Source organism: Nicotiana tabacum, chromosome 11 (genome assembly GCF_000715075.1).
Source record: "Nicotiana tabacum cultivar K326 chromosome 11, ASM71507v2, whole genome shotgun sequence".
Taxonomy (NCBI): Eukaryota; Viridiplantae; Streptophyta; class Magnoliopsida; order Solanales; family Solanaceae; genus Nicotiana; species Nicotiana tabacum.
Window position 1 is genome coordinate 1,901,159 of NC_134090.1, and position 117,723 is coordinate 2,018,881.

Here is a 117,723-nt window from a genome sequence, read left to right on the forward strand (position 1 = left end):
TCCGCCCGGCGACTCAAAGCATCGGACACCACATTGGCCTTCCCCGGATGGTACAAAATAGTGATATCGTAGTCCTTAAGAAGCTCTAACTATCTTTGCTGACGCAAATTAAAATCCTTCTGCTTCAACAGATACTGTAAACTCCGGTGATTAGTATAGATCTCACAATGAACCCCATACAAATAGTGACGCCAAATCTTCAAGGCGTGAACAATGGCTGCTAACTCAAGATCATGGACAGGATAGTTCTTCTCATGAGTCTTCAACTGGCACGAGGCATAGGCAATCACCCTACCTTCCTACATCAAAACACATCCAATACCTACCCTCGAGGCATCACAATACACGGTGTAAGAACCTGAAGCTGAGATAATACATGTAATCACAGCATCCGAAGCAATAGCATCTGGTCTGGAAGGAAGAGCATAAAAACGGGCCTGGCCACCCCCTGATCTACCTCTTCCTCTAGGGCGATCCCTAGCTGACTGAAGTCGAAGGCTGACTCCTCTGCTAAGATAGACCTCCATGACGACGAGGACACTGCCTCCACATATGTCCAAACTCCCCACACTCAAAACAACTCCCTGATGCTGGTGGCAGGGATTGAAGGGAGCACCGAGCACTGGGATAACTAATAGAAGAACCCGCCATAGACGAACTCTGACCCGAAGGAGCACGTGAAGAACTCTGCGCTAGTAGTGCACTGAATGATGACTGGACCTGCTGGTGACTGTGAGAACAATGGCCAGATGATGCGCCGCAATGAACTCGGCGAGCCGTCTGAGCCAGTCTGAAATGACGACATCTACCGTGCTGGAACTGACCCCCAAACGGAGCACCGTTTAATCCACCCTGACCACGAGGCCTCTTAGCCTCCCTTTCAACCCTCTCCTGACCGCGAACAATCTCAATATGCCGAGCAATGTTGACAACCTCATCAAAAGCAGCACCCGACACCCTCTCCCTGGTCATGAGCAACTGTAGCTGAAAAGTGAGACCATCAATAAACCTCATGATCCTCTCCCTATCTGTGGGAACCAACCAGATAGCATGATAGGCCAAATCTGAGAATCGTATCTCATACTGTGTCACAGACATATCACCATGGCAAGCCGCTCAAACTGTCTGTGCAGATCCTCTCTGCGGGATCGAGGCATGAACTTCTCCAAAAAGACCACGGAGAACTGATGCCAAGTAAGAAGTGTTGCGCCAACAGGCCTACACCTCTCAAAAGTCTCTCACCATCTAAGTGCAGCCCCAAAAAACTGAAAAGTAGTGAAGGAGACCCCACAAGTCTCCAGAATACCAGCTGTACGGGGTATCCTCTGACATCTATCCAAGAAGTCCTAGGCATCCTCTCTCTTTGTGCCACTGAAAGGTGGCGGCTGGAGTCCCCCAAACCTCTCCAACCTAAGTTGATCATCCTCAGACATAGCAGGAACCACATAATCTTAAGTAGCTGCAACCGGCTGGGTTGGTGGTGCCTCTGGTGTCTGGTATCCCTGTACCACCTGCTCTGGTGTACGGGCAGTGGGAGTCTGAGAACCTCCCCCAGCTTGAGAAGTCGTTTCTATGGCCAGAACAGAGACCGCCTGAGCAAGACTGGTACACGCTGACAGAATCTGAGCTAGGGCCTCCGGGAGGCCTGAAATCACAATAGGCATAGGTGGTGCCTGAGCTGGTGCATCAACAACCAAAATCTGGTCCTGATCTGGGACAACTGGTGGATCTGCAGGTACTGTCCCGGCCGTTGTGCGGGCTGCACCTCTGCTCCTACCGTGGACTCTACCATGACCTTGGTCTCTCACGGCCCTGGATGGTGGTACTGGTGGTTGTCCATCCTGTCCGGTAGTACGAGTCCTCACCATCTGTGAGAGAATAAAATAACAGATGTTTAGTTATCAGGATCAACAGATTTGCACTACTAGAATTCAAGAATGTGGAATTTTCCTAAAGGTTCTGCAACCTCTTGAAGATAAGTACAGACGCCTCTGTACCGATCCGCAAGACTCTACTAAACCTGTTCATGACTCGTGAGACCTATGTAACCTAGAGCTTTGCCTTGTCACGGCCCTAAACTCAACCTGTCGTGATGGCGCCTATCATGGAACTAGGCAAGCCGACTCATTTCCAAAACAACCGATAATTTCATTTTAAAAATAATTTCGAGGCTATTTAGCATAAAAACCTTTGTAAAGGAATTCAAATCAAATAAAAAGTGCGGAAAAAAAGCCCGACATCAGGGTGTCACTAGTCATGAGCATCTACTACAATTTTTCTGGCAATATCGAGACTAACACAGTCTGGAATATAGCTAAATACAACTAAAGGAAGATAAGAGGGAGAAGAGCAGGGTTGCGATCGCAGGCAATTACCTTGCTATCCCCCGAGAAAATCTACAACCGAAATAATCAATAGCCGCTACTGTGTCCAAATACACCTGAATCTGCACACAAGGTGCAGGGAGTAACGTGAGTATGCCAACTCACTAAGCAACAACAGTAAATAAAGACCGAGCAATAGTGACGGGCAATAAAGCATATAAAGTTCCTATCATGAAATATCGATAAAATACAACACGCTTTAAAAATCAGTGTTTGAATCAAATTATCTCGTTTAAACCCAGTTCTAGTAAAAGTCATTTTAAGATATTTTTCAATAGTTTCAAACAGAGGCTCAATGCAAATGTGAGCAAAAAAATGATGAAATCATAAACAGCCCCTCGGGCAACATCACTCATATACAGCCCCGCGGGCAAACCTCACAATCACTCGTATACACCCCCTCGGGCAGACCTCACCACCACTCATGCCTCCAAGTCACTCATCACTCGGCACTCGCACTTAGTAGGTACTTGCACTCGCTGGGGGCGTGTACAAAATCCGAAGGGGCTCCTTCAGCCCAAGCGCTATATCAAGCCAAATCATAGCATAAATCAATCAGGCCCTCGGCCTCTATCAAACATGCTGCGGCGTGCAGCCTGATCTCATAAATATCCTCACAAATCAGGCGCTCGGCCTCACTCAATCATAAACCACTCAAGCCACTTGGACTCTCAGTAAAACAGGGTATTCAGCCCAAAACAATATTTATATGCATCAAAACAAAGTAATAAAAACTGAGTTATGCAGTAAACATGTATAACAATGACTGAGTATAGATTTTCAATCAAAAACAATGAGAGAATAGTAAGAAAAGGCTCCTAAGGGTCCAAACAGCACTGGCACAAGACCCAAACATAACATTCAGCCCAATTTACAGAAACTCTTTCTAAAACACATAAGTATCATATAGTTTCAATAACATATGCAACTCTACAGTTGCTACAGGACAGACCAAGTCATAAATCCCAATGGTGCACGCCTACACGCCCATCACCTAGCATGTGCGTCACCTAAAAATAGTAAAATGATACGAAATCCAGGGTTTCATACCTTCAGGACTAGATTTACAATTGTTACTTACCTCAATCAGAGCAAATCTCTACTCCGCAATGCCCTTGCCTCTCGATTCGGCCTCCAAACGTCCTGAATCTAGCCACAAGCAATACAATACGATCAATATAGGCTAAAGGAATCAATTCCACAAGAAAAATACCAAATTAGACTCAAAACCCGAAATTGGCTCAAACCCAGACCGAGGGCCAACGTCTCGAAATCCGACAAAATTTACAAAACTAGATAGCCCATTCACTCACGAGTCCATACATACAAAATTTATCCAAATCCGACATCATTTGGTCCCTCAAATCCTTAAATTAAACTCTTAAAAATTTCAAGCCCTAACCCCCTACTTTCACTTCAAAACTCCTACTAATTAGGTGAGAAATCAACGGGAAAACACCATAGCTAATGATAATAGAGCTCAAGCAACTTACCTCACTGAATATCCCTGAATCCCCTTCAAAAATCCCCTCAAAATCACCAAAGTCCGAGTTAAAAAATGGTGGAAATGAGCAAAATTCACAAAGTCCTCAATTTATACATTCTGCCCAGCGAAGCCGCACCTGCGGTCCCTTCACCACATCTGTGGTACCGCATCTACGGACCAAGTTCCACTTCTACGAAAATCACTTAAAATCCCTGGGACCGCTTCTGCGCCTCTACACCGTATCTACGGTAATCGCATGTGCAGAAATGCCAACGCACATGCGGTCCAACAACGCACATGCGCCCCATAATCCGCTTCTGCGACCATCGCAAGTGCGGAAACTTCATCGCACATGCGCCTTCTGCCCAGCTCCTCCAATCTTGTATTTGCGACCTCCTGCTCGCTTCTGCGGGTTCGCACCTACGATGAGACATCCACAAGTGCGATTATGACAGCTAAGTTCAACTTCAGCAATTCCTCATATTTCCAACTTGTTTCGTTAATCACCCAAAATCAACTCGAGGCCCTCGGGACCTCAACCAAATATACCAACATATCCCACAATATCATACGAACTTAGACAAATCATCAAATCACTCAAAATAACATCAAAACACCAAATTACACTCGGATTCAAGCCAAGGACTTTTAAACCTACGAGTTTCACAAACGATGCCAAAACCCACAAAACCACGTCCGAATGGCCTTAAAGTTTGCACACAAGTCACAAATGACACTACGAACCCACTCCGACTTCCGAAATTCCATTCCGACACCAATATAAAATTTTCCACTGCCGACCGAATATCGTCAAATTTCCAATTTCGCCAATTCAAACCCAATTCTACCATGAACCTCCAAATCACATTCCGGACACGCTCCTAAGTCCAAAATCACCTATCGGAGCTAACGGAACCATCAAAATTCAATTCCGAAATCGTTTACACATAAGTCAACATCCGGTTGACCTTTCTACCTTAAGCTTCTAAATAAAAGACTAAGTATCTCAATCCACTCTGAAACCACTCCGGACCCGAACCAACTAATCCGGTATAACACAATATAGCTGAATGACACAAAAAGAAGTAGAAATGGGGGAAACGGAGTTATAACTCCCAAAACGACCGTCCAGGTCGTTACACTGTGCTCCTCCCCCGGCCTGAGATATGGCATGAGCAAGTGGAATCAATCCAGCCTGAGCTAAGGTACTGAACATGCTCAGAAACTAGGCTAGAGTCTCCTGGAGGGCTGGTGCAAAAGCAGGTACCTCAGGTGTCTGCCCTCCAGCTGAAGCTACTGGGGGCTCCTCTGTAGCAGCTCGTGTGGGTGCTCTGGCTGCACCACGTGGACGTCCTCAGCTTCTACCCCGGCCTCTCGCGGCTCTAGTAGGGGCGCGGGTGCCTGTTCATCAGATCCGCTCGTACGTGTCCTCACCATCTGTGAGAGAATAGAATACAGAAGTTTAGAATTTTTGAAGTCAACAATTTTGGCACGATAAGGAATAAAAGTAGTGAAATTTTCCTAAGAGTTCCATAGCCTCCCGAAGATAAGTACAGACGTCTCCATACCGATCCGCGAGACTCTAATAAATCGATTTGTGACTCACGACACCTATGAACCTAGAGCTCTGATACCAACTTGTTACAACCCAAATTCCCCTCTGTGTAACGTCGTGATGGCACCTAGTCTCTACAAGTAGGTAAGCCTAATATTTACAGAATAATGAAATGAAAACATAAATTTAACAACTAAATGGGAACCATGCCGCTTGGCATGTACAATAACCAACTATTCAAAAATACACAGCAATCCCAAAACCCGGAATACCGTGAATCACAAACTACAGAAGAAAAATCTAATGTCTCTATACATCAGAGTCTAACAAAGGAAAATTAAATAAGATAATGGACATGGGGAAGAGTAGAAGGGGACTCCGAGGTCTGCGAACGCAACAGATATACCTTGAAGTCTCCAAATCTGTCGGCTCATTGATAGTGCGGCTGATAAGAAGTACCTGGATATGCACACGAAAAATATGTGCAGAGAGTAGCATGAGTACACCACAATCGATACCCAATAAGTGCCAAGCCTAACCTCGGTCGAGTAGTGACGAGGTCAGGTCAGGGCCCTACTGGCAAATATAAAATAAAAATAAGATAGAGTGTAATACCCCAATAAAATAAAAGCTGAAATTGACAAGAATGAAATCATAGAAGGTAACAGCTCAGTACACAGAAGCACAATAGGGGATCTCCCGAGATACCGTCTCGTAGTCCCAAACGTAAATGTGCAGTACAGGGGGATCTGTTGGAATACCGTTCCGTGGTCCCAAAATAAATATGCAGTACAGGAGAATCTTCTGGAATACCGTTCCGTAGTCCCAAAGTAAATATGCAGTACAAGAGGATCTCCCGGAATACCGTTCCGTAGTCCCAAAGTAAATATGCAGTACAGGAGGATCTCCCAGAATACCGTTCCGTAGTCCCAAAGTAAATATGCAGTACAGGAGAATTTCCCAGAAACCGTTTTGTAGTCCCAAAGTAAATATGCAGTATAGGAGGATCTCCCGAAATACCGTTCCAAAGTCCCAAAGTAAATATGCAACGAAAATAATAGAATTCAATAATTACGGCACGAAATTCTACAGTTCAACCTAAGTATCAGTTAAGGAAAGACAGATAAATTCACTAAACATGATGCACGTAATTCAAGTAAATAGTTCAAGCAAGTAGGCATGCTATTCTAATCTAGCATGATACTACACATACTGATGAAACTCAAATAAGGAAGAAATCAGGTTATTACTTAGTAGGAAAAATGGGTTTTTACACAAATAGCCCGTGTACGTACTCGTCCCTCACGTACACGGCGCTCATATATCATAAACAGTACAATTCTTACAGGGAGTTTTCCTCACACAAGGTTAGGCAAGCCACTTACCTCGAACCAAGCTCAATCAATCGGCAAGAATGTCTTTCCCACGAATATCCGGCTCTGAATGGCCCAAATCTAGCCAAAAGCAATTACATATCATAAATACAACCATAATAGACTCATCTAAATAATTAAATCAATACTTTAACAAAAATTCCGAAATTCGCCTTAAAAGTCGACCCAGGCCCACGTCTCGGAATCGGGTAAAAATCACAAAATCCAAAAGCCCATTCACTCACGAGTCTAACCATATCAAATTTACTAAAATCTGACACCAAACGGTCCTTCAAATCCTCAAATCAAACTTTCCAAATCCCTAGTCTCAAACTCCCAAATTCCACCTTAAATACACACTAACTAGGTGGAAAAATAAATGGGGAAGCAAGAATATTGATAAAAAATAAGCACAAGGGACTTACCTCAGGAAATATCTCGAAAATGCTCTTAAACATTGCCCTAAACTGAGTTTGCAAAGTCCACAATGACAAAATTCGCGAAGCCCTTCGGTTTTAAGTCAGATGCGGAACTAACCTCGCACCTGCGACCCCAGATCAGGCTGCCCAAATCCGCTTCTGCGCCAATTTGCTCGCACCTGCGGGCAACCTTACGCAGGTGCGATTATAGCAGAACCAGCACCAGAAAAATCTTCCAAGTCCAAAAATGATCCGATAACCATACGAAACTCACCCGAGGTCCTCGGGACCTCAACAAAATATACCAACCAGTTCTAAATGACCATACGAACTTAGTCGAGTCCTCAAATCACATCAAACAATGCTAAAATTCATGAATCACCCTCCAATTGAAACTTAAAGAACTTAAAACTTCAAAATTATACAACCGATGCCGAAACCTATCAAACCACGTCTGATTGACCTCAAATTTTGCACACAAGTCATAATCAACATTACGGACCTACTCTAACTTCCGAAATAGAAATTCGACCCCGATATCAAACTTTTCACTACTGGTCCAAATCTCTAAAAATTTGACTTTCGTAATTTTAAGCCTAAATAAGCTACGGACCTCCAAAACACAATCCGGACATGCTCATAAGTCCAAAATTACCCAACAGAGCTAACAAAACCGACAAAACTCTATTCCGGGGTCGTCTTTACACAGTTCCGACTACGGTCAAAATCCTAAAACTTAAGCTCTCGTTTTAAGGACTAAGTGTCCTGACACACTCTGAAACCAAAAACAAAACCTCCCGGCAAGTCACATAAGCAGAAAGAGATATGGGAAAAATAGTAAATAGGGGATTGGGGCTATTACACTCAAAATGACCGGCCGGGTCGTTACAAATACCCTCGGAAAAAACTCCCCTATCAAGTTTTAGAAGACTTATAGATAGGAATCTTGTAACTGATAGATATAGGATTGTTTAGTTTCTTTTGATCTTGATATAATAGCAGGGCCACGGACCGGAGCCTCGACGGAACCTCACACAACTCTGCAACTCATCATTCCACCATTCTCCTCGAACTACACACGACTTAATTCCCTTATAACACGGGATATATAAGTTGTCCAAAACCAGGACTCAGTTGCACTCTTTTCTCTTATCTCTTACCTTTTGAATAATGGTATGGCCAAAAATTAGTCATATCGCTCATCTTTCTTTGCCTGAAAATACTTCATGTTCCCAAGCAAAGAGGGGCATGCTGTGAGCACCTAATTTTTGACCATGTATGAATTTTTCACCAAATTTTAGTACGTAAATATATTTTAAGTTTAATCTATATATTTTAGCTCTTATATAACCTTTCATAGGTGTTACTTAACAAAATTATATCCCACTTATCTCATCAATACCTCACTTCCCACTTCCCCCAACTCCCTCATGTCACTTACACTAGCACTTCTTTACCCCTTTTTCCCCCAACTCTCTCACGTCACATTACACTAGCACTCATTTACCCCTTTTCCTCCAACTCTCTCACGTCACTTTACACTAGCACTCATTTACCCCTTTTCTCCCAACTCCCTCACATCACTTTACACTAATACCACCTGAAAACAAAGATAGAAAATCTAGAGCTCTAAGACCCTAAAAAGAGAGTTGCACAGCAGTTGGGAAGAAAGAAAACGCAACAGCAAGAGCTGCTTAAGCCCACTGTAAACCTATCTTTCTCGCGACCTTCTGCCACCCAAAAGACTAGCTTAATCTCCATAAAAGAATAGCTGTAAAAGCCCATAAAAATACGGCTCCAAAACCTCAGCCAAACACCACCTTCAAGTTTCAATCTTCAGCCTTTAAATGATCAGTTTGTTGCTGCTATTTTACCAGCGAAACAGTCATAAAACAAGCTCCAAACAACCAGTAGGACACCTTTGAAATCAGCCACAGACCTCCATTGAAACGACCCCTTTTAATACCAGAAATCATTGTCCAAACCCAGTTATGCCCTTGGGAAAAACTCCCCTATCAAGTTTTAGAACACTTATAGATAGAAATCTTGTAACTGATAGATGATAGTTTGTTTAGTTTCTTTTGATCTTGATGTAATAACAGGACCACGGACCGGAGCCTCGACGGAACCTCACACAACTCTGCAACTCATCATTCTATCATTCTCCTTGAACTACACGCGACCTGATTCTCTTATAACCCGGGATATGTAGACCGTCCAAAATCAGGACTCGGTTGTACTCTTTTCTCTTATCTCTTCCCTTTTGAATAATGGTATGGCTAAAAATTAGTCATATCTCTCATCTTTCTTTGCCTAAAAATACTTCATGTTCCCAAGCAAAGAGGGGCATATTGTGAGCACCCTAATTTTTTATCATATTTTATTTTTTCACCAATATTTAGTATGTAAATATATTTTAAGTTTAATCTACATATTTTAGCTCTTATTTAACCTTTTATAGGTGTTACTTAAGAAAATTATATCTCACTTATCTCACCAATACCTCACTTCACACTTTCCCTAACTCTCTCACGTCACTTACACTGACACTCTTTTACCCCTTTTCGCCCAACTCTCTCACGTCACTTTACACTAGCACTCATTTACCCCTTTTCCACCAACTCCTTCACGTCACTTTACACTAGCACTTATTTACCTCTTTTCCTCCAATTCTCTCACGTCACTTTACACTAGCACTCCTTTACCTCTTTTTTTCCAACTCCCCCACGTCACTTTACACTAATACCATCTGAAAAAGAGATAGAAAATCTAGAGCTCTAGGATCCCAAAAAGAAAGCTGCACAATAGCTGGGAAGAAAGAAAACGCAGTAGCAAGAGTTGCTTAAGGCCACTGTAAACCTATCTTTCTCGCAACCTTCTGCCACCCAAAAGATCAGCTTCATCTCCCTCAAAAAACAGCTGCAAAAACCCATAAAAAATAGCTCCAAAACCTCAGCCAAACACCACTTTCAAGCTTTAATCTTCAGCCTTTAAACGATCAGTTTGCTGCTGCCATTTTACCAGCGAAACAGCCAAGAAATAAGCTCCAAACAACCAGTAGAACACCTTTGAAATCAGCCACAGACGGTGGCAGAGCCACCTTATAATTTACATACAATGTGTAGCTAGGTAAAAAAATAAATTATATGTATATATATTATGTATTGACTTCCCTTAATTTCCTGATATGTTTACTTTTATATATTTTAACCTTCCTTAACAAAAATTTTGACAACAGAAAAGTGTTGCTTACAATATGCTCCAATAGTTAGATTACAAAATAGCTAAAGGTCTATTTTCTGTTGAATCGACGAAGTCTTTGGTTTGTTGGTTCAATTTGCTTTCGAGATTGATCAGAAGTTCGACATCTCCATTTCAACACTTTGTTTGAGTTCGAGCTTCCTAGATAAAAACAATTGAGGTTTTATTTCTAACTTTTTATCTATAATTTACTTTTAGATTTAATATGCGATAGTTATGTGGTGAAATTTGTTTAAAGTTCCGGAGAATTAGTCTAATTCCTTGGTGAATGCTTTGCTAAATTTAGCTAGCGAAAATGAGTATATCAGACGATTAATTGATGCCTTGAGTTTGTGTTCACGATTTACATGCCATCAGTTGTTATTTTTTTCATGGATTTTGGTTGGTTTGTCATGTCGCTTTTGTTGAGAGTTTCTTTGGTAATGTGTTGTATGGGCTGCTAGCCAAGAATTTAAGGTTTGAGAATGAGATTTGAACTCAAAAGGGAGCTAATGGGATTAGGAAATTATTTTTGATATCGAAAGAAAATATGGGCCCTGTATGATTTTAATAATGTGAAATTAGTGAGTAATGGGGTTCCTTTAGCATAATGCAATCTAGTTATGTTAGAGTGAGCTTCGAGGTTTATTGGGGTAGAATATGGACCAAATAATTTATTTTAGTCAGGCTAATTTAATAAGAGCAAAAACTAACCTATTTTCCACAATTGTTTCATAATTCCTTGTCTCATCGTACATCTCAAATGTAGTTAGGACATTGAATATCATAACTTGCAATAGGTATGGTTCTCTGTGGCATGGTCACGATTCGTAAATTCGAACTCAAGTACGCGTTTCACGCGACTTGACCTCAACTTTCAATAATAATAAAAATAAACATGTTGTAAATTGTAGGTGCATTTCACGCGACGCGATTTACAATATGTACAAAAATAATGAGTGCGCGACATCGCGACTTGTTCAAATAAATTTCATAAATACTGCAATCGTTTAAATAAATAATTAAAAGTGGTATAGGAGCTGTAACGCATAAAAGGTTTTAAACATGTAGTAATTCAGATAATTAAGCCAAATATTAATTGGTAAGCGACCGAGATAAAATCACGGAACTCGGGAGTGCCACACACCTTCTCTCGGGTTAACAAAATTTCTTACCCGGTCTTCTGTGTTCGCGGACCATAAATAGAGTCAATTTTTCTCGATTTGGGATTTTAAAATAAATCGGTGACTTGGGACACCATAATAAATATTCCAAGTGGCGACTCTAACTAAATAAATAATCTCATTTCGAATAATGTCACTTTAATTGGAAAAACTCCCTGATTCCTAGGAAAAAGGAGGTGTGACAACAACCGCACAGTAGAAACCTCGTGCAAACACAATAACAAACGCACGGCAGAGAACCTCGTGCAAACACAAAAACAACCGCACGGCAGAAATCTCGTCCAAACACAATAATAACCGCACGACAGAAATCTCATGCAAACACAATAACAACCGCACGGTAGAAACCTCGTGCAAACACAATAACAATTCTCACAACAACACGTGTGCTAAAACATAACAACTCAAATAAATGACTTTCACAATATATGCCCACATGCCACAATATTTTCTCAAAATAGTTTCGATATCATAACCACGCATAGCCCTCGGCTCAACAACACTGAATATAACAGCAACAATGACAATAATACGAGAATACGGCAAGTAAATCAACTCAGGAACTTCAGAACACAAGGAAACGGAAGAACGTACTCACAAAGAAAGACACAACAGTGAGTAATGGTCTCAACGGGAATAGTTCAACAAGGAAGAGATAATGTGTAGCAATGATTCCACAAAAGTACAATTCAACGATAAGAGGGATAACAAAACTTCATTTAGGGTTGAACAATTGCGGAAGAGATATAACAAATTCAATTAAAGATAAGCAAATTATGGAAAAAGATAATAACTTCAACTAATGATAGGCAATTACGGAAAAGATAATAATAACCTCAATCAAGGATAGCATGGCAATAAAAGAGGCAACAAGTTCAGTTAAGGCACATAAGAGTTTAATCGGCAATAAGGGTAAAACATGAAGCAATAAATTCCAAATAAGACACGTAAGAGTAGATTTAGTAAATGAGGAATTTAACATGATAAAATAACTTCATATTTAATGGACATAAGAACCTAAGAGCACAAAGCGGTCAAATTTTTTAAATAAGCCCGAGCACGTACTCGTCACCTCGTGTACACGGCTTTTACATGACACAATTAACATAAATGACTCAAATCCTAAGGGGTAGATCCTCCACGCAAAGTTAGGCAAGATACTTACCTTAAAGAAGCTAGACTGTTACTCTAAAATGATCTCGAGTGAAACATCCTCCGGACGGCTCAAATCTAGCCAAAATAACTTCGAATCATTAAGAAAACTCATAGGAAATAATTATGGATAATAAAACTTCAATCTTTAACAAGAACTAAAGGTCAACCCAAAAGTCACCCTTTGGGACCCCTCAGAACTCGATAAAATTCACAAAGCCCGAACACACATTCCGATATGAGTTCAACCATACCAAAATCATCAATTTCCGACATCAATTCGTCCTTCAAATCATCATTTTGCATTTAAAAAGATTTCTTCAAAAATTCCATTTTTTTCTCAACTCAAAACACTAATTATAAGATAAAAATAAAGATAGAATCATGGAATATAATAAATTCTGGGTGAAAAACACCTACCCCAATGATTTGCTTAAAAAACCCATGAAAAATCGCTCAAAACCGAGGTCTACAACTCAAGAAATGGTAAAAATGGCCAAACCCTCGATTTGAAAAATATATTCTGCTGCACAGGTATTTGCAAATCGCGAATGAAAAAATGACTACTACCCAGAAATTGTGCTACGCAATCGCGAACAGATACATGTGATCGCGAAGAAGGAATACTGATGCCCCAAGAAATGTACTATGTGATCGCGTAAGTAGAAATGTGACCGCGTACAAGACATCACACTGCCCCCACCAGAGGCTCTATGCAAACGCGGAAAAAGGGATGTGAACGCGAAGAAAGAGAAGCCACACGTACGCGATCGCGGACTGATCCATGTGAACGCGAAGGGGAAGAAAGACTAGTCCACCAAACCGCTTTCGCGATCACGGCTACACCTATGCGATCGCAGAGAAGGACATTATACACCAAAAATGCAGCATTCCAAAACATAAGAAAATGGCCCATAGCCCATCCGAAACACGCCCGGGGCTCCCAGGACCCCATCCATACATACCAACAAGTTTCATAATATAACATGGATCCGCTCGAGGTCTCAAATCACCTCAAACAACGTCGAAATTATGAATCGCACCACGAATCGAACTTATGCATTTTCAAATCTTCTAACTTCCAAAACTCGTGCCGAAACATATCGAATCAACCAGGAATGACGTAAAATTTTGCATGCATGTTCCAATTGACATAACGGAGCTAATCCAACTCTCGAAATCGCATTCCGACCCCGATATCACCAAGGTCAACTCTCGGTCAAACCTTTCAACCTTCCAAAACTTCAACTTTCTAATTTTCGCCGAAATGCTTCAAATTATCCTACGGACCTCCAAATCCGGATGCACGCCTAAGTCCGAAATTACCATACGAAGCTATTGGAATCATCAAAACGTCATTTCAGAGTTGTCTATATAAAAGTCAAAACTCCGATTAACTCTTACCGCTTAAGTTTCTAAAACAAGAATCATTCTTCCAAATTGATCCTGAATCATCCGAAAATCGAACTTGGCCACATATGCAAGTCATAACACATAATACGAAGCTACTCGAGACCTTAAAACGCCGAATGAAATGTAAATTGTCAAAACGACCGGTCGAGTCGTTACAGTCATCGAGTGCTTAGCATTCCTATCTTGTGCACCCTTTTCTGCAATTAACAGCAGAGGCAGATGGGCATTTCTATCATGATTTAACGACTATTGAGTTGTTCTTACATGCATTCCATAGAAAAAGAACAAGGTCAAATGCCGTTAAGGAGAATAATTAGGTTGGATTTAAATATTAAATTAACTCATGAGAGTTAGGTAAGAGGGTTGATAATTTAAAATTTGCAAGTCAACATTCAAACTTGGAATGCTTGTTTGAAAAAGAATTGTAAGTTGTTTTCTCGTGGGGTTTCCCGTTTCCAATTTTTACAATCATTTTAATAAAGCTAATGAAAGTAATGATCAGCACCAAAGAAGAGTTGTTAATTACATGGAAATAGGTTGAGTAATCTTTTGGAGTCGATCAAATTACATTGAATTGAGACATTTTTATATTAGTGCAATTTTAAATCAATAAAGGATAAGAGAAATATGTGTTTAGTCTTTAATGGTCGCTACATGTTTTAAAAACGAATCACGAGAATATATTTATTTTATTTTAAAACGTACTACAAAAAAAGTGTGACGTAAAATGGAATTATTAAAAGAAAAACTCGGCTGAAATGTCGAGGAAGTTATTTCAAAGTGGGTGTCTTCTCATCTCGTTAATGGAATTTAGCAGCCTTCCTCTATTTGTCCATTACCAGCGTGATCATTTTATCTTGTTGACTGATTATTTAATTATGAAAATTTTAAATATTGATATTCAACTTTTTTTTATAATGATATTCCAATGTAAACAATGAAGAAAATAATGAAACATTAAGAGTACAATTCTCTTCAAGTTTGTTTTCCTTTTTATTTTAATATTACATTTTTATTTCCTTTTATTTTACTTTTACCTTTTAGTTTTCTGTATCTCTGTAAATATGGAGACATTATTTGAAATTCTGAATATAGAATAGTAACAATTAGCTTTCTGATTCAATAAATACAAAGCTACAAAATTTGTCTAGTTAAATTTAATGTTGTACATAGGTTGGTCGGAAAACAATTCCAGAGCACGTTGAAAATTATTATTCCAAAATATTATGGGCACATTAAGGAATACAAATTCGGATATAACATCTCCAATTACACGTGTAAAAAATTCATTGGTTTACTTAAATATGTTCTAATTTGTGGACTGATTAAAGGAAGTTAGAGCAGAGAATTTTATCTTATGTCTCCTTCTGCTTTTGTTCTCTTCCTTTGCTTTCTTCTTCTTTTGAGGAATAAAAGGAGGGAAAAAGTAAATAAATAAAAAACAGAGTTGTAATATGGAGGGAAATATAAGTAATGTGATCAAATATTGGATTGAAGGAGAAATTGAAACTTTTATTAAGGTATGGTTATCAATTTATGCATCACTATGCTACTGTTATTTAGTTACTAAAATTATTCCAAAAGGTTTATTTAGGCTCTTCTCTTTTCTCCCTATGATTTGTTTTTTCCTCTATCTCCCTCTCAAAATTAACTCTGTTCATCTTTGTGGTAACACTGCTTTTTTCATTTCTTGGCTTTGCAATTTTAAGCTTCTTCTCCTTGCTTTTGACCATGGTCCACTTTCTGATTCTTCACTTTCTATCCCTAAATTTCTAATCCTTGCTTGCCTCCCCATCAAGATTCAGCAAAAATTTCAAGAAAAATCTGAACTTTCTGTTCAAAATGGGGTTAATAGAGGTAAACTTCATCAAAATGGCCATTTTCAAGAAACCCCATCAACAAAGTCAGCTGAAAGAATTTCTAGTGTACAAACAAGAAAGGATTTTGACAAAAATGGACATTTTCAAGAAACACCAGCTCTCAACTCAGCTGCTAAAACTGAAAATAACCCTTTTCAAGATGGTCATTTTCATGAAACCCCATCTCAAAAATCAGCTGAAAAATGTACTGGTGTTCAAAATGGGAAGTATAGTAACCAAAATGGCCATTTTCAAGAAAGGCCATTTCCATCTTCTGGAAAATCCAAGTCAGTTCTGAATTATGGCATAAAGGCACTTCTTTTTGCCTTAATTCTTAGAGTATATGACTATAGTGACTATATGCATCCCCATATAATTATGGTCATTTATTGCTTCCACATATACCTTAGCTTAGAAATCATTCTAGCCATTGTTTCGGGCTTGGCCCATGGGCTTCTCGGGCTTGAGCTCGAACCACAGTTCAATGAACCATATTTATCTACTTCACTACAAGATTTCTGGGGCCGGCGTTGGAATCTCATTGTCACTTGTATCCTTCGCCCCACGGTATACAATCCAACTTTAAGCCTTTCCACAAATATTTTGGGCCGGAAGTGGGCCCCACTTCCTGCCGTGATGGGCACGTTCGTTGTATCAGGCCTAATGCACGAGCTGATATTTTACTATTTGGGCCGGGTTAAGCCCACTTGGGAAATCACCTGGTTCTTTTTGTTACATGGAGTGTGTTTAAACATTGAGATTTGTATTAAGAAGGCGATTAATGGCGAGTTTAAACTGCCTAGGATTATCGGGACGATCTGGACCGTTGGATTTGTTATGATCACGGGTTTTTGGCTGTTCTTTCCTCAGTTGTTAAGGTGTAATTCTGATGTTAGAGCATTTGAGGAGTACGAAGCTATTGGTGCATTCTTTAAGGATGTTACAAATGCTGTGAATTTAACATTTTTGAGACATAAGCGGATCTAAAATTTTAGTTCCATGGGTTCAACATTTAATGTTATGAGTTCATATCTACTATTTATTATAATTTTAGTAATTATTTGCATATAAATTTATGCTCCTCGTTGAAAGTACTAGGTTCAGTGTCCGCCCCTGTTTTGAGATAATCCATAGACACAAATTTACTTACATTTAATGTATTTGTAACAAACCCATACACTCTTATAGCTAAGTTGATTGTATTTCCAATGCAATATACCATTTTCATCTCTTTTATATTACGGTATTGATCGTACATAAAATCTAAAACAACCTCTAATGCGAAATGTATCATAAAAATTAGAAGGGGGTAAATACTAAATAAGGCAAGTGACACAAGAGCTTCATATCACGCAGATTTCTTGAAATTTTCTATGAATTCAATTCTAATAAAACTTTTGAATCTACATATTATTGTTAGATTAAAGGTAATCTCAAAAGACAACAAATCTTATGTGGAAAATAAATATGTTCTATCACCATAAATAAAAAAGATATTCTAATACTTTGATTCCATCAAATCTTGCAGAAAAGGAGAAATGGAAGGAGAAACGGAAGCTAGACAACATGGCTTCTCTTTTTCTTTTTCTTTTTCTTTTTCTTTTTTCTTTGTGATTTTTGCTAACATTCAACTCGATATCCTTTTGACTTGCTAGTCATGAATTGTTTAATATGCACAATTTTATAAAGAATATTGGGGTGTCTAATAAGAACATATCTTAATTCATGTGTCAAAATGTAAAATTTAACCTATTTTAGGGGGCCGGTTATGTATTTAACCAATTAATTTATTACATATTAACGAGTTAGTGCCCATATAGTCTATAGAGTCACAATTTGCTCTTAAAATTATAGTTACACAAGTCTGGAAATAACATCTGGAAATAACGAGTTAGTGCACATATAGTCTATGATTTTCTTTACAGGGAAAATGCTTTTCTTCTTCGTAACTTGTAAATCGTTAGTTCTTTAATTTTAATTTCTAATTTAGTCAAAGAAATTGCTTAAGCTCATTCTGAATCTATAAGCATTCGAAAAATTAAAAAAACTCGTACCCTGTCGAAGGTGAGACTTACGGCCAATTAGGACGAAGCTAAAAAATTTAGTACGTTCGGACGAATTCAATAATTATTTTTAGACTCTTATTTATATTATGAATTCAATTAAAAATATACTATAACTATTTAATTATGAATCTAATAACTACGAAAATTCAGAACACATAACTTACAAATCTTGACTCCGTCTCTGGATCAATTATCAAGAAAGACAGCGGACCCCAAATCTAGGTAACGACTACTAAAGGAGAAACAACTTTGCTTTTACTGTTAGAGACGATCCAGAATTTAAATTTTATGGGTTCAATTATTAAGATTTTTAATATAAAACCTAGTATATTCTTAAAATTATGGGTTTCATATATACTATTTATTATAATTTTGATAGATTTTTACACATAAATTTATACTCCGCATCAAAAATTATGAGTTCAATCGAACCCGTCACTTACATGCTACATACGCCCTTGATTACTGTACATAGGTATTGGATGGACCCAACAACTTAACATCTCACGAGACTTTCATGATCAAACAAGAAGCTGCGAAGAAATAAAAGCAGAAACAGACTATTCCTTATTGAATCCGCAAGAGGACCAACAACAGTCAAGTACATTGTACACGGACACGAATTGGGGATTTAAATACAGTTTAACTTTTATAAACTTGCAGTATAAAAAGAATTTAATTTTGCACTGTTAAATGATAATGATAATTGTTATTCATAAAAGATTATTAACCTCTCTAATGTGGTTTGCGAGCTATAATACTAGAGTGGAGTTTATCCAAAGCGCACCTGAAGTATAGCAGCTGCGCGTTCCTAGTTTACAAACCAAAAAAAAAAGATTCAGTAATCTGAACAATAACGCAAGACGCCTGCTACAACAAATTAGAATACACGGTTAGTGAAAAATTATTTTAGTATAAGTGCATATACAACAACAACAATATACCCAGTATTATCTCATACTGTGGGATCTGGGGAGAGTAGTGTGTACGCAGACCTTACTCATACCTTATGAGAATAGAGAGATTATTTCCAATAGACCATCGGCTCAGGAAAGCATCCCACATTAATGGAAATATAGACAAGAAGGGACAGTACCAAAAAACCATATAAGTACATATAATAAAAGTTTAATTCATATATGATTATTTATATATAGTTGGTTTTCAAAAGTTTTGATTACATTGAATTGTCAATTGTGAAAAAAAATTAGAACTCCTTTATTTATTCCAGACCTCCTTGATCATGTGCAACATGTATGTCATAATCATTAAACATATCTCAGATTAAGACTAATCTAATTATGTGAATCTTTTCCAATCCCACTTGAAGATGTCCCCTAAGCCAACCATCATTATATGTATTTTTATTCTTCTATTAGAAATAATAAAGGGGGTCCTTAATTCCAGCCATCTTCCCCAAAAGAAGTAGAAGAAGAAGAAATAGAGGAGAAATGGAAGGGGAGATCCAAAATTTCATAGCGGTATGGGCTATTGTTTTAACATCTTTATGCTACTCTCACACCATTGCCAAATTCTTTCCCAAAGGCAAATCAAGATTTCTTGCTATAACTCCCATTGTTTGTCTATTTTTCATTCTTCCTTTCTATCTTACCTCTATTAATCTTGGTTCTACTACTTCATTTTTCATTGCTTGGTTAGCCAATTTCAAGCTTCTTCTTTTTGCTTTTGGTAAAGGTCCTTTGTCATCAACTCCATCTTTGCCACTTTCAACATTCATTCCTTTAGCTTGTTTGCCTATCAAGTGTCAAACATCATCAATTAAAACCATTCAAAAGAGCACAAAATCAACTTTAAATCTTGTTACCAAGATTGCACTTCTAGCCATTTTAATAAGGGTGTATAACTATAAAGACCATTTGCATCCAAAAATCATTCTCTTTTTCTATTGTCTCCACATTTACTTCATGCTAGAGATCATGTTGACCACGGTTAGCACCATGGTTCGAGTCGTGAGTCGAGTCGAGCTCGAGCCACCCTTTGATGAGCCTTACAAGACTAGCTCACTTCAAGATTTCTGGGGTAGGAGGTGGAACCTCATGGTAACCAATATACTCCGTCCAACCGTTTACGATCCTGTCCGGTCTATAATGTTAGACCGGATCCCGAGGAAGTGGGCCCCACTTCCTCCTGTGCTCGCGACGTTTTTCGTATCCGGGCTAATGCATGAGCTGATTTTTTACTACATATCAAGACAAAATCCTAGTTGGGAAGTCACATGCTTCTTTATCATTCATGGGGTGACTTTGACTCTTGAAATTATGATCAAGAAATTGTTGAATGGCAAATTTTTGGTTCCTAGGATTATCTCAGGCCCATTAGCACTGGGATTTATAATTTTGACCAGCTTTTGGTTGTTCTTTCCACCTTTATTGAGGGGTAAACCAGATGTTAAAGGATGTACTGAATCTCTTGCTTTCTTAGAATTTGTTAGGTATGGTAAACTAGTTAGTCCTTCCAATATCACCTGTCCATTCTTGTAAGATTAGGTTAGTTTGGTCATTTAGTGATAAATTATTTATACTAAGGACCCGTTTGTCCATAAAAAAAAAAAAAAATTCAGATTTTTTTTCCAGAAATGTGTTTGTCCATAAAATGTTGTAAGTTTTTAGAAATTTTTCACACTCACAAACTGTAATATTTTATCAAGTAAAATGCATGTCCAAATATAATTTCAAATTTCAAACATCATTTTTTCAACTTAACTCCACATACTATTTTTTCCAAAAATTATAATTTTTATGTCCAAATGCCTACCAAATATCTGTCAACATCATGGGAAAGAGTAGCGTGCAACTTAAATAATTTATAATTAAAATTAAAAGAAAAACAAAAAAAAAAGTCTCCTAACCTTAGTTTGCTTTAGAAGAACAATGTGAATTTGACTTTGACGGGGTCAAAATCAACAGCATAAGAGGTGCGTTATAATATATTTTCCATGTGCCATTATTTGAATAAATTAGTCAAAATACATAATATATGAACATTCTCCTTTTATAATAAATGTATTATTGTCACTATAGGTCGGCGGTTCAAGTAGTCTTCTCTTTTTTGTATTATCCCTTGTGGATCTTGATGATGTATTAAATTCCATAAACGCAACATCTGCAGCTAATAACTAATATTAATCTTTTTTACAAATCATTAAACATATTTGAATTTTGAAGGAATGTTTCTCTCATCATAGTTTTAAATGTTATATGTGTTTTGAATTCATAAGCGGTCATAGTTAAGAGTTAAGGTTTATTGTTATATTGTTATTTCTCAATAACGATATATGGTGAGATGGATGAAATCCCTTCACACTTAATCAGAGACTTACTGTCAATTTGCAATGCGAAGAGAGGTAAATATAGAATTTTAAAGCAATTTAATAAAATGTTGTAACAAGTTATTAATCTTATGTTAGAGTTTACTAATATACACTTATTACTTATAGTTGAATTTTAAATATTTGATTTAAGAAACCAGATCTCTTTGATCATGACATCAACATTCTTGTTGTGTTTCCACAACTAAAAGTTATCATGTCCGTATACATTGTATGTTAGCTTTTGACAAAGACAGAATTAGTTTTATCACGAAAGTGCATCTTAAAATTCAATGACATTAGTAGTACAAGACACATACGATGTTTTAACCGTAGGAAATTTAAAACGGCAGTCAAATTAATTCTATCATATCTCATTCAACCTTGGTATTAAAGGAGAAGAACAATTGTACATGTGAAAATTAGCTAGACAAGGTCCATTGTGAATAAAAATCTGAGAAATTAACTTGAATAGTCATCCGCTCAAACAACAACAACAACAAGGACCAGTAAAATCTCACAAGTGGGTCTGGGGAGGGTAGTGTGTACGCAGACCTTACCTCTATCCCGAGTGAGTAGAGGAGTTGTTTCCGATAGACCCTCGGCTCAAGAAGACAAAAAGAGACAAATTTATATATACATTATTTGTGTATAATGTACATCTATTAGCTAGGGGCTGTAAATATTATTGGTCGAGCGGTCAAATACGTTAAAAAATAAAGATCTTACAAGAGTGGACATGTGATATTAGTTGGACTAACTAGTTTGCCATGCTTGAGGAATTCTAAGAAAGCTAGAGATTCAGTACATGCTTTAAGCTCCGTTTCACCCCTCAAAAATGGTGGAAAGAACAACCAAAAGCTGGTGAAAATTATAAAAGCTAGTGCTAATGGTCCTGAGATAATTCTAGGAATCCAAATTCTGCCATTCAACACTTTCTTGATCACAATTTCAAGAGCCAAAGCCAATCCATGAAGGAGAAAGAAGACCATGACTTCACCACTAGGCTTCAATCTTCCAATGTAGTAGAAAATCACTTCATGCATTAGCCCCGAGACGAAGAACGTCGCGAGAACAGCAGGAAGTGGGGCCCACTTCCTCGGGATCCAATCCATCGCTATCGACCGGACAGGATCATAAACGGTCGGACGGAGTATATTAGTTACCATGAGGTTCCATCTCTTACCCCAGAAATCTTGAAGTGAGCTAGCCAAGTAAGGCTCATCAAAGGGTGGCTCGAGCTCGACTCGAGTCACGACACGAACCATGGTGCTAACCATGGTCAATATGATCTCTAGCATGAAGTAAATGTGTAGGCAATAGAGGAAAAGAATGATTTTTGGATGCAAATAGTCTTTATAGCTATACACCCTTATCAAAATGGCTAAAAGTGCAATTTTGGTTACATGATTCAAAGTTGACCTTGTGCTCTTTTTGGTGGTTTCAACCTTGCTAATTGATGAATTTTGAAACTTTATAGGCAAACAAGCCAAGGGAATGAATGTTAAAAGTGGGAGGGGTGGGGTTGATGACAAAGGGCCTTTACCAAAAGCAAAAAGAAGAAGCTTGAAATTGGCTAGCCATGCAATGAAGAAAGAAGTAGTGCCACCAAGATTAATGGAGGTGAGATAAAGAGGAAGAATGAAAAATAGACAAACAATGGGAATTATAGCAAGAAATCTTGAGTTGCCTTTGGGAAAGAATTTGACAATGGTGTGAGAGTAACATAAACTTGCTAAAACAATAGCCCATACTACTATGAAATTGTGGATCTCCCCTTCCATTTCTCCTCTTTTTCTTCTTCTTGGAAAATGGATTAGAAGAAAGAGATGCCTTTGGTTATTTTCTGATAGAAAAAAACATATTATATGATGGTTGACTTAGGAAGCATGTGAAGTGGGGTTGGGGAGATAGCATCTTTCACATAAGATAATTAAGTAGTCGTCATCTAAGATACGTTTACTAATTAGGAAATATATTCTGCACATGATCAACGCAATATGTTCTTTTGTAAAGAGTTTTAATTGTCCTTTACATTGTCATTGTAATCAAGTTATTTAATAACATAATCTATAGGTAATAGTAAGTGTAGATCATTCTTGTTATTCTTTTTCTATCTAAACAATAAAGGATTTAAGTTATCCATACTAACAATATATAATTTCTTTTCGCGATCAGTATATTTTAATATGTTATAGTTGGTCAATTATCATTTTTATGAAGTTACTACTTGATATTTATCATAGAAATTTACTTGTCATTACGTTACAAGTATCCGGTTGAGTAAAGATGTTTTCACCATAACTGCAAGAAATTAAATTCAAAAACTAAACCTAACATTCAAGTATGTTATTAACTCTCTTATATTTCCTTCCCTTCTAGCTCCCAAACAAGAGTTAAGATATGACGCCATCGCAAATGGTTTTAAAGTTATATAGTAACTATTTTTACCCACAAAAACAAATCAGCGAAAATAACACAGGAGGATGGTAAAATAAATACAGAAATCTTTATAGACACAAATTTTTTATTCAAATTATATATGGTGACAAGAGATTATTTCTTCACCACACTAACTATCCAATTAAAATGGGCAAAGATCACTTTTAGTACGCAACCGAAATTATTTACATCCGGTAGCCGCAAAAATATATAACATTTATATATTTTTGTATATAACAATACAGAAATATATATATATATTACAAAAAATATACTCCTTCCGTTCACTTTTACTTGCATGTATACTAAAAATAGATTTTCATTTTTACTTGTCATTTTATGCATATCTAGAGAAGACAAATTCTTTTTCCTGTTATACCCACAGTATTTATTACTCATTTCAAATTATTTTCTCAAATCCAATAAAATATGCATCAATTAATATGGGTATCATGGTAAATTATGCACTTCATTTATTATTTTTTAAGGGGCATGAAAAGTCAAAACGTGCCAAATAAAAGTAAACGAAGGAAGTATATTTTGTCGGCTATTATTTTGAGAGCAGCTATACAATGTTATTTTCCCAATTAAAATATTGAACTCTAGGCCCGTTTATCGACACATTTTTATGAAGCATTATTCATTGTTAATGCAGTGGCAAAGCATTAGGCAATGTGCAGGACAAGGTCAACATTTAAGACCATAACAAGATGATGAGTCACTATTGAACAACCCAAGACATGGCCCTACTTCAATTGTTTGGAGCAATAAATGGAAATTAATGCTGTTTTAAAGACCAGCTCCAGAGTTCGGAGGGCAGTCGGATACACAAAATATCCCGTATTTATGCAGGGTTCAGGGAAGGATCGTACCTTAGAGGTGTAATGTAGTTAACTTACCATAATACAAGTATTAGTGTTGGACTAATAGGATTATTTATGATAAAGTTCAGCATGAACTGATATTTCGAAAAAATTTCGACAATAACATTGTCTCCATCTTAAATAAGTTGGGGCGAGCTATATAAATCCGTACCGATTATATCATATCGTTTAATTAAGCTCATCAAAACCGATATTGTACAAAGTAAGAATGAAAATAAAACAAAAAAGACATACATTAAAAATTCTCTATATTTTATATTGGCATATATTGCTATGAATTTTGTAAGACATTATCAATTGTTAAATAGTAGGAGTATTAACTTAATACCAGGCTAAACTATGAGTTGTACTACTCTTTATAAGAACACCTCTTCACCTCTTGCAGTTCTTTTTTTGTTTTTGTTTTTCTTTTTGGCTTTATGCATCCTGCATCTGAATTACTATTCCAGATTCGCGTTGTATAAGGTGTATAGCCCGCTAAAGAGAGCATATGTCATGTACTTCTGTCACAGGGAACATTAAGTGCCAAATGTACAGAATTGATGACAAATGACTGGTAATACTAATACTTCAGAAATAATCACTTATTATCTCAATTGAAAAGGAATTAACCACTTACATGCTTTTGCTATTGTAATATGTACAAACGAGATATAATATACATCAACAGAAAACTGAGTTTATGTACCTGATAAAATGAGCTGATTGTTGCACTCCTCGAGCTAACACTTCTCAGAGTTGCTTCTTTTACATACCTTTGATCAATGTCAGAACAAACCATTCAAGACTGGCTATTTCTAGAGGTAACTTCCGTCCTTTTTTTTGTCCGTCCTGATCAATCAACTATCATTTTTAAGATGCATTAGCGAAACAATGATCTTTTCGATTGAGTTTTCTATGTGAGGCGCCTTGAGAAGATGTATTGAGTAGCCTGCAAGATTGCTCTACTATCAGCTTATACGTAGAGGGATGCTTCCACGCTATAAACGAGAACTTGTCACCATATCGCTCCATTCCTTCCACCAACAACTGCCAAACTAAGGCTCCCGCACCAGCTTTCTTCTTCTTTGCTGACTCATAAATCTTGTCGTAAACTATTTTCAAATAAATATTTCTGTCATGTAATCCTTCCTTTTGCGTACTTGAAGGAAACCCAACTTCTGTGAAAAGAACAGGCTTCTTAAGGATCTTTTCAGCTTCACTAATGTGAGAATCAACCCAATGAGATAGAAAATTTACTTTCGCGTCTGAATTTATACCTTGGATCCTGCAACACAACATGGTTTAACAGAATCAATAAGGAAATAGTGATAAATGCATATTTTTTTGCTGTTTACGCTGCATCTTTTTGAAAGAAAACAAGCTTAAACTTCTACATATACTACTACTACTACTACCAGATTTGGGAACGAGTTGGAATAAATTTATTCTGCTTTGACTAACCAACTGTGGGGGTAAGCATGAACGGAAGTAAAATCGATGTTGTCAATAGCGGAGTTGTCAATGAAGTCCACTCCAAGTGATGCAGCCCATTTTCCTGGGTTCACTCCAAAGCTTCCAGTTTTTTCCACACCATAAAAGCCCTCGAGTCCAACAGTCACGAGATGCTTCTGATCCAAACTTTTGACAAATCCAGCCATCTCAGTTATCCACGCCTGTTCACGAAATCGACATTCGAGCTAAACATAAGAAGGTACTAGATACGTCATGACGAGCAATAGCGGTTTTATGTATTATCCCAGAAATCTTGATATGCGAACTAATTATAGTAATTAACAGTCTTAAGTAAGAAATGCTACTGTAAAGCCAGGTGGCATGATTGCAAGCGTTTTCTGCATCAGATGCTTTATTTTCCTTGAACATACATGCGGAAAACAACTATTTTAGCTAATTGACCAATTTCACTACACAAGATTGTTCCACCTAAGGTAAGAGCATGCTAGTCGCTCTGGCTTCAATATTCCATTTTTCCTGTGTCATTGAGAGGCCAAATCTCACTAACAAGCAGTATAATCCAAAAAAAGTTCACCTGGAGAGCAGCAGCTGATGAGCTGGATTCGCAACGAGGCTCATTTATGAGTTCCCACGCAAATATGGCTGGTTCTTCAGAATATTTGACTCCACTTATGGAGTTTTTTCTAGTCACAACAGCCTGCCATGTGTCAAAAAGAATAATGAATTATAATAACCAGCCTGCCATGGCTGGTTATTTTATCGCCTTAAAGTATATAGAAAGAAGTTGAGGAAAAAAAAAGGAAGCTCCATCCACTACAAGAAGATGAATAATTGAATAGATGAACAATTGAATAGAACCACTGGAAGTTGGAGCTAGAAATTCATTAACAGCTGCTAACTTTTCTATTAAAAAATGCTTTTTTCTGACGCCCTTCCAGAAGAATTTCATTGATCTAGGTATTTTTCCTTTGTAATTAGAACAGGTACACCAAACAATGACTAATACACTATGTGTCCAAATTCATGTCCTCTTTGCTTTGATCGGTGACAACTTCACAAAAATAAAGAACAATAGCTACCAGGGTTTTTACAAAGAGAACTGAGGATTTAGTAAGAATTCCACAATGATCTCATTTCTTGGATCATGCCTCTTAGGAGGAAGTAGTAAGAAAAAAGCAACCATATGAAAATAGACCCCTCATACATTTCAGGCTATGAATGGTTGACTCGCATAATGTTACTTCGTCGAAGCCTACACTGATGCGATGCAGTACTAATAAAAAATTTAAATCCTGTGTCTAAAACATGACATTGACGCAACTCCTTAGGGGATTCCGAAGACACATGTCAACTGAAGTTAGATCAGATCATGACTACTGAAGACATGAAACAGATTTTAAACTAGTTAGATGCTGCTAATTGTATATGAATGCCAACCTTGGATGCTTTCCACACAGTGAAGACCCTTGTAAATGGAAAACATATATTAATGTCAACGGAGAATAAAGAAAAGAAAGCTAGAAATAAAAAATAAAAAAAAGTTTTCTTTGAAGTATATTGGATTCACATTCTAGAATGGCATAATTTTCTTCATTTGAACATACCTTGACGAAAGACTTGTAGTACGCTTTGACCGTTGGGTTGGTAAAGAATGAATCTCTTGATGAAGACACATTGGTACCACCTTCTTCTTGTGCCCACCTCACATATTGAGCAGTGCCACCATAAGCATTTAAATTGTTTACAAGACTGAGGATTAATCTAATGTTATGTTTCCTTGCCTCAACAATAACATAATCCAATCCCTGAAATTGATAGGATAATTAGACTATATCAAAATGCGAAAAAGGGGTGGCGATTTATTGTACTAGGATGGGACTTGTAAATTCCACGAGGCCTAAAATTGCATCACTAAGAAATGCCATGCACAATAATATGTAACAGTCCAGTAAGATGAACAGAATTATGTGGACATATGCTTTCAGATATAGGGACAAGACAATCATCAGAAATTCCAAATGCTGCAATATAATGTCTGTTTTTTCTATTGCGGTCTACTAGTCTGTGGTTTCTGTTGCTCCTTTCTGCAGCGTTCTTATGGCACGGGATCGATTATATCAAAGATTGAATATAATGGATTTTGAGCAAATACTACATAAAATTTGTATCTTCGGCCATCTATAACGCAATCTACTATCAGCACAAAACTAAGTTGCCTGGATGCTGAAATCATAGGAAATTATGCGTCAGTACTATCATTGTAGAATACTATATGCTAGCTATTTCGCTTGCTAAATGTAGCAATTTAGACTACTGGAATGTTTCAGTACTCTTTTAACTGATGCGCTTTATGTTGAACACCAAAAGTTGAGTCCTTCAATGTATTTTTGCATAAAATCCTATAGGTTCAAATTATGATTTCATAGTACGCCAATGATATGACCAAAGGCGAGTCCACCCATAGTTAAGCCCAGCTAGCTTTTGAATATAACTGAATATCCAAACCTGTTATTCCACCAGCTCCAACTCCTCACCATTACAACAGGGTACTGAATTAGTCGGTCGATTATTCATTATTTTCTATAATGGAGGTGTTTGGGGCAGTTTTCGTGCACCTACAACTAGCTTAGCTAGTTGGCGGCTCCGCATCGTGAACTGCATCAAAAAGGCATCCGATCTCTCTTTTATGGGTTGTTTCCCTCGTATCTGACCTATCCGCGTTATCCCTCCCAAGCGACAAAGAGGTGGATCATCTGATCATGAAATAGGTCATCCCAGCTATCCCGATCTTCTTATCTGTTCGTCAGGTATCTGAATTGTTCTACCCACTAATTTTACGCAAATGAGAAAAAAATCGTCTAGCGTTTTTTGTCTGTGCTGGAATTTGAACTATGGTCTTCCGTGATTCTCGTCCAACTTCATTGACAGCTAGGCCGCAACCTTCATTACTAGTCGATGATTCACTTACGATTAAAGTGAAGTTAGAAATACTACCAAATGTTGCAGCATAGTATTTAACTATATATGCCTATCTTTTACAGAGAATCAACCTTTACCTTCTCTTTTCACTAAACTTTTACTAACAGGAAATTATCTCTGTCTCAAGAGAAACAAATCAACCTCCCACTCTACACCACCATAACACAGTGAAAATCAGAATGAAATTAGATACTTGAATGAGTTTAACAAGTTACAACAAAAGTGTTTCAATAATCCAAATAATTGCTATAAAATCAAACAAACTTAGAAGTGAATTACCTTAAACACCCTTTCATTGAAGACTCCAGGTAGGAGCTGAAGATCATTGGGCCCACCACCATCACTAAAAGCCCAAGTCCTACAAACACTCAAGCCCATTTCAGCACCTCTTCTCAACATCTCAGAGACTCTATACCTTGAAGATTCCCACACACTTTCCTCCATTAACCAATAAGAATTCCACCCATTAATATACAATTCTTGAAATGTTAAAGAATGAGTCTTTGGGTCCTCATTCTTGATCACAAATTGAGTTTTATTAACTCCAACAAAACCCATCTTTGGTTGCCTTAGAAAGATTTGTGGGAAGGAGAAATTAAGGTTGTCATTGAAGTTCAAGTACAAAAGAGAAAGAATGGTGAAAATGCCTAATGCTGGATATAGTTTTTTGTCCCTCCATTGTGTGTCCATTTGGGAAAGTTTGTAGGTTGTTTTCTTGTTCAGTGTTAGTTATATGGGCTTTATTATTTTATGCCCCCACCATCTCAAATAAGGCGTAAACTTTTTTTCCCAAAAAATAAGGAGTAGGTGGCTTTTTATTTTTATTTTTATTTTTTTAATTTCTCACACGGTGTTCGATACCTGCATAAGGCTCGTTGAGGAAGAAAACATTTCCGAACAATATTTTTTTCTTTGTAGGAGTCAAACACGAGAATTCTGATTGCGGAAGGAAGAAAACTTATTCATCACACCATAATATTTTGTAATAAGTAGCTTTGTTATTACTCCTATGAGTGCAAATACTGTTGTCTATAGTTAAGTATGACCTAAATCTCGCCTTCTTAAAAATGAATAAATATCTCTCTTAATGCCTGCATAGCATTCGGAGTAAATGCTGAAATTTCTCAAACGATTGCTCCTTAAATGTTGCTTTCTCCAATCGTTGCCTTGCTTTCAATTGTAATTCTTCGATATTTGTGTCCTCGGAATTCATATAATACCAGTCACATATCCAGTATCAACTGACTACCGACTCATATCCATTCTTTCACCACAGTCACGTGTCTGTTCGAGAAACGTCCGCATATACTATATTTTATCCGATACAAATATTTTAACCTCTCCCACCGTAATTGAAACTTGGAAGTTTATACACTGCTATTCGAATCGTGACATCTCACTGCTACACTAACTCTTTAAGATTAAAAGGAATATATCAATTTGGTATGCGAAGGGGATAATATAATTTGCCCCCTGTTTTTGTTTTTCTCTCTTTTCTTTGTCCCTATTATTTGTTTCTTAATCTTATGTAAGGAGGTTTGGCAACTTTCCACAAGAAAAGGAGATGAACAGAAATGCTAAAATAGAGAAGATTCCAAAATTTATGGACGAGGATGAAACGTGTGGTTTAGTGTTCTTTTCTGTCTTGGTTTGAGGTTGTTTTTGTCTCAATCTTATTTTCTGTTTAGTGGCTTTCGTTTCCTATTTCCAACTTAAGACAAATGGGCTTTGTATTTTGACATGGGTAGTGTTCAATGGGCTTCATTGTTTGACATTTGTATTCAAATTCTTAGAGCTAGACCTAATGAAAGGGAGCCTTGACGTAACTGGTAAAGTTGTTGCCACATAACCAGGAGATTTATGAGTTCAAGCCGTGGAAATAGTGTCTTGTAGAAATGCAGGGTAAGGCTGCGTACAATAGATTCTTGTGGTACAGCTCTTCCCCGGACCCCGCGCATAGCGGGAGCTTAGTGCACTGGGCTGCCCTTACTTAGAGCTCAGACCTAATGAATTAATGAATTGGGATTTTGAACCCTCTAACTCAACTATGGGTATTTAACGGGTCGGGTTGACCCGGTTCCGGACCGGCCCAGACTGGTATTAAACCAGACCGGTAGGTAGGGGGTCGGGCAGGGCTGGGTTCGGGGGGGGGGGGGGGTTGAGCCGGCTAACTTCGAAATTCCGATTAACGGGGCTGATCTAAACCGGTAAAATCAAATCACTTGTGAACCGGTTAACCGGACCGGTCCAACGGCTATTTCAGATTTTTTTAAAAAAAAAATTAAAATTAACTTGACCGTTGGCAACTGTCAGCTTCCAATTTGACGGTTGCCCAACGGATGTTTTGCAAGAATAGTCCTTTTTGGGGCATTTTTTAAAAAAAATAACACTTTTAGTAATTACTAATTTAAAATTTAACCCTTTGTAAAACTATAAATACACCCCTCCCCCTCCCCCTCTTCATTTCTTCACTCATCTCTCATCTCTCATTTCTCAAACTCAAATTCTCAATTGTCATTCTCTCATTCTTCACCTAAATTACAATCAACTATTTGGCTCTCATTTTTTTTGGAATTTAATTTATGGTATTATTTGAAGTTTGAACTTTGAAAAATTGACGTTTCTTCGTGGTAATATTGGAGTTGCGAAATTTAATTTCAAATATTCAAGACTTCAAAAATCATCAAGTGTTCAATTTATCAAGGAATTCGGTGCACCCCCTCCAACTCTTTCTCTTATTTACTATTTTTTTGCATATTTAATTTTTGTTAGTAGTTAAATTTTCACAATATGTCTAATGCTGCAAAAAGAGTTTGTAATAAGGTTGCTAATCGGGGTAATCGGAGAAATAGAAAAAGAGGTACTACTTCAACTTCTAGTAGTAATTTAAATCACTTTACACATGTTTTTGAAACATCACCTGATCATAATATAGATTATGAATAATTACAGGAAGATTTCGGTATAGAAGATAATAAATTAGAAATTGAAGATGAGATACCTCTTACACCTAGTAGTGTTGGAGTTGGTAGCAGGGGTGGTGGTCGTGGCACTAGTAGTAGACCACATGTGGCCCCGACTACTAATCGGAGGAAAGATGTAAAGTTTGAAAATATTTTGACAAAATAGAGAATTTTGATAGAGTTAGATGCAAAATTTGTAAAGATGATTTGAAACATAAGATTGGAGGAAGTTTATGGGGGACTGGGACACTTAGTAGACATCTGAGAATTACTCATCCTATAGAATGGGGCTCTGATTTAGATGAAAATCAAGGAACTCTAAACCTTAGTACTAGAGGACTTATGAAATATGATAAAATGAAGATTCGTGAGGAGTTAGCAAAAATGATTGCTTTAGGTTGTCTACCTTTTTCTTTTGCTTCTTCATCATATCTTATTATGTATATTCAAAGGATTTATAATCCTTTATTTAAATGTATCCCTAGAAGTACTTGTAGATCTAATATCTGTAGACTTCATAGACAATATCAGACATACATATGTTATTTGTTTGACCACCTTCCTTGTAGAGTTTCTCTAACTTCTAATATTGACCATGCTGTTAATGGAAATGTTATTTGACAATTACATGTCATTGGATAGATAATAATTATTGTATGCAAAAATATATTATCGCTTTTAAATATGGTGAAGATCATAGTCATACTGCTATTTTTACAAGTACTACTATTTGCGAAATTGTTGAATTTTATAATTTTAATAAAAAAAAGTATTGTGTATGTCTTTTGATAATGCTTCTAACAATAATTCTGATATTTCAGTATTAAATCTACATTTGAAAACACCACTTGACGAAAAATTCCATGTTAGGTGTGTATGTCATGTTTATAATTTAATTGTTAAAAGTGGGCTTGATTTATTTTCAACTGAGATTACTCATGTTATAAGAGCAGTTGGTGTTATTCAAGAAAATAATAGACAATCTAGAATTAGGGAATTTAAGACTAAGTTTACCGAGCATAACCTTAACCCTAGATTCATGCCAGATGAAATTGTTACTAGATGGAATTATACATACTTATTTTTAAAATTTTGCTACAAATATAGATTGCCGATAACTGAAGTTGTTAATGCGCATTGTACTGATACAAATCGTATGTTAACAACTAATACTTGGGAGGCCATTAATAATGTTGTTAAATTTTTACATAAATTTTATACAGCTACTGTTGAGTTTTCTGGAGCATATTACCCTACTATTATTATGGCTTAGTACATATAACTGAAATTTCTTTTTTTCTCTTTGAATTTAAGAAGAAAGAAAAATATAAGGATGCTGTTGAAAATTTGCAAGCAAAATTCAAAAAATATTTCTTTCAATTTTCTCTAATTTACTTAATTGGTGTTGTTTTAAAACCTTCTATTAAGATGTCTAATTGTCACCAATTAATCAATGCTTTATATACTTATATGGAGATTGGACCAACTGAAATCCCAGATATATATATTGTTGTATGAACAAGCTAAATAATTATTTACAATAATTATATAATTATTATGCAAATATAATTGATGATGATGTTATTAATGTAGGAAATGTTAATCCCACTATGCATTGTACTACTTCTACTGCATCTGCTACTATGGATGAAGATGAAAGCCTTGATGGTTATAATATTTGGTCTATATTTCCTTCAACTAAAACCAGTGGCACGAACATTGATGAACTTCAATTCTACTTGCAAAAGCAAACAGAACCTCGCACAAAGGAATTTTCACCATCGGGATGGTGGCATGAGAATGAAAAGTAATTTTCTGTTCTTTCCGCTAATGCTCAGGACGTGCTGAATGTGCCAATTTCAACTGTTGCATCAGAGAGTGTATTTAGTCAAGCAAGACAACAACTAGGAGATACCCGTCACTCATTGGGAAGCAATACTTTTGTTATACCCCATGTTTTTGTACGTGAAAGTACATCGTAAGTCAATTATGTAAGCTTGAAAATGAGATCCTCTTTGAAAGATATAAAGTGATTTAATGATGTTACGTCCCATTTTCGCAAGCCTTTAAGAGTTATCATTTGGGGAAAAATATTTCTAAGGGGACATGTTGTTACACCCCGTACTTCAGACGTCACTGTCATTATAGGATTATCTAAAGTAAGCTAAAAAAGGACGAAATTCTCCTACAAGGATACGAAAGGTTTACCGAAGTATTAAGTAAGTTAAGATGAATATGAGACTTTCTAATCATGATTTAAATGATTTTAAAGTTATTATATGACTATATATGATGTTTGGATATGGAATATAAAGTTTGGGGGAAATCGGATTTAAGTTACGGAAAAATTGAGTTAAGATTTGTCTTGTAACGAGCCTTTTTGAGAAATTAATTCATAAGCTTTATGATGTCATTTTGGGACATATATCATACAAAAATGAAGGTATATGAACCTAGTTTCCAACGGTCCAAACCATTTATTCATACGATACCAGAGTAAAGAAATATGGATTTTTAAAGTAGGGTGGTCAAGTCACGTCGCCGCACTTCGGAGAAACTAGCAGGTTTATAGGCCAGGTTGTGAGGAAGTTTTCTCCCAATACATTGAGAGTTACAGGTAGATATTTATATTTAATTAAATCTTCATGTGTCTAGTTTCTAACATTGTAGATTGTTTGTCAATACGAAATTACGTGTAGATAGATATTTGTGTTTTCGCGAGACTGCGCATGAGGCCCCTATGGGACCCACTTGGCCGGGGGCCAATCTTCACTTATTCTTATCTTATTTTTGGGATGAGCTTTGCTCATTTTTCGTTCTCCTTCCAGACTCACACTCTCCAAAACCTCCCAAACAGCTCCCCAAAGGCTCTAAACAAATTCCAAAGGAATACATCATAATCAAACATCAAAAGTTAGCCTAAGTGAAGAAGAGAGTCTCTATGGTGTCGTGATGTGATTAAGGGTGGTTGTAAAATAAGGGGAGCTTTGGTTTGAATTTTTTCAGATTCTTTAAGGTATATATAATACCCTATTTCTTGGGATTAATCTTATCTATGTATTGGTTAAATGATTTAAATAATTTTAAAGTCATTATATTACTATATATGATGTTTGGATATAGAATATAAAGTTTGGGGAAAATCGGATTTAAGTTGCGAAAAAATTGAGTTAAGATTTGTCTTGTAACGAGCCTTTTTGAGAAATTAATTCGTAAGCTTTATGATGTCATTTTGGGACATATATCATATAAAAATGAAGGTATATGAACCTAGTTTCCAACGGTCCAAACCATTTATTCATACGATACCAGAGTAAAGAAATATGGATTTTTAAAGTAGGGTCGCCAAGTCACATCGCCGCACTTCGGAGAAACTAGTAGGTTTATAGGCCAGGTTGCGAGGAAGTTTTCTCCCAATATATTGAGAGTTACAGGTAGATATTTATATTTAATTTAATCCCCATGTGTCTAGTTTCTAAAACTTCAAATCATTCATCAATACGACACAATTGTAGAGAGATATTTGCGTTTTCGCGAGATTGCGCATGAGGGACCCACTTGGCCGGGGCCCACTCTTCACTTATTCTTATCTCGTTTTTGGGATGAGCTTTGCTCATTTTTCATTCTCCTTCCAGACTCACACTCTCCAAACCCTCCCAAACAGCTCCCCAAAGGCTTCAAACAAATTCCAAAGGAATACATCATAATCAAACATCAAAAGTTAGCCTAAGTGATGAAGAGAGTCTCTATGGTGTCGTGATGTGATTAAGGGTGGTTGTAAGATAAGGGAAGCTTTGGTTCGAGTTTTTTCAGATTCTTTAAGGTATGTATAACACCCTATTTCTTGGGATTAATCTTATCTATGTGTTGGTTAAGTTATTGGATGAAAATTACAAGATAACACTTGAAAGGGAAATAGTTGTTGTTATCTTTTGTTTGGGTTGTCTCTCTCTCTCTCTCTCTCTCTCTCTCTCTCTCTCTCTCTCTCTCTCTCTCTCTCTCTCTCTCTCTCTATATATATATATATATATATATATATATATATATATATATATATATATATATATATTATGGCTGAAATTTCAAGTTGTATCTACTTCCTAAGGTATATAAATCATGTTCTTGGTTATGCTTAAGGTTAATCATGTGTTATTTGAGTTGTTTGAGTTAAAATCTTCAAGATAGTAATTGGCATGGCATAAGGAATCATTATCTTTTTTTTGTGGGCTGTGTTGAGGCTATATATATGGTTGGTTGTGGCTGAAAATTATTATAAACAGTTTGATTGTGTTGTGTCTGCTGTTGTTAAGATTATCTATATGCTAATTCAGTGGATTGAAGAAGATAACATGAAAAATAAGAGGTTGGCGATAAAGGTTAAGGTTCTAGGCGCGTGGACTATTTTTGAAGATTATTCATATGATGTTTTGGGATGAAAATGATAAGGTAAGTATAAGTATGATGTTATACAAGTTTTAGGAAGATTCATGGAAAAGGAATTAGATTAAATTATATTTTGTTAATTGTAAATCGAGCTTGCCGCTCAAAATAGTTGTTGAAGTAATCAGAGAGTTTATTGTGAATTATATTATTGTTGTTTGGACTGTTTGGTGACTTTTAGTAACTTATGGGATGTAGTAAAAATAGGGGAGGTGCTGTTCATTTTTTTGTAGAATATTGTTTTTGAAATATGAGAGTTAAAATGCTTATATGATGACGACGAAGTCGGGTTACTCATTGTACACGTAAGAAGATCATATTGACCTTGGTTGACGATTGGAGAGAAGATTGCAAAGGTATGTTAAGGCTAAACCTTTTCTTCATTTTAGCATGATCTCGTAACTACATATATTTGATAACGAGACATAAAAAGAAGTTCATATTCATGAATTTATTCACATTATCCTAGTCTCAGAAGTTACAGTATTCTCCCTTATCGGGACTTTATATTCAGTTAATTATCATTTTCTTCCAGTCAAGAGAGCAGAGGGTCTATATATGTATATAGTATTACAGTATTTTCACCACCATCGAGCTATAATCGATGGGCAGGCCCCTATTGGGCTACCTCTGATCATATGGTAAGTTATATACTGATCCTACTGTGACCGAGTGCCTATGAGCAAGCCCAGAATGGCCGAGATACAGAGTCTAGTATGGCTGAGCGCCTATGAGCGAGCCTACTACGGCAGAGTAGTTATACATATCGAGCCTTATAGGGTCGTACAACTATTTTACTTACTATATTAAGAGAGATGCGTCAGTATTAGCAGGTAAGCATATCTTCAAATTACATTTGACTCCTAGGTACTTTCAGTTATTATATTATGAGTTCGATTTCAAATTTTAGTTATCTTGTTGCCTTACATACTCGGTACATTATTTTGTACTGACGTCCCTTTTGCTGGGGACGCTGTATTTCATGCCTGCAGGTACTAATAGACAACTGGATAAACCTTCCTAGTAGATAAAGTCAAATATCAGCTTGGTTTGTAAGCTCCACTTCCTCAGAGTTACCAGGTCGATACCTTGGAGTCCATTTTATATATACAGGTTTGATGAGTAGGTCGAGGCCCTGTCCCGACCATGATATAATTCAGTTATTCCTAGAGGCTTGTAGACGAGTCCTGTACATTTTTTATATCAAAAAATTATGGCTTTACCAGCCCTATGTAGATGTTTAGTTTGTTATTTCTGGTTGTATACGTTATTTTCAGATGATTCAAAATATGGCCTCATCAGCCTAAGTTGAGGGTTACCCTCCAGAGTTCACAGTTATAGAGTGGTACGCTTGGGTCGAGTATGGCACCAGGTGCCGGCCACGCCTCTTCAGATTTGGGGCGTGACAACTTTGGAAGTTTTAGTATGTTCCAGAGATTGGATTAGATCGGAACAAAGAAATCAGGGATGTGAAGATGTTGATAAACTAGAAAATGAGGAACTTGGAGATATATTAACCACATGGTAACCCATCTGAATTTAACACTCCAAAAAATGGCCAAGAAGTTCATATTTATTATGAAGAACTTACTAAGGCAATGCAAAACCTTTGAAGTTCTGGATTTATATTTAATAATTAAACTTTGAATTTATTCTTTTTTCGTTAATTTAGTTTGTTAAATGTAAACTTTAATATGCAAGTTTGAAATTAAAAAAAATTGCAAATTACAAGTGCAATTTTTATCCATCTTCATTGTATTCTATTATATTAAATTCTTAATAAAATATTCAAATATAAGGATTTTAAAACAATTGCGTCCTTTATTCAAACACTCTTTTTATAACATTATTTTTTAATTTTATATTTTTATTTTATCTTAATATAAATTACGGTAGTTATACAAAATACAAAAAATAATTTTAAATAAAATCGGCCAGGCCCGACCCTTTAGGCACATAACCATTCCGGTTCATTAAATAACCGGATGGACTCGGATCCGGTAAACCCGGTATGGAAAAAATGGTAACCGGCCCGGTTCGATGACCGACCGGTCAACTTTTCCGGTAACCCGGACCGGACCGGCCCCCTGTCACCTTTAATCTCAACTATGGAAGGAACTATTTCACTAAGTGAGCTAGACCTCACTCCTCCTGTTAACTTTGTTAAAAATGAGAAAAGAAGAAGAGATTACAACTCAATTGGGCTGATTAACCACGAGATTCAATTGGGCTGGTGCTTAGTTGGGCTATCTCAGACGTGGCCCAACTTGTATGCATAATGGCCATCATGGACCAGGTAGCTATTCTAGAGGGCTTCTATTTAGAAATTAGCTAATATTTCCTTAATTTTAGTTTTTCAATTTAATTTTTTAGGACACAAAGTACGTAAATTAAGATTCTTAGTTCAAATTTTTAGGACAAAATAAGTACTGGCTAATCCGTAAATAACAACCCAAAGAATGACTATTTCTGTATTTCCCCCATGGGCTATCCGTTCCATATCCCCGGCCCAGAACCATCCCCTGCAAATTTCAGTTCGTTGAGGCAATAAAGCAAACAGAAGAGTATCAAAAGAATCAGAAAACATCTAAGAAGAAAGCTAAAATTGGTAAGTTTTCTGCGATTTCTCAGCTGTTTCATTTCTTTCTATATATATCTTTCAGCATTCTGCCTAACAAGAACATGGACTTGTACCATTTACTCTTATTATCATCACTTGTAAACTAGGTGACTCGCTACTTCAAGTTGTAATTTTTAATGGGTGCTATGAAAGTTAACATTTCGAATTTGGTGATTTGGTTTATAATGGATTAATGGGTGTCATAAAGTTAACATTTTTTTCAGGTTGTGAACTAAACATTTTGAATTTGGTTCTTTGATTTATAATTCGAGTTATAAAGCTGATTATCAAAAAGAATTATAATTGGTGTTATAAAGTTAATATTTTGAATTTGGCACTTCGATGCTTTAATGGATATTTTGAAAGTTAACATTTTGCGCCCAATGGTGTGGCCTAGTGGTAACGGGTAGGTGAGCGCAAACCTTGGATATTAAGGTTCACACAAAGGACACTAAGTGATTTTTTCCCCATACGCCTAAGTCTTGGTAGACAGAGTTACCTGGTACTTGTGCTGGTGGGAGGTAGCAAGTACCAAGTGGAATAGTCGCAAGCTGGCATCGACACCATCATTATTACAAAAAAGTGAAAGTTAACATTTTGAATTTGGTTCTTTAGTTTCTATAGGTTTTATAAAAATTAAAATTTCAAATTTGGTCCTTTATATGGATTTTGAAAGCATAACAGGGCAATTTTGATACCCTTTTGAATTCGGAGTTTGGCTGTTCGTATAAATCTGATAGATATCGTCATAATTGATGTAGTGGTTATGGATTGAGTAGTTCGTTAATATTTCACCTGTTTCCTTTCATTATGCTCTTTCGCAGGCGATAAGCTTCAGTGTCTTAGTTTCTATTAGCTAAGAGTAGTTCTGAATTTTTTTTATCTAATCCAATGGTAAATTGGAAATTAATTTAATGGGTTGTGGATTGTGACAAAGTTGTTGGATATTGAAGGGTTAGAATCATTCTTTTCGTACATAGCACGAGTGTTTTGAGGGACATATTTCCTGGAGCAAGGTTAATATCTTTTCAGGGCTAACAGCAGAGGAAATTTTTCATACCAAAAGGGCAAGGTATAATCCAGTCAAAAGGAGTAGCAACATTTTTGCTCATATGATCATATACTTGTGGAGAATAGGCCTGTTAAGTGGTACAATACAGTAGGTGTATGATTGTTGGATGTGAAATATAAGTCCGCTATAAGATACAGTTGAGTACAACGTGTGACTTATCGGCTGTATGTCAAGAGGGTGGGGGGTTAATTTGGCTCTCCTGTTTAGAAGTTTGGTTCGATTTAGTGCTTGTTAAGCAAACTTGCTTACAGTTTTGCATCTCATAGACTTAAAGCTGTCGAATATTCACTCATACTCAGCAGGGTAAAAGACTTGTAATGACTATTTAGATTTAGCAGATTTTTCCTACACTCTTATCTTGGTGAATTTCCTAATACGTAGATATGAAACATGAAATGTTGAGAAAAAACGCCTATTCTTGATGCTAGTACATTTACTGTGACAGTGACTTTGAACTTATTATAGGTTCACAATGCAAAGCTTGAGATCCTCTATTCTGAAGTATATGAGGGTTAGGATCCCATTGCAAGTACAGTTTCAAGCTGAAAGCCGGAATGTGTTAAATATTCTCAATTTGCAAATACGCACTTGCAACAGTTCTGGTGCCACCAATCAGGATGAGATAAAAGAACGAGTGCTTAACCTGGTGAAGAAATTTGATAAGATCGATGCAACCAAGGTACAAGTCCTCTATTTTTTGTTAATCAGAGTTTTTCTCAAGCTTTCTTATCGGACAATGTCAACTCAATGCATCTTTTGTTGCAAACTATGAGTCAAATAGTGGAGCTGAATTCGAAATCTTTTATAGGTTAATGAGAGTGCTGATTTCCAGAAGGACTTGAGCCTAGACAGCTTAGATAGAGTGGAACTTGTCATGGCATTTGAACAAGAATTCTCAATTGAGATACCTGATGAAGAAGCAGACAAACTTAAATGTTGTGCTGATGTCGCTCAATATATCATTTCTGGGGCTGAGAAGAAAGACGGGAAGACTTCATAAGTAATTTTTTAGTTAGCATCATATCATTTAAAAAGACAAGGTTTCTTCTGAACATTTCTCCTGGATAGTTTGTATGACAAGTTGTTGAGTCCAAGGATTACATCATCCTCAACTTTCTTCTAGCTCGTCTTTCAGATTTTGTGGATCCATGTGAATGTTTGCTACATTTACTCACCACTATTTAAGTTATTGATTCTGCAGTGAATACAATTATGCTTATATATTTCATTATACTTTTGTGCATCATATTCTCAGTGGAAACTATTGTGACTATATGAAAGGCTACTCATATTCTCAGTGGAAATACATGTACCTGTTACACATCATTCATATAAGAAACTTGTATTTACATCTCTCTTTTTCTCAAGAAACTTGTATTTATATCTCTCTCACTCACTCTCTCTCTCTCTCTCACACACACACACATAAACTTGTCGTGGGAGGAAGCGTAAGATGAACTGTGGGCTAATACCAGCATGTTCCGAGCTATAATCCAACAACCCAATGTTTGTGACTGAAGCGCCAACAGAATGAGTTGTTGGACATGCTCATTTTTTTGCCCTAAATGATGCTTACAGTTTCTTGTTGCTTTTTGTCAACTCTCTTTCTGCACCTTTGTGAAACTTTAGGGGGTAGATGAATTGTATCTGTCGTGTAAGTACGGATGCCATCACCGATAGAGGTAAGCTCGAGTCCTTTGTGTTTTCCTCTAAAAGAATGTTCACAAATGGTGTTTCTTGGCAGATGAAGTACTTTAACTAGACATGTTTTTTCCAAGTTTGGAATAGCATGAAGATGAGAAGGAAGATCAATAAGGAATTCTCCATCTTCATCTGTAGTGTTTCTTGCCCATGATCTTCTTGCCTTTCCACTTGATCCACAGAACACAGCTACTGATGCACCTGAAATATGTTGTCACATATATGATTAGTAATGAAGGGAAGCCCTGGCGTAACTGGTAAAGTTGTTGCCGTGCGACCATGAGGTTACAAGTTCGAGCCGTGGAAACATCTTGCAGAAATGCAGAGTAAGACTACGTACAATAGACCCTTTGTGGCATGGCGGGAGCTTAGTAGTGATTATTCCTTTGGAAATTGACATTACTTCAATCAATCAATTATACCTTAATAGTATCAAATTACCGGAGATTTACTATATGAACCCTCTGTATTTATGGCTATTAATTCGGCTTTCTAAAGATTAATGTTTCTTAAATTATTTTTACATTTTTCGTCAGCCTATTGCAAATTTCTCTTTTATCCAGTTACCGCAATACAACAACTATAGCTACTACGCTTCAGTTCCAAAGGCTATATGAATTTTCACTGAACATGTTTCTCCATGTAAACTCTATCCAGCTATGGAAATTTATCACATATGGCGATACCTAGTGCATAGTATAGCGTAAATACATATACTATATATATATATATATATATATATATATATATATATATATATATAAAACTCATAATTTCAAATACATAATATTTATGTGATTTAAAAAAAAAAATTTAACGATCGAATCCATCCGGCATAAATCCAGAATTTGCATATGCATGTGGCAGTAATAATATTATTTTATGTTTGTTTACTACTTTTGGTTCAAATAACACTATCCTTTGGTAGAATCCTACCTTACAAAAAACTCCATTCCACCTACCCTACAAGAACAGAAATTGGTGGTGTTTAATAGAAGCAACGGGAGGGCTCTTTTTTTTTTTTTTTTTTTTTTAAATAACCGTGGACGTTTTTCTAATGTTCACGTTGATAGCCCTGGGTCAGTTCAAACTGCTACGAAAGAATTACAGACAGAAAGAAATTACCTAATATTTTTTATTTTTACTAATTTGAACACTAGACCTCGTGGTTCTAAGCAACGTGAGTTATTAAATAGATTCTTCTACGAGTTCCAAAATTTTATATTCAATCCTGCCTTTTCTTAATAATACCTTTTCTCTTTTCTGTTTTATTTTTAACTTTACTTTAGAAGCATAGGTTCAATAAATGCAATATCTCTCTGATATGGTAACTGTTAAGGACTTTATTAAAAGAAGGTTATTTCTATGCAAAGAAACGTTCTAAGTTAAATGAATCCTAATGTTCCATGAATGGAGTAAGTTTAGCATTAAACTGAGTTTTATTGATGATATAGATCTACCTATGGTTTAATTAACAACACAAACTGTCCTAATTTAATCTTCGGACGTTTCAACTTTCAACTATTAATTATTTATCTGCAAATTAAAATGTTCAAAACTAGATAACTAGTACTATACACTGTAAAAATAAATTTGATAAATGTTCAGCTTGGCTTCAAATATATAGTAACATAATTACGCATGTCCTTGTACTACGCTAAAAGAATTTCAAATAATATTGCTATAGACAATTTATAATCAAGTTTGACACATACATAATCCTAATGAAACGAACGATTGTCTCACTACACTTTTTCCAAACATTATTTTTAAGAAAAAATCATAAATAAGAGAATAAGAATGACACGGATTATTAAAAAGTAGGTTAAAAACTATGATGTCTCAAGTTCAAATTTTATAGGAGGCACCCAATTTCTTTTCATTTATCTAAATTTTGGTAGTCAAAGTTAATTATCAGATATTTGTATTAGTAGGAGGTAACATGTACTCGTGAAATTAACCGAAATGCATACAAACTAGCCTTGACACCACAATTATATATATAAAAAACAGATTATAAAAGAGAGACAAACACAAACCTGGGACAGCTCGCGGACCAAGTTCTGAAATCTCATCCTTGATATTATTATTATTATTATTACAGCCAGAATCATTATCACAAACAACTTTCCCATGAATAAAAACAGTAGAGAGCTTTTCTTCTCCATAACCAGCCATTTTTATCATATCTTCTCTCATAGTAATTGATTCAACTATAGAAACTCTCTTTATAGCCAAACTTTCAAGAACAAGATATGAGAAAAAGAAGAAGAAAAACAAGAAAATGTTGCTCATTTTTGTCTTCACAATTTTATTGTGTCCAAAAAATGTGCTAAAGAAAAAATTCATAATCTTTATGTAGTTGATAATGAAAAATAAATAAAACTTGGTATCAACGAAAGATCATATATCAGATAGAATGAAGAGAAAATGAAACGCTACCATCTTTGGTTTTATATAGAAGCTTTTGCATGGTTCACATGCCCTTTTCAATTACTTTCTTTATTAGTATTACATTTATAACCTTGAGCTTCCTTAATTCAACAAGAAACCGAAATTTTAATTCAGGCTTTTAACAATTAATTAGATGCTTAATGCATTAGTGATCTATTAAAAAAACTCACGATCGTTAACTCTTTTTTTTTCTTCTCATTAACCACTTTTTTGTTTTGCATGTTATTTACGTCATAAAATAGATTTAACTTTTATATACAACGGTGTAAAATAATTTTTATAATTATGGCGTCAATAAAAAAATAATTACATATGTCGTCCACAAAAATGAGACAAGTAACTTAAAAAGATACGGCGGATTACTTGTTACAACAGGATAATAATACACTTGATATCATACATCATAGAAAGTATTTCACACTACCAATGTATATAAATTAAATCCAACGAATATCAACTCAAAATTTGATTTAGATTCTAATTCTTATTACGCTGTACCAGCCACTAGCTAATTAAATGTGCTTTCGAGTTTTTGCATCTATGATCCAAAATATTTCTGTTTTTTTTTCCGAGTTCATGTGCAAGGAGTTATATATATCTGAAAAGGAAAAAATTATACTAATATTCAACTAATATCAAAGAGAAAAGAGAAAAGAGAAAAGGGTATTTTAGCCCTTTTAAGAAATGGTAGTAGTTGACATCATAAGAAAGGGGTAAAATAGTGAAATCATTAATTTGAAAGAGGAAGAAGTTTGAAGTTGGAAAGAAATATTGGAAGGTTAACTATCAGGTTGGTAGCCTAATTCTATCACTTATAAATTTGTTAATTCACAAAAATAAAAATAAAAAATAATTAAGGTGTACAAACATTTAAAGCTCCACCTAGTGTTAATGTCGTCAACTACATTGAGCTCTTTGCAGGCAAGCAAAGCAAAATCTTTATTACTTACTAAAGAATTTTGAGTAGTCAACTTGTCAAGCTTAGGACATTATTATTATTATTATTATTATTATTATTATTATTATTATTATTATTATTATTATTATTATTAATTTTTTTATTTTTTTTGGTCAAGCCTACCTCAACCATCTATATCTCCACATACAGGGGCAGAGCTGCGGGTACAGACAAAATCAGTAGCTTTTGCCTAAATTTTATATTTATATATTAAAAAATTTATTAAATATATATAAATATTTTTTTACGAATTCAGTAACTAAAACAAGTTATAAGTTCGATCGCAAATTCAAAACTTATAAACTTTAAATCATGTCTCCGTAAACAAAACACAAAAATATATGCACTTTTTTCCATTAAAATCTTTAGGTTTGTTTGCATCATAAAACATCCAAAAGATAAGAGACCACTTTTTTGTTGAACAAATTCCACTAAAGTAAAAGACCGTCTCTCTGGTCTATTTAATTAGATCATCTACATTAGTATCAATTTTCTTGTTCCTTCCCTTTCTTTTGAAAAATAGGTATTTCGCTATTTGGAGCCACCTTCGACTGGTTAAGCGTTTATTTTCTCATAATTTAACAAATATATTTAAACAATTACGTTAATTAAAAGATGAAATACTGCAAACAAGGTTGGCTCTCTCTCTCTCTCTCTCTCTCTCTCTCTCTCTCTCTCTCTCTCTCTCTCTCTCTATATATATATATATATATATATATATATATATATATATATATATATATATATATATATATATATATATAATGAGAGTCAACGTATAGTAAATATACATAAAATAAAAAAATTATCTAGCAATATAGTGTAATTTTTCAGCGAAGGGGTGTTGCTCGACACCCCTTGGTTCAATGTTGCTCCGCCAATGTAGGTAACCAAGCTAAAACTCTTGGTTAGAAATTTGAAGAGGAATTTTCAGATTCCACTACTGTTTAGTGGCTATTAACTTCCTATAGCTACCATATACATAATTACTTCTTATAGCTATTATTCAGTTGTTACGGTAGTGTATTCGCGCTGCTGTATTCACGAAGCGCCTAAAAATCAGGCAGTCCAGTTGTACGCGCATTCACATGTATTCGCGTCATGTGTTCATGAATACAGCAACAAAAAGCGTCTAAAATCAGGGCAATCGAGTTGTACGCGCATGTATTCACATGGATTCGCGTTGGTGTATTCATGAATACAACAGTAAATAACGCCTAAAATCAGGGCAGTCCAGTTGTACGCGTATGCATTCACATGTATTCGCGCCATGTATTCATGAATACAACAGCAAAAAGTGCCTAAAATCAGGGCATTCCAGTTGTAAGCGCATGCATTCACATGAATTCGCATTGTTGTATTCATGAATACAATAGTAAAAAGCGCTTAAAATCAGGGCAGTCCAGCTGTACGTGCATGTATTCGCGCCATGTATTCATGAATAAAACATCAAAAAACGACTAAAATCAGGGCAGTCCAATTGTAAGCGCATTTATTCACATGGATTCGCGTTGCGGTACTCATGAATACAACAGTAAAAAATACCTAAAATCATGGCAGTCCAGTTGTACGCGCATGTATTCACGCAATGTATTCATGAATACAACAACAAAAAATGCCTAAAATCAGGGCAGTCCAGCTGTACGCTAGGGGCGACCCGATCCTAAAGCAAGTGAAAGGCCCCAAAAATTTAAGGGCCCCAAAATTACTAGTATTCTCTATATATAGTAGTATATTATTTATATAATTATCTTTTATTATTGATAAATTTATTTCTTTATTGTCATATTAATTTTTAATAACTCGATTTCTTCCTCTAATTAATATAACTAAAATAGTTTTCTGTCAATCTTATTTTACTTTTTTACTTAATTATATTTCTCTATTCATTAGTTGGTCGCGTAACTATATCTAATAATCTAACTTATTATTTATTTTCCTTACATAAATTAGACTCTCTCCGTCCCAGTTTATATTAAAGTGTTTGACCGAATATGGAGTTTATGAAATAAAGGAAGGCATTTGAAACTTGTAATCTTAAATAAATCATAGAAATTTGTGGGCTAGAAATCATCTCATTAATGGTAAAAAGAATAATCTAAAGTTGAATTGTTATCAAATATAGAAATGGACTTACTAAAAAAAAAAAAGGAGTCACTTAAGTTGGGACGGAGGAAGTATGTTTTCTGGGTTCTCCCATTTCAGTTGTGATGCAATCAACGTTAAATTCATTTAATTTTCTGTACTTTATAAAACTAAGTTCTCATTTTTTTAATTCCACATCCTCACTTGTCTAATTTTTTAAAAAACTATGTTCATTAAATATAATATATATATATATATATATATATATATATATATATATATATATATATATATATTAAGGCCTCTTATTAAGGCTTTGCTTTAGGCCTCGGATGATGTTGGGCCGCCCCTGGGTCTGCTCCTTAATTCACATGTATTCGCATTGCTGTATTCATGAATACAACAGTAAAAAACGCCTAAAATCAAGGCAGTCCAGTTGTACGCACATGTATTCACATGTATTTGCGCCATGTATTCATGAATACAGTAACGGTAATCACCTTAAAAATAGGTATGTCTAGCTGTCTAAGAGAGAGGAAAACATAAATAGCATATTTCATGCCTCAATGGTAGTATATACCATAAATACTTATTTTGCTATAAAATATAAAAGGTAGCTATAGAAAATAATATTTTAAAATAATTTTAATTTTTAATAAATAGGGTATATACCTTTGCTATATGAGGTCCAAATTTGAACTCAAAGACCACTCTGTAATCTCTATAACTACCTAACATATTATCTTAAGGTTAATTCGATACTTTCATTGCTAAGTGCACAATACTTTTCTTATTTATCCTTCTTTTTCCCTCTATAATTTTTAGGGAGGGAAAAGAATAGAACATAAGTATTTAGATTAAATGTAGAGACGCATATCTTCCACCTTGTGTATAAACCAAAGTCTTCTTGCTGTATTTTCACGTTCAACAATTTGGTTGAACATAAATTTCCAAATACCCAATCAACAATTATAACGCAGATTAGGCGCCGATGCAAAAATTTACTATTGGATCAAACCATTGGCATATTGCTGCATCATATAATGATTAATGAAAACACTGCTTTAGCTCTAATATATTTGTCAAAATTTGGCATTTCCTTATGGCTTACCTTAGTATAAAATACGGTAACTGATAGAGATACGATTTTAAATGAACAACTAAAGCAACTACGAAAGAAAAAGATGATAGATCTGCGACACGATTATGCTACATTAAAGCACACTGGCTATGAATTGGTATTTGTTTGCAGTAAAATAATGTAGAATACATAATGATCTCACACTCGTCCCAGCCAAGAGTTTGCCATAATTTCTTTCGATTCTACTCCTAATTTTGATCAGAAACCAAGCCTGGAATTATTGTATACAACAGGCAACATTTCCCAATTGCTCATGGGCAGGGCAATGTAGTAATTCATCCTCATTGTGGAGCCGGGACAATCTTCCCCGAGCATCTTCCAAAACCAACTTTGTAACCATTGCCCTGATAATAAATTGCAAATCGACTAGTATCAGACTAACAATCTCTGCATAATGTGAGATCACAGATACGGATAACAAAATAACGCCACTTCGGCATGGAAGGAGGAATTCAACACAAGGTCCAAGGACTCTTATCAAGAATCAGTTAAGCCACAATAGCATCTCTAAGAAATTTCAATAGGGTACATTTGCCATATTCACTAGATTTTGGAAGCGTCTTTCAGATAACAACAACATACCCACAACATACCCAGTGAAATCCTACAAGTGCGGTTTGGCGACGCTAGTGTGTACGCATCCTTAGCCCTACGTTTGTGAAGGTAGAGAGAGGCTATTTCCAACGTCTTTCAAATAGCATTTATATATAAAACACAAGTACAGAGGATAGGTAACATGGAAAGAGACCACGGACAACTGAATCTCCCAAAAGCAACAAATGATAACACTGCCATAAAATTCACTCTTCAAGTATAAATTGGAAAAAAATAATAATAATAAAATAAAATAAAATTGAGAGGTTCTCTCAGAAATGAGAATGAGAAAACAGCAGGGTGGTCAATAACAGTTGACGACATCAACCTAGAGATAAGGGAAATTTTGAAAAACCATAATATAATGCAAGTGCTCATCCCATAACGGGAAACCAACATTGCACTAAGCAGATTTTCAAATTTCTACTCTAAATCAGAATTAGTATGGAGCATAGATCCTAAAAGAAGATTGATAAATACACAAATAAAGAACCACCACTTAATGTGGCAGTTTCCTGCTCTACTCTTTTTATTTTTTCCTTCTCTACTCTGTTTAGGTGAAAAACTAACATCCAATGTTTTTTTTAGACCCTGGAAAAGAATCTCTAACATCTTATCTTTCCAAAGCGCTTGTAATTGAGTGTATACATCATCAGCTACGGCCAACAAGGTACAAGCACGAAAATGGGCAAAAGAAAAGGAGCATCCAGAAGCAAACCTGACAATAACCAAAGAAAGTTACTTCATCTCCATCTTCTAAGAATGTACGGGTAGTTCCACCTAAAGACAGAGGTTTTTGTCCATTCCATGTCAATTCAAGCAAGCATCCATAGGATTCTGGTTCCTGGAGACGAATGGACAAATAATAACATCAGTAAATAGTAAATACGAGCAAAATTATTCAGTAAAATAGCAAGATGATAAGTCAATAAAACAAGGAAAGTTGGAGCGAGGAGTTGTAGAGGCATCATGCTGCTGAGTAGTAAATCTTACTGGTCCACTGATAGTCCCAGTTCCAAACAGGTCCCCAGGCCTTAGGTTGCAACCATTGATAGTATGGTGTGCTAGTTGTTGGGTAATTGTCCAATATCTGTATCACAGGAAAATCATTCAGCATTACCATGGAGAAAAAAGAAATTCATGAAGTAAAATTTCCTTTAGACTTGATGTGCGTGTGTTTGTTACATCTCCTTCTACACTTGATTACCCTTGAACTATTTAGCATTTGAAGAACCAGAATCCTCAAAAACTAGATGCTAAACGTTCTTGGACAAATTTGCTTCTTTTTTTGGGGGGTGGGGGTGGGGGGTCAGCTTGGTCGAGGGACAGGGCGGAGTATTAGGTACAGGTGATTAATTTAGCTGTTACATGAACCATTATCTTCACCATCAACCTAATTGAAGCCACTATCCTGCTGAAAGCTTTAACAGCAATAGACATCATGATTCTGGTGAAAAACGAAATAGATTCCAAATGTTTTGGCTTGATAACTGAAGAACCATGAAATTGTAAGTGCAAGCTGCAAAATACTTACAAGTGGTTGAAGTTGCTTCTTGTCACAACACATGAATCAGCTTGTCCAGAAGGTTTAATGAGAACCTTGCACAAAAAATCCACACTCATTATCCAGATGATCCATGAAATTTGACTAAGCACAACAACAAACTATTATCTCCTGTTCTTTTTTGCCTTTGTTTGATAAATCAACACTAGGTAGGAGGATTCCTTCTACTCCACCAACCTTTTCAATTCAAAAAAAAAAGGGCAGCCCGATGCACTAAGCTCCCGCTATGCACGGGATCCAGGAAGGGCCGGACCACATTGGGTCAGGTGTACGCAGCCTTAGCTAGTTACCTTAGTATTGAAAATAAATCATTGTCAACTAAGTACTAGACATATCAAATCCTATCATGGGAAGCATAGAACAGAAGATACCTCCAAAGAAATGTCATAGTTTCTTGATGTCTTCTCCACAAGATATGTTAATGGAGAAGGGTTCTGCAACAGAAAAAGTTCTGATCAATATGAATTTCACTGGTGAGGAACACGGGGTTTTAAGAGTTGAGAAGTAAGACTACCTGCTTTGGGGCCTCACATGCAAAGGGTTCTAAGGCATCTAATGTCACAATCCAAGGAGATATGGTTGTGCCTGCAAGACCAAGTTGGAAAAGGATATTATCCTTAAGGTTATATTTCTAGAATATTTGCAGAGAAGGACATGACAAATTTTAAGATAGCAAGCAGTTATTTTTTTTTATTTTGTTTGATAAGAAGATAGAAGCAGTTATATGCATGCAATAAAGTCAATTGGATTTCTTACCAAAGCTCTTTCCAAGAAAGGGACCAAGAGGCACGTACTCCCATGCCTGGATATCTCTTGCTGTTTAAAATAGTCGCTTATCAGTTATCAGCACAGAATCATGCCACAAGAACTTCAAAAAGTCAAGTATTTTATTAAGCATACCACTCCAATCATTCATCAAGACAAGTCCAAATATATGATCTGCAGCCTCATTGACATCCACTGTTGTTCCTAGTTCATTACCAGGGCCAACTATAGCAGCCTTAAAGCAAAAAGAAGTACAGTGTAAAAAATGGAATTAACAAACAACTCAGCAAGGAAAAGGAAGATAAATCAAAGTTGGACCAACAATAGAAAGGACACTGGCATTTTATATAAGATTATGTATTTTCCAAGCTATGAGCCATAAACTCTTACCATTTCTAACTCAAAATCCAATTTTCTAGAAGGTCCAAAATACGGCGCAGAATTGCCAGTTGGATGACCTTGTCCTCTGGAGGACACATTCAAATCATAATTAGGAAAAAAATGCCAACATTTATTTGTTATGAATGGAATAGTTGGAGAAATCAGGTCACACATAATCTATTCACATCAAACACCAAATCATGAATTGGTATGAACATAATATGCACTATTAGTGCAAAACTTGGAATTTAATTTTATAAAGTACCAAACTTTATATTCATTTAATAAAAAAGAAGCATCATGTGCCATGTCTCACGCTGCAGTGGAAATGCTTCACTACCAAGAATCAAATTAGAAGATTCCAATAAATTAAATGCCACAGAGCGGGCCGGTTAAAGATCATTGATGTAGCTATTCACTTAGGTTCTGCGACATTGAGACCCTGCCAAAGGAGTGATTAAAGCACAAATATCCGTCACGACCTAAATGATTAATGCAAACAATTTCCCATCAAATATGTCTTAAGCACTCCACAATTATCTTCCTAATTTCTCTCCACATAAATAAACTGATACAGATTGCTAGAAAGGACTGGAAAAACTACTTTTCTGTTCACCTGGGTCTCATAATATCAGTTCCAGAAATGACAATTGACGATGCTCTCCCATGGTAAGCAATAGGAAGATGAAACCTGAAAATGGGTAATCAGATTCCATGAGCAAGCATATAGATACAAAAGTACAAGGACATGAAAGTCCCTCCCTCCCTCTCCCTCCCCCTCCCCCTCTCCCCCTCTCTCTCTCTCCCTCCCCTTCCCTCCCCCATAAAAGAAAATGGCTGGCAAATATCGTCCAAGGTAATTTATACGATATTTGTACAGGTGGCTGTGTTGTCGGCATACCAATTAAGGTTGATAGGATTTTCGGGGCCACGAAAGATAGTCCCACAATTCTTGGCATGGTGCATTGATGAGAAGAAGTCCGTGTAGTCTCCAATGGCGACAGGTAGAAGCATTTGAACTTTGTCCTGAAGTATTGATCAACACAACACAAGAATTAAGACAACACCAGTCCGCTAACAGACATGAAAAATCCAATTACCATGTCGTACCATAGGCAGAAGAGCTATCTGCCTTAAAGCAGCATTGTCACGCAGAGTTGGTTCCGTGGCTGCACAAGGACAAAACAGAATAACCCAACTTCAACATTTATGAAACCCCCTCTATTCTCAAACTCAATGGGCCTCAGGATATCCAATATCAGATATTGCTATGTAAGGTTGGACGCAGAACTTTAAATTTACAAGAGGTCTAAAATTTAACAAATTTATAATCTTTAAGAGTTTAATAAGTAACATTTTTCGAGTTTCATTTGAATCCAAAATGAGACTAAAAAGATTGTGGTTTAAGTTTATATTCCAATCAAAATTTTCTTATGTATATCCAAACAAATGCGAAGGATTTAAGCTTATGACTTTGTCATACATACTATACACCTCCATCCAAACAGGCCCTTACATGAAAGTGAAGCGCATACCTGATAACAGCTTTTGCAATGTCGCCCGAGCTTCCTTCCATGCAGGTCGTCCCAATCCCACAAATTTGTTCAAGTTAGGCTACAAATGCAAAGAAGTTAGCTTATGACTTCACAGTCCCTCAACCTTGCCATTAACACAGAATATCTACAGTACCAAGTGTCTCAATTACACAAGGCTTAGTGGCTCGCCAAAAATTATGAGTTTAAGTTCTATGCAAGGGAATTATAAAAAATGTTTATACGATTAGGCCAGTTAAAAGGTAATTGCAGATAACTTCATTTAACACTAGCATTGATTGATAACCTAAAATAAATGGTAAGTAACCGGCTTTAACATGTTAAATTACATAGATGTTGTAAAAAATTCATTCAATTGTCAGTATATATAACTTAATCCTACAATTATGTTGTTAGGAAATTTCCTATTGCATTAGCAATAGTAGCTAACATATAATTTGATCAAATCCAACTAGTGGAATGCTATCACTATGTACCCAGATTTTTTGTCTTCTTCTTCATTCATTCTTCCTTTTTTAGGACATAACTCCAGAAAAGAGCAAGGGAAACTTTACACATTGCACGGTATAACACTCCAAGAAAATTAAACAAAATATATCACTTTCGTAAAACTAAGACAGGACTTAACAGTTGAAAATAACAAAAAAGGAGCTCATAAATCAATGAAAACTATCTAAAACTGAACTTAGTAGTCAAAAAGGAGTTCAAGTTATATGCACTAAAGGTGTAAATAATAAATCATTTATATTGTAGATTACTATTCTGTTTACCCGAAAAATGGATATAGTTGAATTTATACGCAGTTCCGAAGATATGTGGTACAACTTAACACAGAATGCTAGGATAAATAAAAGGATGAATATGGGCCAGAGAAAACATAATCCAGGCGAATCAATTATGAACAGTGAATTTAGGATTTAACAAAATAGAATCAATCTAAGAAACTAGAAAGATCACTTTTCCTTATATAGGAAATAATACAGTTTTTGATAGTCTAAATCTCCAAAAAGATGTCTCCTCAGAATGATAAACAAGCCCTTTTATGGTGAAGGGGTTTGGCTCCAAGTATAATAAAATAAACATTCAGTGGGAGACCCATGATAAATCAGCTTTTCCATAATTTCTGCCAAGATTCTCTCTAGTGGGATTACAACGGCTTTTGTGTGCGAGCTCGATCTTGCTTAGAATCCTCGATTTTGGTTCGAGCTTGACTTCGGCTCGAACTCGTGATCTTGGCTTCGAACCCGCGCCATGGTTCGATTCTTGTTCGAGTTTGATTATGATATCGATCTCAACACGGACCGGCCTCCCCGGGCCCTAGGTTAGTTCGTTCCCCCTTCGGGATCTTACTTCGATACACCACCCTTCGAACCGTACCGGACATGCCAAGGCTGAGATTCATTTCGACCGTATACAATTTTAATTTATTTAATAGCATTGATCGATAAGTAAACTATTATAATTAAACTATACTGATCGTGTGAATATTCAGTACACTATCAATGGATACAACTGAAATCCGTCAGGAAATTATACAATTCCGTCCGAACAATAGGAGAAAACAGAGCACAAAAATCGAAGAAGATTACCAAAAAACTGAACTTAACGGTAGGAAATTTCTAAACGTGCAATCAAACAGAGGACAAATAGAACCCCTACTAATAATCTTCAGAAATCAATGAAAATGAAAATAAAACCGACCTGATTGAAACAGTCGGAGTTTTTGAGTAAAGGACCGTCAAATAATCCGGCGGAACTAAGAGCCGATAAATCCAAGACGTAATCTCCTATAGCTACGCCCGGTCGAGGTACTGAACCCGGTTCAGGCTTGAATACACCGTAAGGTAAGTTCTCGAGGGGGAAGTGAGATTCCGGTTCAACTTCAACAAACGACTTCAGCACCATGATTGATGAGGAGAAGGAAGATGAAAACGACGACGTTTGGAACTGGAGTTCAGAGCTCTCAGTGATTGACGTGAGATACTGAAAATGAAGTGATGACGAAAGCTTAAGAAGAATAAGAAGAAAATTTATAGTTAAGTACGTATATTAAATCGAACGGTGGAGATTGCGAGTTGAGAAGCGGGTAGACGAGATCAGCGGTTGTTTGTCACCTATCATTCAAAGGAGCAGTTCTCCTTTTTCGTCGCTCTACACAATTCCACGTGGGTAAAAGGCTTATGCATAAAATTAGGGGACAATGAATATTTAAAAATCGATTAAACCGATCGTACCGTATTGTATCGAATTGATTTTTAGGTTTATTTTTAAGAAATCGAAGATTTTTATGTAAATCTATAACTACACCGATACTTATGGTAGGTTTTTTAATTTATAAAAATAAATCGAAAAAATACTGAACCGTACCGAATAATTTTTACATGAGAAAAATATATTTATCCAGTAAGTTTAAAAATAATAATGAATTAAATTTTTCTTTGGGCCTTGGAATTATGAAAACTATTACAAGCCAACAAGTAATTAAACTCAAAATACTAATTCCTAAAACATAGTATGCTACATCTACTTAAACTAAGTTATTTCAAGTATCTTTATTAGCAAGACACAAAGTATTCTAGCGATAATGAGCAGCAAATTACAATGTATTGAATATGTTTCCTTTCATATAATTTAGATTTATCTTTTTGAATATTTAATCTTCTATAGATTTCATTCATGAGTCCCAGTTTGGTTAATATCTTTCCACTCGTGTGATTTATATTTTCTCTGCCTTTGCTTGATTTCTTTTACATTGTTCTAGAATAGTTGATGGATCTATACTCAAGCCATCTTTCATTTTTTTTAATTCATCACCCTTTAAACAGTTAAAATGTCTAGAGAGTTTTGCTAAGTCTTATAAAAGAACGTATGTTATTGCATTCTACTTTTACTAGTGAATTTTACATGATATTTAAAAAATACCGAAAATTAACCGAACCGTACCGATATCAAAGAGAAACCGACATGATTGGGACGGTTTCGAAAAGTCAAATTTTGGTTATACATAATAGAATATCCGAAAAATTGGTATGGTACAAATTTTATAAAATAACCGACTGAACCGAACCATTGACACCCCTACGTAAAATGTACGGGATTTATAGGTCGCACTTAGCAATTGTTATTTATATATAAGTCGCATTCTGTAAATGACGCATTCAATTATTGTGATATATAAGCCGGAGTTCGTTCAGACTTTTACTATGTCTTTTAATGTAAAATTACAATCTTGTGTTTATTACGAATCAAATAATTTTATATTAGTAATTAAAAATTGAGGTGATAAGTATATCATTTAATCTTGATTAAGTAATAAATATGTGTAAATATCTTGTATTTGTTGATTAAGTGATGAATGTTGTAAAACTAAAAGTGACCTAGTTATTTCATCACCCAAGAAGTCTCGAATTTAATCTATAAAAATAAAAATAAAAATACTAATAGGAAATATTTAAGCATATCATATATGAGTTAAACGAGTTAGTGAGTATTAAATAGCAAGTGAATAAATAAACAAAACATAAACGTATTAAAAGTATGAATTGGTGTTTAGGGACATAAAAGCTAATGAAATTGGAGCCATATAAACTATTAATTAAGTAAAATATTCTTTTATTGTTAGAGATTAAAGATTCACTTTGTAGGATCATTTTAATTATGAAAAACATAAATTATTCTAGATTTTTTCATAAAAGTTTATACCTCGCATATGTAAGTGACGTTTGTCATTTTACTCCTTTGAAATAATTTTCAGTAAATTGACAAATACGATATGATAAAATTGCCAGCCTGAATAAAAATATATAAAGATTTACTATAACAGGATGAAATTAGATATTAAATAAATTCCAGAAATCACTTTAAACACTATTATACAAATGCATTATCGTAGTTCTAAAGCAAATTACTTAATATCCTTCTAAGATGGGAAAACATAAACAAACATTATTATAGTTCATGAAAAAAAATGAATTAAGACAAAGGGTGTGATTGGTATGTGAGAAAATATATTTCGGAAAATATTATTCAATTTTTCATGTTTCGTTGACTCAAATTTTAATGTTATTTTTGAGTGAAAAAATAAAGCAGTACATTAGTCCTTTTTGAATTTGTGTAATTTTTAAAAGAATAATTAAATTCTTGAAGAAAATAGAGTTTTGAAAACGTTGGGTATTTAGAGTTTTGGGGGAGGGAGGGAGGGAGGGGAGAGGGGAGCAGAGAAAACATGAGGATTTGGAGGAAGGGGTAAGGAAAGTAGTATAAAAATTAATTTTTTAAAGAATATTTTCTACTCTCTAAACAAACACTAAAAGATATTTTCCAAATATTTTTTTTACTCACTAATCAAACATGAAAAAATAAGTGATAAAACAATTCATTTTCCATGAAAATATTTTTTCGGAAAACATTTTCCTTTTTACCAAACCCACCTAGAGGAGTTTTGCATTAGCTCAACTCTAGAGGAAAAGGACCGATTTTCTCTATTCATTGGAATGATCTCATTCTGTCTTAAATCTTAATGGCTTCATGAGTCTCCACTTCTTTTAGTTTTTTTTATAATCGTGATGCCGGACGAGTTTGTGAACACTTTAATTATTCCACCAAAGAGGAACCGGATAATTATGTCCGCTAAGATTTAAACAAATAAAAAAAATTACCTAATATTCTTACCTCACATGTAATTTAAACTTCAAACTTTATGATTTTCAACCTGTTTATGTCACGTCCAACTCAGTTAACGAAATTAATTGTAACATCATCCAAAACCGGATGCATGCCTCTTATCTCTCCTCAACACAAGTACAAGAGGTACATTATTTGATTTGATTGATCTTTTAATTATCGTGGCTTACAGACCAATTTGTGCACACTTTAACTGTTCTATCAAAGAGGTGCCGGATAATTCTGTCCATCAAAATCTAATCTAGACAAATAAGAAAAAATTACCGGATATTTGTTTACTTTCGTTGGAATTTGAACTATCACCTTATGGTTTTCAATCCATATATATTTCACACTGCCCAGTTAACAAAATTAATGAGCACTTCATCCAAAACCGGATGTATCATGCATGTCTCTTAATCTCTCCTCAACATCTCTTATTTACAATAGACTTAATATACATTGTTGCAAGCAAGAGTGTTCATGGTTCTATTTGGGTCGGTTTTTCCCTAAAAAGAAATCAAATCAAGTAAGTCAGTTTTTCAAATATTGGAACCAAACCAAACCAATTAAGTTGGTTTTTTATCGATTCGGTTTTTGTCGGTTTTTGTTGATTTTTTGGGTTTTTCGATTTTTATCGGGGTTTTTCTTAAATATGAGATATACTACCAAACGCATATTCTGGCGACTACATTTTCAACGTAACACTATCAAATCAATTGCTCTTTGAGAAATTTATTATTTATCAAGATATATTGACGATAATTGAATCAAATAGTGATGAATAATTTAAGTACTCAATTAAAAATTGATTATTTTTAACATAAAATAAATTATTGTACTTAACAAAAAAAAACTACCAATCAAACTAGAATGTAAAGGCAAAGAATTAGATTAATATAATAGCAAAGAACTAGACTAAACACACACACACACACACACACACACACACACACACACACACACACACACACACACACACACACACACACACACACACACACATATATATATATATATATATATATATATATATATATATATATATATATATATATATATATATATATATAATAAATTTAAATAGCTAGTTTTATAGTCGGTTTGGTTCGGTTCTTTTTGGTTAAAACCAAAACCAAACCAAATTTGATCGGTTTTTAAAATTCAAAACCAAAACCAAACCAAACCTAAAAAGTATCGGTTTTTTGGTCGGTTTGGTTCGATTTTCGGTTTGGTTCAGTTTTTCGGATTTTTATGAACACCCCTAGTTGCAGGTATAAGAGATAAATTCTTTGATGCGATTGATCTTTTATTCTAGTTCAATTCGCACAGTTGAATTTATACGTGGTTTTTAGACAAGTGAACTAATTCGATCCTGAAATAATAGAATTGAATATATATGCAATACTTAACCTTGAAATGAAAATGAAATAGCAGAAACAGTAGTTCCGGGAGTAGGGCTTCCGGATACAACAACAATGAGATCAAAAGCAAGAAGATAAAATTATATAAAACTTTGAATAGATTATAGTAGTTTGCCATAAAGTCCGTCTTCCCACAATGATAGTAGAGCTTACTATTTATAGCTGCATTTAGGGAACAAGGTCCTAGGATCATGCCATTCTTTAATGTCAATTATGAGGGTCATTGAAGAAGGTGTAACGACGGGCATAAATGACAATTATTTTATAACGGGCAGTGTACTGATTGCTGTAGAATATTCTCCATTAAATTCTATCGAGTGGTGGGCATTTATTTTATCTTGAGCATCATTCTTTCCGGTAACAGATGGAATATTTTTCTTTGATTTTAGCTATCCTTTGCCTTCGGTTCCATGTGTCACTTCCTTATGTGATCATTTAATACACCATATTTTACCCTATACATACGGTTGATTAGATAGTCTCTTTGCGCTCCGGTGACATAACTTTGTGTCACCGAAAAGTTGGTAAAAATATTCTTTTTGGCGGGAATTTTACTGACCTCCTCTGAAAAGCTTCTGTCGGTTGATTAGACGCACATGTCTCAGCATTTAATGCCCCGACACGTGTCACCCCACGATTTAGCATAACTTTCGCCAACTATCGAGGTAATCATGGCCACGAGTTTAGCCGCATAAACCTTTACTTACTTGTATCGGTCTCCTTTGTTCATACCTCATAATTCTCCAAACTCTCATCATTTAACTCGTACCCTGTTCTTCAATCTTTCTTTAATTTTCTTCATTAGAGAAAAACTTTTCCTTCTTCTCTAACATAGAATGATTTCTTCTTCTAAAAACCTTAGTTCCTCAAAGAGCAAAAGCAAAGACGATGAAGCTACTCCCCCTTCAGTGAGCACCATCATCCCCATAAGTCTTGTCACAACTAAATACTTTGAAGAGAAATTTTCTTCTGCTAACCCTCGTACATGGGCCGTTGGCAGATATCCTTCTTCTATCCGTCCTTCCAATATTAGGTAAGATTGTCATTGCTAGGATTTGAACATTATCGCTCCTGATCTGGCGTAGCAGGTAACCTTACCCAATAAGGGTTTTATGTACTTCTATACGTATCCCTTCACTTTGGGGACATTCTCTCTGAGCGGAGATCTTGACTCTATCATTGTGGAGTTCTGCCTCTAATACCAGGTATGTTTGGCACAAGTGAGTCCCTCTGTGTGGAGGACGATTGCTTGCCTGCGCTTGTGCCAAGAAATAGGGGAAGAATTATCCCTAGCTCATGTGATGAACCTTTATTCCCCCAAGATCTTCTGTAGGGGGGAGGAGGTGATTAATTTCAGCAAGCGGGGTCACTATGCATTGCTATCCAGCATGAAAGATGATAATGACCGTGGGTGAATGAAACGGTTCATTTCAGTTGCCTCGGCTCCGTCTTTCCCGGAATTGTGGAACCGCACTCGTAAGTATATCATTTGCTTCTTCTTCTGTTAGAGACCAATTTTCATCATTACTGACTTTTCTTCCTTTTCCTGTCTTAGTGGCTCGGTGGGTTCCCCCTAGGGTTGAGGGCTTGGACTAATGGGTTTAGAAAATTTTGTACGCTACTACACCCGAAACCCGCACGTGAAAACAGTTGTCCCTGAAATATGGGTGGAAGGCCAAAAATCATGGTAAGCTGAACTCATCTTGTCCTTATCCTTTCTTATGAGAAAGTTGTCTGATTCTTATCTCCTGCTGAATATAGGTCTACCCCTGGGTTCAGTTGTCATCCCCGAGGAGGACGTTTTGGCTGATCCTGCTGATGCAGTGAGGCTACGACATAAAGCTTTTTCATAGACAGGCATCTACGAACCTGCTTCTGGTGCAAGTGCTTCTTCCCAGAGTCTCCATCTAGAGAACAAGCAACCAAAAAGAAGGCGTTCATCCGTGACCATGGGAAAGAATAAGAGGGTGAAGAATGCTGCCCCTGAGTCGTCTCCGAGAGTCATGGTGACGAGACCTCTGTCCGGGCCGGCCATAGATACCGTGATGATTGACGATGATGAAGAAGCTAGCGAGGAAGGAGCTTCTCTACATAGAAGACGTCGACCATCCTCAACTCAACACACCGCTCAATCTGTTGAGTTAGTTACACCAATCGAGGACGATGCCTCGGCGCTCTGGGGGGAGTTTGAAATAGTGGAAAATGCCAAATCTTATTTTCGGAGACCAGTCGCTGCGCCCGGTACTACGGGGTTGAGTACCGGGTCCCTGCCATCTTCGGTTGATGAGCAACCAACAACCAACACTGCGTTTGTCGCAGCTGCTTCTCACCATTCAACACCATTAGCTTTATCTTCTTCTTCACCAGCTCTTCCACCAACAACTGCTTATATCATCTCCACTGGCCACATCTGTCCGAGAAGAATATGTTCCTCTCCCCTTAGTCCCTAGTTCATGGGAATTTGGGACAAAATTATGCTGCCCCCTCAGAAGATCCGCAAAGGAGGATGAGCGTTTTCCTTTTGTTCCTTCAATGCTTGAAGTATTTCCCATGTTAAGTCGTTTTCGTGCTCACTTTTAAAAGAACCTACAAAAGATTCCAAACAACTAAAGAAAGAAAAGTAAGTAAGGTTAGAGTTAGAGTAAGATACACTCTCACTCACACTCACTCTCTTGTTTTTCTCCCATCTCTTTTTGTGGTGTGATTCGTGTTTTCGATGTTGTTTGATGTGATTTGAGGGTTCAACTAAGTTTGTGTCGTGTTATTCACTTCAACTCCTGAATAATTAGTTTCACCCTCTATAGCTTCAGTTTCAATGGTAGTACATATTTCTTCAGCATCACTATTAGTAGTATTAGGCACAACATTCCTTTGTTGCTTAATAGAGTCGTTCCCGTTGTCATCTAATTTATCAACAGTTCCAAGTTGATTAGAAACACCTTCCACTGACTGAATATTTGTAGGCTAACATTCTTCGCTAACATCTACTCCGGGTTGTTTAGAAATAACTTTCACTAACTCATTAGTTTTAGCTAAGCATTTCCAATTGAGACAATTTCATCTTCCACCAAATGCTGTTGAATCTCTATTTTTTGAGTCTTTTTCTTGCTAATGATTCTCTCTCCATCATTTTTTTTCTTTTTCCTGTCAACTCTCTCTCGAACAGAACGATCATTTTGTTTAGGAGATTCCTTATTCTTATTCAGAATGTTCTTTCCTTGTTCTGTGCGTACACTATTTTGCTTGCTAGACTCAACTTGATCAGATGGGATGTAGTTGTGATTTTTTTGTTCTCATCATATTTTTGTGAATCTGTAGACATATTCTTTTGAGTTTCTTGAGGTTTCTCTTTAGCGACATTTTCATGACTCTAAATCCCAACCGTGGGGTTGTGATGACACCTAACATCTGCTTGCTAGGCAAGCCAACATTAGCAAATTATTTATCCATATTTAGCAATTTTAAAACAGAACTTTAATAATACAAAACTGAAATAAACTGAATTAGATGTGATAAATACAACGTAGCGTAGTCTATACATATCCCATAAATCTGGAGTAACGAATACATGAGCATACTAGAGTTCTACAAATAAAGTCTGAATAAAATACAATTGTTTGAAATAAGGTAAACAGTAATGACAGAATAGAAGGGGACTTCAGGGACTGTGAATGCCATCAGTTCTACCTCAAGTCTCCCGCTGTAAGTCGATCCGGGCAAGACCTCATTTACTAGCCACTGGTACGAATACCGGTATCTGCACAAGAAGTGCAAAAGTATAACATGAGTACAACCGACCCCATGTACTCTGCAAGTGCCGAACCTAATCTTGACGAAATAGTGACGAAGCTATGACATAACACTCACAATAAACATGTACGAATAATAATAACGAAATACATAAATATAGATAAAACAAAAAACACATATAAACGGCCCCGAAGGTCCACTACCAGAGGGCCGCATAATAACATAATCTCAAATCTCATATCACAATACCGAGAATAAACTCTATAGTCACAAACAACTACAATACCTCAGATCTGTTGCGGCGTGGCGTGAAACATGATCCCAATAGCATATCATATCATCATGTTACGATGTGAAACCCGATACCTCATTATCAATTCATTTCAATACCGTTGCGGCGCGCAACCCGTTCTCCACATTAATCCATTAATATAAACAACTCAATACCACTCCGCGAAATATCAACACAAAAAGGGAAATGAAACGTGTGAAACAATAAGGAACTACCAACATAAACAGAGAATAACCAATACTTCTTAATCCCAAACCTTGGAAAAACATTAATATCGAAATAGCTAAATGGCTCAGATAAACGGAATGACATAAGAAAGTGCTTCAAGTAATATAAGGACAATAAAAGCAAGTAAAACATGAGACATCGAAAATATACAATTAGTTCAATTAAAAGCATGTAACATGTAAGCAGATATTGGGTAAGAAATGTACAAATTGAAACAAGTAATAATTAAATAACAAATAACAAGTAAATCATGGATAACAAGTAAGAACATATAGCAACTAAAACATGTAACTAGATATAACATGGAATAAATGAAGACATGAAAGTAAATATCCCAATCCTGCATGCTTTAACCCCATGACGACGCATATACACCCGCCACCTCACATATACGTCGTTTCCCACATAATTTACCTAACAAATAGACCAATAAGTCATGTTTCTCTCAAGTCAAAGTTAGGCATGACACTTACCTCACTCTCCAACCAAATCAATCAACCAACCATGGCCTTGCCTTTCTAACAAGCCTCCAAACCAACCGAATCTAGCCAATTATCGATCAAACAATTCAAAATAAGCTTTATAAATTATCCACGAATGAAAAAGGTTCAATCTTTAATGAAATTAAAAAAGTCAACAAAAGTCAACCCTGGGCTCGCTTGGTCAAAATTCAAGACTAAGGACCAAAATCCGATTACCCATTCACCCTCGAGCCCATTTTATATCTTTTGTTTCGAAATCCGACCTCAATTTGAGGTCTAAATCTCAATTTTGTAAAATCCCTAAATTCTATCCAAACTTTAATTTCTACCATGAAAATCCTAGATTTGATGTTAAAAGTAAAACCTCATGAAAAGTAATGGAAAAATGAAAAAAGTGGATTAGAGTTGCTTACCAATAAATTTGGGAAGAAAAGATTCTTCAAAAATCGCCTCTAGAGTATTTAGGGTTGAGAAATGGTATAAAATGAGTTAAGTCCCGTTTTCTCCTCTTTTATCCAATTACACCATTTCTCAACCCTAAATATTCTAGATGCGATTTTTTAAGAACATTCTCTTCCCAAATTCATTGGTAAGCAACTCTAATCCACTTTGTTTCAATTCCCCATTACTTTTGATGAGTTTTTAACATCAAATCTAGGATTTTCATGGTAGAAATTAGAGATTTGGGTAGAATTTAGGGATTTTACAAAATTGAGATTTAGACCTCAAATTGAGGTCGAATTTCATAATAAAATATATAAATGGGCTCGGGGGTGAATGGGTAATCGAATTTTAGTCCTTCATCTCGAATTTTGACCAAGCGAGCCCGGGGTTGACCATTTCAATTTCATTAAATTTTGAACATTTTCATTTTCATTTTCATTCACTTGGTTTGGAGGCTTGTTCGTAAGGCAATGCCATGGTTGGTTGATTGATTTGGTTTTGGAGTGAGGTAAGTGTCGTGCCTAACTTTGTCTTGAGAGAAACACGACTTATTGGTCTATTTGTTAGGTGAATTATATGGGAAATGACGTATATACGAGGTGTCGAGTGTATATGCGCCGTCATGGGGTTAAAGCATGCGGGATTGGGATATTTACTTCCATGTCTTCATTTATTCCATGTTATCTCTAGTTACATCCTTTAGTTGCTATATGTTCTTACTTCTTATCCATGATTTACTTGTTATTTATTATTTAATTATTACTTATTTCAATTTGTACATTTCTCACCCAATATTTGCTTACCTGTTACATGCTTTTAATTGCACTAATTGTACATTTTCGGTGTATCATGTTTTACTTGCTTTTATTGTCCTTATATTACTCGAAACACTTTCTTATGTCATTATGTTTATGTGATCTATTTAACTAATTCAATATAAATGTTTTGTGAGACCTCACATTTGCGAGATCTGTACCAGACACCATCAACAAGAGATGCACCAGCAATCTTCAAACCATCCAAACTCATCTGTAAAGCATCCGAAACTCACCCGAGCCCCTGAAGCTCCAAACCAAACATCCTCACAAGTGGTATAACATCATATAAACTTGCTCTCTACCTCAAATTATCAAAATAACACCAACTAACAAGAATCAATCATCAAAACTCACGATTTTCAACTTGAAAACTCATTTTTACAATTTTTTCACATAACGTATCGATATGCGCTTGGGTCAACCCGGTGATAAGTGGGAATTTTGACTACTTATTAGCGCCTTTTATCTTTTGTTTTAGTCCAAAAGTATTTAATTGTGTTCCCGAAAATTGATGAAATGTACTTAATTGCAGGAATATTGGAAGATGAACTCCCGAGATGAAATCCAACTCAAGAAGGAGTAATCTGAACTCAAGGACATAAAAGGCACAATAGCTTAGAAGTGCGGACTGCAGAATATCATCTTCGCCCGGAGGTTATGAAGGAAAATCCATCAGAGTCTGGTGCAAAGTGCGGCCGCATAAGCTGGGTCAGGAGCAAAGTTCAGAGAATATTCATTCCAAGTCCATCAAAAGTGCGGACCGCACAAGAATTGTGCGGCCGCATAAGAAGAGCTATGCGGGCACAATCACAATTGTGCGGACTGCAAAAGAGCAAGATGCAAATGCAGTTACAATTGTGCGGACCACAGAAAGAGTGCATTGTGGCCGCAGATCAGAATTATGCCGCCGCAGATCTTCCAATCTTGACAAGTTGAAGAAAAGTGCGGACCGCACATGGAATTGTGCAGACCGCACATGGAATTGTGCGGCCGCAGAACCTCCCGAAGGGCATTTTTTGTTTGAAATTTATAGCCATGTATAAATAGATGAGTTCCACATTTTTAGGTCAATGTTTGACATCAACTGCTAGAGTAGACGTTTCCTTTTACTCTTTTTAGCATTTTTTTTTCATATTTTGAGCTATTTGAACATAAATTTTATCATTTTAATTAGCAATATGAGTTTAATTATCATTTCTTCTTCCATTTCAAGCATGAGTAGCTAGATTTTTACCAGGGTTGTGACCCAACCCTAGTGTGTAAACTTAATGAGTGTTTAATTTAATGCTTGTTTATGGTTGGGTGTTTATTATTTTGCCTTGTTCTTGCTTTTATTTGTGGAATTAATTGTTGCAAATATTAGTTCATGCATATTTGACTTGGTCTCTACTTGAGAAAGAGAGACTTAGTCTAGAAAAACTTGGTTAACTAGAAATTGGGTCAATCGAGAGATTGATAAGCCCAATTAAAGTGTTGAACCTAGAGATAGTAACAACCCGACTTGAGCTTTTATCAACCGGTTTGTTCAATCCCGATTTGGACTTGAGAAAGCCAAATTGGACAAAAATCATTCTCTGACCGATAGGTATTGAGTGTGTAATTGAGTGTTGATAGCTATAATACACCCCAACCAGTAAAACAAGCTTTAAAGTTTATATCCCATTAGGCAAACACCTAGGTGAAGGTTATAGCCCTAGACGTTTTACAACATTTGAAAAACAACAAAAACAATTTTCTAGTTCTATTTCTTATATTGCAATCGTAGTTTAAATTAGACTTTAAAACAATCCAATTTTGAGGAAGTGCAAATTTAGATATACAAACTCACATGCTACGATATATGCTACTAATTCCCACTCATATAGCTCCCTGCAAAATTCGACCCTGACTCTTGTTGGGTATTATTATTGCATCGACCGTTTTCATAACCTCGAATTGAGGAGTGAAATTGGACGAGATCACCAGGACCCCAACCAAAAGTACGTACAAGTCCAAAAATATCATACGAACCCACTAGAATCGTCAAAATACCGATCAGAGGTCGTTTACCAAGAATATTGACCGTGGTCAACGCAAGTCTCATTTTAAGCCTAAAATTACTTTTTCTTCAAATTTTTACGTAAACCTTTTCTGAAAAATGATATGTACCACGAACGCAAATCGAAAAACATCAAATAAAGTTAATAGAGGTCTCGAAACACGAAAATAAAGGTTAGTACACAAAATGACCTATTAGGTCATCACATTCTCCGCCTCTAAAAGAAAATTTATCCTCGAACGAACATAGAAAAGTACCTGAATTGGTAAAAAGGTGGGGGTAACTACTCCGCATATTGGACTCAAACTCCCACATATCCTTCTCATTCGGATGGCCCTTCTATTGCACTTTCACAGAAGGAAAAATCTTGGATCTTAAATTACGAACCTACTGGGCTAGAATGGCTACCGACTCTTCCTCATAGGTCAGATTTTCATCAAGATGCACTATTCTGAAGTTCAAAACATGTGAGTTGTCCTCATGGTACTTCCGAAGCATGAAAATATGAAATACCAAATTTACCCCTGCTAGGCTAGAGGGTAATCCAAGCCTATAAGCAACTCCCCAACTCTCTCCAAGATCTCAAATTGACCAATAAACCCCGGGCTCAACTTTCCCTTCTTCCCAAACCGCATCACGCCCTTCGTAGGCGACACTTAGAGAAGAACCTTCTCACCCACCATATAAGCTACATCTCGAACCTTCCGGTCCACATAACTCTTCTACTTAGACTAAGCTGTACAAAGTCATTCCTGAATCACCTTGAACTTTTCCATAACATCACATACCAAATCGGTGCCCAACAACCTAGCCTCCCTGGGCTCAAACCAACCAATCGGCGAACGACATTGTTTCCCATATAATGCCTCGTATAACACCATCTGAATACTCAATTGGTAAATGTTGTTGTAGGAGAACTTTGCAAGAGGTAAGAACTGGTCCCATGAACCTCCGAAATTCATAACATAGGCGCGTAACAAGTCCTCCAAAAGTTAAATAGTGCATTCGGACTGTCCGTCTGTATGAGGATGAAATGTTGTACTTAGCTCGACCCGCGTGCCCAATTCACGCTGCACGACTCTCTAAAAATGCAATGTGAACTGCGTGCCTCGATCAGAAATGATGAACATGGGCATGCCATACATGTGGATAATATCCTTGATGTAAATCTAAGCCAATCACTCTAAAGAATAGGAAGTCCCCACCGGTATGAAGTGTGTAGACTTAGTCAACCGGTCCATAATAACCGAGACTGCATCATACTTCCTCAAGGTCCGTGTTAAGCCTACCACAAAATCCATACTGATGTGCTCCCACTTCCACTCCGATATCTCCAATCTCTGAGTCAATCCACCCAGTTTCTGATGTTAATACTTCACATGTTAACAATTCAAACACCGAGATACATAAAGAACATTGTATTTCTTCATCCTTCGCTACCAATAGTGTTGTTTCAAGTAACGGTACATCTTTGTGACACCTGAGTGAAAGGAATAACATGAACTGTGAGCCTCTTCAAGGATCAACTCTCTCAACCCATCAACATTTGGAACAAAAATTCGGCCCTGAAGCCGCATAACACCATCATCACCAATCACAACCTCCTTAGCACCTCCCCGTTGTACCGTATCCTTCAACACCAACAAGTGAGGATCATCAAACTGGCGAGCCTTGATATGCTCCAACAACGAAGACTATTCCACAAAACACATGCAAGAACCTGGCTAGGCTCCGAAACATCCAATCTCACAAACCGATTGGCCAAAGCCTGAACATCCACGACTAGTGGCCTCTCTGCTACCGATAAATATACCAAACTAATCATTCTCTTCGCCTTCCTACTCAAGCGCATCGACCACTACATTGGCCTTCCCCAGATTATATAATATGGTGATATCATAGTCTTTCAGCATATCTAACTATCTCTGATGCCGCAAATTAAGGTCCTTCTGCTTGAACAGGTGCTGGAGACTCTGATGGTTGGTATAGACCTCACATGGAATGCCATATAAATAGTGCCTCCAAATCTTCAATGCGTGAATAATGGCTGCCAACTCTAAATCATGTACAAGGTAATTCTTCTCTTGAACCTTCAACTGCCGAGACGCATAGGCAATCACCTTACCATCCTACATCAGCACCGCGCCAAGCTAAATGCACGACGCATAAAAAAACATGGTATACGATCATCTTGCAACTGCTCCTTCAATTTCTTCAACTCAACTAGGGCCATACGATATGGTGCAGTAGAATTGGTCTGAGTGCCCGAAACGAAGTCATTATCTCTATCGAGTGGCATCCCCGACAAATCTGAAGGAAACACGTTTGGGAACTTGTACACAACTAGTACTGAATCCATGTAAGGAACCTCCGCACCAGGATCGCGGATATAAGCCAAATATACTAAACACTCCTTCTCGACCACACTAGGGGAATGATCATGAGTCCCTCTTCACTCTAATCGAGGCAACCCTGGCATGGCTAATGTCATAGTATTGGCGTCATAGTCCAAAATAGCATGATAAGGTGACAACCAATCCATACCTAAGATCACATCAAAATCTACCATATCAAGAAGTAGAAGGTCTACCCTAGTCTCATAGATCCCGATAGAAACCACACGCGGGCGATAAACACGATCTGCTATAATAGAATCACCCACTGGTGTAGACACATAAATAGTAGCACTCAAAGAATCACGAGACATATTCAAATATAAAGCAAAATAGGATGACACATATGAATAAGTGGAACCCGGTTCAAATAGAACTGATGCATATCTATGGTAAACCAAAATAATACATGTGATGACCGCATTTGACGACTCTACCTCAGGTCTAGCCGGGAATGCATAAAAAAGGGGTTGAGCCTCACTACTCAGACCCCCGTCTCTTGGACGGCCTCTAATTGGCTGATCTCCACCTCTAATGGCTTTATCACCACCTCTAGCTGCCTGACCCCCACCTCTAGATGGTTGTGCGGGCGGTGGAGCAACCCGTGCCGAAATCATGGCATGAGTACCCTGTTATGGTATGCTGCTCCTTAATCTAGGACAGTACCTCCTGATATGACATGCGTCGCTGCACTCAAAGCAACCTCACACTGGCCTAACTGCTGAGTCTGAGATGATCCCTGATGACCCGAATGACCACCGTAGTAACTCTGAAGCGGTAGTGCACCGATAGGAGCTAAAGGTGTACTAAATACTGGTTGCTCCGAACGAGACCCATAAGAACCACGACTTCTCGAAGCACGTGTGCTACCTGAAGCGCTGACCGAATCGGCCTGTGAGGATGACCTCTACCAAATAGACCCCTGCCTCAAGATGAGGCACTGCTGAAATTACCAAAATGACGAGACCTCTTCTCATATACCGCCTCTCTACCCTGACCACGAATCCTCCCGATCCGTCTAACAATCACTACAACCGGCTGGAAAAAAATATCATCCCAAGTGTCCTTGGCTATCTGTAGCCTGATACCAAAAGTAAGGCCATCTATGAATCTCCTCACGCTCTCCATCTTAATAGGGATCAAGATAGCTACATGGAAAGATAGGTCCATAAATTAGGTCTCGTACTGGGTAACAGTTATGCCACCGTGTTGTAGACACACAAAATGGTTGCGATACACCTTTCTCTGGGAAAAAATGAACTTCTCCAAAAATAGTTGTGAGAACTGATCCTAGTGAGTGGAGGTGAACTTGTTGGTTGCCTCCAACATAGTCCTGCCACCATCTTTTGGCAGATCCGGTCATCTGAAACACTGCTAAGTCAACTCCATTAGACTCCACAATACCCATGTTGTGCAACACCTCGTGGTAATGGTCCAAATAGTACCGTGGGTCCTCAAAAGGTGTACCACCAAAATGAATAGAAAAGAGCTTGGTGAACTTATCCGATACCTTCAATCCCTCAGAAGACATCGCGGGCCTTTCCCTTGGCTGTGTGGCAATAAAGAGATGAACCACTCCAACTGTTGGAACTGCCGGAGTCTGATATATGGGAGCCATATGCTCTGAAGTGTGAGTAGTGGGAGTTTGGGCTCCTCCCCCAGCCTGAAAGACAGCTGGTGCTATAGGAAATGCTCTGGCCTGGGCCACACTGTCCATAAGGTCCACTAAGTAGACTAGTACGTCCTGAAGTACACGAGTAACAATGAATCCCTCCGAGACCTGAGCGGGTCCGACTGGTATGGTCTGAACAAGGATCTCCTCCTCATGCTCGATTTGAGGCTCTGCAACGAGTGTTGTTGCACGTGCTCTAGGCTAAGCTCTACCTTTGCCTCGGCCCTTACCCTTGGTAGTGGCTGCAACATGGGGCTCTCACTCTTGCACGGCTGTGGATGATGTGCGTGTCCTCACCATATGCGATAGAACAAGAATAGAATAGTTCAAACTTCAGTGATAGAATAAAGTCGCACGATAGAGAAAGAAAGAAGTGAATTTTTCCTAAAGCCTATAGCCTCTAGAAGATAAGTACAGACGTCTCCGTACTAATCCTCTAGACTTTACTAAGCTTGCTCATGACTCGTAAGACTTAGGCAACCTAGTTCTCTAATACCAACTTGTTACAGACCCGAAATCCAAAATGTGGGGTCGTGATGACGCCTAACATCCGCTTGCTAGAAAAGCCAACATTAGCAAATTATTTATCCATTTTTAGCAATTCAAGTTTGTCACACCCCAAACATGGGGAGGCGAGACCGGCACCAGATGCCATACTCGGCCCGAGTGTACCAATCTGTAACTATGAACTCTGGAGAGGTAACCCTCGACTTAGGCCGACAAGGCCTACCTGCAAACTAACAATACCAATCAAGACTGATGAGGTCATACTCTTATGTTGTCCATTATATTATCGCTGGAATGCGATCTCTGAAATTGTCACGATGCCGACTATTATCAAATCCTTCGGTCTCTAATCCTTCACTTGACTTTAGGTAACCTTTTTGTACCAAGAATAACTTTTAAAAATCATTCAGGATGACGCTTCCCTAAAGGAAGAACTGTGAGCAGAGTTAAGCTCAAGAGACTAAGTGAGCCAATTACACTAGGTGTCTAAAGCATACCCTTAATAAAACGAAATTGAAATAAACTGAATTAGATGTGATAAATACAATATAGCACAGTATATACATATCCTAGAAATCGGGAATCATGAATACATGAGCATACTAGAATTCTACAAATAAAGTCTGAACGAAATACAACTGTTTGAAACAAGGTAAACATTAAGGACATAATAGAAGGAGGCTTCAGGGACTGCGAACGTCAGCAACTCTACCTCAAGTCTCCTGCTGTAAGTTGATTCGGGCAAGAACTTCTCTACACGTCGTTGGGACCAACATCGGTATCTGCATAAAAAGTGCAGAAGTGTAGCATAAGTACCGACCCCATGTACTCCATAAAGGCAGAGCCTAACCTCGACGAAGTAGTGACGAGGCTATGAAAAGACACTCACAATAAACCTATATGAATAATAATAATGGAATACATAAATATAGATAAAACGAAAAACTCATATAAAACGGACACGAAAGTCAATTACGATAGGGACCCAGAATAACATAATCTCAAATCTCATATCACAATACCGATAATAAACTCTATAGTCACAAACAACTACAACATCTCAAATCCGTTGCGGCATGTAACCCGATCCCAACATCATATCATTTCATTTCCTGTTGAGGTGTGCAACCCGATCTCCCAATGTCAATTCATTTCAATATCGCTTCCACGTGCAACCCGTTCCTCATATCAATTCATTAACATAAACAACTCAACACCACTATCCACGAAATATCAACACAAAAACGGAAATGAAACGTGCGAAACAATAAGAAATTACCAACACAAACATAGAAGAGCCAATACTTCATAATCTCAAACCTTGGCAAAATATTAATATTGAAATAGCTAAATGGCTCACATAAACGAAATGACGTAATAAAGTTTTTCAAGTAATATAAGGACAATAAAAGCAAGTAAAACATAAGACATCAAAAATATACAATTAGTGCAATTAAAAGCATGTAGCAGGTAAGCATATATTGGGTGATAAATGTACAAATCGAAATAAGTAAAAATTTGTCACGACCCCAAATTAACCCTCAGTAAGGTGTCGTGATAGCACCTAGTTTTTACGACTAGGTAAGCCTACTATTGCGAAAAATATAAAGGAAACACAACATTTTTAAGGATAAACATCATATTATAAATAGCCAAGAGTAGTACCACTCGGCATATACAAAATAATTTCCCAAGACCCGGAATATCACTAAGTCACAAGCTGCTATAATCTATGTAGCTCTATACAAAAGTCTGAAAATATTAAGGAAAAATCTCTAGACGAGGGAGTAGAAGGGGACTCCGAAGATCTGCGGACGCAAGCAGAGGTATCTTGAAGTCTCCTAGAATTAGCAGCACGTACTAACCCCGAGGCTGATAACTCGCACCTGGAATTGCACACGAAAATATGTGCAGGGAAGGGCATGAGTAAACCACAATGGTACCCAGTAAGTTCCAAGCCTAACCTCGGTCGAGTAGTGTAGAGGTCAGGTCAAGGCCCTACCGGAGTAAATATAATAAATTAAACAGTAAAAGATATAAGTAGAATTTACGGTAACACAGTTAAAGAAATTTTCGAAAATTTAACAGTTAAGGGAGCCCTCGGCTCAAAACAAGGTATAAACACAGTAGAAAATCTCTCGGGATACCGTCCCGTAGTTTCAAATGAATATGCAGTACAGGGGGATCTCCCGGAATACGTCCGTAGTCCCAAAGTAAATATGCAGTGCTGGGGGATCTCCCGGAATACGTCCGTAGTCCCAAAGTAAATATGCTGTACATGGGGATCTCCCGGAATATGTCCGTAGTCCCAATTTAAATATGCAACGCAAGATGAAATGACAGGTATGACATCGAGTTATACAGTTTATACTGGACACAGATAAGGCAAATAAGGACTTAACTGAACATGATGCACAGAATATCAATTAGGCAGTTAAAACACGTAAGCATGCTTTTCTAGTCTAAACTACACAATTCAACATTTTAGTACAATTAATAAGAGAAGCAATTTATGATTTAAAAAGGTTAAACATGATTTTTGCATAATAGCCCATGTACGTACTCGTCACCTCACATACACGGCGCCCACACACCGAATAATATCAAGATATCCTAATGGGAAAGTCCCCAACACAAGGTTAGACAAGCCACTTACCTCGAACCGCTCAAATCAACCTGATATCATGTTCTTGCCATGAGTATCCGACTCCAAATGGACCAAATCTATTCAAAATAGTACAATACCATCAATACATGCTAATGGAATGAATTCCACAAGAAAAATTACAAAATTAGGCCAAAATCCGAAATTGGCTCAAACCCGGCCCCCGGGGCCCATGTCTTGAAACCCGACAAAATTCATGAAACTAGAAAGCTCATTCACTCACGAGTCTAACCATACAAAATTTACTAATATCCGACACCAAATGGTCCTCCAATCCGCAATTCAAACTCCCAAATCCCTAGTCTCCAACTTCCAATTTCCACCTTAAATACACATTAACTAGGTGGAAAAATACATGGCAAGGCAAGAGTATTGAACAAAAATAAGCACAAGGAACTTACCTCAAGAAATTCTTCGAAAATGCTCTCAAAAATCGCCCCAACCCGAGTTTGCAAAGCCAAAAATGATAAAAATCGCGAAACCCTTCGGTTTTAATCACTGCCTAGGTATTTCCGCACCTGCGGGTGCGCTTATGCGGAAAAACGTGCACATCTGCGCAACTCACTTACCCATTCTGCCTTCGCATCTGCGACGAAAAGGCCTCATCTGCGCATTTGCGCCTGCGGAGTCCCTTCCGCTTCTGCGTATCTTGCGTATGTGCGAACATCCTTGCGCATTTGCGGGCATCGCAGATGCGGAAACTTCCTCGCACCTGCGACCCTAGGCCAACTCTCAATTTATTGCATCTATGCTTCCATCTCCGCATGTGCGGTTCGCGCACCTGCGGTCCCTTTTTCGTAGGTGCAAAAACACCAGAACTAGAAAAATTCAGAAATTCCTCTAAGTCCAAGTTTTCACCCGTTAAGCATCTGAAACACACCCGAGGCCCCCAGGACCTCGACCAAACATACCAACCAATCCTAAAATACGATACGAACTTAGTCGAGCTCTCAAATCCCATCAAGCAACGCTAAAATCACGAATCACCCTCCAATTCAAACTTAAAGAACTTGAAACTTCAAAATTCTACAACCGATGTCGAAACCTATCAAATCACGTCCGATTGACCTCAAATTTTGCGCACAAGTTGTAATCAACATTACGGACCTACTCCAACTTCCGGAATCAGAAAAAAACCTCGATATCAAAATTTCAACTATCAGCCCAAAACTCCAAAAATTCGACTTTCGCCATTTCAAGCCTAAATGAGCTACGAACCTCCAAAACACAATCCGGACACGCTCCTAAACCCAAAATCACCTAACGGAGCTAACGGAACTGCCAGAATTTCATTCCGGAGTCGTCTTCACATAGTTCCGACTACGGTCCAAATCCTAGGGCTTAAGCTCTCATTTAGGGACTAAGTGTCCCAAAATACTCCCAAACTCAAAACCAATCATCCCGGTAAGTCACAATAGCAGAAAAAGATTTGGGGAAAGCAGTTAATAAGGGATCAGGGCTATTACTATCAACATGACCGGCCAGTTCGTTACATCCTCCCCCCTTAAAACAATCGTTCGTCCTCGAATGAGTATAAAGACATACACGAAACTGTGAAAAGATGAGGGTACTGGCTGCGCATATCCTGCTCGGTCTCCCAAGTCGCCTCCTCGACCGGCTGACCCCTCCACTGGACCTTTACTAAAGCAATATTCTTTGGCCTGAGCTTTCTGATCTGCCTGTCCAAAATGGCTAACTAGCTCCTCAACATAAGATAGATCTTTGTCCAACTGGACTGAGGTGAAGTCCAATATATGAGTCGGATCACCGTGATACTTCCGGAGCATGGACACATGGAATACCGGGTGAACTCCTGCTAGGCTGGGAGGCAAGGCAAGCTCATAAGCAACCTTCCCAACTCGCCGCAATATCTCAAAAGGACCAATGAACCTCGGGCTCAGCTTGCCCATTTTCCCGAACCTCATGGCACCCTTCATAGGCAATACCCGAAGCAAGACCCGCTCACCAACCATAAATGCCAAATCACAAACATTACGGTCTGCATAACTCTTCTGCCAGGACTGGGCTGTGCGAAGTCTCTCATGAATCACCTTCACCTTATCCAGCTCATCCTGGACCAAATCTGTACCCAACAATCGGGCCTCGCTCGGCTCAAACCATCCCACTGGGGACCGGCACCGCCTACCATACAAAGCCTCATACGGTGCCATCTGAATGCTGGACTGATAACTGTTGTTGTAAGCGAACTCTGCAAGTGGCAAGTATCGGTCCCATGACCCTCCAAACTCCATCACACAGGCACAGAGCATATCCTCAAGAATCTGAATTGTGCGCTCGGACTGCCCGTCCGTCTGAGGGTGAAAGTCCGTGCTCAACTCCACCCTAGTACCCAACTCCTGTTGTACAGCTCTCCAAAATCATGATGTGAACTATGTACCTCTGTCTGAAATGATGGATACTGGAATACCATGAAGGCGGATAATCTCTCTGATATAAATCTCAGCCAACCTCTCCGAAGAGTATGTAGTCAGCACCAGAATGAAATGGGCTAACTTGGTCAGCCGATCCACGATCACCCAAATAGCATCGAACTTCCTCAAAGTCCGAGGAAGTCCAACCACAAAGTCCATGGTGATCCGCTCCCACTTCCACTCTGGGATCTCCAACCTCTGAAGTAATGCACCCGGTCTCTGATGCTCATATTTAACCTGCTGAAAGTTGAGACACTTGGCCACAAACCCAACTATGTCCTTTTTCATTCTTCTCTACCAATAGTGCTGCCTCAAGTCCTGGTACATCTTCGCGGTACCCGGATGAATGGAGTACCGCGAGCTATGGGCCTCCTCAAGAATCAACTCCCGAAGCCCATCTACATTGGGCACACAGATCCGGCCCTGCATCCTCATCACACCGTCATCACCAATAGTCACATCTCTGGCATAACCTCGCCGAACCCTATCCTAAAGAACTAGAAGATGAGGATCATCATACTGGTGCTCCCTGATACGGTCATAAAGAGAAGACCGAGCAACCACACAAGCTAGTACCCGGCTAGGCTCTGAAATATCCAATCTCACGAACTGGTTGGCTAAGGCCTGAACATCCAAGGCTAAGGGCCCCTTAGCTGCCGGAAGATATGCCAAACTCCCCAAACTCTCTGCCCGGCGACTCAAAGCGTTGGCCACTACATTGGCCTTCCCCGGGTGGTATAATATAGTGATATCATAGTCTTTAAGTTGCTCCAACCACCTCTACTGACGCAAATTAAGGTCCTTCTTCCTTGATAAGTACTGCAAACTCCGGTGATCAGTGTAAATCTCACAGGGAACACCGTACAAATAATGACGCCAGATCTTCAGGGCGTGAACAATAGCTGCTAACTCAAGATCATGAACTGGATAATTCTTCTCATGCACCTTCAACTGTCTAGACGCGTAGGCAATCACCCTACCGTCCTGCATCAATACCGCTCCAAGGCCAATCCTCGAGGCATCACAATAGACAGTGTATGACCCTGAACCTGTAGGCAATACTAATACTGGGGTTGTAGTCAAAGCTGTCTTGAGCTTCTGAAAGCTCTGCTCACACTCCTCGATCCACCTGAACGGAGCACCCTTCTGGGTCAGCCTAGTCATAGGTGCTGCAATGGATGAAAATCCCTCCATAAAGCGACGATAATACCCCGCCAAACCAAGGAAACTGCGGATCTCCGTAGTTGATGACGGTCTAGGCCAACTCTACACTGCCTCCACCTTCTTCAGATCTACCTTGATCCCATCACAAGACACTATGTGGCCCAAGAATGCCACTGAATCAAGCCAGAATTCACACTTAGAAAATTTTGCATACAATCTCTTCTCACTCAAAGTCTGAAGCACGATCCTCAGATGCTGCTCATGATCCTCCCGAGACCGGGAATATACTAGGATGTCGTCAATAAACACAATGATGAAGGAATCAAGATAAGGCCGGAATACACTGTGCATCAAATGCATAAAGGTTGCTGGGGCATTGGTCAGCCCAAATGACATGGAAAAAAACTCATAGTGACCATATCTGGTCTTAAAAGCAGTCTTCGGGATATCCGGCTCCCGAATCTTCAACTGATGATAGCCAGAACGCAAGTCAATCTTGGAAAACACCCTGGAACTCTGTAACCGATCAAATAAATCATCAATGCGAGGCAAAGGATACCTGTTCTTCACTGTAACCTTGTTCAACTGCCGATAGTCAATACACATACGCATAGAATCATCCTTCTTCTTCACAAATAAGACCGGAGCACCCCCAAGGTGATACATTGGGCATGATGAAGCCCTTATCAAGCAACTCTTGCAACTGCTCCTTCAACTCCTTTAATTTTGGAGGAGTCATACGATATGGAGGAATAGAGATGGGCTGAGTGCCCGGCAACAAATCAATGCCAAAATCAATATCTCTATCGGGCGGCATACCCGGAAGATCAGCTGGAAACACATCTGGGAAGTCCCTCACTATTGGAACTAACTCAACTATAGGAATATCAATACTGACATCTCTCACATATGCCAAATACGCATCACACCTCTTCTCAACCATTCGCTGAGCTTTAAGAAATGAAATAACCCTGCGGGGGGTATACTGTAAGGTACCTCTCCACTCTAATCTCGGCAAACCTGGCATAGCCAGCGTCACGGTCTTAGCGTGACAATCAAGAATAGCATAATAGGGCGACAACCAGTCCATGCCCAAGATAACATCAAAATCTACCATACTGAGAAATAACTAATCGACTCTGGTCTCAAAACCACTAAGGTCAATCAAGCACGACCGATATACGCGGTCCACAACGAGAGAATCTCCCATGGGAGTAGATACATAAATAGGGGAACTCAATGAATCCCGAGATATCCCTAAATGTGGGGCAAAATAAGAAAACACATATGAATACGTAGAGCCTGGGTCAAATAATACTGATGCATCCCTATGACAGATGGGGACGATACCTGTGATAACTGAATCTGAAGCAACAACCTCTGAACGAGCTGGAAGGGCATAGTACCTGGCCTGGCCTCCCCCTCTAGGGCGACCTCAACCTCCCCGACCTCCACCTCGAGCTGGCTGAGGAGGTGGGGTAGCAGCTGGTGCTGGAAGAATGGCCGGAGAACCCGGTGGAGCACGTAGAGGCTGATAAGTCTGTGGAGGTGCACCCCTCCTGGCTCTAGGAAAATCTCTAACCAGGTGATGAGTGTCACCATACTCAAAACAACCTCTCAGAGGACGCGGCAGCTGAGACTGACTCGGACCTGGCCTGCTGGACTAGCCGGTAATAGAACCTCGAGTAGGAGGCATACTGGATACTGGCGATGCATAATAGGGCTCCTGAGGCCTAGGAGGAGCTGGGACATCGCTGGCTGCTAGAAGAGCTGAATGAACAGGGCGACTCACAAAACCCCTACCTTAGCGTGCTGCTGGAGCACGAGCTCCTGAATAATGACCAGTCTCTCGAGACCTCTTGGCCTCTCTCTCCTCTCGGTCACAGGCGAACATGCCCTCCACTCTCTTGGCAATGCTCACTGCCTGCTGATGAGTGATGTCCATCTCCAACTACCTAGCCATACTGGTCCGAATACTGGGGTGGAGTCCCTCAATGAAGCGACGAACCCTCTCTCTGACTATAGCAACAAGAGCAGGTGCATGGCGAGCTAACCCACTGAAACGGACTGCATACTCCGACACAGTCATAGAACCCTGACGCAATTGCTCGAACTCTGCGCGCCAAGCATCCATGAGGCTCTGAGGAATATACTCACGCAAGAACATCTCTAAAAAGTGAGTCCAAGTGAGTGAGGCTGCCTCGTCCGGACTACTCAGCTCATAGGCACGCCACTACTGATATATTGCTCCCCTCAGCTGGAAAGCGGTGAAAGAAACCCCACTCGTCTCCACAATACCCATAGTGCGGAGAATACGATGACACTCCTCAAGAAAACCCAGAGCATCATCTGAAGCTAGTCCGCTGAAAGTAGGTGGGTGGTACTTCTTGTACCTCTCAAGTCTGAGCTGCTCTACCTCAGAAGCAGCTACCCTGATCTCATGCTGAACCGGAGCCACTGGGGGCATAGGAATATACTCTAGGGCCTGATCAACCTGGACTCTCTGCTCAGGGGTGCGGGCTGCGAGAGTCTGTGCCCCTCCCCTAACTTGAGATGTAGCGGGAGCTATCGGAAATAGTCCAGCCTGAGCCAGAGTGCTAAACATGCTCAAGAACTGAGCTAAAGTCTCCTGGAGGGCTGGAGTAGCAATGGGGATCTCTGGCGCTGGCCCTCCAGCTGAAGCTGCCGGGGGCTACTCTGACGCAGCTCTCGTAGGTGCTCGGGCTGCACCGCGTGGTCGTCCTCTACTCCGACCTCGGCCTCTGGTGGCTCTGGCAGGGGCTCGGGTGCCTGATCGTCGGTCCCCCCATTGCGGGTCCTCACCATCTGTGAGAAATAATAGAATAGAATCTTAGAATTTTTGGTGTCAATAACTCGCACGACAAGGAAATCAAAGAAATATGATTGTTCTTAACAGTTAAATAGCCTCCTGAATATAAGTACGGACGTCTCCGCACTGATCCGCGAGACTCTAATAAATCGGCTTGTGACTCGTGACTCCTACGAACCTAGTGCTCTGATACCAACTTGTCACGACCCCAAATTAACCCTCCGTAAGGTGTCGTGATGGCACCTAGTCTTTACGACTAGGTAAGCCTACTATTGCGAAAAATATAAAGGAAACACAACATTTTTAAGGATAAACAGCATATTATAAATAGCCAAGAGTAGTTCCACTCGACATATACAAAATAATTTTCCAAGACCCGGAATATCACTAAGTTACAAGCTGCTATAATCTATGTAGCTCTATACAAAAGTCTGAAGATATTAAGGAAAAATCTCTAGACGAGGGAGTAGAAGGGGACTCCGAAGATATGCAGACGCAAGCAGAGGTACCTTGAAGTCTCCTAAAATCAACAGCACGTACTAACCCCGAGGCTAATAGCTCGCACCTAGATCTGCACACGAACACATGTGCAGCGAAGGGCATGAGTACACCACAATGGTACCCAGTAAGTGCCAAGCCTAACCTCGGTCGAGTAGTGACGAGGTCAGGTCAAGCCCCTACCGGAGTAAATATAATAAATTAAACAGTAAAAGATATAAGTAGAATTAACGGTAACACAGTTAACAAAATTTTCGAAAATTTAACAGTTAAGGAAGCCCTAGGCTCAAAACAAGGTAAACACAATGGGAAATCTCTCGGGATACCGTCCCGTAGTTTCAAATGAATATGCAGTACATGGGGATCTCCCGGAATATGTTCGTAGTCCCAAAGTAAATATGCAGTGCTGGGGGATCTCCCGGAATACGTCCGTAGTCCCAAAGTAAATATGCAGTACAGGGGAATCTCTCGGAATACGTCCGTAATCCCAAAGTAAATATGCAGTACATGGGATCTCCCGGAATACGTCTGTAGTCCCAATTTAAATATGCAACGCAAGATGAAATGACAGGTATGACATCGAGTTATACAGTTTATACTGGACATAGATAAGGCAAATAAGGACTTAACTGAACATGACACACAGAATGTCAATTAGGCAGTTAAAACACGTAAGCATGCTTTTCTAGTCTAAACTACACAATTAAACATATTAGTACAATTAATAAGAGAAGCAATTTATGATTTAAAAAGGTTAAACATGATTTTTGCAATAATAGCCCGTGTACGTACTCGTCACCTCACGTACACGGCGCCCACACACCAAATAATATCAAGATATCCTAAGGGGAAAGTCCCCAACACAAGGTTAGACAAGCCACTTACCTCGAACCGCTCAAATCAACCTGATATCATGTTCTTGCCATGAGTATCCGACTCCAAATGGCCAAAATCTATTCAAAACAGTACAATACCATCAATACGCGCTAATGGAATGAATTCTACAAGAAAAACTACAAAATTAGGCCAAAACCCAAAATTGGCTCAAACCCGGCCCCCGGATCCCACGTCTAGAAACCCGACAAAATTCACAAAACTAGAAAGTTCATTCACTCACGAGTCTATCCATACAAAATTTACTAAAATCCGACACCAAATGGTCCTCCAATCAGCAATTCAAACTCCCAAATCCCTAGTCTCCAACTTCCAATTTTCACCTTAAATACACATTAACTAGGTGGAAAAATACATGGCAAGGCAAGATTATTGACCAAAAATAAGCACAAGGAACTTACCTCAAGAAATGCCTCGAAAATGCTCTCAAAAATTGCCCCAACCCGAGTTTGCAAAGCCAAAAATGATAAAAATCACGAAGCCCTTCGATTTTAATCACTGCCCAGGTATTTCCGCACCTGCGGGTGCGCTTATGCAGAAAAACGTGCGCATCTGCGCAACTCACTTACCCACTCTGCCTTCGCATCTGCGACGAAAGGGCTGCATCTGCGCACTCGCGTCTGCGGAGTCCCTTCCGCTTCTGCGCATCTTGTGCATGTGCGAACATCCTTGCGCATTTGCGGGCATCGCAGATGCGGAAACTTCCTCGCACCTGCGACCCCAGGCCAACTCTCGATTTATCACATCTGCGCTTCCATCTCCGCATGTGCGTCTCGCGCACCTGCGGTCTCTTTTCCGCAGGTGCGAAAACACCAGAACCAGAAAAATTCAGAAATTCCTCTAAGTCCAAGTTTTCACCCGTTAAGCATCCGAAACACACCCGAGGCCCCCGGCACCTCGACCAAATATACCAACCAATCCTAAAATACCATACGAACTTAATCGAGCTCTCAAATCCCATCAAGCAACGCTAAATTCATGAATCACCCTCCAATTCAAACTTAAAGAACTTGAAACTTTAAATTTCTACAACCGATGTCGAAACCTATCAAATCACGTCCGATTGACCTCAAATTTTGTGCACAAGTTATAATCAATATTACGGACCTACTCCAACTTCCGGATTCGAAAAACGACCCTGATATCAAAATTTTCAGTACCGGCCCAAAACTCCAAAAATTCGACTTTCGCCATTTCAAGCCTAAATGAGCTACGAACCTCCAAAACATAATCCAGACACGCTCCTAAACCCAAAATCACCTAACGGAGCTAACAGAACCGTCAAAATTCCATTCTGGAGTCGTCTTCACATAGTTCCGACTACGGTCCAAATCCTAGGGCTTAAGCTCTCATTTAGGGACTAAGTGTCCCAAAACACTCCGTAACGCAAAACCAATCATCCCGGCAAGTCACAATAGCAGAAAAAGATTTGGGGAAAATAGTTAATAGGGGATCAGAGCTATTACTCTCAAAACGACCAGGCCGGATCGTTACATAATTAAATAACAACTAACAAGTAAAGCATGGATAACAAGTAAAAACATGTAGCAACTAATGCATGTAACTAGATATAACATGGAAGTGAACAACCTAATCCCGCATGCTTTAACCCCATGGCACAGTAAATGCACTCTTTACCTCGCATACACCGTTTTCACACATAATTCACATAACAAATAGACCAATAAGTCCTATTTTCCTCAAGTCAAAGTTAGGCACGACACTTACCTCACTCTGCAATCATATCAATCAACCAACTACGACCTTGCCTTTCGAACAAGCCTCCAAACAAACCGAATCTAGCCAATTATCGATCAAACAATTCAAAATAAGTTTTAGAAAATACTCATGAATGAAAATGTTCAATCTTTAATGAAATTAAAAGAGTCAACAAAAGTCAACCCGGGCGTGCTTGGTCAAAATTCGAGATTCGGACCAAAAATTGATTACCAATTCACCCTCGAGCCCGTTGATGTATTTTGTTTCGAAATCCGACCTCAATTTGAGGTCTAAATCTCAATTTTGCAAAATCTCTAAATTCTACCTAAATTCCTTATTTCTACCATGGAAACCCTAGATTTGAAGTTAAAAACTCATGAAAAGTAATGGGGAATTGAAAGAAAGTGGAATAGAGTTGCTTATCAATGAATTTGGGAAGACAATGTTCTTCAAAAATCACCTCTAAAGTGTTTAGGGTTGAGAAGTAATGTAAAATGAGTTAAGTCCCGTTTTCCCCTCTTTTACCCAGCTACATGTGTCGCATTTACGAACTCTTAATCGCAAATGCGACACACTGATCGCAAATGCGATAAGTGCATCAGGCCCATCTAAGTCGCAAATACGAACTGCCCCCATCGCAAATGCGAAACTCACCCCAATACATTGTGTCATAAATGTGACTTTGAGATCGCAAATACGGTCTCAGCTTAGTTCGGAAATGCGAACTTTTCTTCGCAAAAGTGAAGTTCCAGCCCACCAGCCCAGCATCGCAAATGCAAACTCTTGTTCGCAAAAGTGAGGCTCGCAAATCTGAACCAGACCTCGCATTTGTGAGATTTGCAACAAACACCAAAAACATGAGATGCATCAGAAGTCTTCAAACCATCCAAACTCATCTGTAACGCATATGAAACTCACATGAGCCCCTCGGCCCCCAAACCAAACATGTGCATAAGTATAATAACATCATATAAACTTACTCGCTACCTCAAATTATCAATATAAAATCAAATAACAAGAATCGATTATCAGTACTCATGATTTTCAACTTAAAAACTCATTTTCATAATTATTCACATAATGTGCCGAAATACGCTCGGGTCACCCTGCACCCCAACCAAAAGTGCGTACAAATTCAAAGTATCATACGAACCCACCGAAATCTTCAAAACACCGATCCGAAATAGTTTACCAAGAATACTGACCGTGATCAACTCAAGTCCTATTTTAAGCCTAAAATCACTTTTTCTTCAAAAATTTATGTAAAAACTTTCGAGAAAATGACATAGACCATGCACGCAAATCAAAAAAATATCAAATGAAGCTAATTGGTCTCGGAACACGAAAACAAAGGTTAGTACACAAAATGACCTATCAGGTTGTCACTGACATTCCGACATTGAACTAAAGAGTGTCCAAGTCTTCTGCAATGCTTACAATACTTAGGAATACTTTCATATTCTATTTTCTGAGTAAATCTCGTTAGCGTGCTATCCTCAAAATCCTGTCCTGCCCAGACACTAGTTAGCAACAGTTTAGTGAGGTCTATCTCCACCCTAACCTTGGCCATACTTAGTCGAGTTCCGCAAGAGGTAGCAACATCCATAACAGAGGAGTACGCACAGGACCCAAAAATTTCTCACATAGTACCATGTGTGACAATGAAAGGTAACTCAGGCAGCAACACCAAACAAGAACCATAGGGGAATCATGTTCAGGTTTAAAATCAGGGGACCACATTTATAGCCACATTTGAGCCCCGTGCATATCAATTGATCTTCTATAGTAGACACTCTTACAATCTTCCTCATTACTAAAGTTGATAAAAACAGTATAATTATCATAGGCACCAATTTTAAGTAACCCTTTGATTGCTACTCATTCCATGAAAACAACTCTAATGACCTCAATCTTAGGGCGATGTTTCAAAAATTTACCTACAATGGTGAGCTTGCATTCTTCAGCCAAGACTCCGTAGTAATCTTTAGCCTTAAAAATGATTGTTGGCATTCCATTGTGGGTGGTGGTGCGAGCTTGGACTATTGGGCATCCATAGCCTTTAGGAATAGATGTAGGACTAGCTATCGTGGTCGTATGTGCGCATAGCTTGGTTTCCTTGAGTCACCTCCATTCATGAGGTTTGCCTCATTTTGGGCTTTTGATGGAGTAGGAATACGCGCCGGTGGAGGCTCCTCCGGCGTGTCCATGGGGAGGCGCGTTGGCCTCAAGTGTAAGTTTTTATGTTTTTTTAACTTAATTCTTTTGGTGTTCGAGAGCTAAAGCAAATTCTAGGTTATTTTATCACAATAAAATTATTATTTTAATTCTACAATAATCTATTACAACCATATACCAATACGCCATGCACATTATGACATCAATATTTCAAATCTAAAATAAATTCAAACCATGTAAAAACAGCCAATAAATTAAAGAAGAAAAAAAACGAAAAGGAAACCTTCCATTATAAAAACAGGAAACTAAAATAATACAAAAAAAAGATACCTTCCCGGGCACACAGAAAAGCTCGTTTGCGTAATCAAGTGCGTACTCTAGGAAACGATATCGGCGAAATATAACTACACGATAACTCCTAGGCGTGTAGATGAGTTGAATTAGTTCGATTTATATTAAACCAAACCAAACCAACAGCGTCAGTTTGAATTGGTTCGATTTTTTCAGATTTTTCGAGTTGATTTGTTATATGAATGTTATTTCAATTTTACTTTGATATAAAAGTTATAGATAAAGTTTTGATAAGTAAAAATTAGAAATAACTAACAAATATATGATCTAATAAAATATTATTATGGGAGAATTAATTTTATTAACACATGAGAGTTATTTTATTAATCGTTTAACAATAATTTTTCATTGATGTACGCTTTCAAGGTTAATCGAATTTAATAATTAAACACAAAAATTAATGTGAAACTTAAATAGTGATATGTTTTATTTAACTTTAAAATTACCAATAAAACACTATTTTTAATTTTAAAAAACTATAAGAGTTTAATAGATCTTGACATACGAATATGGAAGAACAAAGAGATTGACGTATTTCAGTAACACTTAATAAGAAAGTGGTAATATAAATCATTATTTAAAGTAAATAAAAATGGATGCATTAATAATTCTCTTCAATATTACATGAGGGGATCACAAATATTTTGACATTTTTAAAAAAAGAATTCTATATAAACTAAAAGTATATATAAATATATATATTTATACGTCGGTTGTTTGTTCGAGTTCTTTTGTTAAATACCAAACTTAATCGAATTTTTAATTGATTTTGTTTGATTTTTCGATTTGACGCTATTTTCTTGTTCGGTTTGATCTTCCCTAAATTAACTCCATTAAATGTAATTAATATATTCACTACCAGAGGCGGATGTAGCTTACTAGCTACGGGTTCAACTGAACTCATAATTTTCGACGCAGAGTAAAAATTTGTATGTAAAAATTCATTAAAATTACAAAAATAGTAGATATGAACCCATAACTTTAAAAATATAATAGATTCAATGTTAAAAATCTTAAAATTGAACTCATAGGATTTAAATCCTGGATCCGCCTCTGTTCACTACCAACCACAAAGTTCCAGTAGAACAACATTTTCTTTCTTGCAACATATTGATAAGAATAAATGTCATTTTAGTTAGCTACTGTGTGTAGAAACGTAAAAAGGCAAGGCGCGTATTTACAAATGTAAAGGAAAAACAGAAAGTTACAATAATAAATACCATCTAAAGTTTCAGTAGGACATCATTATCTTTGTTTAAAATATTGATAAGAATATGTTATTTTACCTACTGTATTCAAAAGTAAAAGGCCAGGCAAATTTTTTAACTTATTATAGGAGTACCTATTTCTTTCCATAAAATATATTCGAAAGATGAACTCGATTTTTTTGGTTTTTTCAATTACACCTTTAAGCAAGATAACGTAGAATATATTACTTACAGGATTCCGGAAAGTCAGAAACAGTATCATTTCCGCCTAGTGGACCCAAACTTCCTACGGAAAAAATAAAACAAGCTTCCCAATCTTTCCTTGGAGACAAAAACATTAACAGAAGCAAAATCTAATCTTTTCATTATGAAGAACCCAATAAAACCACATACCAGGTCAAGTTTTTGCCTAACTTTCCAGCTTTTCATCAACTGCTGTGTGGACTGTTGGCCCAAATGAAATTTGTTGTGATGATTGACAAAGAAACTCAAGTATGAACTAGGTCAATACACAATGTACACAGATACAGACAGATTCGAGCATAGGGGATACAGTTATATCTGATATCTCCTGATCAAAAAGGTTGAATAAATGATAAGGAGAAGGACTCCTTACTCGAAGAGTACTTTATCCAAGATAAAAGAGGAGTTAGAAGTTGAAGATAACTAGAACTTTTCCACCATGGAAGAGTACAACATTAGAACTCTAGTTATTTCCTATTCTACTAACTCTATAAATTGTAAGATGTTCTCATTTTACGGGGACGCACAAACGCTGAAGTTAAACTTGAGTAAGATATTTTGCAAGCAATTCTTGTGTGATTCAAGTGTGCGAACCTGAAGCTACATGAACATGATAGAAGAACCAATTCCAAGTATCTGTCTTTTATTCTAGTTTCATTGTAGTAGGTATTTTTAAATTGTATCTTTCAGCTTTATCTAGAGGCAATTGTATTAGGTACTATGAGTATTCAAGTTAGAGTTAACTTGAAGTTGTCGCAACAGTTAGAGGCTGGTTGCCACAACGGGATTAGAGGTGATCCTTAGGCTTACAAAGAGTTTTGTAAATGCTGTTTTAGCTCAGTGGTTTAGTAAAGTGTTGGAAAAAATCCTATTGAGTAGTAGGTCGTAGTTTTTTCACCTTTTGAGCCGGGTATTTTTCACGTAAAATACTTGTATTCTTTACTTTTCGTATTTACTATTTCCGCAACAGTAGTATAAAGAACACATAGAAGAACCATGTCCTTCTATAATTAGTGCACGCGAAAATTGGATATCACACAAATCACCCCCTATTGTGTGGCATTGAAGTATAAAACAACAATTGGTATCAGAGCAGGTTCTCCTTGAAGAGGCTTACACCTTAGAAGAAGATCAACATGAGTGCACCACCTGAAAACTAGGAAGGGAAATCCACTGCTAGGCCATCACTCTTTAATGGCTAGTACTACTCTTGGTGGAAAAACATAATGAGAGATCACATTATAGGAGAAGACTACGAGCTATGGGACATTGTCACCGATGGTCCACTGGCTACCTTGAAGAAAAATACTGAAGTAGTAGATGTGCCAAAGATAATAGCGTATTGCACTACTGAGGACTCGAAGAAATGGGAGAAGAATGCTAAAGCCAAGAAATGACTTGTTTGTGGACTTGGTCTAGATGAGTACACCAATCTCCAAAGTTGTACCACTACTAAGAAAATATGGGACACATTGCACGTGGCTCATGAAGGAACACCTTCGGTGAAGAGATCTAGAGGAACTCTATTGTATTCTCAATATGAGATATTTTCTATGAAGGAAGGAGAAACCATTCAAGATATGTACACAAGGTCCACTATACTGACATATGAGCTAAAGTCTCTTGGAAAGATTATTCCTGAAGAAGATAAAGTCGAGAATATACTGACTAGGATTTTTGTAACGACCCGTCCGGTCGTTTCGAGATTTATAGCCCCGTTTTTCCCATTTCTACTTCTTTTTGTGTTATTCAACTATATTATGTTATATCGAGTTAGTTGGTTCGGGACATGAGTGGTTTCAGAGTGAATTGAGACACTTAGTCTCTTAAGTAGAAACTTAAGTTGGAAAAGTCAACCGGATGTTGACCTATGTGTAAACGATATCGGATTTGAATTCTGATGGTTCCGTTAGGTGATTTTGGACTTAGGAGTGCGTCCGGAACGTGATTTGGAGGTCCGTGGTAGAATTAGGCTTGAATTGCCGAAATTGGAAATTTGGCGATTTCGGTCGGCAGTGAAAAATTTGATATCAGGGTCGGAATGGAATTCCGGAAGTTGGATTAGGTTCGTAGTGTTATTTGTGATGTGTTTGCAAAATTTGAGGTTATTCAGACGTGGTTTGGTTAGTTTCGGCATCGGTTGCCGAATTTAGAAATTTAGAAGTTCTTAGGCTTGAATCCGAGGGTAATTTGATGATTTGATATTGTTTTGAGTGATTCGAAGGTTCGACTAAGTTGGTATATTGATATATGACTTATTGGTATTTTTGGTTGAGGTCCCGTGGGCCTCGGGGTGATTAAGGGTGGTTAACGGATTTGTCAAAGTTGAAAAATGCAGCTGAAGCTACTGCTTCTGCTATTTCCGCACCTGCGGAAGGAGGAGTCGCAGGTGCGAGGCCGCTGGTGCACGTGGGGAGTTCACAGGTGCGGGCAATGCTGGGCTAGGCAGGATGCGCAGGTGCGAAACCTGGGGCGCAGATGCGGAAGGAAGGAAGAAGACTGGCTTCACAGATGTGGCGCACCACGCGCAGGTGCGACGGGTTTGCCGCAGATGCAGAGTCTGGGCGGATAAGTGAGTTGCGCATGTGCGGCTCCTTGGACCGCCGGTGTGGTCGCGCGGGTGCGAGTAAAAGGCCGCAGGTGCGAGAAGCCTGGGCAGATGGTACATATTGCACACTTCGCAAATTTTGGTGCATTCTTCACCATTTCTATTCGGTTTTGGAGCTTTTAGGAGAGATTTGAAGAGGGAATCAAGGGGGTTTCATTGAGGTAAGTTACTTGAGCCCTAATACTTATATATATGGTGATTTTCCGTTGTTTAATCATAGTAATTAGTGAAAATGTGGGGTTAGGGCTTGGGATATTTGGAGAAGTAATTTAAGGATTTGAAGGACCAAACGATGTCGGATTTTGATGAATTTGGTATGGTTAGACTCGTAAGTGAATGGGATTTCTAGTTTTGTAAATTTTGTCAGATTTCGAGACGTGGAACCGGGGGCCGGGTTTGAGCCAATTTCGGGTTTTGGTCTAATTTGATAGTTTCTATTGTGGAATTCATTCCATTAGCGTATATTAATGGTATTGTACTGATTGTAAATAGATTTGGAGCATTTGGAGGTCGAGCCCAGAGGCAAGAGCATTGCGGTGTAGAGATTTGACCGGTTTGAGGTAAGTAACGATTGTAAATATAGTCCTGAGGGTATGAAACCCTGAATTTCGTATCATTCTACTATTTTGAAGTGACGCACATGCTGGGTGACAGGCGTGTGGGCGTGCACTGTTAGGGATTGTGACTTGGTCCGTCCCGTAGCAACTGTAAAGTTGCATATCTTGTGGAAATTATATGATACTTATGTGTTTTTAGAAAGAGTTTCTATTAATTGGGCTGAATGCCATGTTTGGGCCTTGTGGCAGTGCTGTTTGGACCCTTAGGGGTTTTATTTTATTTTTATTATCCTCTCACTGTTTTCGATTGAAAATCTATACTCAGTCATGGTTATACCTGTTTACTGCATAACTCAGTTTTATACCTGAGCACCCTGTTTTTACTGAAATGCCCGAGTGGCTTGAGAGGTTTATGACTGAGTGAGGCCGAGGGCCTAATTTGTGAGGATATTTATGGGATCGGGCTTCACGCCACAGCATGTTGCATATTTATAGTATCGGGCTGCACGCTGCAACATGTTTGATATAGGCCGAGGGCCTAAGTGATTATGCCATGATTTGCATGTTATAGCACTTGGGCTGAAGGAGCCCCTCCGGAGTCTGTACACACCCCCTGTGAGCGCAGGTACCTACTGAGTGCGAGTGTCGGGTGCTGAGTGATTGGGAGGAATGAGTGAATGTGAAGAAAGAGTGAGTGGCAAGAGTGATTGTGAGGTATGCCCGAGTTGTACGAGTGACTGTGAGGTTTGGCCCGAGGGGCTGTTTATGATTTTATCATTTTTGCTCACCTTTGCATTGAGCCTTGTTTGAAAAACTGTTGAAAAATATCTTTAAATGAATTTTACTGGAACCGAGTTTAAACGAGAGGATTTGATTAAAATACTGATTTTTAACGCATGTTGTACTTTACTGAATTTTTGTGATATGAACTTGATATGCTTTATTGCTCGTCACTACTGCTCAGTCTTTATTTATTGTTGTTACTTACTGATTTGGCATACTCACGTTACTCCCTGCACCTTGTGTGCAGATCCAGGTGTAGCTGGATACGGTAGCGGTTCTTGATTATTCTGGTTGAAGATTTCTATTTCTCGGGGATAGCAAGGTAGCTGCTTGGCGACCGTAGCCCCTGCTCTGCTCCCTCTAGTTGTATTTAGCTATTCTCTAGGCTGAGTTAGCCTTGATATTGTTAGACAGATTGTAGTAGATTCTCATGACTAGTGACTTCCCGATGTCAATCTTTTCCTTCCGCACTTTTATTTTGATTGGAACTCATTTACGGAGGTTTTTTTTAATGTTAAATAACATTAAAATTATCTTTGAAATGAAAAATATTGGTTTGTCGGAAATGAGTCGGCTTGCCTAGTTCCACGATAGGCGCCATCACGACAGGGTATAGTTTGGGTCGTGATTGTTTTGCCTATCACCCGGGAGAGAAAAATCACTACCATTCAGGAATCAAAGTATATTGCCACTCTCCCACTAGATGAATTAATTGGAAATTTCATTGTCTATGAACTTAGAAGACAAACCATGAAAATGGATGTATCTAAGAAAGAAAAGAGTCTGCCACTCAGAATCACTGAAGGTTCTGATCTAGAAGATGATGAAATGGCTATGATCACCAAGGACTTCAAGAAGTACCTGAGGAGAGGAAAAAGTTCTAAAAGAAGTGGAAGCTATAGCAAGTCAAATGCTCCTCAGAAGTAATCCAATGATGGTTGCTATAAGTGTGGAAAGACTGATCACCACATCAAGAACTGTCCTTTATAGGAAATTGAATGGAAGAAAGAAAGAGCTGAACGAAGGAACTTGAAGAAGGAACAAGTTCAACCCAAAAAAAGCAACAACAAAGGATCAACCATGACTATTGTCACGACCCGAAATTTCTACCTTTGGGACCGTGATGGCGCCTAACATTTCACTTGCTAGGTAAGTAGAATAATATTAGCTATTTTTAAATAATTTTAAATTAATTAATAACAAGGGAACAAATGCGGAAACAAAGTCTGAAATAAAGTGAATAATACATAATAATAGTGATGTCTAAAAACTATCCTAGAACTGGAGTGACAAGTGCACGGGCTTCTAGAATAATACAAATAAAGGTCTGAATAAAATTCAAGATGTTTGAAAGATAATACACATCTAAGATAAGATAGAAGGGGACTTCAGAACTGCGAATGATGTGCAGTTATACCTCAAGTCTCCACTGGTATCTGAATCCGAGCAAATCTACAGTATGCTACTGGGACCAACTCCGAAATCTGCACAACAAGTGCATAGTGTAGTATGAGTATAACCGACCATACGTACTCTGTAAGTGCCATGCCTAACGTCGACAAAGTAGTGACGAGGTTAAGGCAGGTCGCTTACATTAACCTGTACGCAATCACGGTAATAACAAAAATAATAGAAATAAAACAAGTAACTCATTTCAATAGTTGAAGCCAACTCGGCAGTCATAACCAATTATTATTTCAATCAATTTTCGTTGCGGCGTGCAACCCGCTCCAACAATATAATTCTTCAATAAATTTTTGTTGTGGCATGCAACCCATTCCAACGATACAAAACTTAAAATATAATTTGTTGTGGCGTGCAACCCGATCCCCCAATATATTCCTTTTCATTTTCGTTGCGGCGTGCAACCTGAAACCTGCTCCAACAATATAATTTAACAACTCATAAATACAATAAAATACTCCCATAAATACCACATTCCATAGAAATTATTAGTCAACGAGGCACACCATATTTATAAATTATTTAGGAAACAAGTAATGACAAATTGTAATAAATTGTGGAAATCAGGGTGAAAATAAGCAATTTCATATTTAGTATGCTAAATGTCAAGTAGCAATTAAGGCACATAAATCAAATAAGCATGTAACAATTATTGCATGAATTCAAGAATTAATATTTGACAAGGAGTATGAGAGAAATAATTATTATAACGATTAACTCGTGTCTTAAAACAATTTATGATTCTTAAATAATTATGCAAACAATTAATTTGACGAAGTATAGTCACTCGTCACCTTGCGTATTCATCGTTACACATGAAATTCATGTAGCAAATAATTCAAGGGTTCTATTCCCTCAAGTCAAAGTTAACCACAACACTTACCTCGCTTCTGTCACGACCCAAACCGATGGGCCACGACGGGCACCTGGTGCCTTACTCAACCGAGTACTAACATAACGTATCTTTCTTATTACATCATCATATACACGTGACATACGGACCTAATAGGCTAACATGATCATTAATAAACTCAAAACATAGGCCGACAAGGCCGTACAATCTTTCATATATATGACATATGTCTACAAGCCTCTAAGAATAGATAATTGTCATAAAGGTTGGGACAGAGACCCGCCATACCAAACAATACTCATCTAAATCATACTGACCAAACAAGCAACTCCGGAGCAAATGGAGTGCACCGACGTCTTTCACTGAGCTGATCGCCTACTTGGAGGACTCTCGACCTGTCTATCGAGACCTGTGGGCAAGAAACGCAGCGTCCCCAGGCAAAAGGGACGTCATTACAAATAATGTACCGAGTATGTAAGGAATGAAAATTAGTAAATAATAGACATGAGAGAAACATGGAGTAAAAGACTGGACATGTACTTATGCATAGCTTTGTGAATTATTTTATTTTTATAATGTCATGCATATACGTATAAATGTCATACCATGTATGGGTATATGTATTCATAACATCATCAAGCCTTTGAGGGCATCCCATCATATCATTTCAGCCACTGTGAGCAACATCATCAACGTATACCAGCTGATCAGGTGGTGGTGCTTATATAACGCCTTAACCTTTTCCCATATCCCATATACATATAATATATGCGTATATAACGCCTTCTGGTCATTGGTCAATGTACATGTATAAATACATCAAATGCATAAGAAATATGTTAATAAGATTTCTCGAATATCATAAAATCAATATGCCTTTCGGACAAACATTATCAAATACGTATTTTTCTGAGACCCATGAACAAAAAATATAATAATAATTCACATGGGGAATCAAGAATATAGACACCCCTAATATTTCTATGAATAGAGTCATTTATGGAAGTGTATTTTCTCATTTCGTTCGTGTCGTATAGATCATGCCAAAAAGAAAGAAGGGATAGCCTTAACATACCTGAGTCGATTCTCTTGAGAAAGATTACACCGTATTCCTTTAATATTGCAAAATCTCACGTTAATTAAGGTGCTCTAAAATCTCTGGTTTTTGAAGTGTTGAAGACGCTATGGAATATCATACTTTGACTTCCTGAAGAGCGTTGAAATCTCACGTTTTGAAGGAAATATTGAAGCAACCCACGTTGCTAAGATGATAAGGAATTATTTCGGATGAATTCTTAGAGTTTCATCCGTAAGCTTTAGCATCCAAAAATAAAGCTTAACACTTTAAAATAAATTCTTCAAAAAAGTTAGTTGGTAGGCCCCACTAATTTTGATGACTTAGCCCCCCTTAGTCTTCCAAATGTGCCTTCTTAATTAAAAAGGAGTTAGTCTCGCCTTCTTTTCCAAAAGTGTCAAGAAACGTGGGATTTGTAACTCTTTCTTGAAAGTGGATGTGTGACTCACGTTTTAGACTTTGCCACATAATAGTATGACTTTAAGAGTCATCTAAATATTAAGGGAGGGGCTGCCACGTATTGCCCTCTTAAAGTTATCCAAATTATTGATAATTTATTAATATCCCACTAACCAATAATTACCTAATTATCCACATAATTTTTTAATTAATTAGGTAATATCCCATTACCCAATAATTAAGAATTATCTCAACTTACTTAAAATACTACTCATTTTTAACATACCTTGTATACCTTACTATCATGGTCATGTGGTACCTTGTATGATACTAGTCCAAAATACCGGGTATTATAGCTCGGGCCGTATTTTATCCCAAAATGTCAAACTTTGATGAAATTTCTTTTCTTCGATCTGCTTACCCTTCTCCTTCACGAATTTACTCATCACGTGTTTGAAATAGCATAGTGCTTATAATTTCAAAATAACCTCATTCCCGAATTCACGTCGATTAACTTACGACGAAATATTTTAACGTACAAAAATATGGGATGTAACATCTCATTTCCGCATTTTCATCAATATATTTATGGTGGACTTTCACGTACGAAAATATGGGGTGTAACATTATTCCTCCCTTTAGAACATTCGTCCTCGAATGTTGACTGATGCACTTATCATTTCATAACTTATGTCTTCCGAATACTTTAATATTCTCCTTGTCATTTAGGCAACTGTTCTTTGAATAAATCCAAAGGCCAGGGCATTCCCCCCTTTAGGCCTCTTGCTCACACCACGACTTGTGGTCGAAATCCTTCAAATCTCGTAGCTGTTGCTACCTTCTATCTTGCAGCATATACGACTTTGCCCTTGTATGTGCGCCTATACGACTCTTCTCTCCTTTTTGCTTTTAGCCAAACTCTGGGCCTCACTTTGTTAGCATATACAGAGCTTGATAAGATGTCTCTCTGGCATCTATAGGTATACTGAAGTTCATTGCTCGATACTTTGTTGAACTTACAAATATTGCTATATCTTATTTCATAGATCCGGTTATCCATTCGTATGACTTTACTGCATCTAGGTAGGTCATACTATACCATAACTCTTACTTCGATTTATCGTTACTGAGGTCTGCTACCGAACTCCAGGTTACTTTCGTTGCTTCTTATCATAGATGTATAAATCAATGTCCCTCAATGCTTCCTTATTATTGTTCATCTAAAAGATGGAATCCTTATCTCCTCTCATACATTGGAACTTTATCCATATATTGTTGATTCACCTTAACATTGATCCATAATCTACCACTGATAACTTGACCTTTTATGTAACACTGTCGCTAGGGCTCATGTCTCGTCGGGGAATATTTGAAGTGATTTTCCTGATCCACTTAGCGGCGATACTGTACTTCAATAACCGTACTTTATAGCATCCCAATGTGACTCACTTATGTGGGTATTTTAATCCTGTACAATTCATGAAATCCTTTCAAATCATCACTCAATCAAAGGTCCAAACGTCATCCTTCATTTATCACAATTATACCCCCATTTTACTACCAGAGCAACATTTCATCTCTTTTAAATGCTATTAGTCTTAGACTCCTTTGAGTTCATTCAGGCTATACTGAGCTTTCTATAACTGAGAGAAGCCATTATCTCTCTTGTTTTCATGGGCTTAATCCTTAGGACTTATACATTTCTTGTCACCTCTTCACTCGCCTTTTCTTATCCTTACACTTGTCATAAGACCTTGTCGCTTTACTATACTTTAGCTTGTGACTTATATATATCTATTTATACTACTCGCAATCTTCCTTCAACTTACTTGCGCCATAGATTTCCTTATGTTATTCTGGAATATCAAGCAAGACATCACATCATCTCTAACTCTTCTTTACTCTCTTAACCAGGCTTCTCGATACCTAGAAACCATAGGCTGGAACACATGCCACTGACGATGTTGTTATCATTCTTGGATATTGAATCCCCATTCTTCTAGCCTTCTATCCAAAGTATGGACTATTCACAACCCTCTGTATTTGAGTATCTTGTACATTGTTCACCTTTTCCTTACTTACCTTAAAATATCGCATCACGTCTTCTATCTCTTCTATAACTTCCCTTCTGCATAGGTATGATTCACATCCACAACTTGAAGCTCTATTATAATACTTGCACCTCTGGTGCATACACAATTCTGTGGGAGCTTCATACTGATCCCGTTATAGAATTTGGTTGTTGTACTATCTCTCTTGTACCTTTGATATTAAGGGTGATCCTGCAATGTTTTCAATCACGATTTCTATAATTTTTTGGATCTAATAATCAGACTCCTGATTTACTTGGTTGATGTAACTCTTTAGTTTCTTCTTTCTTCTGATCAGCCTTTATGTAGGGTTAAGCTATCTTCTGATCTGTGGCTCACAGTATTAGTTAGGCTTAATTCTTTCTTTTAACTTATACCGGAGTCTTCTACGGCTATATGAACGTCAACATATATGGTGCATGGATATCACTCTGAGGTCTTAAGTGCATAATCCCTTTTGTTCCCTCTAAGCTTCCTTTAAACGTAAGCTATTACTTTTCCTGGTCATTCTATCACTTGTTGCATGTATACTTGGCTTATCTTAGTTCCCAAGCATGCCAAAATGTTTGTGCAACTCATATGATCTCGAATATTACTTCTGATTTTACTTCTCGTTCATTAGCCACAGTATGTGTCATTTTCTTATGCAGTGCATAGAATGTTGTTGTGAGACTGTTGTTATAACACCATTTCCTCCATAGGTCACCCAGCTTAGGTTAAAGCTTCCTTCCTTACTTTCTCAGCTAGTCTTTTATTGTAGTATTTAGGGAGGATTCTCTGACTCTTGTAAAGCTATGAGTTTATTACCTTGTATAATTGACAGACCTTTTGATGTCCTTCCTTGCCTATAATTATCCGTGGTTACTTACTTCCACCCCTTGTGCTTGTAGGATTGCTTCTGAACTTGATATTTTGACTGACTTCCCAGTGACACTCTCTTTTATCTCCGTAACACTCATATGGTACCTTTAACTACCCCAACTCCTATCTGAAGATTTCTCAAGGATCACGATGTCATATCTGCGAGACTGGATTCACCATTTTGGGTTACATTATGCTTATCTCGCATGATCTACTACTTCGTCTGTAACCCCTGTTTAGTCATAACTAGGCTCTTCCTGAATCAATTACTGACTACTCGTTGGCCCATTGTCATATCAATATTCCGCGTAATCTTTCTTGGGTTATTTCCTTTGTCTTAACTTACGTCTCACATTGACTCCTTGTCTATCAATAACATCTTGGGCAGGGACCCTTACTTTCTTTCCTTGATGTCATGTTTGCATAATGTTCTGGAATCGTAGCATATCTGTAGAATTTGAATAAGTGCAATATCGTCCCTTTTTCATTTTATCGCGTTCTTCCTCTACCATTCCATAACATAATTATTAGAACCACTTAATTCTGACTTAATGCCACCTCACTCCATATTCCCCTCTTTGGGGAAGTACTAATATTTAGCGCTATGATGATCTACCTATAGATGTTTTACCTCTTCTTCTTTTGCATCATTTCACAACATCAATGACCCTTACTTGCCTTACGACAATCCTTCTGTACCAAGGATAACAAATTCCCTTACTCGCAATGGTGACACTTAGTGAAACTGGCACATACAATCCCTTAAGCTTAAATTTTCTCATATTGCTTGCTTTAGGGAAGCGTCTTCCTGAATTACCATTTTCCGAATTTCTCATGAATCATCTTTTGTTGTCCACTTTATTATCGCTGGAACGTAAATCTGAAATTCTCATGATGCCGACCATTATCAAATCACCCAGTCCTTAATTCATGTTTAGTTTATCTTGTTCACCAGTCCATATTGATTTCTATTACTTAGAGGTCTAATTTTTTTTTTCTTCTAGTAATCACGTTTGCATCACAAATGTATTTTTCGAAATGAGGATACTACTTTATGGCCTATACTCTTTTGTCGTCTCAAGGACTGTCATCTCTCGTCCTTTCCTTCACTTGACTATAGACTCTGTAATACTGTCATCTTTTGACCTACCGTTGTCATCCATGTATCACATCTTACTCATAATACTTCATTTACTCTCTTCTTATTTTCCGCAAATATTTATGTGTACCACTTTATTCTGAAAACTCGAATAAGACATTCTTTTGCTTTTAGCTCCCCTTGCTCCATCTACTGGCTCTTTGGGTTGCCTAACATTCTTTCTCCACTAGGTACAGGAGTCACACTAAGATAATATTTATCCCTTCTAGGATTCCAGTGCCTATCTTTGTAGTACTTGTATCTAGCTGTACTATTTTAGAGTACACCATCTGTGTGTCTCACAAGGAGATCTATTAGCACATTTGCAATATCCTTCGGAAATGTCAAATAACGCTAATAATCCATCCACCATTTTGGGGTGCCCTAACCCCAGCTAGATCCTGACATCCTGCCTTCTCTTATACTAATTCTGTTAGCTCCCATAGGGCATAACTGAGATCGGTGTGGCCGATTGTACTTACATCTATCACTGTTGAAGGTAACTCAAAATGCTTATATCTCCCTTCTTGAATAATGATAATCTTTATTAACTGGGTACCTCGTACCCTTCTTCATCTTGCTTCTTTTACTCCTTGAAACTTGTAATTATCTTCTGAATCTCTCATTGTCTTTCACCATAAAGGTGGATAAATATTCCTGCCTTAAGGCTCCTTATTTAAAAGGCTTACACGTCTTAGTACACACATGATCTGCTGAAGACCTTTCATTTATCCATCATAAGCATCATGCAAAATCGAGTTCCTCTGACTCAACTCTTTCATAGCCACATGCAATCTCTTACCAACCGTCTTTCTAGACGTAGGCATTGTCATATGAATAAGATAGAGTTTAGGAAATTGAGTTCTTACAACTGAGATCTACCACACGATCTAGAGTAAAAAGAAAGAGTGACAGTCCTAAATGCCCTGTAGCCTCCTTCTTATAAGTGTGGTGCACAACACACCCATAAACAAGACTCTACTAGACACGAATTGTAGATTCCCTAGGATAAAACTTCTCTGATACCACTTTTGTCACGACCCAAACCGATGGGCCGCGACGGGCACCCGGTGCCTTACTCAACCGAGTACTAACATAACATATCTTTCTTATTACATCATCATATACACGTGACATACGGGCCTAATAGTCCAACATGATCATTAATAAACTCAAAACATAGGCCGACAAGGCCGTACAATCTTTCATATACATGATATCTGTCTACAAGCCTCTAAGAATATATAATTGTCATAAAGGTCGGGACAGAGACCCACCATACCAAACAATACACATCTAAATAATACTGACCAAACAAGCAACTCCGGAGCAAATGGAGTGCACCGACATCTTCCACTGAGTTGATCGCCTACTTGGAGGACTCTCGACCTGTCTATCGAGACCTGCAGGCATGAAACTGTAACGACCCGGCCGGTCGTTTCAAGAATTATAACCCCGTTTTACCTATTTCTACTTCTTTTTGTGTTATTCAGCTATATTATATTATATCGGGTTAGTGGGTTCGAGTCCAGAAGGAACTCGGAGTGAAACGAGACACTTATTCTCATAATTGAAAAATTAAGTTAGAAAAGTGGACCGGATATGGACCTATGTGTAAACGACCTCGGATTTGAATTTTCATAATTCCAATAGCTCTGTATGGTGATTTTGGGCTTAGGAGCGTGTCCGGAATATTATTTGGAAGTCCGTAGAGGAATTAGGCTTGAAATGCCGAAAGTTTTATTTTTGAGAAGTTTGACCGGGGGGTTGACTTTTTGATATCGGGGTCAGAATCTGATTCTGAAAATTGGAATACCTCTGTTATGCCATTTAGGACTTGTGTGCAAAATTTGAATTCAATCGGACGTGATTTGATAGGTTCCGGAGTTGTTTGTAGAAATTAGAAATTTCAAAGTTCATTAGACTTGAATTGGGGTGTAATTCATGATTTTAGCATTGTTTGAGGTGAATTGAGGATTCGACTACATTCGTATGATATTTTAGGACTTGTTGGTATATTTGGTTGAGGTCCTGAGGGCCTCGGGTGAGTTTCAGATGGTTAATAGATCAAAAATTGAACTAGAACAGCTGCTGCAATTTTCTTTTGTTAGAAATTGCTTCTGCCCAGATGTAAGCCCAGATCGAGCTCAGGGTCGAGGGCCACGACCGAAGCCATGACCGAGCCCAGAGTCGAGGGCCATGATCGAAGGCATGATCGAGCCCAGAGTCGATGGCCACGATCGAAGGCATGATCGAGCCCAGGGTCGAGGGTCACGGTCGAAGGCCGGGTCGAAGACATAATTGAGGACCAGGACCAAGAACCAGGATCGAGAACCTCGATCGAAGGCCAAGATTGAAGGCCAAGATCGAGGCAGAACCGAGGATGTCTGGGCAGAATTATAAAAATGGGGACTTCGTCCCATTTGCTATTTTTGACAAATTGGAGCTTGAGGAGAGACGAGTTTTAATATATTTTCAAGAAAAACTTGAGGTAAGTCCCTTGTGATCATTTCTACTCCATAATATTGAATTATCATCGAATAATCCGACTAGATTACATGATTTTGAGGTGTAAATCGAAGATTGGAACTTAGAAATTTGGAAATAAGATTTGTCGATTTGAGGGTCGAGTTGAGGTCGGATTTTGGTAAAATTGGTATAGGTAGACTCGTGGTTGAATGGGATTTCGGATTTTGTAACTTTTGTAGGGTTCCGAGATGTGGGCCCCACAGGTAATGTTTGAGCCAATTTTGGGTTTTGGTCTAATTTTGAAGCTTTTCTTGTGGAATACATTCCATTAGCGTATATTGATGGTATTATAGTGATTGTGAATAGATTTGGAGCATTTGGAGGCCGAGTCCAGAGGAAAGAGCATTGCGGGGTAGAGATTTGACCGGTTTGAGGTAAGTAACGATTGTAAATCTAGTCCTGAGGGTATGAAACCCCGGATTTTGTATCATTCTACTATTTTAGTAACGCACATGCTAGGTGACGGGCGTGCGGGCGTTCACTGTTGGGGATTTGTGACTTGGTCCGCCCCGTAGCAACTGTAAAGTTGCATAATTTGTTGAAACCATTGATACTTATATGTTTTAGAAAGATTTTCTGTAAATTGGGCTGAATGCCATGTTTGGGCCTTGCGCCAATGCTGTTTGGACCCTTAGGGGGTGTTTCTTACCATCCTCTCATTGTTTTCGATTGAAAATCTATACTCAGTCATGTTTATACTTGTTTACCGCATAACTCAGTTTTATGACTCTATTTTGATGCATATAAATATTTTGGGCCGAATGCCCTGTTTTACTGAAATGCCCGAGAGGCTTGAGTTACTTATGACTGAGTGAGGCCAAGGGCCTGATTGGTGAGGATGAGTGTGGATCGAGGCTGCCTGCCTGCAGCATACTTTATTATTATCTCACATGAGTTATCCGTGCAGATTATAGTGCTTGGGCTGAAGGAGCCCCTCTGGAGTCTGCACACACCCCCAGTGAGCGCAGGTACCTACTGAGTGCGAGTGTCGAGTGCTGAGTGACTCAGAGGTAAGAGTGATTGTGAGGTATGCCCGAGTGGCAAGAGTGATTGTGAGGTATGCTCGAGTGGCACGAGTGACTGTGAGGTTTGCCCGAGGGGCTGTATATGAGTGATATTTTGCCCGAGGGGCTGTTTATGATTTCATCATTTTTGCTCACCTTTGCATTGAGCCTTTATTTGAAAAACTGTTGGAAAAATATATTTAAATGATTTTTTACTGGAACTGGGTTTAAACGAGATGTTTGATTCAAATCTTGATTTTAAAAGCATGTGGTATTTTACTGAGATTTCCTGATATGAACGTTATACGCTTTATTGCTCGTCACTACTGCTCAATCTTTATTTATTGTTGTTACTTACTGAGTTGACGTACTCACGTTACTCCCTGCACCTTGTGTGCAGATTCTGGTATAGCTGGACACGATAGTGATTATTGAGTGTCCTGGTTGCAGATTTTCTTGGAGATAACAAGGTAGCTGTTTGGAGATCGCAGTCCCTGCTCTTCTCCCTCTTATCTTTCTCTAGTTGTATTTAGCTATTTTTCGGGCTGAGTTAGCCTTGATATTGTTAGACAGATTATAGTATATGCTCATGACTAGAGACACCCCGATGTCGGGCTTTTCTTTTCCGCACTTCTATTTTTCTTTGATTTGAACTCTTTAAATGGAGGTTTTATGTTAAATAAACTTGAAATTATCTTTGAAATGAAAATATCGGTTTGTTTTGGAAATGAGTCGGCTTGCCTAGTTCCACGATAGGCGCCATCACGACAGAGGTTAGTTTGGGTCGTGAGAGAAATGCAGCGTCCCCAGGCAAAAGGGACGTAAGTACAAATAATGTACCGAGTATGTAAGGAATGAAAATCAATAAATAATTGACATGAGAGAAACATGGAGTAAAAGATTGGACATGTACTTCTGCATAGCTCTGTGAATCATTTCATTTTTATAATGTCATGCATATGCGTATAAATGTCATACCATGTATGGGTATATGCGTTCATAACATCATCAAGCCTCTGAGGGCATCCCATCATATCATTTCAGCCATTGTGGGCAACATCATCAACGTATACCAGCTGATCAGGTGGTGGTGCGTATATAACGCCTTAACCTTTTCCCATATCTCATATACATATAATATACGCGTATATAACGCCTTCTGGTCATTGGTCAATGTACATGTATAAATATATAAAATGCATAAGAAATACGTTAATAAGATTTCTCGAATATCATAAAATCAATATGCCTTTCGAACAAACTTTATCAAATACATATTTTTCTGAGACCCATGAACAGAAGATATAATAATAATTCACGTGGGGAATCAAGAATATAGACACCCCTAATATTTCTATGAATAGAGTCATTTATGGAAGTTGTGCATTTGCTCATTTCGTTCGTGTCGTATAGATCATGCCAAAAAGAAAAAAGTGATAACCTTAACATACCTGAGTCGATTCTCTTGAGAAAGATTACACCGTATTCCCTTAATATTGCAAAATTTCACGTTAATTAAGGTGCTCTGAAATCTCAGGTTTTTGAAGTGTTGAAGACGCTATGGAATATAATACTTTGACTTCATGAAGAGCCTTGAAATCTCACATTTTGAAGGAATTATTGAAGCAACCCATGTTGCTAAGATGATAAGGAATTATTTTGGTTGAATTCTTGGAGTTTCATCCGTAAGCTTTAGCATCCAAAAATGAAGCTTAGCACTTTAAAATAAAATCTTCAAAAATGTTAGTTGGTAGGCCCCACTAATTTTGATGACTTAGCCCCCCTTAGTCTTCCAAATGTGCCTTCTTAATTAAAAAGGAGTTCTTCTAATATTATATTTGTAGCAGTTGTATAGAAAAGGAAATAGTCTTGCCTTTTTTTTTCCAAAAGTGTCACTTTAAGAGTCATCTAAATATTAAGGAGGGGCTGCCACGTTTTGCCCTCTTAAAGTTATCCAAATTATTGATAATTTATTAATATCCCACTAACCAATAATTACCCAATTATCCATATAATTCCTTAATTAATTAGTAATATCCCATTAACCAATAATTTTAGAATTATCTCAACTTACTTAAAATACTACTCATTTTTAACATACATTGTACACCTTACTATCATGGTCACGTGGTACCTTGTATGGTACTAGTCCAAAGATACCGGGTATTATAGCTCGGGCTGTATTTTATCCCAAAATGTCAAACTTTGACGAAATTCCTTTTCTTCGATCTGCTTACCCTTTCTCCTTCACGAATTTACCCATCACGTGCTTGAAATAACATAATGCTTATAATTTCAAAATAACCTCATTCCCGAATTCACGTCGATTAACTTACGACGAAATTTTTTAACGTACAAAAATGTGGGATGTAACATCTCATTTCCGAGTTTTTATCAATTTATTTATGGCGGACTTTCACGTACGAAAATATGGGGTGTAACAGCTTCGCAACCAATTTCAAGATTCCAATATACCTTTGCCTCGCGAATTCATGTCCGAAATCTTTAAATCTAGAAACAAACAATTCAATATACTCAACACGAATCGTAGGAATTAATTCCATATGAATTAACTATTTTTTCAGATTAAAATTCGAAATTCGTCTAAAACATATCAGTGGGGCCCATATCTCGAATCTTGAAAAAACATACGAAATCCGAACCCCCGTTTCGAGACGAGTCCAACCATACAAAATTATCAAATTCCGATGTGAAATGGACCTTCAAATCTTAAATTTTTATTTTTGGAAAGTTTTACAAAAATTTTAATTTCTTCCATCTAAATCCAAAATAAATGATGAATATAGACATGGATTTATGAAATATAATCACTTTTGGTTATAGAATACTTACCCAATTCAAAATCGTGAAAATCCCTTTGGAATCGCCTAAATCCGAGGCTCAAAACTCAAAAATGAGTAAAAATAGCTAACTCTTGATTTTTATGGATTCTGCCTAGGCTTTTCGCATCTGCGGGCACAAGTGCCGCATCTGCGAGAAAAATCACGCATTTGCGAAGTGAGGCTGCCAGACGAAATTCCGCACATGCGGACTTCAATGTCGCACCCGCGACATCGCAGAAGCGACCAAACGACCGTAGAAGCGGTCTCTTCCGCAGAAGTGCATGGACCTTCGCAGAAGCGGTCGCGCATGTGCGGCAACTTCTTCGCAGGTGCGAAACACCAGAACCAGACCTGCATATTTTTACAAAAATGATCTGAAACACGTCCAAAATTCACCCGAACTACTCGAGACCTTGTCCAATTATACCTACAAGTCCTGTAACATAATATGGACTTACTCGGGGTCTCAAATCATATCAAATAACATCGAAATTACAATTCACACCTTGATTCAGACTTAAGAGTTTCAAACTTTTCCATTTACAAAACTTGTGCCGAAACATGTTAAATGAATCCGGAATGACTTCAAATTTGGCACACAAGTCATAAATGACATAACATAGTTATTCCAATTTTCGGAATCGGTTTCCGCCCCAATATCAAAAGGTCGAATCTGTGGTCAAACTTTAGAAATCTTTAGTCTTTAAATTTCTAGTTTCTGTTAAATGGCCATAACTTGAGCTAGGGACCTCCAAAATTAAATTGCGGGCATATGCCTAAGTTCTAAATCACGAGACGTACCTACCAAAACTGTCAAAATACTGATCCGGGTCCATTTGCTAAAGAATATTGACCAAAGTCAACTTAATTGAGTTTTAAAGCTATATTTCATATTTTTATCAATTATTTACATAAAAACTTTCCGAAAACTTATTCGGACTATGCACGCAAGTCGAGGAAAGCTAAATGGTGCTATTTGAGTCTCAGAACACAAAAATAATTATTAAATTTAAAGATAATATTTTGGGTCATCACAGCTATGGTCACTGCTTGGGGAGAAAGCTCAGATGATGATGATGATAAGGAGGATGAACAAGCACTTATGGCCATTGAAGAATGTGATAAAGAAACTGAGGTAAGTGTAATTCATCTCAAAGAGAAGATTAAATTATTTACATTGGATAAAATAGTAATTTAGTTATTTTCCTAATATGTAGGAATACTCATTTAATTATTTTTCTAATATTTAGGACTACAAAATCAACTAAATTTTATATATTACATTCTTCCTTATTTGGATTACGTAGAAAATTTTAATATTAGAACTTCAAAAATATTAACATTTTATTTAATATAAAATTTTACATTTAAATTATATATAAATGACAAGAAAAAGAAAGAATTAAAAATACTAACCAAATAGGACGTAACCACTTGGTATTTAGAAGTTTGTCTTTGGATAAATACCAAGAATTCAATCAAAAGAGAAAGAGACGTACACGTTCTTGGAAGATGACAGAGTAACTCTTTTAATGTTTTGATTTAGGTGAAACTCTTTTATATACTAAAGTATTTTAAAATATACAAAACTATTTCCCACTCATTTGATTTTTTTACAATTTTTATTCGATAAAATATAATGTAATTAATATATTCACTACCAACCACAAAGTTCCAGTAGAACAACATTTTCTTTGTTGCAACATATTGATAAGAATAAATGTCATTTTAGTTACCTACTGTGTAGAAACGTAAAAAGGCAAGGCGCCTATTTACAAATGTAAAGGAAAAACAGAAAGTTACAATAATAAATACCATCTAAAGTTTCAGTAGGACATCATTATCTTTGTTTAAAATATTGATAAGAATATGTCATTTTACCTACTGTATTCAAAAGTAAAAGGCCATGCTTTCCAGCTTTCCAATCTTTCATTGCAGACAAAAGCATTAACAGAGGCAAAATCTAATCTTTTCATTACGAGGAACCCAACAAAACCACATACCAGGTAAGTTTTTGCCTAACTTTCCAGCTTTTCATCAAACGAACTTTGTTTTGATGATTGACATAGGAACTCAAAGAGATAAGCTTAAGTTGTTATATCTGATATCTCCTGATCAAAAAGGTTAAATAAATGACAAGGAGAAGAACTCCTTACTCGAAAAAGAACTTTATCCAAGATAAGGGAGTAGTTAGAAGTTGAAGATAACTAGAACTTTTCCACCATAGAAGAATATAACATTCGAACTCTGGTTATTTCCTATTCTACTAACTCTATAAATTGTAAGATGTTTTCATTTTACAGGGACGCACAAACGCTGAAGTTCAACTTGAGTGAGACATTTTGCAAGCAATTCTTGTGTGATTCAAGTGTGCGAATTTGAAGCTATATGAACATGATAGAAGAACCAGTTCCAAGTGTATGTCTTTTATTCTAGTTTCATTGTAGTAGGTATTTTCAAATGGTACCTTTCAGTTTAATCTAGAGGCAATTGTATTAGGTACTATGAGTATTCAAGTTAGAGTTAACTTGAAGTTGTCGCAACAGTTATAGGTTGGTTGCCACAACGGGATTAGAGGTAATCCTTAGGTTTTAGTTTTGTAATTGCTGTTTTAGCTCAGTGATATAGTAAAGTGTTGGAAAAAATCCTTCTGAGTAGTAGGTCGTGATTTTTTTACCTTTTGAGTTGGGTGTTTTTCACGTAAAATACTTGTGTTCTTTACTTTTCGCATTTACTATTTCCGCAATAGTAGTATAAGGAATATATAGAAGAACCATTTTCTTCTATAATCAGTGCACGCGAAAATCGGACATCACACAAATCACCCCCTCTTGTGTGGCATTGAAGTATAAAACAACAATTAGTATCAGAACGGGTTCTCCTTGAAGAGGCTTAAACTTTAGGTGAAGATCAACATGAGTGCACCACATGGAAACTAGGAAGGCCAATCCACTGCTAGGCCACCACTCTTTAATGGCCAGTACTACTCTTGGTGGAAAAATAAGATGAGACATCACATTATAGGAGAGGACTATGAGCTATGGGACATTGTCACCGATGGTCCACTAGCTACCTTGAAGAAAAATACTGAAGGAGTATATGTGCCAAAGACAAGAGCGGATTGCACCACTGAGGACTTGAAGAAATGGGAGAAGAATGCTAAAGCCAAGAAATGGCTTGTTTGTGGACTTGGTCCAGATGAGTACACCAGAATCTAAAGTTGTATCACTGCTAAGAAAATTTGGGCCACATTGCAAGTGGCTCATGAAGGAACACCTTGGGTGAAGAGATCTAGAGGAACTCTACTATATTCGCAATATGAAAACTTTACTATGAAGGAAGGAGAAACCATTTAAGATATGTACACAAGGTTCATTATACTGACATATGAGCTAAAGTCTCTTGGAAAGATTATTCCTGAAGAAGATAGAGTCGAGAAGATACTGACTAGGGTTTTGCCTATCACCCAGGAGAGCAAAATCACTGTCATTCAGAAATCAAAGAATATTTTCACTATCCCACTGGATGAATTAATTGAAAATCTCACTGCCTATGAAATTAGGAGACAAACCATGAAAATGGATGTATCTAAGAAGGAAAAGAGCCTGACACTCAAAATCACTGAAAGTTCTGATCTACAAGATGATGAAATGGCTATTATCACCAAGGACGTCAAGAAGTACCTGAGGAGAAGAAAAGGTTCTTCAAGAAGTGGAAGTTATAGCAAGTCAAAATCTCCTGATAAGCAAACCAATGATGGCTGCTATAGGTGTGGAAAGACTGATCACCACATCAAGAACTGTCCTTTATGGGAAATTGAATGGAAGAAGGAAAGAGCTGAAAGAAGGAAATTGAAGAAGGATCACGTTCAACCCAAAAAAAAGCAACAACAAAGGATCAACCATGGCTATTGTCACGACCCGAAATTCCCACCTTCGGGACCGTGATGGCACCTCATATTTCACTTGCTAGGTAAGCCAATGTTAGAATAATATTAGCTATTTTTAAACAATTTTAAATTAATTAATAACAAAGGAACAAATGCGGAATCAAAGTCTGAAATAAAGTGAATAATCCATAATAATAGCGATGTCTAAATACCATCCCAGAACTGGAGTCACAAGTGCACGCGCTTCTAGAATAATATAAATAAAGGTCTGAATAAAATTCAAGCTGTTTGAAAGATAATACACAGCTAAGATAAGATAGAAGGGGACTTCAGAACTGCGAACGATGTGCAGTTATACCTCAAGTCTCAACTGGTATCTGAATCCGAGCAAATCTACAGTATGGTACTGGGACCAACTCCGAAATCTGCACAAGAAGTGCATAGTGTAGTATGAGTACAACCGACCATACGTACTCTGTAAGTGCCGTGCCTAACGTCGACAAAGTAGTGACGAGGTTAAGGCAGGTCGCTTACATTAACCTGTACGCAATCATAGTAATAACAAAATAATAGAAATAAAAAATGTAACTCATTTCAACAGTTGAAACCAACTCGACAGTCATAACCAATTATTATTTCAATCAATTTCCGTTGCGTCGTGCAACCCGCTCCAACAATATAATTCTTCAATAAATTTTCGTTGCGGCGTGCGACCCACTTCAATGATATAAACTTAAAATATAATCTGTTGCGGCGTGAAACCCGATCCCCTAATATATTCCTTTTCATTTCCGTTGTGGCGTGCAACCCTCTCCAACACTATAATTTAACAACTCATAAATACAATAAACATACTCCCATAAATACCACATTCAGTAGAAATTATTAGTCAACGAGGCACACCATATTTATAAATTATTTTGGAAACAAGTAGTGACAAATATCAATTAATTGTGGAAATCAGGGAGAAAATAAGCAATTTCATATTTAATATGCTAAATGTCAAGAAGCAATTAAGGAACATAAATCAAATAAGCATGTAATAATTATTGCATGAATTCAAGAATTAATATTTGACAAGGAGTATGAGAGAAACAATTATTATAACAATTAACGCGTGTCTTAAAATAATTTATGATTCTTAAATAATTATGCAAATAATTAATTTGACGAAGTATAGACACTCGTTACCTTGCGTATACATCGTTACACATGAAATTCACGTAACAAATAATTCAAGGGTTCTATTCCCTCAAGTCAAGGTTAACCACGATACTTACTTCGCTTCGCAACCAATTTCAAGATTCCAAATTCAATATACTCAACACAAATCGTACGAATTAATATACTCAACACAAATCTAGTCACAAACAATTCAATATACTCAACACAAATCGTACGAATTAATTTCATATGAATTAACTATTTTTCCGGATTAAAATCCGAAATTCATCTAAAACATATCAGTGGGGCCCACATCTCGAATCTCAGAAAAACTTATGAAATCCGAACCCTCGTTCCGAGACGAGTCCAACTATATAAAAATTATCAAATTTCGATGTCAAATGGACCTTCAAATCTTAAATTTTTATTTTTGGAAAGTTTTACAAAAATTTCAATTTTTTCCATCTAAATCTGAAATAAATGATGAATATAGACATGGATTTATGAAATATAATCATTTTTGGTTATAGAAGGCTTACCCAATTCATAGTCGTGAAAATTCCCTTTGGAATCGCCTAAATCCGTGACTCAAAACTCAAAAATGAGTAAAAATGGCTAACTCCAGATTTTAATGGGTTCTGCCCAAGCTTTTAGCATCTGCGGGCACAATTGCCGCATCTGCGAGCTCGCATTTGCGAGAAAAATCTCGCATTTGCGGAGTGAGGCGGCCAGACGAAATTTCGCACATGCGGACTTCAATGTCGCACATGCGACATCGCATAAGCGATCAAACGACAGCAGAAGCGGTCTCTTCCGTAGAAGCGCATGGACCTTCGTAGATGCGGCCGCACATCTGCGGCTTCTTCTTCGCAGGTGCGAAACACCATAACCAGACCTGCATATTTTTACAAAAATGATCCGAAACACGTCCAAAACTCACCCAAACCACTTGGGACCTTGTCCAATTATACCAACCAGTCCCGTAACATAATACGGACTTACTTGGGGTCGTAAATCACATCAAATAACATCGAAATTACAATTCACACCATGATTCTGACTTAAGAGTTTCAAACATTTCCATTTATAAAACTTGTGCCAAAACATGTTAAATGAATCCAGTATGACTTCGAATTTAGCACACAAGTCATAAATGACATAACAGGGCTATTCCAATTTTCGTAATCGGTTTCCGACCCCGATATTAAAAAGTCAAATCTATGGTCAAACTTTGGAAATCTTTAGCCTTTAAATTTCTAGTTTTCGTTAAATGACCATAATTTGAGCTAGGGACCTCTAAATTAAATTCTGGGCATACGCCTAAGTCCTAAATCACGAGACGGACCTACCGGAATCGTCAAAATACTGATCCGGGTCCATTCGCTAAAAAATATTGACCAAAGTCAACTTAATTTAGTTTTAAAGTTCTATTTCACATTTTAATCAAATTTTCACATAAAAACTTTCTGGAAAATTATTCAGACTGTGCGCGCAAGTCGAGAAAAGATGAATGGTGCTATTTGAGGACTCAAAACACAGAAATAATTATTAAATTTAAAGATGACATTTTGGGTCATCACAACTATGGTCGCTGCTTGGGGAGAAAGCTCAAATGATGATGAGGATGAGGAGGAGGATGAATAAGCACTTATAGCCATTGGAGAATCTGATGAAGAAATCGAGGTAAGTGTAATTCATCTCAAAGACACGATTAAATTGTTTACATTGGATAAAATAGTAATTTAGTTATTTTCCTAATATGTAGGAATATTCATTTAATTATTTTCCTAATATGTAGGAATACTCATTTAATTTTTTTTCTAATATTTAGGACTACAAAATCAACTAAATTTTATATATTATATTCTTCCTTATTTGGATTACGTAGAAAAATTTAATATTTAGAACTTCAAAACTATTAACATTTTATTTTATATAAATTTTTACACTTAAATTATATATAAATGGCAAGAAAAGGAAAGAATTAAAAATACTAACCAAATAGGACGTATCCACTTGGTATTTATAAGTTTATGCCTTTGGACAGATACCAAGAATTCAATCATAAGAGAAAGACGACGTACGGCGTTCTTGGAACATGACGGAGTAACTTTTTTATGTTTTGATTTAGGTGAAACTCTTTGCGTGAGAATCAAGAATAGCATAATGGGGCGACAACCAGTCCATGCCCAAGATAACATCAAAGTCTACCATGATGAGTAATAATAAATTGGCTCTAGTCTCAAAACCACTAAGAGCAATCAAACACGACTGATACACGCGGTCCACAACAAGAAAATCTCCCACAGGAGTTCACATAAATAAGGGAACTCAAAGAATCCCGAGATACGCCCAAATACGAGGCAAATTAAGAGGACACATATGAATATGTAGAGCCTGGGTTAAACAATACTAACGCATCTCTATGACAGACCAGAACAATACCTGTAATGACAGGGTCGGAAGCAACTGCCTCTGTACGAGCCGGAAGAGCATAATATCTAGCCTGACCTCCCCTTCTATGGCGACCTCAACCTCCCCGACCTGCACCTCGAGCTGGCTGAGTAGGTGAGGAGGTAGCTGGTGCTGGAATCATAGCCTGAGGACCCAGTGGAGCACGTGGTGGCTAAGAAGTCTGTGCGGGTGCACCCCTCCTAAGTCTGGGGCAATCCCTCACCATATGGCGGGTGTCGCCACACTCAAAACAAGCTCTCGGAGAGCGTGGCTGCTGGGACTGGCTCGGGCCAGGTCTGCAAGACTGACCGCTAAAAGCACGTCGTGCAGGAGGCACACTAGACACTAGTGGTGCATAATAAGGCTCCTGGGGACTAGAAGGGACCGGAATACCACCGGTGGCTGGAAGAGCTGAATGAACGGGGCGACTCCCATAACCCCTACCATGTCGAACTGAAGCTGGGGCACGAGTACCGTTGTTTGTGCCAGACTCTTGAGACCTCTTGGCCTCCCTCTCCTCTCTATCATGGGCAAGCATTCCCTCCAATCTCCTGGCAATACTCATAACCTGCTGCTAAGAAATATCTATCTCCAACTCCCTGGCCATACTAATCCGGATACTGGGATGAAGTCCCTCAATAAACCGCCGAAACCTCTCTCGAACTGTGGCAACCAAGGCCGGTGCATGTAGGGCCAAATCACTAAAGAAAACTACATACTCTGGCACAGTCATAGCACCCTGGCGCAGTTGCTCAAACTCCGTACGCCATGAGTCCTTGAGGCTCTGAGGGATATACTCTCTCAAAAACATGTACGAGAACTGAGTCCATGTAAGTGAAGCTGCCTCATCCGGACTACTCAACCCATAAGCACGCCACTACTGATAGGCTGCTCCTCTAAATTGGAAGGTGGTAAAAAAAACCCCACTCGACTGCGCTACACCCATAGTACGGAGAATACAGTGACACTCCTCTAGAAAACCCTAGGTATCCTCTAATGCCAGTCCACTGAAGGTAGGAGGGTGGTACTTCTTGTACCTCTCAAGTCTGAGCTTCTCCGTCTCAGAAACTGCTACCCTAATCTTGGGTTAAGTTGGAGCTACCAGCTGTATCGATATAATCCCTGGAACCTGGTCGGCTTGAATCCGCTGCTCTGGAGTACCGGCGACGGGAGTCTGTGCTCCTCCCCCGGCCTGAGTTGTGGCAGGAGCAAGTGGAATCAATCCAGCCTAAGCTAAGGTGCTGAACATGCACAAAAACTGGGCTAGAGTCTCCTGGAGAGCTGGTGAAGCAATAGGCACCTCAGGTGCATGCCCTCCAACTGGAGCTACTGGGGGCTCCTTTGTCGCAGCGCGCGCGGGTGCTCTGACTGCACCATGTGGTCATCCTCGGCCTCTACTCTGGCCCCGGCCTCTCGCGACTCTAGCAGGGGGCGAGGGTGCCTGGTCATCAGATCCCCCGGTACGGGTCCTCACCATCTGTGAGAAAGAATAAATTACAGAAGTTTAGAATTTTTGGTGTCAACAAATTTCGCACGACAAGGAATCAAAGAAGTATACTTTTTTTCCTAGCAGTTCCATAGCCTCCCAAAGATAAGTACAGACGTCTCCATACCGATCCGCGAGACTCTAATAAATCGGCTTGTAACTCATGACACCTATGAACCTAGAGCTCTGATACCAACTTGTCACGACCCAAACTCCCTCCGTATAACGTCGTGACGACACCTAGTTTGTACAACTAGGTAAGCCTAATGAATTCCGGAAAATAACAAAACTAAAGTAAAACTTGGCAACTAATAGCAGTGGATAACTGAATAACTAGTAACAATGTCGCTCGACATGTACAATGACCAATACACTATAAATACACAGTCTTCCCCAAACCCGGAACATCATAAGTCACAAGATACAGAAGGAAATTAGTATCTCTATACATTAGAATCTAATAAAATAAGTACGGAAGGTAAATGACATAGGAGAGAATAGAGGGAGACTCCGAAGTTTGCGGACGCGACAAATATACCATGAAGTCTCCGTACAACAACAAGCACTCTCAGCTAATAACGGGGCTGATAAATGGATTTGTACACAAAACATGTGCAGAAGAGTAGCATAAGAGTACACCACAACGGTACCCAGTAAGTGCCAAGCCAAACCTCGGTAGAGTAGTGACGAGGTCAGGTCAGGTCCAATGGTATATAATAAGAAAAGCAGGAGAATATAACAGTATAATAAGAGACTGGAATTTAACAAAAAGAAAACTAAGTGATATAACAATGCAACACAGAGGGATAAACAACAAGGGATCTTCCGAGATACCGTCTCATAGTCCCAAAATAAATATGCAGGGAGAACTCCCGAGGTACCACCTCATAGTCTCAAAAGTAAATATACAGGGAGAACTCCTGAGGTACCACCTCGTAGTCTCAAAAGTAAATATGCATGGAGAATTCCCGATGTACCACCTTGTAGTCTCAAAAGTAAATATGCAAGAAGAACTCTCGAGGTACCGCCTCGTAGTCTCAAAAGTAAATATACTGGGAGAACTCCCGAGGAACCGCCTCGTAGTCTCAAAAGTAAATGTGTAGGGAGAACTCTCGAGGAACCGCCTCGTAATCTCAAAAGTAAACACACAGCTCAACCGATAATTACCATAGTTAACAACAAGGATTCAACAGTTAAGACTGATAAAGAACAATAAAAAGGTGAGAAATCAACTAGGCATGATTCATAGAGTTCAAATAAGCAGTTAAAGATGTGATATTAGACTAAACAGGATAACTACGCATATTGGAATAACTCAATTAAGAATGAAAACAGACTAATACTCATTTAAGCGGTATAATTCAATTGAAAGAAAAATATATTGTAATGACCCGACCGGTCATTTTGAGAGTGATAGCCCTGATCCCCTATTAACTGCTTTCCCCAAATCTTTTTCTGCTATTGTGACTTGCCGGGATGATTGGTTTTGAGTTTCGGAGTGTTTTGGGACACTTAGTCCCTAAATGAGAGCTTAAGCCTTAGGATTTGGACCGTAGTCGAAAATGCGAAGACGACTCTGAAATGGAATTCCGTGTTCCGTTAGCTCCGTTAGGTGATTTTGGGTTTAGGAGTGTGTCCGGATTGTGTTTTGGAGGTTCGTAGCTCATTTAGGCTTGAAATGGCGAAAGTCGAATTTTTGGAGTTTTGGGCCGGTAGTGGAATTTTTGATATCAGGGTCATTTTTCAATTCCGGAAGTTAGAGTAGGTCCGTAATATTGATTATGACGTGTGCGCAAAATTTGAGGTCAATCGGACGTGATTTGATAGGTTTCGGCATCGGTTGTAGAATTTTAAAGTTTCAAGTTCTTTAAGTTTGAATTGGAGGGTGATTCGTGATTTTAGCATTATTTGATTGGATTTGAGAGCTCGACTAAGTTTGTATGGTGTTTTAGGATTGGTTGGTATGTTTGGTCGAGGTCCTAGGGGCCCCGGGTGTGTTTCAGATGCTCAACGAGTCATCTTTGGACTTAGAGAAGTGGCAGATTTCTGGTGTTTTATTGCAGAAAAATCCTTCATCGCGTTCGCGAGAGGTGCCTCGCGATCGCGTAGTGCATCTGGGAAAGGCAG

The 117,723-nt window shown here is 37.8% G+C and overlaps 7 protein-coding genes across 8 annotated transcripts; 3 read left to right on the forward strand and 4 right to left on the reverse strand.

Annotated features, from left to right (window-relative positions):
- The first annotated feature begins 15,534 nt into the window (after positions 1-15,534).
- LOC107824170 (acyl-CoA--sterol O-acyltransferase 1-like) lies at positions 15,535-17,065 on the forward strand. Its single transcript, XM_016650911.2, has one exon. The coding sequence runs from the start codon at positions 15,661-15,663 to the stop codon at positions 17,050-17,052; it is 1,392 nt and encodes a 463-aa protein (XP_016506397.2). The 5' UTR covers positions 15,535-15,660; the 3' UTR covers positions 17,053-17,065.
- Positions 17,066-19,297: 2,232 nt separating this feature from the next.
- On the forward strand, positions 19,298-21,203 carry LOC107777851 (acyl-CoA--sterol O-acyltransferase 1-like). The gene has a single exon (XM_016598002.2). The coding sequence runs from the start codon at positions 19,583-19,585 to the stop codon at positions 20,630-20,632; it is 1,050 nt and encodes a 349-aa protein (XP_016453488.2). The 5' UTR covers positions 19,298-19,582; the 3' UTR covers positions 20,633-21,203.
- A 610-nt stretch (positions 21,204-21,813) lies between these two features.
- On the reverse strand, positions 21,814-23,625 carry LOC142166479 (acyl-CoA--sterol O-acyltransferase 1-like). Its single transcript, XM_075225874.1, has one exon. It carries the CDS (start codon positions 23,241-23,243, stop codon positions 22,185-22,187), a length of 1,059 nt encoding a protein of 352 aa, XP_075081975.1. The 5' UTR covers positions 23,244-23,625; the 3' UTR covers positions 21,814-22,184.
- A 1,705-nt stretch (positions 23,626-25,330) lies between these two features.
- Positions 25,331-30,140, reverse strand: LOC107822146 (mannan endo-1,4-beta-mannosidase 6). Its single transcript, XM_075224622.1, has 5 exons — positions 29,499-30,140; positions 27,845-28,045; positions 26,815-26,937; positions 26,229-26,440; positions 25,331-26,052 (listed from the first exon to the last, which is right to left on the reverse strand). The coding sequence occupies exons 1-5, from the start codon at positions 29,907-29,909 to the stop codon at positions 25,638-25,640; spliced, it is 1,362 nt and encodes a 453-aa protein (XP_075080723.1). The 5' UTR covers positions 29,910-30,140; the 3' UTR covers positions 25,331-25,637.
- An 8,944-nt stretch (positions 30,141-39,084) lies between these two features.
- Positions 39,085-41,521, forward strand: LOC142161781 (acyl carrier protein 3, mitochondrial-like). Of its 2 annotated transcripts, none has more exons than XM_075224624.1 (3): positions 39,085-39,230; positions 40,780-40,993; positions 41,123-41,521. In XM_075224624.1, exons 2-3 carry the CDS (start codon positions 40,787-40,789, stop codon positions 41,312-41,314), a joined length of 399 nt encoding a protein of 132 aa, XP_075080725.1. In that variant the 5' UTR covers positions 39,085-39,230; positions 40,780-40,786; the 3' UTR covers positions 41,315-41,521. The 2 variants fall into 2 exon arrangements, with proteins under 2 accessions (XP_075080725.1, XP_075080726.1); XM_075224625.1 differs by having other exon boundaries at positions 39,107-39,230; positions 40,760-40,993.
- A 66-nt stretch (positions 41,522-41,587) lies between these two features.
- Positions 41,588-44,423, reverse strand: LOC142166168 (uncharacterized). Its single transcript, XM_075224623.1, has 2 exons — positions 44,055-44,423; positions 41,588-42,216 (listed from the first exon to the last, which is right to left on the reverse strand). Exons 1-2 carry the CDS (start codon positions 44,362-44,364, stop codon positions 41,876-41,878), a joined length of 651 nt encoding a protein of 216 aa, XP_075080724.1. The 5' UTR covers positions 44,365-44,423; the 3' UTR covers positions 41,588-41,875.
- A 4,301-nt stretch (positions 44,424-48,724) lies between these two features.
- Positions 48,725-63,402, reverse strand: LOC107817619 (fumarylacetoacetase-like). The gene is made up of 15 exons (XM_075224626.1): positions 63,395-63,402; positions 55,212-55,517; positions 53,493-53,571; positions 53,068-53,126; positions 52,859-52,983; positions 52,574-52,648; positions 51,967-52,042; positions 51,712-51,811; positions 51,568-51,627; positions 51,326-51,396; positions 51,183-51,245; positions 50,782-50,846; positions 50,241-50,337; positions 49,966-50,091; positions 48,725-48,997 (listed from the first exon to the last, which is right to left on the reverse strand). Exons 2-15 carry the CDS (start codon positions 55,413-55,415, stop codon positions 48,935-48,937), a joined length of 1,263 nt encoding a protein of 420 aa, XP_075080727.1. The 5' UTR covers positions 55,416-55,517; positions 63,395-63,402; the 3' UTR covers positions 48,725-48,934.
- Between the last annotated feature and the right edge of the window lie 54,321 nt (positions 63,403-117,723).

Coding starts and splice junctions, on each gene's coding strand:
- LOC107777851 (XM_016598002.2), top strand. CDS start 19,583: ATGGAAGGGGAGATCCAAAATTTCATAGCGGTATGGGCTATTGTTTTA.
- LOC142166479 (XM_075225874.1), bottom strand. CDS start 23,243: ATGGAAGGGGAGATCCACAATTTCATAGTAGTATGGGCTATTGTTTTA.
- LOC142166168 (XM_075224623.1), bottom strand. CDS start 44,364: ATGAATTTTTTCTTTAGCACATTTTTTGGACACAATAAAATTGTGAAG. Junction 42,217..44,054: donor TGGTCCGCGAGCTGTCCCAG/GTTTGTGTTTGT, acceptor AACATATTTCAG/GTGCATCAGTAGCTGTGTTC.
- LOC142161781 (XM_075224624.1), top strand. CDS start 40,787: ATGCAAAGCTTGAGATCCTCTATTCTGAAGTATATGAGGGTTAGGATC. Junction 40,994..41,122: donor ATAAGATCGATGCAACCAAG/GTACAAGTCCTC, acceptor AATCTTTTATAG/GTTAATGAGAGTGCTGATTT.
- LOC107817619 (XM_075224626.1), bottom strand. CDS start 55,415: ATGGTGCTGAAGTCGTTTGTTGAAGTTGAACCGGAATCTCACTTCCCC. Junction 52,043..52,573: donor ACTGATATTATGAGACCCAG/GTGAACAGAAAA, acceptor TGTGTCCTCCAG/AGGACAAGGTCATCCAACTG. Junction 51,628..51,711: donor CTTGATGAATGATTGGAGTG/GTATGCTTAATA, acceptor TATTTTAAACAG/CAAGAGATATCCAGGCATGG.
- LOC107822146 (XM_075224622.1), bottom strand. CDS start 29,909: ATGGACACACAATGGAGGGACAAAAAACTATATCCAGCATTAGGCATT. Junction 28,046..29,498: donor TCAATGAAAGGGTGTTTAAG/GTAATTCACTTC, acceptor TATCAATTTCAG/GGATTGGATTATGTTATTGT. Junction 26,441..26,814: donor CATCAGCTGCTGCTCTCCAG/GTGAACTTTTTT, acceptor TTTCGTGAACAG/GCGTGGATAACTGAGATGGC.
- LOC107824170 (XM_016650911.2), top strand. CDS start 15,661: ATGGAGGGAAATATAAGTAATGTGATCAAATATTGGATTGAAGGAGAA.